Source organism: Lycorma delicatula, chromosome 11 (genome assembly GCF_047948215.1).
Source record: "Lycorma delicatula isolate Av1 chromosome 11, ASM4794821v1, whole genome shotgun sequence".
NCBI classification, from domain to species: domain Eukaryota; kingdom Metazoa; phylum Arthropoda; class Insecta; order Hemiptera; family Fulgoridae; genus Lycorma; species Lycorma delicatula.
Genome location: NC_134465.1, coordinates 43137193 through 43281371, shown reverse-complemented (window position 1 = coordinate 43281371; position 144179 = coordinate 43137193). Strand labels below are relative to the sequence as shown.

At 30.9% G+C, this 144179-nt stretch overlaps 1 protein-coding gene across 1 annotated transcript; it reads right to left on the bottom strand.

The window, feature by feature from the left end:
* Positions 1-47777: 47777 nt before the first annotated feature.
* Positions 47778-119010, bottom strand: LOC142332519 (uncharacterized). Its single transcript, XM_075378966.1, has 10 exons — positions 118939-119010; positions 116352-116711; positions 95778-96623; positions 91283-91600; positions 72040-72273; positions 68222-68453; positions 66288-66590; positions 62837-63009; positions 54624-55175; positions 47778-48088 (listed from the first exon to the last, which is right to left on the bottom strand). The coding sequence occupies exons 1-9, from the start codon at positions 119008-119010 to the stop codon at positions 54747-54749; spliced, it is 2967 nt and encodes a 988-aa protein (XP_075235081.1). The 3' UTR covers positions 47778-48088; positions 54624-54746.
* Positions 119011-144179: the final 25169 nt, after the last annotated feature.

Sequence of the window (144179 nt, the reverse complement as noted above, 5' to 3'; positions counted from 1 at the left end):
GCTCATGCTAACTGTAGATTATTTAAATATATTGACATAGCAGGTGCACATGACTCTGTGGCAATGGCTACTTATAAAGAACAAGTTCACACAATTCAACAAGAGTGGAAATTTAGTAGTAGGGAAGTGTAGATGCAATGTCTACACTGAAAACATTTGACAGAGCATGCACTGCTCTGAAACAAAATGCAAATGGCTGAAAAGTAATGACTTTTCACTCATTCCTCTGTTATTTGATCAGAGTTATGATTTTCATTATTTTGTTTTTGAAAATTTTGTGGTATACGGTATGTACATACTTCTTTCTACACGTCCAATTACATGCATAGTTCATCGACAAACATTCACTCACAAATAAAAGAACATATACAAGCTCTATTCCCAACAGCAAAATCAGGTTTACAAATTACCTCATAAAATTGGATACATACAAAGACATTAAACACAAAACACAATATGCAGATTTTTCACACAGTTTGTAATATTACAACTTTTAAACAGTACGAGATTTAAAAAAAAAAATACTAACTTTACCAAAAACAACATGTTGCAGTTAAAATATATTTGTAAAGAATGCCAGTGAAATAAGATTCACATAAGAAATATAAATTTGAAAAATGTTGAAATGAATAAGTTTTTTTGAGTAGATTTGTAACATCTAGACACTATATAATATTATACGCTTAATAACAATAATAATATGATATTAATTTAATTAAATTGTTGATAAAATTAAAATTATTGTTTAAGAGACATTTAAACTTGCATATCCAATGCATTCATACTTAGGAAACTATTTCTATCATACCAGAACATTTGAGCTGTATTATTTAAACTGGATTTTAATGTCTACATTATCAGTCTACCATATGCTTTATTTGTGTATAAAATATTCTTCTCAGTTTTTAACAATGACAATAATGAATATTGATTTAGCCTTTAGTTATTTATCGGTTAAGTCTGCATATCTTGCAAGCCAATATTTTCCTAATAGTGAACCTACACTCATGTCTATTTTTCATTGTCACTTGCTTCCTTTACTTATGTTTATCTATTTTCTTAAACTACTTAATCTCATATTCTAGATCCTTTACCCAAAATAATAATTATTTGATTTTTTTTTTTAATTTATCCACCTCTTTTAATTTAATCCATTCCCACATTGAAGTACCATGAGCATATTAAAAAATGTCTGTTAAATAGGCTACTTTGCTCCTACTATTATTAAATCTTCTTTATTAGCTAAGTATTAGACTTTAATAATTACTGACAACTTTTTTTATTCTACCTTTATGTATGGACAGTTTTTTAAAATAAAATAGAAAAGTTTTGAATTGTTAGAATAACTGTGATCAGGAAAGATTTCATTTATCTACTTTACAATGAATACACTGAAATACACAATATTAATCAGTCAATACTTGCGTATGACCAATAAGAAATTTAAAAATAGATGATATAGAACGATAAATTAAAAAAAAATATATATATATTTTTAAATGCAACAAAAGCTCTATTCACATGTAATAAATAAAAAATACAAGTTATATATAAAACAATTTATAATTGTTAACATAGTACTAATAAATTTAAAAAAAATAATAAGTCTAAGTTATATCATTAAATAAATTTATCATAAAATTTTAATTAAGCATATAAAGAAACAAAAAAGGTGCTTTTTTAATTAAGCTATGTTAAGCCGTCCATAGGTGTTTTATATATATATGTAAACATAATATCCAATACATGCATCATACTAATTACACTAACGTAATATTCTTTTGTAAATAAATGTATGTATCTTGAATTCAGAAAAACAAAGCATACTTATATTTTTAACTATTAACATACAAATATATAAGAAATTGTGCTATAATTTGTATAATTATTATAATATAGTTATGCAATTTCTCATTATAAACAGATTTTTAAAAACAAAAAATAAACAATTTTTAAATGAAACTGCTGTATCTAAAAGATGTATTTTATTTAATTGTGTTTATGAAGCGATACATTTTTGGGTAAATAGTTTAATTGAACTAATTTATTTATGTAATAATTTATAATAATAAATATTTAATAATAAATGTTGTAAAAAATAATTTTTGAATAGAATAAGTAAATAATTGAAGATATTTAAAATAAATTCTCATTAGTTTTGATTTTTACCTTAATTATATTTTAAGAATTAATATGCTGCATATGTTTTTAGGTAAATTAGATGTTATAGAAATATTATTAGCATTAAAAATCAAATGCATTATATTCAATTTGCGATTAGAACTTAAATTATAATATATTATATTTTGTAGCCGTAAATTATAATTATTGTTTTTTGTTTCTCAGCTTGTTTTGTGAAGGTTAAGAAACATTTACAACCTACAAATATTTCTTCTGAATCTAAAAATATAAATTAGCATAATAGTATCATTTATATCAGCATGATAAAATGAATTTATAATTGGTTTAATTTAATAAATTAAGTTATAAATATTTCTAAATATCTAGATATATCATTATCATTGTAGAACTGTGAAGCTGTTCTTTAAGATAAGTTTTATATAATATCACTTAGTGCTACGTAGGTAATACCACTGTGGTATCACTTACATAACACTTATCTTAATTAGAAAACTCTATAAGTATATGATCAAATACTTTTATTTTACTTATCTATTTACTTTTTATATACTTTTTTGGCATGCTTATTAATTTAGTATATTTCTTTATAATTTGCTAAAGAAATCAGTAAATAAAAACAACAAATGAAATGAATAAACACAACACGGATTATGTGCACACCATTTATCCTCATATTGAATGGGGTCTTCAGCCATTTGAAAATGATTTCCATCTACTACACTATAAAAACATATGTTAGTTACGGTTCTGAAAAGATCTTCTGAACGCATACCTACAGGTATTTAGAAAGTGAATAGTAATTAATTAGTTATAATTATGTCTTTATCTAAATTACTTAACTTTTAACTTATTTAAATTTTGCTATTAAAAAATGTTTAATTATTTAATAATTTTCATTTGCATTAAGTACATAAACATTTCTGTATTGGAATATTTCAATATAAATTTTGTACCTGTACCGGCTCAAAATCAATTACTTTTAATTAAAAAATTATCCACAGTTGCAAAGTGTAACACTTCTTACATTATTATAACATAAGAACAAAAATATTTCACAGTGGTATGTATATATATATATATACATACCACTGTGAAATATTTTACAGCAAAGAGGTGGCAATGACTTCTGGTTGTATGCCCCCTTTAACGAGTAAGGGAATTCTTCCTGCTAGTCCTACTTGTGTTCTTATCAGAACGAGGGACATAATCCGTGGTTATTTTATAACTGATCCAGAAGCTGCTAAGAGGTACAAAGAGAGACAGGGGAATATCTTAGGTCCCCAGCTGCCCGTACTAGCTGTGGGCAGTCGTCACAACTGTGGGCTTGCCCAAAGTTTACCTAGGAGGAAGACAGCGAGAATAGCGTTAGTCATGGCTAGTCAGGTCAGGGAATCTTCAGCCATGCAAGAAGCAGTATTCCAAGTTGTAGTAAAGAAGTCTGGGTGGAAGAGGAAGCCGGAGCCTGTTCCTTCGACTTTGTCGGAGGACAAGGTTTCCGACATTGATACAGGGACACCCACCCAGGTTAAACCCAATCCTGTAGTTGAGCTTTTAAGAAAGCGAAGGACAGACCCAGCAGTTCTGTCCCGTTGATCAAGGCACCCCTGGGCGACTTCCAGAAACTCATTGAGTTTCTCAATGAGAAACTCATTGAGTTTCTGGAGCTCCCCGGTAGCGTGGGCTCAGGTGCAAGGAAGAAAATTCTTCCTCAATTAGCGAAAATTAAAGAGGCCCTCTCTGCTGTGCTAGAGGGGTACGAGACCTTGGCCTCCAAGCCCAAGGAGGTTAAAGTGCTTCAGAAACCAATTCCTGCCCCAGAACAGCCCGGCGCTATGTTGAGGTCGTCTGTGGTAAAAGGGAGGCCAGCCAGGCCAAGAAACCCGAGGTGTTGTTTGTCAACAAGCTAGAGGGTTCCACCAAGACAAATGTCGACGTCAAGAAGTACTTACAGGCTGCCCTTTGTGACAGCCAAAAGGGCCTTAAGAGACCAGCAAGGGTCTAGTTGTGGTAACGGATTACAAGGAGAAAATCCGAGTCATCCAGGACTCTCCTGCAGTGAAGAAGCTTGAGACTATATAGAGAAATAGCATAACTGTGTAAGTACTTGTTACAAATAAAAATTTTTTTTATTTTCATTGTGGTTTTAATGTCGTGACCAATCGGATCTTGAAAAAAAAACCCTCGTAATTGTGATATTTTTACTATAATACATAAACATGATTGGACTTAACAAAAATATTAGTTATGAAGTTTGTTAATAATGCTATTTTTGCATGAATTTGATAAAGATATGTAATATGTATTACTGGTTATATTTATTTCAGATTAATTATAACAGTCTTTCTGTTTATTTTACTTTTGTTGAGATGGTTGGTGTGGTGACCTTAAAAATTAATTGTACTGATAATTGAATATCATGTATGCTTTAATATATTTATTGTTATTTATTTATTATTGATAATGTTGTAAAATGTAAAAAATTGTGTTCCAAAAATAAAGTATTAAAATGTTTATTACACAATTACTATTCATTTTTAATTTCATTAAACATTGCTCTCAATTTAAAAATTTATTTTATTTTAGTATTAATGAAAATCAATCTTATTTAGCACAGATGTAGAGCTGAAATCAGGGTGAAATCTAGCTATGTTTATATGAATTTTTTTTCCATTATTTTCCCCAGTAGAACATGTCCTGAAAGTTTCTTCATATTTCCATAGGCAGGGACATCCTGCATATATATATATATCTATATGTACCTATATATATATATATTCAGGGTTGAAAAATTTACCCATTCATTACAATGAATTGGAAAAGTTAATTTCTATAGGGTTTGTTACAAACAAGTACAGGCCTCCACTACAGCTGCTAGTAAAGCACCTCTGATTCATGTATTTTTATCAATTATATTTTTAAGAGTAATTTCATTATTACAAAATTCACTATTGAGATAGCCTGTTTATTGATTTTAAAATCTGTAGTTTTTTTCATTATGTGAAAATCCAACAAATTAGTCAGTACTTTCTAACTTATGTATCAATCAGTAAAATGATGCTAACAGGGTTTTGGTATTATAGACCCAATTTATTGCAATTATCTGGAAGCACAATCAACTAGTACTATTTGTGAAACACAAGAAATATGAAATCCCCGTAATAAGAAAGAAATGTCTTGGTTCTCTTTCAAAAGGTGTAATTCTTCTGCATGATAATGTCTGCCCCCACACCCCTATGTCATTCCCAAGATACAGGAATCAAAAGTCAAACGGGAGATGTTTCTATAATTACCTTACAGTCCTGATCTTGCACTACCAGATTTCTTTTTGTTTGGTTCTTTCAAAGTGTTTATACATGCCACAGAGTTCAGCAACAATGAGTAAAAAATTTGGTAAAACAATGAAATGAAGAATTCTTTACCTCTGGAATAAGAAAGTTCACAGAAAGATGGGTCAAGTGCCAAAATGTAGTCAAAGATTTTGTAGAAAAGTAGCATTTAAATAATATTTTACAGTCATTTGTTTCTAATTAATGAAACTACTCTTATATATGGATGCAATTTGAAAGTAATCAATAATGGGGTAGCATTTTTTTTATAACCACTGAATTGTTAAGCCTACTGAGAAATTATAAAACAGCTGGCTAAAAGAAAAACCTAATTGGTTCCATCAAGATAAAGCAATTTGTTACAGACACCATATGATTTTGATGAAATAACAATTCTACAAGACTACCACGCCCATTATTTCAGTACTCCAGATTTTTTTTTAAGCAGCTATTTAAAATATTATCCATGCAACAGACAAGGAAAAACCACAAAAATTTGCTACAACATGGGGGAACATCTCAATAAATGCAATGAAATTAATACATTTGATTTCCAAAATTTTTATAAGTAAAGAAATTCTTGTAGTGAAAAAGTATTCATAATACTTAAATTCACAATGGACCCATTTAAAGTTCAACAGACCCTATTATTAGTCTATTTAATAAACAAGATATATGGATGGATATCTCAAAATAGCCTTAGTACTCAATAAATTAAAAAAATTAATAAATAAACTAAAACTCACCATAATACTGAGCATCTAAACTAAATGATGACGACGACAACAAAAAAATGATGGCAAAACAGATCTTGTGATGAACAGCAAATAAATAATATAAATAATAACAAAAAAATGTTAAAAACAATATTAAAGTATATCGTTCAAATTAAACGATGCACCAGCACCAAACGAATTTAGAATATCTTGTGCCATTTGTGACGAATCCATTTGAGATGATGGTAATTGTTCAAGAAAATCAAGATTGAGATCACTTGGTAATTGTGGCGACGTATACGATGATGAATTATTTGTAGCAGTCGGTGAAGACTGATACGCAGCCACATTATTATTACTACTATTATTGGTACTTGTATTTACACCACCGGTACTATAACACGATGTAGAATTGTTATTATTCACATTATTGTTAACGTTACTACTATTTGGTCCGTTACTAGCTGCACCATTATTAGCACCATAACTCATACCACTCGGTGGACAATGTTGGGGTTGCTGTTGTAGATGCTGTCTCTGGAATTGACCCATCTGCTGACTCATATGCAGGTTCAGCGACATCTGGAAAAAATAAAATCCGTAATACATTGAAAGCCTGTTAAAATCACATAAAACTTGTCATAAAAGATTTCAATCCAACTGAATTTTACATTTAACCAATTCATAAGTTTGAGGAAGTCATTTTACAACTTTTCCATTTGTTTCTGATGGAATAGCACTACTTTTAACATATATGTTACTACATATATAAATGTCAATAAATGTATAATGACTGTCTACAAAGTTCTGATAACATATGTTACATCAAAAATGTTACCTTATATATTTATCTGCAGTCCCATCTCTATAAATACACCACCTGTATGAAGGTTTTCCATCATTTATCACAGAATTGCTGGAAACTGTAGGTTTTAAATCAAGTTTTTTAGTTTATACGAGGTGCTACCCAAAAGTTCGGGGAATTTGAATTTCACGGACGAACCATTGCTGGTACGACCTGCTGCCGCTTTTCTTTCTTTTTCCTGTTTAGCCACCGGTAACTACCATTTAGATAATTCTTCAGAGGATGATATGTATGAGTGTGAATCAAGTGAATGTGGTCTTGAACATTCTCAGTTCGACCATACCTGAGATGTGTGGTTAATTGAAACCCAACCACCAAAGAACACCGGTATCCACGATCTAGTATTCAAGTCCGTGTAAAAATAGCTGGCTTTACTAGGACTTGAACGCTGGAACTCTCGACTTCCAAATCTGCTGATTTGGAAAGACGCGTTCACCACTAGACCAACCCGGTGGGTCGACCTGCTGCCGCTAGATGTGGCTAACAGTACTCTTTGTGAATCAGTGTTCCAATAGTTGTGACGGTGAGAGGCTGCATTGTTGACTTTCGTGCGGTTGTGTAACGTTGTGTTTTACTGCTTCAGCAAAGATCTAAATAGCAGATTTTAAAGAGCAAAGAACCTGCATCAAATTTTGCTTCATGCTTAAAAAAACTGGTGCAGAAACCCATCACATGCTTGTGGAACCATTTGGTGACAATGCTATGAGTAAAAGTAAAACTTTTTTGTGGTACAAACGATTCAAAGATGGACGAACGACAGTTGATGATGAAGAGCGTTCAGGAAGACCATCAACAAGCGCAACACCAGAAAACATTGTGAAAGTGCAAGAGGCTATTGTTGCAGATTGTAGACAAACAATCCACGATGTTTGTGCAATTGTACAAATGTCATATGGGTCCATGCAACGCATCTTGAACATGAGATGCATTGCTACAAAATTCGTACCGAGACTCTTGAACAGCGACCAGAAACAAAATCGCGTAGCTGTCTGTAGTGAATTGAAAAATTCAGCAAAGATGATCCTAACTTCATCTCCAACATCATAACCGGTGATGAGACATGGGTGTACGGGTATGACCCTGAAACTAAGCAGCAGTCGTCGCAGTGGAAGTCGCCAAGTTCACCGCAGCCAAAAAAAGCACACCAAGTTTTCAGCAACGTGAAGTCCATGATGATTGCTTTTTTTCGACATCAAAGGCATTATCCATAAGGAATTTGTTCCTCTTGGTTAAACTGTAAATGGTATGTTCTATTGTGAAGTTTTGAATCGGTTATGTGAAAGCATTAGGCGCAAACGTTCAGATCTGTGGGGTAACAACAGCTGGGTTCTGCACCATGACAACGCACCCGTGCACACATTGCTAGCCATTCGGAATTTCTTGGCTTCCAAAAAGACTGTAGTGATTCTCCATCCACCCTATTCGCCTGACCTTGGCCCGTGTGATTTTTTTTCTCTTCCGAAAATAAAATTTCAATTGAAAGGCCGTCGTTTTAACACAATTGAAGAGATTCAGGAAGAAACGCAGAACATGCTTCAAACACTTACTTACACCTGCAGACTTCCAGGGATGCATGGAGTCATGGGAAAAACGCTGGGATCACTGTATCAATGCCCAATGGGATTACTTTGAAGGAGACAGTGGAAATTATAAATTATGGTAAGGTATTTTATTTTGATGGTAAAATTCCCAAAATGCACAATACGTTCATTAAAAGAGAATATTCTTTTCTTATATCTTCATTGTTAAATCGGTACTGCCTCACTCAGCACTCTCCTGAATGCCTTCAATATGAATGCTGTAGTTTCTCGATTACCACCTGGTGACTCGTAATGCATGCTATATCTGCATCTCTATTGAGATTTGGCTTCTTCCTCCATGAGAGATAGGACTCCTCAAATGACATCACCCATCACCCAGTGTATAACTCGTGACAGCTGGCTGCTCTGTTCCTGTTCCTCAGATGTGATATAATGTCTATAAAATTACATATCCCCATTTTCAACATTAGCGTTTTCACCTCTCTAACTCTATTTATGAACTCCGGCGGCCATCTTCGCGGGAGCTGGTCCAGTAGGTCGGTATCTGATAAGTCACTCCTAAGAACTATTAGTAAGTCATCTCTCGTATTCGCCTACTCCCAGCGAGTACGACGGCCTTGAACATATGGGGGGGCCAAACTAAGACTTCTCAAATTTAGTCACTCACTCACTTTTTATACAGTGGCATTCACCTTATCCTCAACCTCTGCTTCAGTATAGCCAACGACCTGGCCCTCCTGGCGCCATATTTCCAGAAGTCAAATGCATCCTGACTGTGTGTCATGTGCTGGGTACAAATAAATCAGTAACTTCTGTACGTACTGACCAAGTTTACCAGCAGGTAAAACAAACACCGGTGAGAACACCCGAAGAAACTTCTTGACGGAACCCAAAATAGTTGTCAAAGGCACAGCCATCATCCAAAGACGAATCATAGTACGCCACAAAACGCGCCGTTTGAGTGGACGAATCATCCTCGTCCAATACCATCGAGACCTCCTTCTAGACTTCACCAGCTCTAGCACTCGGCCATCGAGCCATTTGGTCCGATCTACCTAAAGCACCAGCAACATTTTTATATAACATAAATCTTCTTCAGCCAGGGGAGATGTCAATGTTTCAGCCTTCTGCATTGTATCAGCGAGCCATCTTTTCTCGACTAATTTGCATAATTGTTCATCCGAAATGGGTTCTGCGAGAACATCAACTGCATTATGTATACCGTGTTCCCACGGTCTTTCTGTCAGCATAGATGCCTCTGTAAAGAAGGCCAGCAGTGGAAAGGACATCTCATAAAGATAGATCACTACAGCCTCTAAGTTCAAGGCTTTCTCTAATGCCCTGGCAGCACTCTCTTTAATTTCCTTAGTGTTGATGTTCTGCCGAATAAGCTTATCCAGCACACGCAACTCCTCCAGTAAGTATCTATGTCGGATCCATCAGTAACGTCGCCATCACTACTGTCTGAGATACGTTCAGCTTTTTTCTTTGTGATTCGCAACCTTGAATCTTGAGGTTCTACGGTCTCCACAATCATTGTGTAGTCTGCGTCACTAGAGAAATAACACTGTCACTAAAAAACTCTAAAAACAGTACAATCCGTCAATCAAAAAAACTCGAAACTTTCTGGTAACCTTATGGCAAAATTCCTCGCAACGTATCCCTTAAAATTCGCCATAAAACCAATCCAAAATGCTCTTAAACGCAAAGGTAGATACAACACAACCTCTCAGTATTAGCATTCACATTCAACTGGGGCTGCCATCTAAGAGATCCTGGATATACTTGGGTTTCGTTCGAAGATCCACACTTTAGGCTCTCCGCCGTTGGGAATTTCTTCCTCATCCATCTTCAATGCGGGTTGATCGATTCACTGGTATTTGTCTACCCTGACTATTTTATTTTGCCAGTACCTCCACAGTTGTCAAACGTACCCCATTGCCAGATCTACTATCTTGAAAGCAGATCCAGTAACAGCCACGAGGTTATTTATTCATTATTAAAGATTACTTTTGTATTACTAATTTAGAATTACTCTTTTATGAATTTTTACTTTGATTTTGATGATTTTTATATGGTGAACATTTTACAAGGATTTTGATTTTTTTTTTAATAATGTTGCTGAATGCCTTCTTATTTTCAATACATGTACATGTAGAACAGGGTCGTCGCCTACCCATTACTGGTTCCTTTTCCCACCACTACTTATAATTTGTAAGGTAAATATTCTACTAGGATTTTCGATGGTTTTTTTTTTTTAGTTTTTGTATTTTTAGATGTCATCAGTGTACACAATCCATTCTACCATATAACGGAGTATATTGCACCATACAATCTGCAGTTATCATACTGTATGATAGTCTTGTCAGAGATATTAAATGAAGATTCAAATTCGATCCGCACGTCTACCATAATCATAAACATACCTTGTATACTAAGTATTATATAAATTAAGTACTCATAGAAAGATTATCAAATATTCAAAAATAGTACTATCAATGACTGACAGATAGCCTAATTTAGTCAGAAAATAGAGTACTGACAAAAAAGGAGATAAAATGCAAAATAAACTTTAATGCAATCCATATATGTTCCAAATGAATTTTGGATCAGAAAAAAAAAACTAGTATAGTTAAAATATAAATTATTATAAAAATAAAAAGAATCGACAAAAAAATTTTTTATTTCTATTCTTAGAACCTTTTACAGTAATTGTTCTTAACTAGCTGGCTGTTTACTCTTCGGTCTACACAACAGCAGTAATCACAGGCAACCATATAATCATCCTTTCATGCCATACACTAAGAAAGAAAACAATATACATGGCCTAATGGAACCTGAGCTTATAACCATATAAAACCAATCCCAGCTGTTTGTCATAGTATGACAGATGATTGTTGCACATGCATATTAGTTGGTCAGTGACCCAATCATAAGCCTTCAGCCTTCCCCTCTTGTTCAATGAGTCTGTAGTGTTTGTGACTCATGGTGTATTAAATTGAGCAGTGTGTTTTAATTGTGAACAAGTTAGCACAACTTCAATAAATTTGGTTTGTTCCTGCAAAATCAACAATTCAAGATTTAGTAAAAAAGTGGCGAACAACCGGCTCTGTTGTCAATGCAAAGAGAATGAAATGACCAACTTTTCAAACTTCAGAAGTTTTCTTGATACACCAAGTTATATTGGAAGGAGTTCTTACAATTCAACACAACAATTAGCCCAACACACAGGAGTTTCTCAAACATTGTGTTGATATGTACATCACAGTTAACAAATGAAAACCTGCGGTGCGAGTGAATTGTGTTAGAAATTAAACATGATAAGGCTAAGTGAGAAAATTACTGCCAGTGGCGCTTGCAGAATATTAGCAAAGGATTTCTTGACCCTCTTCATTTCAACAGATAAAGCGTGATTCTTCTATCTATCATGCTACATTAATTCTCAGAATATGCAGTACTGGGCTACACAAAACCCAAATGAAATCATTCAGAAACCATTTCATTATTTAAAAATTGGTGTTTAGTGTGAAATTTCCGGAAGCCAGATCAGACCAATATTCTTTGGCCAGACTGTTAATACTGACATCTATTAACTGTATGAAGAATTTACACATAACCTGACTCCAGAAGAACTTTCTTATCGATACTTCCAACAAGTGACTTGCCACACTTTTGGTCTTGAATCCACCAAAATTTTACGAACAATCAGTAACGACTTGTGACCACCCCAATCTCCAGACTTGTCAGCCTGCGATAAGTCTGGGGATCAGGGTGCCTATCTGAATGGGATAGTCTACAAGATTAACCCATGGATGTTAGAAGAGTTGAAGGACAACGTGATTGTCAGGATTCCTGTTTTTCTGAACATGATTTGCCACACTGAACATTATATTATAGCAGTTGGTGGTGAGTATTTGAACAGAGACTTTAAAATTACAAATGCAACATAGTAAACATTTATTTTTTTCAAAAGCATTATAATCTAGAATCAATCAATGTACGTAATTTAATATTACCTTTTGTTTTTCATTTTAATTTTTTTTATTTCCTGGACTTTTTTTAATTTTATAGACATTATATCGCATCTGTGGAACAGGAACAGAGCAGCCAGCTGTCATGAGTTATACACTGGGTGATGTTATTTGAGGAGTCCTATCTCTCATGGAGGAAGAAGCCAAATCTCAATAGAGATGCAGATATAGCATGCATTACGAGTCACCAGGTGGTAATCGAGAAACTACAGCATTCATATTGAAGGCATTCAGGAGAGTGCTGAGTGAGGCAGTACCGATTTAACAATGAAGATATAAGAAAAGAATATTCTCTTTTAATGAACGTATTGTGCATTTCAAGAATTGGCTTCAGCATACATCTAGATTGGATAATGATAGACAGGTTAAGCGAGTGATTAATTATAAACCAAGATGAAAGAGAAGTGTGGAGGAGACCGAATAGGTGGTTATGATTCCTGCTTAAAGTTGGTACAGGTTTAATGCCTAGCCAGGATAGCAAGAAGTAAATAACTTTCAGAAATGGTAGATACAACACTGAATACAGTATATCTTCAAATTTCATTTACAAATGTTCAATATGGCTAATTTTTATAACACGGTATATGTCCCATCTGTAGTCAATTTCCTATCAAATACTATAAAGCATGTCTTGATCTACGGAGACAACTGTTTTGTTATCTGGTATCGGAGTTCCTCAACATTTCCTGTGTGGGGACAAACACTCTTGTCTTTTAACATAACCTCATACAGGAAGTCCGTTGGACTTAAAACAAGCGATCACGGTGGCCAGGAAATTGTTTCACCATGTCCAATCCAAGTCGGCACTTTGCTATTGAGATATGCGACAACTCCATAATGACAATGTCGTGATGCACCATTTTGCTGGAAAATAAATTCTGTGCCCATATCTTGTGGTAACTGTGACATTAGGTAGTGTTCAAGTTTGTCCAGGTACAATATGCCAATTACAGTTGACATTCATTTATAATTACAGCTGGATGATTTCACCGCTGTAGGGTTGTCTGCGTCCTAAGTCTGTGGTGAATCTCAGACCAATGCCGGGCTTCAACAAAAAAAATCCAACACACCTGGGATTCAGTCCGCTGAACATAAGAAGGGTTGATTCACATCCATGCCAGTAAAAGAAGGAAATACAGACATAGGTGAACAGCACACTCTCATTTTGTTCTTTTGTCCATAGTAATATGTAAGCATCACATGAAAAACCGAAGGGGCAGCCGATCCATTTCTCAGGTTTGGTAATGTAATACCCTGTAGCTAATAGAGATAATGCATCCAGGGCTAAGCGGGATGGCAAACAGCTTGGTAGTGATAGCTCATGGTCATGCAGCTCATTTGTCATATTTTGCTATACTGTCATTTGCATTTGGAAACTCATGATGGCTTGTATTTTACCAAAGACATAAACTTCTTAATGGGATGAAATAAGGAAAAAATGATAATGAACATTAAATATTAAATAATTGGATTTATTCACAATTTCCTTAAAACAATAAAACCAATAATAACTTATGATATTTAATAAAAAAATTGAAACAAAATATAACACAAAATAATACGATAATAATAGTAAGCATTTACTTTATATATATATATATATATATATCTATATATATATATATATATATATACGCACCTGTCATGCTAATATGAAATATTCAATAATTATAATAATAATAATGAAACAATTAGATGATATATATAAATATATATAATTTCTGGTATGTCGATTGCATTTTTATGACTTTATCAATAAGAATGTAAAATAAAAACATAACAAAAAACACAATAAAATAAATTCAACAGAAATAACTGACTACTAATTATATATTATTTACATTTATTTTTCTTTTTTATTGTAAACATGAGTTACAATCTAATTCACAAAAATTAATTTATTAGTTATAATTTTAATAAACTAGCACACATTACTTAGTTCTTTGTTTCTAATCATAATTAGTTACAAACAAAAAAATGTATTACATACACATACAATGCATAAGGTATCATTAAAAAAGAACTTTTGACTTTTATTATTTTTTATTAATTTTCACTAATAACACTTATACTTGATAATAAAAACTTTACTTCAAATCACTTTATAAATGTATATAATCTAAAATACATACAACATTTATTAATTAATAAACTATTAACAAAATATAACAGAGAAAAAAATTAAATAAAACACAAGTTACAACTAAAAACAATCATCAATAAATTAAACATCCTAATCGCATAACAAAAGTTTTAAAAACTCTCAACCCCTGAAGCCTACAATAGAAAAGTTTATATCTTATTAAATCTTAGTTAACTCAAAGAAAACAGTTTCAAAGGTAATGAGAGAACTAAATGATGAAATGAACTAGAAAAATTAACTAAATGATGAAGAAATGGAAGAGGATGAATTAGTATCCTACAGAACTGATACCAGGCTCGTCCATGAAGAAAAAAAATCAATATATCTTTTTGTCAGAAATTTTTATAAACTAAAAAAAAAATAAATGAAATTTTACTTAATTTATAAAATATAAAAAAAAAATTATGAAACACCCATTTTAAATTAGAACGCAGAGATTCTTAAGAAGCCAATGCAGGATCAAATTTCATCGGTAAATCACATAAAATAACACCACTTTTATATTAAAACAAAACAGCTCAAGAAGCTGCAAATTAGCAAAAACTAATTATTGCAAAACTATTATTTGCAATTAGCAAAAACTAATTTAATAAAATAATGAAAAACCCAAATATAGTAGGCGGATGATAATTACATATTACACTAATTTTAAAGATATAAGAAATATGTGGCAAATAATGCATAATAAACAACATTACATAAGATCAAAACTGATAACTTAAGATATTAAATTGACTACAAATTGAAAAAGGTAAATCTGTTGACGACTTAATATTTTATTTTTTTTAAAAAACCATAATCTGTTACAGCCAATAGTTTCTCCAACAAAAAAAGCATGGTGCATTGGTTTGTTTGTTGTATGCGTTCACATTTTAATTTTGAACGAAGTGCAAGAACGATTCATTCGTTCAAATAATTTATACTGCTTGATACGAATCATTTATTATCTAAATATATTGTATTTTGGGAATAAAAAAGGAAAACATTGGAGTTAAGAGCCAAAACTTGTAAAAATTACAATTCAAGAAACAGCTAAAACTGTTCAGGATTTTGACAATTTTTATTGTTGTTGTTGAAGTTTTTGTTATTAATATGCTAAATTCATGAACATTATTTAGTTAAAGTTGGCAAAAACATGTATAATGAAACAGCTGTGTAATATTTTGCACTAGTTATTTTTTTTTCTAATTATAGAAAAAAAAAATAATGAATCAAAATTTACTTTATTGAAACAAACTGTTATTTTAACAGGCATGATCAAGTATCAATATTTTTTATTAACGATCTTTGTTAATGATCATAGAGTAATCTTTATGAAAGAAAAAATAGATTTGTGAGGTACAAATGTGGCAAGAGCATTTTATTGCAATTTTATCCAAAAACGTATTTGAATTATTTAGAGAAAGACCATACACAGTGAATTAAAATGCACATCTATACTTCAGAAGGTTGTGATAAGATTTGGTGAGAATGTATGTTATCATGTTATCCATGAGCTTGATAAAAAAATCACCTTTCCATAAGCAATAAAAGACAAAACAAACAAATATTTAAAAATTGTAAAGGATTTAATTTCTTAATATAAACAAATATTTAATTACAATAATAAATTATCAATCGGGATTGTATCCATATTTACAATCACCTCCAAAAGTTACTCGATTACCAAGATTACATAAAATAAAGAATCCTATTCGACTGTTAATAAATTTTAAAACACTACCAGCATATTTTATAGTTAATATTCTTAATAAAAATTCTAAATAAAAATGAATCTTGAATATAAATATGGTGTTAAGAATGGTTATGAAATCATAAATAAGCTAAATTGCATTAAAGCTATTTCTAACACTAAAATAGTAAATTATAATATCACAAATACCCTAGTATACCAATTGATAAAATAATAAAAATAAAAAAACAATTTGAAGGAAACCCCCAGAATATACAAATGCATTCAAAACCATCGTAAGGAATATTTGCCTCAAATTATTTCAAATATGAGAAAAAATGTTATTCACACACAAAAGGTTTACCTATGGATAAACCTATTTCCGCAATTACACCTGAAATTTTAATAAAATATTTTGAAAGCATTATAGTTCATGGTATAATAGGCACAAACCGAATGCTATTATAGAAAAAATATGTTAGACGATATTTTGGTCATATATAATCCAGTTATAAATAAAGAAAATTTGATCATCTTGAATAAACTTAATAATTACAATGATAATTTAAAATTTACATGGGAAATGGAAAAGAACAGAAAAGTACATTTTTTAGATATCGAGATCAAAATAAACAGGAGCAATTTTATAGAAAATCGGTTTATAGAAAAGCCACAACAAATAGCATTACAATACAAATAAATTAAAGGACAATACAACATAAGAAGGAAACAGATGTAATAAAACAAATAATATTTAATGGTTTTGATATTGGAATTAAATAAAAGATATGTAAAAAGCAGAGAATTAAGAATCATGATAGTTTACAAAATTACGAGAAAAAAATAACACAAAGATTATTATTAATAGTTTTTCTTAGAATACAAATAAAATAATAGAAAAAATTACCAATGTTTACGATAAAAATAAATGTAAAAAAGCTTACAGACCAAATAACCATGATATAAAATATTTAAGGAATACGTGATGGAGAGAATTTATGAGGACTATATAAAAACGTATAATGAATAAACAAAATTTATAATAGCAAAACCAACAGATCCTTTAAAAAAAGATTCATAAAAGTTATATTTTAGTCATATAAAATATCTTTCTTTTCTATTAACGTATTAAGTATTTTTATTAAAAAATTAATAATAAACTGATTTTATAATTCAAAATTTCATTCACTTATCTTATTAATGGTAGGATGTGTAGCTATCAGTAACAAATAATATACTTTTACAGTGCTTTTCAATTATTTGAAGAAACTTTCTAGAGTTTCTTTGTGGTCGCAGATTTTTTAATACATTATTTATATTAAATAAGTTAAATAAAAATCAATTTCTAATGAAACTAGTGAAAAAATAAATATAAAATTTTCAGTACCATATTTATTTGAAGACCTATATATATGCAAGACTATTCAGGAAAGTAAAGTGTAGTTCACTTTTCTTAAAAATAAAGTTTTTGTGTTCTGTTGGCCAATAAAATGGGCTAACACGGTTTAGCAAATCCAATTGGAAAGATGTATTTAATAATAGTTTAGTACATAGACGTACAGGGAAAGTATGTTCAATACATAAACTACAAGGAAAACAATGTACCACTACAACTGATTGCTTTACCCAACAAGTGTGCTCGTATAAGATACATTTTTCACAATATAGTTTTGAATAGTGTGTTTTAAAGTTAGCATGTGCTTACAGTGTAATTGATTTAAAATGAACGATTCATCTGGAGAAAAAATTGTAAAGTCGTGTACAGCTAATTCAAGAATGAGTGATGCCAACAGATTGTCATGAATTAGGCAATTGCTGTACCCGTTCAATGTTTTAAAAAATAATGCCTGATGAGATTATCTTATTTTATTGATTTCATTGGTGCTAATTTGTTAAAGGAAGTCTGGCACTAAAAACAGTTATAAACAGTAGGTCTTTACATGCCCAATTAGAATCAAAACAAATGACATCATGAGTGAAATTTTTGTGCGTCAAAAGGCTTTTATTGCCTTACATTGTATAGCAGATGTTGGTTAATGAAATATAACCAGCTATAAATTAAAAAGGAAAATCTGCTCAAGATTAACTTTTTCAGAGTGTCATACTTATGCAACTGCACTAAACTGTCCACACAGAGTACGGTCGCATAAACAAATTTTAGAACTTTAACATTTAAGTACTTTCATCATATTAACATGACTTCTCTGACATATGCTGCACTTCACTGGTTTTGAAATAAACTATTTGCATTATTGATAAATTGCAGCTAACAGCTTGAAATACAGAGAATAAAATGATCTACCAGCGTTCTAAAACTAGGTTCTGTAAGTTCTGTTGAACTCTGTTAGTAAACGTGGTCGATTGTCACATTCATATCCAGGATTATTCTCATTGAAGCTGTAATAACACCCGAAATTATTGAACATGAAGTGAACAAACACATATTATACACAAAACTCTGATCTTATTCATTCAAATTTATAACAATAGAAACAAACTGACATAGATGAACTGTATTTTATGCGGTTGACCATGCTAATGCCAAGAAAAAAGAAAAATTCTATCAAAAAGTATTAAAGGCTACTACATTCCACAATATTTTTTCTGAAACGGTGGGTAGAGACAGAGCTCAACCACTTGGTCTAATGTTTTTTCAAAATCAAGAATTATTAGATAAATTGAAATTTCTCAAATGTGTTATATTCTTTTCAAAATATGGTAACTGACGAGTCCGTAGTTATGTTCAAAGGAAGAGTTAATTTTGTTTATGTTTATAATAAAATTCTGTTTCAAAATTTGTTTACAAAAAAAAAGTTTAATTTTAAATGAATTAAAAAAATATTCATTCCTAGTGAATAAGAAGTGATAAATCATACAAAGAATGACTACATAAAAATGAGTAACTTCAATAAAATAACCTAGTGTGAGCATGAACTAGGATTTACAGTATGTTAGTCTCAAAAAGGTTAAAAAATACTGCATTTAAATTGACTCTGGATGAATATAGTAATAAAGAAGGAAGAAGTACAACCAAAAAAAAGGAAGAAATAATAAAAACCAGACCCTGAAAAACTGTCAATTAGAAAGTTACAACTTGTATAAAGAGAAATACACACATTTGCCAGTTTCCTAGTATTAAAAAGGTCTGTAAAATTCATAAAAGTAGATTTAACCCCTTTTTTCCCTGTAGTCTTCTCATTTATGTGAATTAATCAGCAATCATCGAAGTACAATAGCACTGCTTTTTTTAGTTATTATAAATAAAATAAAATAAAATATTATTACATTTAGGAAACAGCTCCTTTCTAATAAACCTTTATGCATGTTTGTAAAAATAATAACTACGGTAAACATATTGTTTTATAAAATAATCAACTATGTATTCATTATATAATATAAAATATATATACATACACAACATATAAAATATTTTATTTGATTTATATATACAGAATTATTAATAAAGCTAATATTAATTTTTATTATAAACAATGTATTAATATAAAAATGTTCTAAATCTGACGTTAAACCTTACACTCATTCACTCTCATATATGTATACAAATAACAAAAATTATGGCATCTTATGAATTTATAAATAAATATATATCCCAACATCCTTATTCATCTTAATAAAATGGACAACAACATATTTTACATTTAAAAATTGGAGGGGGTACAGCCACCATCCCCTAGGAGATTGTGGCTGAAATACACATGCGTTATTATAATTTTATTCATCTTGGTAAGACAAAGAACTCTCATAAAATATTTTTTCTATGATAACCCTATCTAAACTAAAATTATCCAAATTAGGTTGCGCATTGCATGAAGTTATATTACAAATAGCTAAGTTAATATATATAATGTTCAGAAATATAAAATACACAATTGTAAATTAATAGTGTGATACACAATACGTAATAGCCAAGTGGGAAGTACAAGTCCTTATCTATCTTGCTATTGGTAAAAATGAAAAGTCCACAAACATCCACTGCAAAATTTTTTCTGTTTATGGCTATGTATGTCATGTGATTAAAGTAACAAAGTAGTGTAAAGAGTTTAGATGGGAGAACAAACATTAACGATGAATAGTGGAGGAAAAGACCATCGATAGAAACAGATGAGTTTGTTGACAAATTCATCTGACTTGCTAAGATCACCATTTGACAGTGGACAAACTTCAAAATGTATGCATTATGAGCTAGCTCGAGGGTGAAGAATTCCTCAACTCTACTGTGATCAGGGACAAAACTGGATGGTTAGCTGCACAACAGAACCCAAAAGGCAATCTATAGAGATACTGGTTCCCCATTGTGCAAAAAAATTCATGGTGACTTTTCTGGAATCAAAAAGGTATTTTGCTTAGAGATTTTTTGACTACAGGTCAATCCATAAATGTCAGCAGATACTGCAAGACTGTCCAAACCTTCATCAGGCTTCTCAAAAAAAAAGAAAATGGTAGATGACAAAGAAGTATGTCTGTTGCATGATAATGCTTGGCTTCACACGACATAAGCAAAATGGTCGATCTCCTCATCAGTTTTGGTTAGGATACTCTGAACCATCTTGCCCATAGTTCTGCCTGGCACCAAGTGACTTTTCAACATTTTTAAAGACCATATGAGCGAAAAATGGTTTTCAATTGACAAAGAGATGAAGGTGTGAATGGTCAAAGGAGAAGGCGGCAGGAACATGTGACACAGGAATATCTAAGCTGATACCCTGGCTGACCAAATGCTTGGAGGAACTGAATAGTGGAAACATAGAAAAATGGGGGTATTCTCGTGTATTATATCATATGTTTTATTAATAAATATGCATTTTACAATTTCTGTAAAATGTTGTAAATTTAGTTTCTGAACGTACCTTGTATACTAAGTATTATATAAATTAAGAACTCATAGAAAGATTATCAAATATTCAAAAATAGTACTATCAATGACTGACAGATAGCATTAGAAGAGAGCTGAAAATTATAAGATAGGAAGTCCAGTAATGCACCAGTAAAAATGCAGATACCGAACGACAGTTAATATTAGTAATTTTGTTAAATTTACCGTTCACTCACTAACAACAAAATGTAAATACTTTTTATTAAATAAAGAAGAAAAAGCATGTTTTGATTATTTTCATTAACATTCATTAAATTAATATTGTGTGCATAAAATAAAAAACACAAATAAAAAATTAAATATTCATTACATAAATATTTAATTATTCATAACAAACAAGCAGCAGAGGATTATTCGTAACAAACAAGCTACTGCATATCTGTACTATTTCACCTGAATAAAAATTACAAAAAATAATTTTTTTTTTCAAATTTAAATATACCAACTTAATCTTGAATATTTTAATAAGTGAAATACTTAAATATCCAAATAGTTATTGTTAGTCTTATGTTTTTAATTTTAATTTATATTAATATTTTTATTTATTTACAGAATTCCTTTCCTTCAATGCAAAAAAAATTTAAAAATTTAAACATAACCACTACACCAGAATGCTTGTATGCTGCAGAAAGGATGACAAAAATCAAAGAATTGAAACTGGAAAAAATAATTAAAAAGGGAAAGGAAAATTTTGTAAAACTAATTGCAGTATCTTAGGATAAAACTAAGAAATTTAACATAAATTAGATAGAAATAACAAACTCTATAAAGACTGTAAAAAGCTGGCTTTTACAGACACTTAAAAATAATTGAGAGCAACAGATTGAAAAAAAGAATCTTCTTTAATTAATTTTCTAATTAAAAAACTTCAATAATTAAAAAAACTAAAAATACAACTGGTTTTGAAAAATGTCAAGAGAAATTAAATTTAAAGAAGAAATTTTTCAATAAAATACTTTCAGAACTAAATTTTAAAATTTCATAACAGTTTTCAGGAAAAAGGAAAGAAAATTTTCCCAAAAAGAGAAAGCCTAATTTAGTCAGAAAATAGAGTACTGACAAAAAAGGAGAAAAAATGCAAAATAAACTTTAATGCAATCCATACATGTTCCAAATGAATTTTGGATCAGAAAAAAAAAACTAGTATAGTTAAAATATAAATTATTATAAAAATAAAAAGAATCGACAAAAAAATTTTTTATTTCTATTCTTAGAACCTTTTACAGTAATTGTTCTTAACTAGCTGGCTGTTTACTCTTCGGTCTACACAACAGCAGTAATCACAGGCAACCATATAATCTCATCCTTTCATGCCATACAGTAAGAAAGAAAACAATATACATGGCCTAATGGAACCTGAGCTTATAACCAAATAAAACCAATCCCAGCTGTTTGTCATAGTATGACAGATGATTGTTGCACATGCATATTAGTTGGTCATTGACCCAATCATAAGCCTTCAGCCTTCCCCTCTTGTTCAATGAGTCTGTAGTGTTTGTGACTCATGGTGTATTAAATTGAGCAGTGTGTTTTAATTGTGAACAAGTTAGCACAACTTCAATAAATTTGGTTTGTTAAAGGTTTCAAGGGACATACCCTAGAAATAATGTTCCTGCAAAATCAACAATTCAAGATTTAGTAAAAAAGTGGCGAACAACCGGCTCTGTTGTCAATGCAAAGAGAATGAAATGACCAACTTTTCAAACTTCAGAAGTTTTCTTGATACACCAAGTTATATTGGAAGGAGTTCTTACAATTCAACACAACAATTAGCCCAACACACAGGAGTTTCTCAAACATTGTGTTGATATGTACATCACAGTTAACAAATGAAAACCTGCGGTGCGAGTGAATTGTGTTAGAAATTAAACATGATAAGGCTAAGTGAGAAAATTACTGCCAGTGGCGCTTGCAGAATATTAGCAAAGGATTTCTTGACCCTCTTCATTTCAATAAAGCGTGATTCCATCTATCATGCTACATTAATTCTCGGAATATGTAGTACTGGACTACACAAAACCCAAATGAAATCATTCAGAAACCATTCCATTATTTAAAAATTGGTGTTTAGTGTGCAATTTCTGGAAGCCAGATCAGACCAATATTCTTTGACCGGACTGTTAATACTGACATCTATTAACTGTATGAAGAATTTACACATAACCTGACTCCAGAAGAACTTTCTTATCGATACTTCCAACAAATGACTTGCCACACTTTTGGTCTTGAATCCACCAAAATTTTACGAACAATCAGTAACGACTTGTGACCACCCCAATCTCCAGACTTGTCAGCCTGCGATAAGTCTGGGGATCAGGGTGCCTGGGGTAGGGTGCCTATCTGAATGGGATAGTCTACAAGAATAACCCATGGATGTTGGAAGAGTTGAAGGACAATGTACAAGATATTGTCAGGATTCCTGTTTTTCTGAACATGATTTCCCACACTGAACATTATATAGCAGTTGGTGGTGAGTATTTTGAACAGAAACTTTAAAATTACAAATGCAACATAGTAAACATTTATTTTTTCAAAAGCACTATAATCAAGAATCAATCAATGTAAGTAATTTAATATTACTTTTTGTTTTTAATTTTAATTTTTTTTATTTCCTGGGGCCCATTTTATTTGGCCCATTCCTTATTACACTGTTCAGTTTAATAGTTGCCAAATTGTAAGAAATTAAAGAATTGTAAGAAATAAACTTTTATAAATCAGGTTCAGGTATTATAATTGAACTCCAAATATTCCTTTCACTAATAAATACTTAAAATAATAAAACAATATTAAACAAATTGTTTTAACTAAAAATAAATAAATAGGGAATTTTAATGGGACATGCTTTGTTTTCAAAAGAAGACATTATGTTTTTAAATCAACCAACACTGCTTTAATCTTCCAAATTTTTCATGTAATATTTAAAAACAGTTTAAATTTCTTGGAGATCAAGAATATAACACTACACATCTTTATAAAATCTATATTACACGTCATTGAAAAAAAAAAAAAATGAATAATAAATAAATTATAAATATTACAAGTAGATCTACGCAATTCACAATTGTTAAGGTTTATAATGATGAGACTCCCATATAAACAACAACTTCATATCATATAAAGCAACATCATTTTTATGTTGAATTGTTAAAGCCATAAACAGATCAATTTTACATTATATGGACAATTTTCATTAATCATGTCTTTATATAAAATTTACAAGTAGATAAAAATTTCTGCACGTACATTATGTTATAAAAATCTGCTTAATTAAGTAAAAAACAGAAACCACAGCTGAACACATTAAGTACAAACAATTTTATGCTTAAGTAAATATAAAGAATTTTGACAAAATTTTGTAACTAATTAAAAATACCTTAAATAATATTTTTCAAATCAGATAAAAACTTTGAGCAAAGTACAGTGTGGTATCATGCGCTACAAAAAAATGTATAAACAGGATGAAAAAGGATAATACTGTAAAGAAGTCATTAAATTTGTTTTAAGGACATTTAAAAAAAACATAAACAATTTAGAAAGAGATCTACTACAATCTCCATTAAAAATAAAAGTATTATGTTATTTCTAAAAGGAAAAAATTAATATTTTATTTATTAAATCTCTAAGGTAGAATTTTAATATATATAATGTACATTCCTTTCATACTATTGTGTAATCTTTTAAACAAAGATTGTTACAATGAAAAACCTAAGATAAAATGAGAGAACATGCCCATCACATTAATCTGTGGAATGAAGCCCGATGAAAGGATATTTAAAAAGTGAAACAGAAATAGATACTGTTGAACATTTGACTTACGACATGGAAAAAACTTACAGAGAATTCAAACCACATTATGTTTTACAAATGCCAGTTGTGGATTTAAAACTGTGGCATCCACTCAGGGAAATTAGATAGAGGGTTTGATATGTTTGGGTGATAGAAGTTGCTTACAGAGGGAGCTAGGAAGTGGAACCCAGTCTAATTACACATATTTAAAAAAAATCTATAGGATAAATTTACTGAAATGTGCCTTTGGGGGGGATTCATGTGGAAGACAGAATCAAAATATTAAAATGATATTATTACTATTAATAAGAGTTTCAGTACATTAAAAAGATTGTTCTACAGTAATTAATTCCTGGGCACAGCTTCCTGCCAAACAATCTTGATTCTGGCAAAATCGAATTCCTTTTGTCTACAAAACAGAGAATATACCTTCCATCAAATTGCGTTATGAAATTGTACCAAAAAGAGGAAATTACTGATAGTTATGGAAATAAAAAATATAAAACTTGGAATCAAGCAGTTAAGAGATTATTTTACAGAAAGAATTTAAATAACCGTGCTGTAAATTGGCTAAAAACAAGGGAAATAGTTTTAGAGAAAGAAAAGTAATTTTCAATGATAGGGGAGATTTCACTGTTGATGAAGTTGAAGTAGATTTATTAAAAGAAAAAGTTAATGGATGTCATAAGCAGTATTTAAAAGATTACTTAGTTAGACTGTGGCCCAATGGGAAGGGAATAAATCATAGAAACTCAAAAGCTATTAATTCTATAAGAAATCTTATTTCAAAGGATATTATTATTTTTACAAGCAATTGTTTTTTCAAATAATATTGGTGATTTGAAAGATTTTAGGGATAATTCAGATTTTAGTGTAGAATAAAAGTAAAGTTTTAAAAATGAAAACTTTTAAGAATTTTATTTTTGTATTAAAAAAACAATAATACGTTAACTACAACTGTTTATGTAAACCTAATTTTACAGGAATTTGATTTTATGAAAATAAAATAATGTTTGATTATTAATTTAGTATTACTCTTTTTCGAAAAAGCTACTTTTCCACATTTGTGGCATAGTTTCTTTCAAAAAAACTTACCTGTTTAAAATCTTAAAATGCAAAGGCGCTAACCCTCATTTTTTTGTTTTACTTCAAATAATACACACTGAATCTACACATAACTAGCTAAAAAGCATAACTTTTAACAAGTACATGAGAAGATTATTTTCATAGACAGGATTAATATTTTTTATAACAAAATAAACTTTGATTGTATTTACTCAGAAAATGATTTGTAGGTTAGTTCCTTTTCACATATTTCCAATTAGCATTACCAATAAAAAATCAGTATGATTTAAGTGAAAGATCTTGCCTCCAATTTTTTGTTTTATGTTAATATATATGTCAATTTTTAGTAAACAATTTTATTGAATTCACATGTATGTATATCTGAGATTCAATAAGAAATTTTGACTAAGAATTAAAGAAAGTACTTTTTTTTTAACATTTAACAGTAGTAATTATATGTTACTTAACATAACAAAATCAACTTTCCCAGAAAATGTATATAGTGATATTTTAGTAAACCAGCTTTCTAAATAGCTTTTTTAATCTTTTAAAATTTAAATTTGGATAGGAAAAACTAAATTAACTAACAAGTATATTTAAAGTTACACATATACATTAACAAATATTATCTTCATGGCATTATTTGAAGGAAAAAAGTTTTTCTACACAATTACAAAAATATATTATTTTGAGCGAAACTGATACATAATACTTGCAGATTCATAAATTAGTTAAAAAATAAATGACTTCAAAATTACCTTAATTTAGCCAGCTACTTATGGAAATTCTAAGTGCAGATTTTAGAATAAAGCGAGTGTTTGTAGAAGTATACAATATAAAATTTTCTAATAAATAAAAAATGGCAATCTTAACTAGATTTAAACCCAGACTTTTTTTTATGAAAAGTGGAAAGACATGACTGTTTTTTAGCTATGGAAGTTATATGTTAATCTAATATATAATTTCATTCCTGCAATTTTTAACAATGACTGAGTTATATATGTCTATATTGTAATTTAGATAATACTGAAAACAGTACATGAAAATGTCTGTATGCTCATTATACAATGTATAATGAGCACAAGTAAGTTTTTTATGAATTCTCCTTTGTAATAAATACAAAGGAGAATTAAACATTCAAAGTTAAACAAAGGTGGAAATAAAGAAAGATTATCATGAACCACACTCTTATAAAGTGATGTCCAGGAATGTGCCTAAGAGAAAACACTCAAGGGTGTGAGAAGAAACAGAATGACAGATGAAAGATCTGTTAAAAAGTTACAAAATAATTTTGTATATTTGTTTAAATCAAATAATTATTTTTGTAATTATGGTTTTATTTTGTTTTGTTAATAAACTTAAAAATGTTTTAGATTTACATTACAGACTAGTTTCATACTTTAACATGCTTCACAACCTGGCAGCAGGATGTAAAGGAGAAATCCTTCCCCGTCACCAAAATTATGCACCAAAGAAATCAGATGAACTGAATACTTTTACTAATCAAACTGTTAAATAAATGTTGTGTGGTCTATGAACAAGATTTCTTTTATGAATTCGCTATTACAACATAATTTATTCAAGAGGAAGTCACTGTATTACAAAACAAAATTTTGTGAAGATAATTATTATAACTTCCAACATTATGTGTTATTCAAACTGAATGAGCAAAAGGTATGGCGAATGAGGCATAATAAATAATTGCACTAAAATTCATGCAATACCTATACAGTAATACCTCACTATTCACAGGATTGAGATTTGCAGTTCCATTTATTAACAGTCTCAAGAATTTGAAAAATTTCTTGAAAAAATAAAGATTTTTAAATAATAAATTTGTTTTAAATTATGCACTGTACATGAAGTACAGTATTTGCATTTTATGCTATACCATAAAATAATGAACAAAGATCAACAAAACAAAAACCTATCTCCAGTTTCACATCCATAATCCAGAACAAAAGCCTGCAACTATGAAGGGAAACGCACAATAAGAATAAAAATAAACCTGTCATCAATAAATAAACCTGTCTTAGCTGGACAGATAAGACATACATCACTCACAATCTTTGATGTATAGTTTTGTAATAAACAAATTATGATTAACTGAACGAGTTATGATTAACTACAAAGCTAAACATCATGTTTCATCAGTTTTAAATCGATGTCAAGAATCAATTCCTACAATCAGTTACCATCACAGTAGTGAACACGTGAACTGTGTTTGTAATGTTGACATTTTTAATTTTTTTTTTGAATAGTTTATTTTTTTCTTTCTTTTTCGGTTCTTATGAATTTTGTTTTTTTATTTCGTGTCATTTTCTTTTATCAAATTTTATGTTGCATTTTCATATACACTCAGTTTAAATTTAATAATGAAAAGAAAAAACAAAATCCATTACACACTTAATTAGGAAAATTGAACTTCTTTGTAAACTAGTGACAGTATAGCTTCAGTGGCAACATTTTTCAATAAAAAACAAATCAACAGTCTGTTACACTAAAAAAAAAACCTAAGAAAAGATATAGAGGAGTGTAAAGGAAGGAACTTTTGAATCAGGAAAACTATATATCTTTGCTATGATAACATTAAAATTGAAGAAGCTTTAAGTTTGTGGGCTGAAGACCGATCACAAAATAGGTTTCCTATCCATTCACTTATACGTATGTAATAATCCAGTCATTATTAATTTAAGAACATAACCCATTTCATAACAACATTTCTCCTTATGGAGAAAGTGGGTTATGTTCTTAAATTAAAAAAAAAAATCTGGTTTTCTTATTTACAGTTTCAGCATTTGCAAAGAGTTAGGGATTACTGCATAGCATTTTATTCTTCTAATCAAATAACATATTTAGCTACTCAATTCTTTAAAAATATTTAATAGATTGATTACTAAAATAATTTATGAGCTACAAATTTATCACAGAACAAAAAAAAAACAGCTTATACTGAAGGTTACAGATCTTTCTAAACTATATTTCTTTTATAAATTTATTTTATTATGGTGAATGTCATATTTTACATGTTATCAATTTAGATTTTAAATGAAGTGCATGCCAACTGTATAAAAACCATTATAAAATTATTTGTAAAAATTGTAAAAGAAATAGATTTTAAGTAGATTATATGCAGGTCTAATCGAAAACTTTCCATCAGATGAAAGGTTGTTGAAAATGCCATATTTTGATACTTGCAAAAAATTAAATTGAAAAGTTATACTAATATTTTATATTTACACAAGACATGAGTATACACAAATTTAACTTTATGAAAGTGTTAAAAAGTGAAAATATTATAGGAATTATGAACTCTAAAAGTGCTTCTGATCAATCGATCATATTTTATATCAGAGGACGATGATTCATAAATGGGAGGAAATTAATATTTAAAACAGCACTACAGTTAACAATTATCATGGAAATATGAACAGCCCAAAATTTGAAAGATGTTTACAGAAAGGATTACCAAATTTATTAACATCAACTATGATAGTGATGGACAATGCTTACCTTGATAAGCTGTTGAAAAACCTCCTAGGGAAGATTCTGTAAAAAGTGACAATCAATTATTTACAAAAAAATGGAATTTCTTACGATGCAAGTATTAGAAAAATCTAAATTTAGACTTAGTTGGAAGAATAAAACCAGAAAAAATAATTCAAGTCAAAAAAACTTTTCATTAATTACAGTCATGGAGTGTACATCTTCCATCAAATATGTGCGAGCTCAATGCAATAGAATTGGCACAAGATAAATTGAAGCATTACATTCAATTGGCTGCCAATTTTAGGGATATATCAATGATGAAATTACAGCAAATTCTTCAGGAAGAAATAAGAACTGTGTTTATAGGAGATCAGGTTGCTTATAGTAGTCAAGTAAAGAAAATACAATAGAAAAAGATTCTGGGAAAAAAGTTAGGAAGTAGAAAATGTAATGAACGTATTTATTAAGACAGGAGTATGTCGTTAAGACATACCCCTGTAATTATGAAAGGGGTAGTGTGAAGGATAATGATGAAAGAGATAGAAATGATTCTGTTGCAAACTATTAAAATGATAACAGTTCAGACAACAATAAACATAAAACATGCATGGCCGTTTGATTCACTGGATTGAGTTACATCAAGTCAATATTTTTAGTAATGTATAAATTTTGCAGATGCTTGGCTGCTCTTCCTCAGTTGTCTGTTTATAGCTGTTCTTGTGGGTTTCTAAGAGAATTATAAGCAAAATTAATTTGGTTTATTAATATGCAATAACCTTATTTAAATTAAAATATTTAATACAACATTTTCGCACAAATTTTTTTTTACAACTTCCTCTTCATCTAAAAGAAAAAACAGAAAATTGCTAACTTTAACAATTTTAATATTACACTGTTCAACTTGCTTATAGGTTAATAAATAAATCAACAACTTTTGTTTTAAAGTTAATTAGCTAACTTTTTTACAAATATACATAATATCCAAGTTGTTAATACTTAAAAAAGGGAATCCTTTTTTATTTTCAAATAAAATTATTAAACCCTTTTAACCCTCATATTTTCTTCTTTATTTACAGCTAAAACCAGAGATTTAAAAATAATGATAGATTAACTTTTCATGGTCACAAACATTATTAAAAAATTATTATTATTATTAATTATAATAATAATAGTAATAATAATAATAATAATAATAATAATAATATTAATTATTAACATAAACAAGCAGCAATTAATTACTTTTATAAAAATTTAAAAGTAAATGTTTTATTACAGGTTTTTTAACTATATACATATATGTCTCTACTAATATATAAACAAGGAAGGTGTTTCTTTTACTTGCTTACTTTCTAACCTAAACAAATAAACAACTATGAGATATAAATTACAATAAAAACATTTTGAGTAAAAATTAAATATTTACCAATGATAAAAAAAAATTATACAAATTAATATCTTATAAAAATGCCGCTACAAACATATATAACCTCACAACATTGATCATGTTAAAAATAAAACCTAAAAGTAAAATTAAATTAATTTCAGTAAATACAGATCAGATAAAATCATAAAAAGCCTAAAAATATACCTATTTTAAAAATAAAAAATACATAATTAAACTGTCAAATAAGTAAACATTAAAAAATAAAAACAAATAACCAAAAACCATACATCACATAATTCTGAACATAACACACAATAGTTAGCAGAGTGTACTACTTGAAAAAAAACACAGTCAAAAAAATGTAATCCAACAAAAGTAAGTTAAATGATAAATAACAGATTTTTTTTAATTTTGTTATAAAAAAAGGTAATAATGATTGAAAATAAATAAACCTATTTTTATTATTTTGTCATTTTTTCAGTTTATTTTTATTCCTTCATAATGAAATACTGAAAAATAATAGTCTTCACAAACAAAGAATACAACCGTCATTTGTAATACAAATATACACAAGGTAAATGAAAACAACTGATGGCAACAAACAAAAGTTTAGAAAGTATCCATCCTATAAACAAACAAAAATATTCCATTTGTTTTGTTAATGTTTCTATAAATTTAATTAAATATTAACTATTAGATCCCAAAAGACAATGCATAAAATACAGACTAACATAACTGTTTAAAAAGTCTAAAATATCAATCTCAGATTATTCACAGGTATGGAATTGAAAGTGCTAAAAATGATAGTCAAATGGTTTTAATCTACTTCTGTAGGTAAATAATATACATTTTTGAACATTGCTACACTGAACCAAAATCAAAAATTAAGGTAAAATAAAAAAAAAGCACATAAATAATAAAAAGAATAATTGAACTTATAGATGACATTAAGGAAGAGTATGTGTGAAAATTACAAAAAAAAAACAACAACTGGAATATCTATATAAAATTATTACAAAAGGTAAATCAATGTTATGTATAAATCTATTTAAATTATATATTTGATTTAATCTAAGAAGACAAGCTTTAGTAATTAAATAAGTTGTTTAACAAGAGTTTTTCAATACCGAAATGTTAAAATTCCTGTGTTACTTGAGCAACAATTGCAGATTTAAAATCTAACAATGGGTTTGAAGAATTTTTAATGTTAGTTAAGAAATCATATTTCAAGAAATCTTAAGTTTTATTTAAGCTGCAAGAACAAATTAATTATGTTCAATTTCACTAATGGTATGGAAACGGATAATTTTTACAACCATGTAACTGTTTCATTTAGAAAGGATATATTCCAACCAACTGTGACAAAAAAGTTACAATTTTGTATTAGCTCTATTGAAATCGTTTATTTTAATTCTTTAAGAATTATACAACATGACAGTCTCTCTTTACTTACAAGTAATAAAAATTGTTTTAATAAAAAAAGACATCTACTCAATGCCATAATGTTTTACAATAAATTACCAAAAACTCTTAGAATTTAAGTGCTAAAAATGAAACTGTTAAGACCAAATTAAAAAATAGATGATAAAATGTAAATTTAACCTTTTCAGGACTGACATCACACTTACACGACTTCAATAAACTGTCTGCACAGCCTATGGTCGCATAAACTCATCTTGGAAATTTATCATTTAAAAAGAATGATTGTGTTAATGCAATTATTACTCTTTCACCGACAAATGCTGCACTTTATTAACTTTAAAATGATATATTTTCACTATTAATAGGTTGCAGCTAACATCCCAACTCCATAGGGGAAGACACCCGCCTTGTGATGCTTCCAGTCGCCACACCCCTACACTCGTTTCTAACCATGATGGGCTTTAACGGGAGGTTGCAGCTAACAGCTGGAAATAGAGACAATAAAATCAAGTTACCAGCGTTCTTAAACTTGGTTCTGTTAAGTTTTATTGAACTTTATTAGTAAATGTAGCCAATTCGTTGCATTCGTGCCCCGAATTAAAACAGAATTAATAAAGACTAAAGATTTTCAAATATCTATACTTTTATTTTGGTCGCGTAAAACATTTTTTTTCTATTACTTTACTTAAAAGAAACATTTCACTATTTTTTTTAAAGATATACACCAAGTATTTTTATTAAAAAAAAAAAATAATCTGAATTTATAATTCAAACTATATTCACTTATCTTACTGGTAGGATGTGTGGACAGTACCAAATAATATACTTTTACAGTGCTGTTCAATTATTTAAAGAAAAAACTTTCTGGAGTTTCTATCTGGTCGCAGATCTTTTAATACATTATTCACAGTAAATAAGTTAAATAAAAACCAATTTCCAAAGAAACTAGTGAAAAAATAAATTTAAAAATTTTCAGTACCATATTAATTTGAAGACCTATATATGTGCAAGACTATACAGGAAAATGAAGTGTAGTTCATTTTTCTTAGAAATGAAGTTTTTATGAGTTCTGGTGGCCAATAAAATAAACTAACATAGTTTAGCAAATCTGATTGAAAAGATGTATTTAGTAACAGTTTTAATTAAGGCATACAGGCAAAGTATATGTCAATACACAAAATACAAGGAAATAATGCACTACTACAACCGATCGCTTTATCCGGCAACTGAGTTCATATAAGATACATTTTTCATAATATTATAGTTTTGAATGGTGTGTTTTATTTATTGAATGTTTTAAAGTTAGCATTTGCTTACAGTATATTCACATTTGCTTACAGTTATAAATTAAACAGGGTGATGACCTGCTTAAGATTAACCTTTTCAAGACTACCATCGCACTTACACGATTGCAGGACAGTAAACTGTCCACACAACCTACAGTTGCGTAAACTCGTTTTAGAAATTTATCATTTGAGTACTCTCATCATGTTAACACAAGTACTAAAATTCTTTCACAGACATGTGCTGCACTTTATTGGCTTTAAAATGAACTATTTGCACTATCAACAGGTTGCAGCTAACAGCTGGAAATAGAGAGAATAAAATCATGTTACCAGCGTTCTAAAAGTAGGTTCTGTAAATTTTGTTGAACTCTGTTAGTAAACATGGCTGATTGTCACATTCATGTCCAAGATTTCTTCTCATTAAAGCTCTAATAACACCCGAAATTACTGAACATATAGTGAATGAATCAAATACATATTATACCCAAGCCTATGGACAAATCAATCTTGTTCACTCAAATTTACTACAATGGAAACAACCAATATAGATGAACTGTATAAAATCTTTGAGTTTGACCATGTTAATGCCATGAAATAAGAAAAATTTTATAAAAGCGTATTGGAGACTATTACATTCCCCAGTAGTTTCTGAAAGGATGGCTAAGAGAGAGATATTTGAACATACTATGATTCATTTTGCCAATAAAGATCAACCACTTCTATCTTTTCAAAAATCAAGAATTATTATATAAATTGAAAAAAGTTACTCAAATGTGTTTATCCTTTTCAGAATCCTAATTGACAAGTACTTAGTTTTGTTCAAACTTAATTTTGTTTATGGTTACTATAAAAATTGTTTTAAAAATTATTTACTAAAAAGTTTGAAGTTTCGAATGAATTAAAATAATATTCATTCCTAGTGATTCTGAAGAGATAAGTCATACAGAGAATGACTACAAAAAGATGAGTAGCTTTAATAAAATAACCTAGTCTGAGCATAAACTAGGATTTACAGTATGTTACATCCCAAAAAGGTTAAGAAACCTACAAAAATTATAAATAAAATAAACAATTATTAACAGAATGACTGTGACGATTAAGTTTAAGTTTGTCAATTAATATGTAATCAGGTCTGCGCAAAGGTAAATAATATACCTCCTGCAGAACTAGTGTTATTATAATAAAATAACTAGTTGCTTGTATGTGCATGACAAATAAATTAAATAAAAACAAAACCTGAATGGTTTGAAATAGGGAAAAATCTCAAAGGCCAAGTTCCATGATCAGGTTTTCTTTAATCATCTAATCAGGAATACCAGGTACAGTTCACTTAATGCTATTTGTTTCTTAACTGACAGTGGCACTTTAAAAAACAAATTATATAAAAAATTTACTTACAGAATTTCATAAATTAATTTACTTACAGTTACATAAAAGCGAAACTTTTTATTAAAACAGGGTTGAAAAATGAGGAACATAAAATATAATTTAATCAGACAGCAGAGAAAAAAATTCATTTTTTTATTATGGCATTTTTTTTATTATACAGGGCATTTTTATTAAAATAATTAAATTAGTATGCAAAAGAATGAAGAAAAATGGGATATTTTATCAAAAGCTGCACCATAAGCATAATAGTATTAGATGCCACAGTTTATTATAAAAATGAATGCACAGTTAACAAAAAATATTGTTGAGAGTAACCTGCACAAATGAACAGTAACAAAACGTTACACTGATCCATGATCATATTATACAATGACTGTCATCAGCTAGAAAGGAATTATAAATCCTTAAAATTATGAATTCACAGTGATCAGAAATAATTTCTAATAATGGGGATAATTAATCACAAACAGGATTTCTTGTCAAAATACAAAAACCAAATTAGTAGACTGATGCTGTGCATTGAACTTGTTAAGGTACAGCTTAGTTGACCGTGTGTACACGGTCAACTAATTTATTAATGAAAAGAAATATACAGGGTAAAACAGTAGATGATGAATGCTAAAACATATAAAGTAAAACAGTAAGACATAATATACGATAATTATGTTGAAATAAGATATTAACACAGAATTGAAAGGAAGGAAAGTATCAATATCAAATGAGTGATAAAAAATAAAATCAAAATAAAGATTATAAAAAATTAAATTTAATGGAAGACATACAATTAAGATATGTTTCATAAATAAATACATTTTAAAAAGTATAAAATTAATTCTAAAATAAAAAAACACCAACTAAAATTCAGTTATTCATACTTAAGATAAATCAAACAATAAGTAAATCAGAAAAAAATGAGTTATGGAATGTAAAATTCACACAATTTTGATGAACTTAAATTATATTAAAAAAAAGTTACATAATAGATATAAACGCACAATATAAATTTAAATTGGCATGGGAAAACTACAATAATATTACAATCCTCAAAACGGCTCAAGTATAAAAAATCGTTTTTAATAAATGGAAGTTAAATTATCACAAAAAAAACTAAAAATGACAATCATTTTTTTAGTTTTTTCTTTCTTTAAAGGAAAAGGGTATATATTATAAGGAAGACTACTTACTGACTCATAGTATAAAAAACAATCTAGTCACAACTTTAGTTATGCATATTCATATATTTTTTATCAAAGTACACTGTCCACATTACTTTCAATCTCAATGGAAAGTAATGGAAATTGAAGGTTATAATATATTAACCCCTAAAGCTGCATTTAATAAATCGCTTTCCATAGATCACCAAAGTTAAATGGTACAGGTTCATAGAATAATATCGGCATTTATTAGCGACTAACGATCAAAGTAATCTATGACATTTTAAATCTCATTTATTCGTTTCAAATTCACACAACTATATTAACATTTAATGAATAAATTATTCATTAATACAACAAAAAATGTTTATTTTTTCAAAAATTTCCAGTTTTCTAACAGTTCCAGGCAATAAACTAACTATATACAGATTTCTGTGGAGGGTAATTGTTTTGAAAGAAAATGAACAAAACTCTGTGGAATGTTACGATAAAATTAATTTTTTATATTTATAAAAAAAAAAATCAATATAGTTTGGAACATCAGAATAATTTTTAAACATAAATTAATAATATAATTAAAAACAAAATACACATAAATTACAATATAGCTTCAAAAATTCAAGTTTCTATATATCCAAGACTTATGTTGTTTTTGTTTTAAAAACAACATAAGTGACAGACTGGCTTTACCTAAAATCATAACTTCAAATTTTTAAGCACACTTCTTGGTTAACAAATATTTACCACTATTTAAAACAAAAGTATACAGTGTACATTCTTAATCAATGTGATCAGTAAGTTATATAAGAAATGAATAAGCCACAGGCAGTTCATAATATAATTAAGTTTATACATTATTTCACAATTAAAAAATATCTACAGAAATTTAGTTTTTATATTTATACTTCACAATTAATTTTAAATAAATTTAAAGAGAAAATATGTTACAGTTAAGTATAAAAATTAGATGCTATAAAATATATATATATATATATATATAATGGGTGTAAAATATATAGATAATAGCTATTACACCCCCAATCTCAGGATTAGTCCACAACTATAGAAAGAAACAATGAAATAAAATTAAAATCATGTTGTTATTCTAATAAATAATTTTTAATAGAAGCCATTTCATTCTAATCATGCACAAAGAAAAGCAAGTTTGAAAAACCGACTGACCCATTATATTTATAGTTTAATTTTGTACATCCATAAAAAAGATATTAAGCAATTTCTGAGCCAATATAAGAAAAAAGGGGATATTTCTCTGCCAGCAATAAACATTTATACAAATGAAGGAGGGCACAAATTTTATATATTTAAAGTAACAAGCTTTCTGCTGTGAATAAAATGTTGATGTTTCAAGTCTAGAATGTTTGTAACAATTTTTTTAAAAAGTGACCTAATAGAAATTTTACTTTTTATGAAATTAGCTTATCTCATTAAAAAAAAAAAATAAAATATATTACTGGTCGAGCATTTCTTTCTTTGCTCAAAAAATTATCATCCAGAAGTTAACAGATTGTAAATATTCTTAATAGGAAAATTCACATAGCTGAATGTTAAAATTTTTTTGCACTTTTAGGACTTCCAAGTCATGCCTAAAAGAAACAAATGCATTGATGGAAAAGACTAACGAATTTGTTTCCAGATGAAATGAATTTTTTTTAAATTGATAAATAACACAGGATGTATTACTATCAATTTATTATGGAATGTTCAATCAAATTCAAATGATTCTCCACTGCTATTATTTGAAAGAATTATTGCCACCAAATGTCAACTTAATTTCCCAACAACATATGGACAAAAGGAGAATCATTGACACTCTTAAGAAATTTAGTAATTTTGAAGAGAAAAGAACTTAAAAATAATCTGTAGAATCCTATTTATTAATGCTGAATCAGAAATAAAGACTGAATTTAAAAATTTTGGAAATAAATTTTTTTTACTAGAACAAAAAGAAAAATACGGCTGAAACAATTACAAAAATTGTAACAATATTTTATATATGAATTAACCAGTCAGGACTTGCTCACTCGCCCTCACCAGATCTAGCCATGAGACTCCACCCCCTGGATCCCAGGCCTCTTCGTTATCTTCATGTTTATGAGAATATTAAAAACAGGGTCTCATAAAAGAATGGTGAAGTTTTGAACATGTATTACATGAAAATACTTACAGTTGATGTTCATTTATTGAATTTATCATCTCAAACAGTTTACTTATTGTTACTAATTTACTAATAAATTTCAATATAAGCACCATTAGTCCTTTGGCAAATCATAAAACAATGCTGCAGTTTTTGTAATTAAGATCAAGGCAGGAGGGAAATTTTGAGAAGTTATGTCGGTAGCCCTGATAGCCTCCAACCTAAAAGTTTGTATAACACTAGTTTAAACGACCACACCAGTTTTTGTGTTGTTGCCAAAGTGTGTTTAGTTCATTACTATCTTCACTGTTCAAGAAAAAGCAAAATGTATTTTGCAGCAGGCTGAATTAATCTGTAATTTTAGTTTAATGTGCATTTTCACTTGAATATAGAAAAGCGCCACCACATGAAAATAAGACATTGGTTCAAACAGTTCAAAGAAACTGGATCTGTTCTCAAGTAAAAATCAACTGGTAGACCATAAGTATCAGATAAAACTGTTGAATGAATTAGACAAAATGCAATCAGAAGTCCTAACAAATCCATTTCTCATTGAAACCTCACATTAGATATTCCGAAAACAACAATTCACAAAGTTTTACAGAAAACATTGAAAAATATGTGATCTACGTCATTTAAAGGAAAGGATTAATGAAGGAATTGTAACCGTAACAAAAGATATGTTAATCCAGGTATGGGTAGAAGCTGAGAATCAACTGGACATTTGCCGAGGAATTAATGGTGTACATTTTGAAATTAATTAAGTAAACAAAAAACTTCTTGAGATGACAAATTTGATAAATAAACATCAACTGTAAGTATTTCTGTTTTCATTTAATCCATGTTCAAAACCCCACCCCACCATTCTTTTATGAAGAACCTGTATTTTACAGATTCTGATTAGAGAAAAGTTTGTCATTTTACCTCATTATATTTCTGTTAAAGAATGCTATTTTCTTTAATGAATATTTTTAATATCTTAACTCCCAAGAGGGCTAGGACCACAATCTTAATCCCTCTTAATTCCCAGGGATAACACAAATGTATCCTGAAAATTTGAATGCAATCGGTCAGCTGGTTTTGGCATGATGCTGTTGCAGACAAACAGAACACATCACAGACCTTTACGTTAATAAGTTAGATTGATTTAATCTTGGCTTTTGTATTCAATTACTTTTTTCAGATTTTCAATTTATACATTTTTCAGAATTTTATTTATTTATTACATTCAAAATAAAATTAATAAATAAGATGATAAGTGCAGTGACATCCTGTAATTTATGATTTACGAAATGAGAAATACATTAATGTAAACTTACATCAACATTATATTTTCCCTTTATATCTAATACTGTTGTGCAACAACTAAAAGCTGTTGTAAAAATGTACAATTTGAACATGGCCTTTGGCTTTCATGATTTTTGCTTGATGTACAGAAGACACTGTAAAAGAAGTGGAAGTGAAAAGAAAAATCAACTCTCTTAATTCAAAATAGACTGCGGCTAGCCAACTTATTGATTATCCTCAATTGAAAAGAGAAAAATTGCAACTGAAGAAGAAAGTGACATAATGATCCAAATACAGAAGAAAGGTTGTACCACAGGCCCTTCCAGAGGTGAGGTATGATGACGGTCAGTCAGTTGCCAAAATTCATGAATGACAAATATGTTCAAAGTGCAGGTTTTAGGAATGCAAGTCACGAGGTAGGGTTATTTGCATCAAACGTAAAGATTACCATTGCATAAACAATTGTTTCACGAAATATCATAAAATAAAAATTTTATTCACTTTTTTTATTTAAATTGTATTTTTATGGTTTAATTATAATTAATTATTAACATTTATTATTTATTTAACTACAGGGCACTTTTTTCGAAACTATGGATAATACAAGTTTGTATTTTATATAGTTACAATACCAATAAAAGTAAAAAAAGGAAGATAATTTTTTTTTTTTTCAATTGAAACATAAGATACACATACGTGCACCATTGCAATTTTGGGTGACTGGAAATAATTTTTTTTTTAAATCTATTAAACACTCACTAACAACTATGACCATTACATGTGAGTTTGGTAATAACTGGCAAATTACCATGGGTCTCAAGAGGTTAAATTGTGTGTATATATATATATATATATATATATATATATATACAATGTGGTATCAAAATGTTTCAAGACTAGTTCTGAAATATGCAAACACATGGCAGCACAAGGCTGCATACACAGTCCTAACCTTCATAAGTCAGTATGTCGACAGACATTGTATTGTAAGCATCATTAGCTGTGTAGCTCATGCTATTGTGACCATGTATATTACCACTTTTATAATTCCAATATGAACAGAAAGCTTGAGCAAAGAGTGAACGTGAAATTGAGTAAGAATCAGCAAATATGCCAAGCAAGATTTTATGGCACTATTATCATGAGTTGTGCAAGATGTTTTGAGTGGCATGTGGACTTCAAGAGCAGAAGAATATCACTGGAAGATGATGAAAGATTAGGAAGACTTTCAACAAGCTCAACACCGGAAATGTTAAAAACCATTAAGCAACTTGAACATGGGGATCATTGGAGAACAATCCATAACATTTCAATGGAACAGTCCAGGTCAATCCTGATGTATTTTCAAATGTGCCATGCGGCTACCAAATTTATCTCCAGGCTGCTGACACAGGAGCAAAAGGAACATCGCTGAGAAGAAGCAACAATCTTCTCAGTGGAAAAGCCCATCATCTTCATGACTGTAAAAGGCAAGGCATGCCAAGTGTTTAAACAAGTGCATGCTCATTCTCTTTTTCAACCTCTGCGACATTGTACATTGGGAATTTGTCCCCAATGATCAGACCATCAATAGCAAATTCCTACTGCCAGATTTTAGCACTGCTGAGAGAGGACATTCGGCAAAACTGACCAGAGCTGTCGCATACGAAAAACTAGAATGTTCCATGACAAAAAATGCACCATCACCTATCTGTCTTCACATGTGAGGTTCTTGCAACACAACATGGTCTCACTTCTGCACGTGCTGCACTACGCCGATTTGGCTCCTGTGGACTTCGCACTCTTCCCACAGTTGAAAATCCAACTTAAAGAGCACCATTATGACACTATTGCGGAGATCAAAAGCGAATCGCTGAAGGTACTTGCCACGCTTCAAGAAGTGAACTTTCAGGACATATTCAGAAGTGGCAAGAACACTGTATTGCTGTGCAAGGGGAAGGCGACAGTGTGTAGATAAATAAAGTAATTTCTTGTCAATAGAGCTAATTTCAAAATCTTTTGATATCCCCTCATACTTCCCTCTATTACTTAAATATTAATTTTACTTAGTTGTACAATCATCTTAAATTGATCAACACACATAATTGTAAAACCAGAATGATTTTCTTGAAGGAAGTTGAAATCTTTCTTTTTTCATTTTATATTGGAGTTTTGATTCTGTATTTGTTTTATAATATTAACTATTTCTGCGTTACTGTGCAAAAATTATTAATTATTTTCTTTCATCACCAGGTTCCAAGATGAATGGTTTTCGTATTCTAAAAGCTATGGTTCTTGAAGAGATATCTTCAGATGGAGAATCTATGGACGGTTTGGATTCTGAATTATAAGATAATAAGAATTGAGAAAGAACAATATTCAAAACGGTGAGAATGTTTTAATTTTAGATAATATTAATCCTGATGACAGCTACTGACCACAATGCTGTTGATAACCCTGATAATGCTGTCGGAAATGAACTTGCCAGAGACGAACTTTTACCACCTGTGTGTCATATGTCTGATATTGAGATAAAAGAATTTGTAAAAATAGTGATCCATCTCAGGAAAAAACTGATATTGAGAATCCATAACCTGTTAAAATATTTTTAATAAGATATTTCCTGATAATCTAATTGATCTACTAGTCTTCACACCAATCTGTATGCCATACAGCATGGAAAATCATATACTCCTACTAAAATTGACGAGATTAAAATATTTATTGGCATCAATACTTTACTGGAAACAAAGCCATTGTTCAGTTATAGAGATTACTAGTTCAGCATCCCAGATTTGCATGACCTATATATTTCAAAATTGATAACAGTCAACCATTTTGGGTGGTTACTAAATAATATACACCTAAACGACAGTGTTCTGCAACCAAACTGTAATGATATAAACTTTTATAAGTTATATAAGGTGAGATCATTGTTAAGACATACTTTATGAGACAGTGCTACACTCATGCCAATAAAAATTGTGTTTTATGCCACACAGAAATTCAGATCTACACCCAAATAAGTCGACCAGTTTAGGTCACCTAACAAGGGGAACACAAGCTCATTCTGGTCTGTGCAGAAGCCAGGGACAAACCCTGCACCCCTACCCGGTCCCATCATGGTGTCTCGCATGGCATTACCAAGTCACGATCAGGACCACCACCAGCAGAGGGAAGCCACGGCCTCAGTCGCATGGGCCACCATACCCCGGCAGCGCAGCCACCCCCACCAGCGAAATCGAATCATAAACAATACCAATATAACTGTGGCATGATGCCAATGCGCCTACCTCCAATCTATCCGATGCCTAAGCCGGAACCCTAGTCACCTGGGATCCTACCACAATCAAGTACCTTGATCAAACTCCCTCTGCAGACCTACACACCGCAAGGCTGCAAAGAAAACCGGCCACACTATAGACCATTCCTCGCAGATCATCCAGTTGATAGGGAGATACAGAAAGGAATGTATTTTCTCAAGTTCCCTAATAGCTCGTGAACGTTCGACCTTGTATCGGGAACAGACATAGAGGATGTGGTCCAGACATAGAGGATCAGTCCCGCAATCCGGACATTGACTCAAATCCATCAAACCAAACCTAGTCAAACTCGCCCGAAAGGCACCATGCCCGGAGAGAAACTGTATGATATGAGACAGTCAGGGCTTGTTATTTCCCTACTAAAAACTTAACAATAGATGAAGTTTAAAGGTCAGAGCACCCTAAAACAATATAAAGATAAGCCGGTCAAAAATGTGTATTCTTTGTTGTGAAAGTAGATACAATTATAGATTTGATGGGTATACAGGAAAAGAGGTAATATTGCAGAGAGCAACCTTGGAGAAAATGTCGTTAAAAGGTTGCTGGAGGGTCTAGATGGTGGTAAAAACAATCAAATTTACTTTGATAATTTCTCAAACATGGTACCGCTGAAATGTTAAATAAATAAATTAACAATATAATCCACCTTACCAGCACATTGAAATCTGCTGGAATCCAGCACATTCAACATATGGTAAAGTGGATTATATTAATTGTTAATTTATTTACTTTGATATTTTGACTTTTAATAATTACGAACTGGTCTCATGGAGAAAAAAGCTTATGGTAATGTAAGTTGAACAGAAAGTACTTATGAATTAGAAAGCTGATAATGAATTAGAAAGGGGTGACAGACTGGAAAGTTAGTGATACTGGAATGTTTTTTTTTTAAATGGAAGAATAATAGGTCTGTTCATATGCTGTCTGTCACAGTTCACTTGATGTTATTAATGTAAACAGAAAATCTAACGGCAGCACAGTAATAAGTTTGTTGTCCTCAGGCAATACAACATTACAATGCAAAAATGAACAAAATTGATAAATATAATCATCTAAATTAACTATGGAATTGATCAACACAGTAAAAAATGATGGTTATGGATATTTTGGCACTTAACTGACGCTTCTGTTGTGAATAGTTATATCATCTGGAAAGAACTAGGTGTTGAAAAGTTGTCTCTAAAAGTTTTAGTGATCAATATTTCTAGTGAATATGTCTGTGCTGTTAGTCACCTGCTGTCCTTCAAGAAAACAAACCCTTCAGTAGAAAACAAAGTAATAAAAATTCTGAAACGGCTGGACTCTTGATGAAAAAATAATTAACTGGCAACAAAATAATCGACAAAAAAAATTAACAAAAGATATTGGTAAAGTAGATGGAAGAAAAAAAACATTTTGATCGATTAATGTTTTAAATAATGCATAAACAGCTATTATCACAGCCTGAAGTTGTTACACCTAATAAATCTTCCTCTTAAATGCTTGAATGATACGTAATATGAAGCACAAATTTTTTTTTCAAAAAATAAAAATATTCTTTAATGTTATAAAAGGAATATACCCTCCCTTCCTATTATACAAAAAATAATTTATACAAGCTATTTTACAAATTATAAAACTTTTGATAAATAATTATGTAAAAACAGATATACAAATAGCTTACATATATCAATTATATTATAAATACCATTACTGCAATAAAGAACACATTTCATAATATAACTTCATACCAAGAAAACGATTCAATAATGAGTAATATTTCTGTAATCAAAGGTGACCAAGAGTTTATATTAAATGAATTACTGAAACTATACTGTAATTTATTATTATACATTATTTAAAAAAAAATATGTATGTACATATAAACAATGTAATATTAAAATTAACATGCTATTGACAACTAGACAGTAAATCACAGAAATCAATAACTGCTTTTAAACCCATAATAACATTCAACATTGCTAACATGATTATGTCATTAAAAAATCAATCTCAAGACAAAGTTAATTAAATGATTTAAATTATCATCATAAAACCTTATTGTAAAGTTAAAAAATTTTATATTAATTGATTATTATAACTATTTATCATTTTTAAATTAAACTGATAAGTTTTTAAAATAGAAAATAACATGAAAAGCTGCTTTGCAACAATATTTCTGTTTTGTCAGAAGTGTCAATACCATTCTATTATAATATAAATGAATAATGAAGAAGTATACTTCAGTTCATATACAGAAATTATTTACAAAAATATGATTAGGTTTAATAAGTCAATTCATCTTCCATATGTATAAATATATCTATAAAAAACTAATTTAATCATATATATATTAAATTTATGAGTTTATGGCAAAATGAAAAACTGCACTTCTTTACAAACTTCCTATAATAAATTTACTACATTTTAAACACGCAACCCCCCCAAAGTAATAAAACAAATGAAATATTCAATTAAAAAGATCTTAAATGGTGCAGTTTAATTCAGATTGTAAAATAATATATATTTTTACACTAAACTTAAAAAAAAAATAAATAAAGATAATTGTATAACTCTCATTATAACATATAAACAATTTCTTCTTACTTTTTAAAAATTAGTAGTCTATAAAGCCAAGTAACTCTCTTTATTCAGAGCATATTACTACTTTCAGTAAAGAGACATTTTCAACATATTGAGAGCTATAAAAAAATTAGTGTCAAGGAGAAAAAAGTATGCAATTCATGAAGTTTTTGACAAAATACCCAGATCAAAATTTTATTTACAATATGTTTAATCGTTTAAAAAATAAACAAGTTCTTTTATAATGTAAGGCAGCTTGTCAAACAGTATTTAAAAATAAAAAAACAAGCCACTTCTGTATTTTTATACCGGTTTATGTTAAATAATCAATATATACAACTTAGCAACATTTATATATTATACATCCTCATAATAACATAATTTTTCTTGTAAAAATAAAAAATTATTAATGATTTTAATATTTCTGAAAATCCAGAACAATTTATTACTAAACTACACGTATTATAAAATAAATTAAAAAATTTAACTGATAAATAAAAAAATAAAAAAATGACAACATAAATTATAGAAAAGTTTAACGATTCGTATGCCAAATAAAGTGGATTCACAACCTGTTGAAGAAAAAACATCGAATGAAGAAAAGACATCGCATGTAATGAATACAATATATAATCACATTATAATGATTGTACAATAAAAAAAAATACATGTCTTACATAATAATAGTTAAACAGCTGCACTTTCCAAATTAAATCTTTTAAAAAACCGTTGATCAGGTTTATTTAATCAAATTTTAATTCTTCAGAATGGTTTAACAGATGTGGTACATATAGTGCACCACATTATATGACAGTGACAGACGTATCACGGTGATTCAATTAAAGTGATATACAGAGTGGCACAGGGAAACGGAAAATTTTTAAAGTAGTAGTGGCAGCTCTGAGGAGCCAATAGAAAGGTGGAAGCGGCATCCTTCTGCGCACCACTACCACACTACATTTCGTAATCATGGACCAGAGGGTCGGTACGTAATGTACATTTACCGTGAAGGTGTTTTACAAGAACAGTGACAGTGTGACCGCTGCTCGATGGGAATTCCGACATCATGGTTGCGTTCCATCTTGCCACGCCATCAAAACATGGGTTGGAAATTTTGAGTTCACATTGTAAGTGTATCGATTCAGAACGAGATATTTGAGTTGTTTGCGGCTATTTAATAGTTAATTTCTATGTATCAATTTACTGAAATACACTCTTATCTTACTATGATTACATATGACTGTATTTTAATCGATAAATTTTTTTTTTTTTACTTTTTATATATCTTTAGATGTTTAATTTTAGGTAGCAATATACCAGGTCATGTTTATATATACTATAGCATGAACTATTTAAGTTGTATATATTCCCATTAAGTTGTCATATTCCCATTATGAAAAAAATCAATGTAAAAAACAAGTTGCTACCATTAGAACTTATTATTATATAAAAAGAAATTACTATGTTGAACGGTAAATATTTGTAGACTTAACACGCAATGAAATCAAGAGAAAAAGAAAATATATAGATTTACATAGATCGTAATTAAGAAGTAATAAATAATTCATAAACAGATATAACAATAGAGGATGTGTACTCAAACAAAGAAAAATAAGACATAAACAGGTCAGGTCAATATAAAAGTGCATAAATATAACTGTATAAAAGGAAATTAAATACAATAGTATGAAGGAAGGTAGAAAACATAAAAGTACAACAGGTGGACAATATGTAGAGTTAATCGAGCAAAAATGATTAAATCAGAAGGTTAATAATCTTAAATGATGTAAGATTTGAATTATTTGGCCCCTTTCAACTGATACTTACGATATATTAATAACATTTAACTTAACAATGTGAAAATAGCTAGAGAAATATTAAATAAAAATCTTTAAAAGAGATTCACTTGTTACATTTCTTTTTAAAAATTCACACCATAATCAATCAAAAGATGAATAAAATTAATAAATGAATAGCAAAAAAATTCTTTTAGACACATGACAATACAGACAAATATTCTAAGAATACATTATAAATACACACATATATAATATATATCATTTATATACAATATAATTATTATAATCACATATTCTTTCTTTTACTTAACCTAAATGAAGATGTATATGACAGTTATATATCTTTTTATAATTATTCCCAATATTGATTGGCATCACTACAAAACATATAATAAATAAAAATTTAGAAGAAATAAAAGTAATAATAATAATAATAATAATAATAATAATAGATAGAATCATCACGTAACCATAGAGCTCTGATACAACTGGCAGTGGTAAATTGCAATAGTAACTACTAATATTAAAATACAAATATAAATTAAACTCAGATGATGCATTTACTCATGATATATTTACTCACCATAATTCTGATAAAACATCAGATCAGTTATTTTATTTTATATTTTTTTTTTAAGATTCCTTGTAATAATCAATAAAGTATTCAATATTGTCTACCTGTAAACAAAAAAAAAAAAAACAGAATAAATTAATGTAAACTAAACTAATATATGAGGAAATAATTTAAAATTAAACTATGAAATATGTTGCTGTTAATAGGACATGAACTATGAGACATTGTTTTTCAACAGAAAAGAGAATCACAATAAACATCTTAACATTGTTTGTTTTGGTTTCTTAATCCTTTTAGGAATAAATAATTTAGTTTTTTCTTCATTCTCACGATCCTCTCTCTTTTTCTGTTTAGCCTCTGGAACCGCTGTTAAGTTATTACTTCAGAGAAGATGAATGAGGATGATATGTATGAATATAAATGAGGTGTAGTCCTGTACAGTCTCAGGTTAATCGTTTGAGATGTGTGATTAATTGAAATCTGACCACCAAAGAACATTGATATCCACAATCTAGTATTCAAATCCATATAAAAGTAACTGCCTCTACTAGGATTTAAACCTTATAATTCTCGACTTCGAAATCAGTTGATTTGCAATAAGTTCACCACTAGACCAACCCGGTGGATTCATTCTTGTGATCCTATGTAGAACAAAAGCTAAATTACCTAGAAAAGGTTCAATGGATATTGAACCTTCAATAGATTTTACATATTTTGTTATATTGCTAGTTTAGTGTTGGGCTTATTGTTTAGCTGCTGCTTTTATTTTGTAAAAATGGATAAACTCTGATGAAATTCTGATTAACTCTGTAACTCTGATGAAATTTGGGAGTTAATACTAGAAGTTAATGATACTGAATGTTTTTGAAAACATTTCACCTGGGAATTTTTCAGATCAAATGACTGACAATAAATGAAATTCTGGCTGCACATGACAACAATGATGATTTTGTACCCGACCCAGAGGAATTACAAATAGTGGATCAGAAAATATAAATGCAGAAGGTAGTGAAACAGACATGAGTTTGAATATATCCTCCTGAAGCAGAGTTTCATGTAGCACAAGAATTTCAGTTTAGAAACCCAGGGAAAAGAAATTGAACACAGAGAAACAGTAATAGTATCGACTATTTTTACTTATTTTTTAATAATTTTAATTGGAATTTAATAACAAACGAAACTAATAACGACTATGCGCATAAAGAAATTGTGAAAAATAGAACCTCCGATGAACATGCACTTGTTCACCTGGAGAAAGAAAAAGATCATGTCTGTGTCATTGGTGCTAAAAATCCTGCTATAAAAAGAAAAAGAAGCAATTGCTGGTGTTCACATAGAATTGTGGATTTGATCCAACTTGTTTCCATAAGTTTGAGTGTTTCTAGAACCAAAACAAATATTGGTGGGAAGAGGAAAGCCTCCAAGAGTGATTCTGACTGAATCATCAATTTCTGTTTGTTTTGTATACTATTGTTTTTTAATTTCTGTTTTGATAATTATGGTTAATATTTTTTTTAATGAATTTACCAATAAAAAATGTGACATTTGTGTATAATATTTTTTTTATAACACTGTTTTTAGATTTAGTTATGGGCTGATGAAATTAGAAAAAAATTGTTTTAAATTTTTTTTCCCAATTCATCATTTGGATTTTCATTTATATTATAGGTATAACTATATTTTCATATCAATATAAAATATAGAATTTTCTCTTCAAATTGATATATAACATTATAATATTGTTTCCAAATTCATTTTTTTTAGTGATTTTTTAGAAAATTGCTTTCATTACACAAAAATGGCCATCATTTTACAATTTATATCTATCACTCTAGGGTTAAATCAGGTTTTCTATTTGTGACCCCACAAAAAAAAAATCAAATCAAAGTAATGGGCTACATGACAGTGGCACAATTTAAACGATTTGTGAGAAATTAATTAGTTTTATGAGAAATTACACTGCTCATATACCTAAAATATTATAAGAATTACTAACATTTCCTATTAAATTGGAAATATATCAAGAACAGTTCATCCAATATTGGTAAATTAAATACCGAAATGCAATTCGGTCTATTTTCCAAATGTAATTTATTGACACTATAGTAGTAATAGCACTAGCTACTTATAGAATATAATTTAGTCAGCAACTTAAAATACAGTCGGGCAAAAAAATGATCAAGTAATATTCAACTCTTTAATACAATATTCTAGGGTTTAATCTAATAATCTAGGTTTAAGTTTTACTGTTCACTCAATAATACTATTAACTAGTAAAATTACACTTATTACCTTTCTCAAAGTAAAAAAAAAATATGGTGTAAATAGAATCATTCACCTGAGCCCAGCAGTTTTAAATGAACATTAATGTATATTTATACATGTCAATGTATTTGTTTATTTTAAAATACACACTGACATTGATTTACACACAGTAGGTCTGAAAAGTTCCCGAACTAAATTTCTATAGTCGATACAAGTAGCACCATCTCTTGGACAACCAAGGAACTATGTAGTAGAATATCTAATAAGTGTGTGTACAAACTTTCATCATGTTTCATCACTCCAGTCTCAAGTGTATGTTGTGTTCATGTGATCTTGTACATGCTCACTATATGGAACAGAAAAGCGTGATAAAATTTTATGTTTGACTTTAATAATCTTTCATTGAAACTGCAAGCATTTGGTGATGAAGCCGCATCTCATACTACAACATACACAAGGTGGAAGTGGTTTAAAAACTGTAGTTGCTGAATGACGATGACTGAAGCGGGAGGCAGTCAACAGCTACTCAGAACGAAAACGTTGCGAAAGTGCGTGCACTCCTGCTCGAACAACCTCATCTTACCCTTCAGGCCACAGCAGAAGAGCTAAACATTGGTAAAGACACAGTACGTACAATTCTAACAGAAAAAATAAACTGCCGAAAAGTGTGCTCCCATTTTGTTCAGCACTTCTTGACCAAAGAACAAAAAGAGGTGCGTCTTTCTTGGACTTACGACTTCGCTGAGACTACCGATATCAACCGAAATTTTTTGCTAACAATTGTAACTAGGGATGAAAGCTGGTGCTTCATGTATGATTCACAAACAAAGCATCAATCCGCTCCTAGGTTGAGTGCTGAAGCACAAAGACCGGCAAAAGTCAGGCAGCAAAAATCAAGAGAAACTCAAAAGGCTAGATTCATCATGAATTTGTCTAACTGGTCAAACCACACATTCTAAATTCTATTTGGAAGTAATGAAACGCCTGATGTGTCGCATTCATTGAATCTGGACTGAGTACCGGGATCCGAGCAGTTGGACTCTCCTACACGATAATGCCCTGGGGACACATGGTAACAGTTTTAACATGTTATTACACCACAAATCAAATCACAGTCTTATCCCTTCCGACTTGGCTCCAGCAGACTATTTTCTGTTCCCGAAACTCAAGTTGAAGATGAAAGGCCGCTTTTCGACGACATTCCAGCCATCCAAAGGGCTTGCATCAAGCAGTTGAAGGCGATCCCACAGTGATTTCTCCAGAGCGTTTGACAGGCTCTACAGGCACTGCAACAAGTGTATGACTAGAGAAGGGTTCTTATGTAGAGGGCTGATATGAGTAAATTTGTTTATCTTTAAATCTGTATTTTTATTTAATTTAGTTCAGGAACTTTTCAGACATGCTTTGTATACCAGGTGTTTGTGGAAGCTTCTGCTGTACTTTATTGGTTAATTTAATACTCTCATCAAATTAATGAAAAATAATATGGACAAATACATTTTTTAAAGAGTGAATGAAGTAAAATATTTATCCATCAGAATGAACTTAAATTATAGTAATTATTATTAGTAAACAGAAATTATTAGCAATAACAAAAAAAAACTACCTCATTTTTTCTTGATTAGCAAAATTTGATATACAAATAGATGGATCTCACCTCACAGGAGTAACAGTATTTTAATTTTTTTTATTTTCAATTTAATACAGAAGCATGATTTTTTATTTATTATCTTGTTATTCTTGAGTGAGGGTCATTCAAGAATTAAAAGGACAGCTAACAAAAGAAAAAATCTGACAACACAATCTTGAGACTTTCTCAGAACATGGCTTTAGCCATGTAATGGCAACATTGACAACTGTAAGTTTTTTCTGATGTAAAGTTTACACACACACCTTAATTTAAAATATTTATCATTATAAATTAATATTTTATATATTAATATTCTGTTTAAATACATGTTATGTTTTTGTTTATTTTATTCAATTATTCTAACTGAAGCGCGCATGCATACTGTATTTAATTTGTGAAGGTACTAACGACAACAGTTGACACTAACTAAACTAATATAATTTAACAACTTACAAAGAACAAAAAACAAATTTCGCTTGTAAGGTCGGCAGACTCAAGGCTACAGTAGCCATAAGGCTTAACATACCGGGTACAGAGTCAGTCAGACGATTGAGTTCAAGACCCGGCCAGACAGAGTTACTTTTTTACAACTTAAATATTATTCATTTATTTAATTCTACTGCTCACCTATGACTCACAACATAGCAGCAGACTTACAACAGCATTTTTGGGGGTGGGGAAGCGATTTTGCAAACTTTTTTTTGCAAATATTGTTACTTTTTAATTGTTAACAGATGTGCCTAACACAAATATTATACCTTAATTAGGCGAAATCTCGAAATACTGAGGGTAACCTTGTACTACAGCCTCACCCCCTTGACCTTTTAAGTTGAAAATTTAATGGGATCAATGCCCCATACATAGAAGTAATCTTATAAAGTTTAGTCAAAATCAATTTAGTAGTTCTGGAGATGTATGTTCTGATTTAGTGGTCAACATCAAACTACATAGATACGAACATTAACATCCAAAAAATTTCCATCAATTTTTTTGGGTTCCTTAGATGTAACATCAAGAAAGCTGCATATGCCCAACCTGGACTGATTATAATACTTTCTCTTCTAGAGATACAGGTCTGCCATAGCATTACGACAGGAAAGTAAAACTATTCAGTAGAATAAACTGAAATTGTCTTGACATTCAAGTTGCCATCAGTTAAGATAGAAAATATTGGCTATTTGAAAAAAATTCTCATTACTATAATTTCATTTGTTTATTTCAAATATTGATAACGATTGAAACAATACTGTGGAAGATCAACGTGCTATAACATTTTATTCTCTGAAGAAGTAAAACTGCTCAAAATTCACTAACTGATATCAAAACAGCTATTGTACAAGTTGTATAAACTGTGAAAATTTTTATACATGGCATGAACAGCTTAAAACAGTTAGAACAAATATTCACTGATTTTCATCATAGTGGAAGCCCTGCTGAAATTTTGATTAACGCTTTGCAAACTCACATTAATGTTTTAATCCATCCTTTCTATTATCCCTAATGTTGAATTGTTGCAAAACATGTTACTCAAAATAATAGATACTTGGACTCACCTTTTTGTAAGGAAAACAATAGGTTTAGTGAAAGGTAAAGATATTTTAGATCGCATACATTTTGATGGAATTTGGATTCATCACTTTGAGTTGGAATCCAAATATAAGAATAAGAACATCAGAGATCATCCACCAGGAAATAACTGATAACTTATGTATCAATCAGTAAAATGATGCTAACAGGGTTTTGGTATTATAGACCCAATTTATTGCAATTATCTGGAAGCACAATCAACTAGTACTATTTGTGAAACACAAGAAATATGAAATCCCTGTAATAAGAAAGAAATGTCTTGGTTCTCTTTCAAAAGGTGTAATTCTTCTGCATGATAATGTCTGCCCCCACACCCCTATGTCATTCCCAAGATACAGGAATCAAAAGTCAAACGGGAGATGTTTCTATATTTACCTTACAGTCCTGATCTTGCACTACCAGATTTCTTTTTGTTTGGTTCTTTCAAAGTGTTTATACATGCCACAGAGTTCAGCAACAATGAGTAAAAAATTTGGTAAAAGAATGAAATGAAGAATTCTTTACCTCTGGAATAAGAAAGTTCACAGAAAGATGGGTCAAGTGCCAAAATGTAGTCAAAGATTTTGTAGAAAAGTAGCATTTAAATAATATTTTACAGTCATTTGTTTCTAATTAATGAAACTACTCTTATATATGGATGCAATTTGAAAGTAATCAATAATGGGGTAGCATTTTTTTTATAACCACTGAATTCTTAAGCCTACTGAGAAATTATAAAACAGCTGGCTAAAAGAAAAACCTAATTGGTTCCATCAAGATAAAGCAATTTGTTACAGACACCATATGATTTTGATGAAATAACAATTCTACAAGACTACCACGTCCATTATTTCAGTACTCCAGATTTTTTTTTAAGCAGCTATTTAAAATATTATCCATGCAACAGACAAGGAAAAACCACAAAAATTTGCTACAACATGGGGGAACATCTCAATAAATGCAATGAAATTAATACATTTGATTTCCAAAATTTTTATAAGTAAAGAAATTCTTGTAGTGAAAAAGTATTCATAATACTTAAATTCACAATGGACCCATTTAAAGTTCAACAGACCCTATTATTAGTCTATTTAATAAACAAGATATATGGATGGATATCTCAAAATAGCCTTAGTACTCAATAAATTAAAAAAATTAATAAATAAACTAAAACTCACCATAATACTGAGCATCTAAACTAAATGATGACGACGACAACAAAAAAATGATGGCAAAACAGATCTTGTGATGAACAGCAAATAAATAATATAAATAATAACAAAAAAATGTTAAAAACAATATTAAAGTATATCGTTCAAATTAAACGATGCACCAGCACCAAACGAATTTAGAATATCTTGTGCCATTTGTGACGAATCCATTTGAGATGATGGTAATTGTTCAAGAAAATCAAGATTGAGATCACTTGGTAATTGTGGCGACGTATACGATGATGAATTATTTGTAGCAGTCGGTGAAGACTGATACGCAGCCACATTATTATTACTACTATTATTGGTACTTGTATTTACACCACCGGTACTATAACACGATGTAGAATTGTTATTATTCACATTATTGTTAACGTTACTACTATTTGGTCCGTTACTAGCTGCACCATTATTAGCACCATAACTCATACCACTCGGTGGACAATGTTGGGGTTGCTGTTGTAGATGCTGTCTCTGGAATTGACCCATCTGCTGACTCATATGCAGGTTCAGCGACATCTGGAAAAAATAAAATCCGTAATACATTGAAAGCCTGTTAAAATCACATAAAACTTGTCATAAAAGATTTCAATCCAACTGAATTTTACATTTAACCAATTCATAAGTTTGAGGAAGTCATTTTACAACTTTTCCATTTGTTTCTGATGGAATAGCACTACTTTTAACATATATGTTACTACATATATAAATGTCAATAAATGTATAATGACTGTCTACAAAGTTCTGATAACATATGTTACATCAAAAATGTTACCTTATATATTTATCTGCAGTCTCATCTCTATAAATACACCACCTGTATGAAGGTTTTCCATCATTTATCACAGAATTGCTGGAAACTGTAGGTTTTAAATCAAGTTTTTTAGTTTATACTAGGTACTACCCAAAAGTTCGGGGAATTTGAATTTCGCGGACGAACCATTGCTGGTACGACCTGCTGCCGCTTTTCTTTCTTTTTCCTGTTTAGCCCCGGTAACTACCATTTAGATAATTCTTCAGAGGATGATATGTATGAGTGTGAATCAAGTGTATGTGGTCTTGTACATTCTCAGTTCGACCATACCTGAGATGTGTGGTTAATTGAAACCCAACCACCAAAGAACACCGGTATCCACGATCTAGTATTCAAGTCCGTGTAAAAATAGCTGGCTTTACTAGGACTTGAACGCTGGAACTCTCGACTTCCAAATCTGCTGATTTGGAAAGACGCGTTCACCACTAGACCAACCCGGTGGGTCGACCTGCTGCCGCTAGATGTGGCTAACAGTACTCTTTGTGAATCAGTGTTCCAATAGTTGTGACGGTGAGAGGCTGCATTGTTAACTTTTGTGCGGTTGTGTAACGTTGTGTTTTACTGCTTCAGCAAAGTTCTAAATAGCAGATTTTAAAGAGCAAAGAACCTGCATCAAATTTTGCTTCATGCTTAAAAAAACTGGTGCAGAAACCCATCGCATGCTTGTGGAACCATTTGGTGACAATGCTATGAGTAAAAGTAAAACTTTTTTGTGGTACAAACGATTCAAAGATGGACGAACGACAGTTGATGATGATGAGCGTTCAGGAAGACCATCGACAAGCGCAACACCAGAAAACATTGTGAAAGTGCAAGAGGCTATTGTTGCAGATTGTAGACAAACAATCCAAGATGTTTGTGCAATTGTACAAATGTCATATGGGTCCATGCAACGCATCTTGTCAGACAGTTTGAACATGAGACGCATTGCTACAAAATTCGTTCCGGGACTGTTGAACAGCGACCAGAAACAAAATCGCGTAGCTGTCTGTAGTGAATTGAAAAATTCAGCAAAGATGATCCTAACTTCATCTCCAACATCATAACCGGTGATGAGACATGGGTGTACGGGTATGACCCTGAAACTAAGCAGCAGTCGTTGCAGTGGAAGTCGCCAAGTTCACCGCAGCCAAAAAAAGCACACCAAGTTTTCAGCAACGTGAAGTCCATGATGATTGCTTTTTTCGACATCAAAGGCATTATCCATAAGGAATTTGTTCCTCTTGGTTAAACTGTAAATGGGATGTTCTATTGTGAAGTTTTGAATCGGTTATGTGAAAGCATTAGGCGCAAACGTTCAGATCTGTGGGGTAACAGCAGCTGGGTTCTGCACCATGACAACGCACCCGTGCACACATCGCTAGCCATTCGGAATTTCTTGGCTTCCAAAAAGACGGTAGTGATTCTCCATCCACCCTATTCGCCTAACCTTGCCCCGTGTGATTTTTTTTTCTCTTCCGAAAATAAAATTTCAATTGAAAGGCCGTCGTTTTAACACAATTGAAGAGATTCAGGAAGAAACGCAGAACGTTCTTCAAACACTTACACCTGCAAACTTCCAGGGATGCATGGAGTCATGGGAAAAACGCTGGGATCACTGTATCAATGCCCAATGGGATTACTTTGAAGGAGACAGTGGAAATTATAAATTATGGTAGGTATTTTATTTTGATGGTAAAATTCCCCGAACTTTTGGGTAGCACCTCATATATCAATCCAAAATGTTTTTCTATCAGCAAATCATAGATTTTTTGATAACAGGTGAACATCTCGATGAATCAATTTTCATTTTCTAACAAATTTTGTTCATATTTCAGCTTGGGATATCTCATTAGGTAAAAAACAATATCCATGACCTGAATTTTGACTTACTTTCATGTTTTATTCTTATTATCCTCTATGATCCTAGATGAAATCTGGATCTTGGTATCTGACTGGATCATATAGCAACATCCAATGCTTATCATTTGTGACAACCTACTCAAGTCTGGTTGCTGTTTCATTAGTTTCAGAATATCAGAGAAAATATCCCTTTGCTATTCCTTTACTTTTCTTGTGACATATATGAAAATATATTGATCATATTTAAATTATTATGTAATTTGTCACCTGGTCTATTTATCTTCATTGTGCCTTCCATCATTCCAATGCTCAGGGAAAGACAATTTCAAATGATTTCAATGATTTTTTTCTCTAGCAAATTTTTTCAGCAATTACAAGTCCAAAATGTGAATTTTTACTGGGCATATTACCCCATACAACCTCTTCTGGACCCTTATAAAATTTGCAGTGCCACTTAAAAATAACTGTATATGTAATCATAACATATAACACAACATATATAATAATAATCTTCATAAACAACGATCAACATTAGAAAAAATTTCATTAATGATTACATAAAGTTACTTAGAAGCATGACAGTATGGCATGTTGCTCAATTTTCAAATAATATTTTTGATTTTAATTTATGGGAGGATTGTGCACCTCATATAGATAATGCTAATTTTAGCCTCGTTCATGCGCCTTTTTCTCAGCTCCAATAACAGATAGAGCATGGTTTTTTTTTTTATTGTTTTCGATGGACTTTTTTCTATCTACTTAAGCAGAATTATAACTTTTAATAAAACCTCACCATTTTTATTATACTTAAGAAAATTTTCTAAAATAGGATCATTTTTTTTTGTACAAAATATTTTTTTAAATATTTCAATACACAGTTTAGTTATATACAAAAACTTATATATATAATTATAAAACTGGGCTGTGAATACCTGGTAAAAATTTAAAGTCTACCATTTATAGTTTTTGAGAAAAAAGTACATGAAGATAGAAAAATTTAGTTTCCTAGAAACAGCATTTAAAGTTAGACTAACTATTCAGAAAGAAGTTCTTGGTAGTTCACTTTAAAACAATCCTACACCCATATGTTTCTCGCTTCTATCTATAATAACATAAGCAGTAGAATACTGACAGTTATTACCTTCATTGTTATAAGAACTTATTGAAGAGTTCAATTTAAAGTAAGATGATGAAATTCCACATTTAATCGGGTCAGTCACATTATCACTTCCATTGTCGGTCAAATTCTGTTCTGTTGTAACATTTGAAAGTAAATTGAAACTAATATTTTTATGCTGCTTTCCTAGAAATGTCGTTTTCTTAAGTAATTTTGAACTCTTACCATCAATTATGTAGAATTAGTCAAGTGGCATGATATTCACAAAATATAACTTACAAGTACAATAAAACTCAACCTTGTAATCAAAACAAATGAATTACTGCCAACTAAAAACTAAAATCTGTAAAAAATTCAATACAAAATCTAATTACATTTTTACTAGTAAACATGTAATAATAAATGACAAAGCGCATAAAAGTAATTCTAAAAACAAAAACTGAAATTCAAGAGAATGACATTTACTTAAAAAATTAATAAATTTAATTTATGATGGCACATACATCATACTACAAAAACAGACAAAAACATCAGAAAAGTTAGGTAACAAAAAAGTTTGTATGTATAATTTCTAACTGCTATAAACACTATCCACTAACAAATCACAACAGGTTCAGTGAACATATTTTTTTTAGTCACTGGTATTTAACTCTACTTCAAACATCAATTTCTAGAATGTTATTCCTCAGAGACATCCAGGTGTCCAGAACCATCAGGTTATGACAAATACAGTTCACTATCTTATCATAGTATGTCTAAAAGTTTTACAAAGCGTATTTTGGGAGTGGGAGGAAAAAGATTTTATCAGCCAAAAATACACATCAAAGCTATCATATTATTTCTTATGAACCCTCCCCCCCCCTCCAACTTGACAAATTTTTAATATATTCTAAAAACTGTAATACTTTTTTAAATATTAGATGCTATATCATTACACTGACACCAACCCACATGTAGATATAATCATTCATGAGGTTTAAATCTATTTTAATGACCGATTGGTCAGGTGTAATGTTCCAAGAAAGTAGGTATTTCTGTATTAGTGGTCTCCATACCACACCACATTACACTGGGGGTGGATGTCATGAGATCCTGGAGAAGGTTGCAGAGGATGAGAGGAAATTTGATACTGAGGATACCGAGTTAGTGAGGGAGTTGGCACAGGCCAGGAAAAGACTTCATGTGGAAATTAAAGAACAGAAGAGGGAGGAATGGAAGAAACTCTGTCTGGAGATAGACAAGGACCCATGGAGACAAGCCTACCAGATTGCCATGGAGAGGTTTGGTAGGCACTTCACCACCCTGTCGGAGAAACGTGGGAAATGCAGTGAGGGAGCTTTTTCCCCTGCAGCAACACCATTGGAGGAAACTACTGACACAGGTATCCAGAAGGATAACTTTGGGAGAGTTGTTGCTGACTGTTACAGAAATGAACATAAACAAGAGTCTGGAGCCAGATGGTGTTCCAGGGGTGATAGTGAAGAGCGTGGTCGAGAGTCACCCCGGCCAGTCCTGGACACCATAAACAAGGCGGTGGAAAGGTGAAGTTTCCTTTCATGTTAGAAAGTGGCCAGGTTGGCACTCCTTCCAAAGCCTGGTGCACACCCAGATACACCAGGAGCTTACTGCCCATTGTATTTATTAAACACAATGGGTAAGGTTTTTGAAAGGCTCCTATCGTGCAGATTAAGGGAGGAACTGGAACCCTCTGGAGGCCTCTCACAGAGGCAATACGGTTTTATACGTGGGAGGTCGTCCGTGGATGCTATGGAGACGGTGGTCAAATGGGCTAAGGACAAGGCTGCTGGCACCTGGGATCACAGGCGCATCCTGATTGTGGTGCTTCTGTACGTCAGGAATGGATTTAATAGAAAGGAATGGATATTTGCAAAGGCTGAGGGTGGCATGGGCTGCTCTTCCACATGCATGGGGGGGGGGGTAACCCAGGGATCTGTGCTAGAGCCCCTCCTGTGGGATATGGTGCTAAGACTGAGGTCGTGGCCTATGCCAATGATCTGGAGGTGGTACAGACTGGAAATGTGGCCATAGAACAAATCAGTAGATGGCTGAATGGAAGGGGCTGAGAATTGCCCCTGAAAAGACCTGTGTTCCGGTAATGGGAGGCAGGAGGAGAGTCCAGGAGATCACCCTTATGATAGATGGCCAGGTGGTGAAGCAGGTTGGCATTGCCAAGAATCTGGACATACGGTTGATGCCAAAGCCAACTTTGCAGAGCATATCAAGAGTGAAGCACTGAAGACTGAAAGGACAGCGGCTGCTTTGGGCAAGTTAATGCCAAGAATTGGAATCCCTAAAACATCGACCAAGAGATTGATCATGTCGGTGACTGCCTCGATTGTCCTACATGCTGCACCTGTTTGGGAAGATGCCCTAATAGTGAAGAGGAATGCCAACAGGCTGGAGGCAGTGTAAAGAAGAGCTGCACTGAGGGTGATGACAGCATGTAGGATGGTCTTGGGGGGGAGGTGGTCATGTACTGGTAGGTCTTCCTCCAATATGGTTGGTCGTTGAGGACAGGGGCAGGAGGAAAAGGGATATGGATTCAAATCAGTTGCAGTGAAGTCTGCTTGAGGATTGGCAGATGACCTGGGATAATTCAGATAAGGGGAGGTGGATGCATAGGCTTGTGCAGACCATTGAATCGTGGCACAGGAGGAAGCATGGGGAGCTGTATTATTTGACGCAGCTCCTCACTGGCCATGAGGAATTTGATGCTTATGTGAGAAGGTTCTGCCTGAAGGAGGACTCCGGGGGTGTGTCTGCTGCAGTGAAGAAGATATCCCAGAGCATACCATCTTCGGTTGTGACAGGTGGGCTGCCTTGTGGAGGGACCTCAAAGTGGATGTGCTATCACCTGACAATGTGGTTGACTTTATGCTCCAAGGAGAGAAGTGGGGGCTAGTGATACACAATTGGCCACCACGATCCTGTGTGTCAAAGAACAGAAGCGTATGCAAAGGAGAGTCTAGGACAGTGATCTCGACAAAAAAGAAAAAAATTGGGCAGAGAAAATGGAATACACAAGAGAATTGGTTAACGGATGAATAATGGACTATAGATTATTAGAATGACATAAAGCACGGAGACGACCTGAAGGAACCTCCAGGGCAAAAAAAAGAACCGAAGAGCGAGGGGGTTTGAAGAACAGCCTCCTGTGAAGCTGTCATTCATTTGTGCCAGTATGGATGGATGATAGTGATGATGCACGGAGATTCTGGACCTCCCAGGGCTGAGTAATGCTTAATTGCAGGTCTGGCCTCGATGGGGAGATTGTGAGATAGGAGGTTTAGTCGGTATGGCACAGGCGCACATACGCACCTTAAGAAAATCTTGCAGACCCTGCTACACATCCGACACTAAGCCTGTAAGTGGAGTTCCTCTGACTCATCAAAGTAAAAAAATCTAAGCTGACTGTCAGATAAATAAGTTAAATCTCGTGCTCTTCTCAATCTCTATACTGTAGAGAAGTATCCAAACACCAAACCAAAGAAGAAGAAATGGATAAATAAGTTAATGAGACAATATGACATAAGTAAAGTTTTCAATGAATCTAAGTGGGGTAAAAAGAGATAAGATGATTTCAGTTCATCCTGACCCAGAATTAACCAAATGTAGAAAAATAGAAGCTTATATATAATCACTGATGAAAATAAAGGAAATATACATGTTATTTATTTTTAACCATAAACCCAATATCAATCCGAATTAAAATTTCCAAAACAAAAGTGGAATTATCCTTTATAACAAACTACTTATTTAAATTGAAGCAGAAAAATTTCAACATAAACAAAAAATATATAAATAAAAATTAAGTAAACACTGCACATTGTATTTTAATAATTTTTGGGAAAAAATCCCAAAATGTTTTGTTCCAATATTTCTGTTATTTTATTTGAAAAACAAATCAATGAAAAAGTAACCACCAAAGTAACTTACTGAAAATTCAAATAATTCATCGACATACTGACCGCTGTACCAATTAACCTCAAATAACAAATCAACCACCAACACAGTAACAAAAAATCTAAAAACTAATACCAAAAGTTGACTTTCACAGGATCATCATCGGTACAAAATTCTACAATTACATCAACCAAAAACAAAAAGAAATAAAAACTTTAAAATTTACAAAAAATAAATCATAACCACAAAATTTGAACACAAGCTGTTTTTTGTTGGCATTGAGATGTGGTGCTAAAGTTTTGTGGTTGAAAGGGTTTATTTTTTCTAAATTTTTAAGTTTTTATTTCTTTTTTGTTTTTGCTTGATGTAATTGCAGAATTTTGTACCAACTGATGCAGGATCCTGCAAAAAAGTATTAGTTTTTAGATTTTTTGTTACTGTGTTGGCAGTTGATTCGTTGTTAAGATATATAAAATAATCTACCTGAGGTGTTGTTTGTTGAAGAGTCAACGTTTGATGAGGTTGTGGTTGCGATGTTTGCTGTTGCGGTGGCGGTGTCATTAGTCTAGTCGGATTATTTGTCATGCTCGACTGGACTTGCTGCTGTTGCATCTGTCCTGCAGCAATTTGCATATTTCCAGCACCAAACAGTATACCTTAACAAAAAGAAAGTGAATTGTTAACCACAAATTATTCTTAATCTGCTCCAAATATCATGGCACATAAAATAATAAACAACAAGATTTCAGAACAAACAATAATATGTACACTAATAGTATTGTTAGTATACATATTATTACTGTATATCTGTATAATGATCAAAAAATTATATAACCATCAATATTATAAAAAAGCACATGGAAACTCAAGATGAAAAATTATTTATTTACGAAAGATTTATTAAGTTTTAAGCAAGAAATATTTAATAATTTCATAACTTAAATAATTTTGTTACATTTCAAAATTTCCTCCACCATTATAGAAGCTTCAACTCACCACAACAAATCAACTCACTCACCATTGATGAAGCATCAATATTATAGTAATATCAATTCTTTACATTAGCAGCCACTTTTTTAATGATTGCAGCATTGATAAAGGATATTATATTTCAATTCCATGTTACATTTAAATCTATCAGTTGTACAAGGATTATTTATGAACACTATTTCTTTTAAAAAACAACAAAGAAAAAATCCATGGAAGATGGATCCAGAAATCTTGATGGTTGCAGACATATAAATGTATTATGGGAAATAATTTTCTCCCTAAACTGCCCATGTAGCAACAACATTGGTTTATTAGTTATGTGGGCTGTTGAACTGTCTACCTGCAACCAGCAATCATGTCAATTTCTTCTAGCAGCAATATGAAGTCATTTAACATCTGCCAGTAACATTAAGATTTTACTGTTTCTGTAAAAAATATTTGAAACTATTCTCTTCAAAGAAAATTCCTTGTCACTAATGAAAATTATATAAGAGTATCAAATAGTGCTCAACAAAATTCATAAACCGTTTATTGAGTTTATCCATGATCGAGTTCATCCAGTTTCTGTACTACATGAATACGGTATATTTAAATTAAAAATTTAAAACCACAAAGAAATCTGTTCTGCTGAGATAGCCTTCTTAAATACTTTTGAAGTGACTGTTCAAAAGATGCAGACACATTCTAAAGATTCATAATTTATAACTGTTGGCCACCTGGATCGTTTTCAACTTATAGTAATAAACTGATTGCAAACCTATTATGGGCAAACAGTAAGAAATAATTATGGAGATTTGGTTGCTACACAATGAGTAGTTTGGGTTACTTATTACCGTAAATATTCTACGAATGAAAATCCGTCATGAAAATCAGAGGCCTTGCGTAATACAGCCAAATACAGGCATAAATATATGCCATTCTTAGAGATTAAACCTATTATTAAATTCGCAACCCTGAACTTCTGAGAAAGTGTCTCCAAGGTGGGACTCAAAATGCAAATGAAAGTTTCAATCATGTAATTTGGACCCGTGTACCCAAAAATACTTTAGTTGCATTAAATACATTAAAGTTGAAAGTATTGAATGCACTGGCTACATTTAACAGAATGTGATACTTTGAAAGAGTGTCGAATCAATCCAGGAAATAGGACTGTGTCGGAAACAGTTAATGTGTCTGAAAAAGAAGCTAGGATGCAAAAGCGGCTGCTACAAAGAAAACTTGAGGAATTTGACAGACACACCTGCATATGAAGCTGTGATGTATTAAAATTGGTAGTTTTTGAACTTTTTTGCAGTTTTCCATAAATTAAATTTTTTGAAGGTGAAGATACTTTTTTCTGCAACCACTGCTTCAATATATCTGAAATTTTTACAAGTGATTAAGCTTTTTTAGGGAATGAAGCTGAGTTTTTTCACGCTAAAGACTGCATTTTCAAATTTGTAAAAAAAATTTTTAATAAAAATATAATTAATTAAAAATACGATCCTATTATAAATTTTATACAGCAGCTTTTAAAACCAAATTAACTCAGGTTGTACAGGAAAGTCTAAAGAACCTTCTGTAAAAATCTGAAACAAATCGGTGCAGTGAGTTCTAAGAAAACATTATTTATCTTAACATTACATTAGATAGGGATTCCACCTCCCCTTAAAGCAAATTTCCCTCTTAAGTGAATTACTGATTCAGGATTGTGTAACTTTTTGTTCACCTATATGCATAGGATAATATAATATATAAATAATAAATATACATCCTAGATAGTACAAATCTCAAATTTAGCTATAATTTAATTATTTTAATTAAAGTTGATTTTAATTTTGTCCTCTTCACAAATATAAAAAAATATTAAACCTTATATAAAAAAGTATTAAACCTAACGTAAAAATTTAAATACTTGATACGAGTGTAAAAAAAAATCTTTTGACTATCATTTCCAAAGAAAATTAACCACTCTTTGGAATTACAAATTTTCTCTAATTACAAATTTTTTAAAGATTGATTTTTTAAAAATAAAATTTTAAAGTTTTGTACATCAATTCTGATATAAAATGATTGCCTGCATCAATATTTGATAATTTTATCACTGCAATAACAACTGCTTTTTGGTCAGTTATTTCATATCTTAGATCGTAGTTTATAATATTTGACTGGTTATCTGAAAGATAAAATTGCTTTCACGAAGTTGTATTTATTTGTTATGAAAACATTTCAACAATAAGCAAATAACAAGTAACAAATACTTTGAATTATCATAACTAACATACAACAAGTACATGCAACTCATACATTCAATAACTTTTTAAATAGAATGATTATACAGGTTCTGTCTTATTCATAATCTATCCCAGTTTTACTTATGGATGTGACTTTTGTAAACATTTGAGATGCATGTAAAATTTCTGTGAGAGAAGTGATGTTATCATATTTATAAGCTGGTTAACGTAGTGAACAGAGGGATGGTATCATTCGTGTTATTAAACATCATCTACATTTTGATAGGCTTTGAATGCTACAATACAACAGTACATAAACTCTACAAAAAAAGAAACGGAAAATCACTTTATACCCCACTTTCACAAATAAACCTGGCCTGATATTTTGTTCTTCTTTCCTTTGGAAATAGCTATTCTATTTTTGAGCCCGATTAGCATCAAACATACATCAGATTGCCTTCAACCATTTGGTTATGACACCAAACATATAAACATTCGCTAAAATACAACAACAGAGCAGACTGACATTACATAATATTCACAGACTTGTTTCCTATTCTAAGTACGTGAAAACTGAAGAAAACATACAACTGCAATTTTTCCCAAAAATAACTTATATCAAGAAACTCTTTTATTCCTAGATACAGTAATACATTAAGCAATTTTCTGAGAACCTCCAAAAAAAAATAGGACAAGTTAATTGACAGCACAGAGATAAAAGTTTAACTTACCTTGTGCTTGATGTAAAAATCCACTAGGCCTAGACTGATGTGATGTAGCAGAAGCGTGACTCATCATAAGATGTTGCCTCCAATCATTATTATCGATACCGACAGAACTGGTTTGACTGGAAGGTATATGTACAACGGACGGTAACTGAGGTGGCCTCAGTGCTCTTAACATATTATGATTATATACAGACTGCAATCTTTGCTGTTGCTGCTGCTGCTGTTGCTGCTGAACCGCTGCTGCAGCCTGAGCGGCAGAACTTGTCATATAAACACCAGCACTTTGCTGCGGCCTCATCATTGGACCTGCATAATAAAATGAAAAGGATTGTTGCACAAATAAAAACAACCCAATGTATGTAGAAAGGTGGAAAACAAAAAATCAATCCATATTCCTTTTCAAGTTTTACTTTGAAAAATAATAAACAGAAAAATAATAAAGAGATTTGGATGAAATTTTCAACAGAAAGAGAGAATAATATAATCAGCATCACATGTTATACTGGACAGCCGAGCCCTTACACCACATTGTCTTCAATTTTTTCCTGTCCCACATCCACTATTTGGTCTTCTTACACCCTTTATTCTTGACTTTGATATCTTCTTCCAAGAGCTGTTGTTATATACCTTTGTCATTTGTACAATCTAATTTATTTTCCTCACCTCCACTGTATGTAGGTGATAGTGCTGAGTGCACTATCCTCAGCAATCTAAGCACCTGTCATTTCTTGCTGAGTGGTAAACATAATCTAACTGTGATCTTATAAAGGACTTGTAAAATTTAGGCGTACATTTGATCAGGATCACCAATTAATGTTACTGATCACCCACAATTAACATATCAAATTTTGAGTTCTCATTTAATTCACAACATATGTCCATTAAAATAAATAACCTAAAAATGCAATATAGAATGCATTGCTGAGAGCTAATAATACCACATAGCATATTATTGTCTTCAATAATTTGATACAAAAAAAAAAATATAATGAAAAACTGGAATTTTGAAGTCATCATTTTGGATGATACACAAACTGCAAAATCATTTACATATAGTGAATATGTGATGGGTATCACATGCATTTTACAATCTCATTTAGTGTTCCAGTAAAATTTAACACTGGTTTGTAATATACAGTTTATTAACACAAATGATCTGGAAATTGTTATTATGACTTGAGCACAGAAATTTTGATTGTGAAGGAATTCTGCTCAAAAGACAATACACCACAAGCTGACAAGCTGCTACTTTGAGGAAAATTAAGCGATTGGTTTGAAGATCTTGTCTTGTCTGAATCTCCACTATTCTAGTACCACATTAGACTTTGGTTCATTAGTCTCTCCATTATCTTGCACACAATATTAGGTGGACAAGAGATAACTGGTGGTTAATTGGCACCATAAGAATTATCCTTCCTGGTAACTCTTATAAAATGATCACAATTGCTTCACAACATGTTTTCAGAAATTTTTGTTATATAAACTCAATGTTTCAAAAATGAATTTTGAAAATAAGACAGCACAGATAGATGAATTCCTATCAATGATTTTCCAGAGAATCTCATTTAATCTTTCAGTGACTATTTCAATTCTCATAATGTGAATTGAATTTTTAAAGAATTTAATGACTGTCTGATTTATCTTTGAAATTCTGGATTATAGGCAATTATATTTTGTCTATTAGCACTGAACATGTGGCCATTATTTCAACTAATGAATAGAGACACATATTTATCGTTATAAGAATCCAATAGAACACAATTAATACAACAGGCCAAAATTAAAGTAATTCGTTAAGAAGTTAAACAATTTTATGTACACCACATAAAATGTCAAGATAAAATAGATTTTTCTAAAATTTCTAATACTATTTAATTCTAGTTTAAAATAGTTATTGTAATAAGTTCTAAAAGGAATTAATATCAATATAAACCGACCTGATGGTGGCATTGACTGCTGAGCCAATCTTGCAGCTGCTGCGACACGCTGTTGCTGTTGCTGTTGCTGCTGCTGTTGTTGTTGTTGTTGTGTCGGAAACCTGTGCTGTTGGCCTAACATGGAATGCATTAATGTAGATTGCTGGGACTGCACACCACCAGGAACTGTATTACTGTTATTTACAGGAGTACTTTGATATTCAGGTGGAGGCCTCAACACTGGCAAACCTTGCTGTAAACCATTAAATATAATCAATGAATAATAATCAAATTACAGGTAATGAAATAAAGCAAACAATATCTTGTGTGAATAGCATATAATTCATACACATAAGTTCCTTCTTTGCACATGAAATGCGGGCATGAATGAATGCAATTGCATATGAATTTATGCAAAATAAATGCTACAGCTATGTGCTACTTAATAATAAATATAGAAGGTTATGAAGAAACACATTAAAATAAATCTTAATGAACAAACAGGTTAATGGAAGTGATTTTGAAACTGAGTGCAATCATCACAACAATCATGGGGAAAAAAATCGGCCCAGCCAAAAACACCAACATGAATCATTCAAACTCCAAGATTATGTTAGGCTTTCTTTTTTATTAGAAAGGCTTTATCCTTATGAAGAAGAAGCTTTAGCCAACTGACAGATGACTGTACATAAGAAGAGACCTGATTTCTATGAAAATCAGAGTTGGACATGACCACATTTTTTTGCCAGCACAAGCTTACTCCTTACATGAAATTTATCTAGAAAGATATGAGACAACCTTTTTGCTCTACCATCTGACTTGACCCCAGCACACTTTTTTTTGTTTCCGAAGCTTAACACATTGCCTGCAGACCACACAGCAATTGCGTAATTGCAGTGTTGCATAGTCTTTTTTTTGTAAAACAGTACTTTTACAAAATTCTGCTCACCTTACACAATTGTATTTTTGTTGATTCTACGCTTCACTTAGTGTTTGATTTCTGTACATTTCACATCATTCCAGTGTTCAACCATTTTTTACCAAACCACAGTCAATTTCAAAGCGTGTAACTCAGAGGTAAGTTTTATCATTTTATAAAATTATTTTAAGTTTTTTTTATTTATAATAAATCTAATCTATTTTTATTTTTATTGCAGTATCAATTCATACGTTCTAGCAGATATTTATATTGTTTTATATGACTTATTTTTTTTTTATACTGTACATACATAAAAACGTATTCACAGTTTGGTTTAAAAACCATACTAAAGCCACAATGAAATTAATAGATTTCAGAAACGAAGTTATTAGTGCTCTTCTTGAACCAAGAGCTACACCAATGCTACAAGTTCCCAAGCAAAACAAGATACATTTGCCCTCGAAATCAAGTGGGAAAAGAAAAGGCTGTAGGATATGCAAAAAAAAGAAAAACAAAATTAGAAAAATGACACCATTTGGCCGCAAAGATTGCCTTGGTGAACCGACTCTGCTTGGAACAATGTTTTAGACTGTTTCATAAATAGTGATGTAATAAAAGTGCTTTATTATATAAACATTTGTTTTTACTGTTATAACAGTTATTATATTTTATATATTACAGATTTTTTTTAATATTTAGTTATAAGTAGACAAGTGTACTTCCATGGTTTACTATTATTCTACAGTTTTATATTCAATGTTTTACAAAATTTTATATAGCCTATTTGTATTCTTTGTTTTTTAAATTATTTAAATTTTATGTTTGACGCTGTATACATATATTTTTTATACAGTTTGAGCTAAGTATTTTTACATTGTTCGACTTTATTTTTAAATTTTATTACTAAAAATACATCAACTACTTTACACCAGGCATATTCATAAAGTAAGGGCCGCTGGCTTACATATTAGCAGGTCTGAACACAGTTTCACACATACAGGGCCACCTATCGAGTATTTATGAAGCCACTGCAGTTGTTGTTTTAATTCAGTAGACATTTGCCTGCCGGTGAATGTAGATCGCAATGTCTGCAACAATCGTTTCTCTCACCAGTTGTGAAGTGCGTGCTGTGATTTGATTTTTGTGTACCAAAAGGATCTTCAGCCGCTGAAAGTCATCAGGAGCTGTATGTATGGACCTACAGTAACGAGTGAAGGAAAGATTAGACAAATGTGCATGATGAAGAGCAGAGTAGCAGGCCCAGTATTCAGACCAATGAAATCGTTGAACTGCGATGTGATCTGCGACTGACAATTAGTTTCCGCATGTTGAACGCACCTCTATCAACATGATTGTCACAGAAAAGCTAAGATATCACAAATTGTGCGCAAAATGAGTACCAAAAATGCTCACCGACCAACACTAAGAGCAAAGAACGTGCAGTAGATGAGCGTTTTTGGACCGCTATCAACCGGATGGAGATGATTTGTTTTCCCACACAGTTATGGGCGACAAGATGTGGAATTCCTACACCACGAAGGATCGAAACAACAGTCAATGCAGTGTTGCCAATCAAGTTACGAAAACAGAAAAAATTTAGGCAATCTCCGTGTTCGAGTCGAAAGATGTTAGCTACCATTTTTTGGGACAAAAAGGGCATAATTTTGGTTAATTTCATGGAAGGTGAATCTACAATTACAGCTGACATGTACTACGAAACACTCACCAAACTGAGACGTGCGATCAAAAATCAACGACGTGAGAAACTTTAATCCAGCGGAATCCTCGTTCACGTCAACATGTGTCCTCACACTGCTGCCTTAATCAAGAAGATTCAAGATTTTCATTAGGAACTTTTTGACCACCCTCCACATAGTCCCAACCTTGCAGGTAGCGACTACTTCCCTTCTTGCATTTGAAAAAGTAGCTTGGTGAACAACATTTTAAAAACGACAAGGAACTCAAGACTCCCATTGTCAACTGGTTCAATTCCCAGACAGCAAACTTCTATGCAGAAGAGTTAAAGAAACTGGTGCAGTATTACAAAAAGTGCTTAGAACAGACAGAATGGTGATTATGTGGACAAATAGACATGTAGTAGTAAACTAAAACTGTAAGTAAAAACCTTTTCTCACGAATTAATTTTTTTTTAATGACCAAATGGCCCTTTTACTTTATATACACCTTTTACCCGTTTTATTACACCTTTTACACCTCATAAATTTGAGAAAAAATGTTTTAAAACAATATTTAAACATTGTTTATTATTAAATATTCTTCATTTTGCATAACTGCATAACTGGCACAACTAATGTATTGGGAAACAATGAATATTCTCTGCAGACCCATGCAACCCATTTTTCCTTAATTTTCCTCAATTAAAAGAAGGGAATATTCTTCCATAAGATTGCATCACTTTCTGAATACTGTAGTTACATTGTCCATCACCGGACACAATAAATGTCCACTACTGGGTTACAAGGGAATCTGAAATTCCAAACAGTTACAAAAATGTTTAGAGCAGTGCGCAGAGTTAAAAAGATTTCACTCTGTTAGGACTGCTAACAGAATGTAATTATTCTGAAGGGTTAAGCCTTAATAGAAGTTTTATAAGTAAAAAACATTTTTCTGAAAAGATTTGGTATTTTTGAATATACCTGATGTAGTTTGAATCAAACTTATTTACATCAAATGTAACAAGAGAATATTAAACAATATGCAAAATAAACTCACAAAAATTTTAAAGAAGTTTTCATCAGAAATAATCTTGTTTTATGTAAAATCATAAATATAATACAATTAATTAAAAAGTAATTTAAGACAATTTGCATGATGCCTGTACAGTATAGATAAAAAACTTGAAAAAGTTAAAATAAGATTATTAATATAAATCTATAAAATGAAGAAAACTATTATTAACCTGATGATGAGGATGTGCATGTGGATGAGGTGGTGGATGCGTATGCTGTCGTGCGGCTGCAGCTCTTTGCCTTAAAGTTTGCTGAGTAAAATTGATTGTTTGCGATTGGGATACAGCACAATATGACCCATCCGTCGGTCCAGTATTCTGTTGTGAAAAATATAATCCCTGATGAGCAGCAACAGATATATTTGCAGGTTTCATATCTGTAGATAGATTTTGCGCCATCGTAACCTAATAAACACAAAAATATGTAAACATATATATATATATATATATATATATATATATATATATACACACCTGAAAACTCATAAGAATAGATGAATAGCGAGTATACCTGAATAGGAATGTAGCTATGGGTAATAGCTGAATAGGTGCTAGCCAGGTGACTGCTTAAGTGTGTAGAGAAAGTTTAAGATAATATGCAACCCAATACACTTTAAACTTCTGGGATAATTACTGCCTTGACCAGAGAAATTTAAATTCAAATTGTGAAGGAAGTCCATCAACATTTCTTTGGTAGTCTCCTGATTGAACACATTCATTCATCAAATTAAGCCAAACATCTTCTCTTCATGCATCAACTCTCAACCAAACCTGAAATTGCATACTTCCTCATTCTCGACAGCCAGCCAACTTAGCTCATGCTCATTAAGTAGGGTAAACATTTTCTCAATTTTCCTTTTTTTTTTATCAATGTACAGTTTCTTACCTTACATATTTCTGAAAAAAACTGTTCTTCATATAAGCAACATTTTTAATCGGCCAACACACATTTTAAATACAAATAATTTAAAAACTTGAAAAACAGATATAAAAATAAAACTTTTTCAATTGCTTAAAAGTTGATGTTTTAAAATTAGCATCAGATCAACAAGTAGAAAGTTAATAAATAGCAATTTGTTTTTAATTTGGCACCAACTTCAACATTTAAAGAATGAAGACATTTATTTTTTTAAATTTATTTTTTATATCTTTAAATAGATTTTGCTTCATTTAAATTTATTTCACTATAATAAACAGCTAAGTTTTACCCTCCCCAAAAATTTTTTTTAATTATAGAAAACCCCCCCAAATGAAAGTATAGAAAACATACACAACTTACAAAGTGTGCAAACAAAGCACAGTCTGTATTATTTTCATATAGGTTAAATAAATAATTAAAGAAAAAACAACAATAATCATGAAGCACCACAAAAAACTAAAAGGATAGAAAGTGAGATAAAAAAGGAAAGAGAAAAGGAAATGATAAGCAAAAAAAGAAAAAAGTGAATAACAAGAAATAAAAAGGATGTTGTTTATTACATTCTGTTTTATTTAAATGAATTTTAATTAATAATTAGCATCATGAAAAGTAAAAAAAAAAAAACAATTCTAAAAAGGAGCACAGAAAATCAGACAGCATGCACATTCAGTGACAATTCCCACACAAACTGGTTTCTGATCGGTTCTCTACTATCACCAGGTTAGCTACAAAAAAAAGGTCAATGAACTTCATAAGTGCATATACAGTAGCAACTCTTCTGTCATCAAAATAAAAATAAAAAATGTGAAACTGGACCCTACACTGTGTACTGCAGCATAAATATAATCCCACTTTAATGCTCTAATAAAATACAAACATACAAAAATTTTAAATGCTTTGCAATTTATAAAACAGATTATATCAATATGATCCATATCACAAGTTCAAAATTAAAAAAAAACTCAAAAGAAATTAAAAATTAAACACTAGATGGAAGTTTCATGAGTCAAACAATCATAAACAGTAGATATTATAAAATTAGTATAATAAAAAATATAAAATTTCTAAATAACTACTAAAAGATAATGAATTATAAAAAATAAGTCAATAAAAAAAATCCATAACACCAATATATCTAGTTTTTTTTAACAGTTCAACCATTTTTAGGTAACTAACTCTTTGTACCTACATGATATTTTACAATACAATATAAATACATCTGAATTGTAATTTCACACAATTAATATAAGGAGGAAAACTGTTACTAAATAACTTTTGAATTTGATTTATACAAAATAAACTATCTTTGCCACATTAAGGATACAATAATTATAAACAACAAAGGCTATAATAAGCCTGACTACTTAAAAACAACACAGTATGGTTGATTTACGCTAAACTATTTTTCTAAAGAGTGATCCATATGATAAGTAAACTATATGAAAAAAGCTGACAACACAGTTGTAGGACTTTTCCCTGCACGTGGCTGAAGCCACATTCCGGGAAAGTCCTACTACTGCGGGATGTTTCTGATGCACAGCTTACAAACACATACCACAACTAAATTTAAAATACTTTTCATTTTATTTAAATTAATATTTTTTTAATTTATTTAATTGAATGATTCTAACTAAAGCGTGCACAGATATTTAATTCGTGCAGGTGTAGTGATAGTAGCAGCAATGGTTGGCACTAACTAAACTAATGCAATTTCACAACTTACACGGAACAAATTTTGCTTGTATGGTCAGCACTTATGTAGCCACAAGGCTTATCGCACCAGATACCGAGTCAACCAGATGATTGAGTTCAAGCCCTGGCCAAACCAAGTTACCTTTTTACATTTCAAATATCATTAATTAATTTAATTCTACCGCTCACCTGTGACATAACAACATAGCAGTAGCTTAGAGAATTTTTTGAGGTGGAGGTGCAATTTTGTAAATATTGTTATTTTTTATTGTAAACAAATGTGCCTAAGATATGACCTTAATTAGGCAAAATCTCAAGATACTGAGGGTGACTTGATCTACAGCCTCACCTCCCTGACCTTGTAAGTCAAAAACTTAATGGCATCAGTACGCCATACAGATAAGTAATCTGACCGAGTTTGGACAAAATCGGTTTATTAGTTCTGGAGATACAAGGTGATTTAGAGCCAACACTGAACACACACATGTAGATATGAACATTAAAATCAAAAAAAATTTCCATCTGTCTTTTTTGGTTTCTTAGGTATCAAAATGTCAAAACCAATGAAACCGATTACAATACTTTCCCTCCTAGCACTCAAGCTCTGCTATAGCGCTATTAGTCGGGAAAGTAAAAGCTGGTCTCTAAAACCCAAAAATATTTTAAGGAAGACTTTATAAATATAAAATATTTATTTATTAATTTTATATACCTAGTGTCATTCAAAGGAAAAAGAGTTTAATTAATGGAATTTAAAAACACAAGTGGCGCTGTACATAAAAACAGAATAATATAATGGCCAGTCAGAACTGAATCAGATAGTATAATTAATTATGCCTTTATATGGTTATTAAATGATTGATTGACTATCACAGAGTCTATAACGAAGGATCAGCATGGAAAGAATGAATATTAACTCCCTCCTATAAGATTTACACACTACAACACAGTTTTCTTTCTTTTACAAGATGAACCTCAGGATAAAGAAGAAAAGTTTTAAAATTACAAAATGTTATGATGGAATATGGTTTACTTAAGAATGAAGGTAGAAAAAAATAATAAAAGGAAAGATAGCAATAACCCGGAGAATATCTAAATAAAAAATGAAAGAATCAAACAGATAAGACACTGAAGGTACTTAAAAAAGATACCATGATTACAAATGTGAAAGCAAAATAAAAACATTAAAAAGTTAATTGCTAAGAGTGTCTTACAAAATAACCACTATTAATTATGCAGTATGATAGATCAAGAACTGAAGAAATGTCCTAAAAATATTTGTTTTATTTCTATCAGTATGATTGTAAAACATGAGACATTAAAGAATGAACAAGAATTAAAAGCTAATTCAGAATAACACTGTATAGCAAAGCTACTGGCTAGGACATACCATCAGAAGTAAAGAATTCATTAAAACAGGCCTAGAAGGATGGGCAAAAGATACAATAGCAAAAACAATAGGTAATATAAAAGGAAATGGAAGCTACCAGGAACCCTAAAGATTATCTGGAATTATAGGAAAGAATGGAGACAGACAATGTGAAAATAAAACTGCGTCAAAACTGTGATACCACATAATGATTACAAAAATATTGTTTAAGAATAGGCTCATCCTTTACATTATTGTCTTATCTCAAGACTTTGATATTTATTTAATAATTAAAAAAAATTACACTATAAATCAACAGCACAATTTATCAAATGATATAAACAGTACTCTTGTTTATCACAGTTATTTGTTACATTATTGAACACACAGTGATTTTTGTTGAAGCATATTTTAATTAAAACTAGCACAATTTTTTTTCAGAAAGTATAGATGGATCAAAAATATTCATCAGATTTAAAAATGCTTTAACTCTGCAACCGTTCACCACTAACAAATGAACCAGAGAGGGGATTCTAACTTACACTTGATTGCCAGCAGGTGGGTCCCTTTATGACATGCCTCCATTCAGTTTGCATAAAGATGATAATTCCATAATCGAAAGCAATCTACATTCTTCACTTCAACAAGTGTTTGTTCATGACAAATGTGCAGCGTGATTTTCATCAATAATATCCTGACAAAATGTCCACTGCTACTGCTCAGAATATTCAACGTTAGCATTGACAGTTTTCAAGATGTTTATTCAAGGAAAATCTGCACTGGCTGTAGATTTTTCCCAAGTGTATCAGACTAAGATGCTGAGCATATCTGATAAGAATTTTGTATGTCGCCCTGGAAAGTCTACTTGTCATGTCAGTCAACATCTAGTTAGCCATTCCTCACACGGCTATCTGGTATAATTTGCAGTAATTTTGTTATTCAAACCATACAAACTGTTTCAATTGGTACAAGCTATCTGCAGATAATAAATGACATGGAGTTTTGGGAATTTATCCTTGACAAGCAGGAACGGGTAGACACTTTTCTTTCATGCCTAGTGTTCACTGAAGTGGCGACCACAATTCATCTACATGAAAAGGTAAACTGCCACATAGGTTGCGCTAGGTAAGTCCTGGATGGTTGCAGTCAAGCACGAGAGAAAGAGAGATTCTCTCAAAAGTCGATGTCTTTAATCCCATTTCTCAAGAAAACGTTTATGACCCGTACATTTTTATGGGAAACTGAGTTATGGAATTTCTTTTCTACAAACATTATAGAATTGGCTTTTCATGCAGTAACAGATTTATTTTCAACAAATTGGAGTATTCACCACATTGACAGTGCAAGTTTAAGCTTTTCTTAACAAAGAAGTGTAATAAATATGGACTGGCCATAAGGGGTTACCAATCTGGCATTTTACCATTGGCCACCAAGGTCCCCTGATCTCACTATCTATGATATTTTTTTCTAGTGGATTTTGTCAAACTGTTTATGTTCCCTATTCTAACAACTGTAGACAGCCTACAGTTTCTGCACTAACACAAGACATGATCGCTTAAGTAAGGGGAGAACTATGAAAATTAAAATTAAAATCTCATATTCAAACATGTATTTTAAAACTCAACACAATCCTATATGTTGTTTAAAAAATAAAATCTTTTGAAATATGATGAATCTTTTTGATAAACACTGTATAATTTATGTAATAAACTGTTAATCCAGAAACCAAAGGTGTTTGTTCTTCATAATAAGTTATATAAGTGTCATTTTTCTAAGTTTTTTACCATAAACATTGTACCTACATAGTTTTTTTTTTTTTATATACGAACAGTTTATATCATGTTCTATGCTCTTTGCAAAAACAATAGTGAGTATTTTTTCTAGATTATGTTTGGATTTATTTTTATTATCAGTTTTTTACTGAAGCATTTAAAAAATTATGTGACAAACTTGCACCATGGTTTTAGTAAATAAAATTGTCTATCAACACAGCCATAACCAGTTTTTTAAAACTATTTTAAATTGTGTAAAAAAAAAAGATTCCATTATTAATTTTTTCCTCTCAAAGTATTAATTTATGCAGAATGAACAACCAAAGACTGACAAAACAAATATTAAATGTCTACATAAACAGAGCCACAAAGACCGACCGGTTTAAAGAAAAGAAGCAAATCTAAAAATGGTAAACCATTCTAAGCATTTGTATAAAGATAAATTTATAAAAGTGAAGGTAACAACACAGCAAAAGTATAAAAAACTTTTGGGAAAGAAGAAGTCAAAACTATGCAAACTTGATCCATAGTGATCAGAACGAAAAGAAAAAAGGTATTAATTTAGTTCCACATTTTTTAATGATAAAACTCAGTAGCTACATCAGAGGAGCTGCTTTTAATTGGCTGGGTTGTTCATTACAGATGGTATGCAGATAAATGAAATTTAATCTTTTGATAAGAATACACATGTAATATTTAGATCCTCACCTTCAAGATATAGAACGTAAAGATAGTAAGTGTTTTTGTCCACTTGCTATTCCTCTGGTTTATTAATGACCTTCCCCTCGAAATCTTAAAACATTTATTACATTGTTACTTTTTTTTCAAACAACTACATGTCTGAAGAAAATTATTTAAAAGGACCTGAAAATTCTACATTAGCAGTTCTAAACATTATTCACAGACAAATGGATCTATGGACGTGGATTCATAACGGCAAACTGTTACCATCTAACTTTAAATATATGTAAAACTGTAGCATTGTGCTTCTCAGATACCTGTAACATTGCTGACAGCGTGAAACCATTAATGAAAACGACTGTATTTTTGTTGCTATCAACTGTATTTATGTTTACTGACTAGCCAGATGCATCGTTTAATTTTTATATTATAACATAATAGCTTCTTAGAATCATAATAAATCCAATCCGATATAGCAAAAAAAAAAAGATGGCAATGAAAACACTAATGTGCAATTGTACCAGTTTTCATTTGGACTCTTTGTTTGTAGTCAAAATACCATATATAAAAACAGTACATTGTATTTATAACCAGCCAATATTACACAACCAACTTTTATATGAAAAATAAAAAGAATACATAAATAATGTGCCAAATTTTTATATTACAAGAATTAAAATTAATAAAAAGGTCACCAAATTTTTATGTAGTGATATTAAGCAAAAATGAATAAGAAAAATTTTATAATATAACCTCATAAAAAAAGAAAACAGCATTTAGGACAAAATATTAAAATTATCTTTCCCACGGCTACTTCGCCTCTCTCTGTAACAGTGGTAGGATATTTGCCTTTCATCCAGAGGTTCCAGGTTCGAGTCCTAGTCAGAAATGGCATTTTTAACACACTACAAAATTCATCATCATCCATTAGAAACTGTCCCTGATGTTGCCTATGTTAAATAAATAGCCTAATGAAAGAATCTGAAGCAAGATCGTGTAACATCAAAACTATGTTAAAAAAATAAATAAAAACAAGAAGACCATAGTCTAAATAAGTTAATAAGTAATAGGTTTAGGTATCAGATGTTATTAAGCTAGGCCTACCAAAAAGTAGCACTGTTTAACTGCTTACATATGTCACTGTTTTACATATGTCACCTGTTGGCCATTAAAAGTGTTTTGTGAAATATACAATTTGCAAACAATGATTTTTTTCAATATGCAAAATTGACCAACAAAGGAAATGATTTACATTGCATATAAACTTAAGAAAACCAGTTCTGATAAGGTGTAAGGACTAGCATGCATTGCTCATTTAATTTAAAAACTTTCTGAAAATATCACCACAGTTTGTGAAAATATTGCTAAAAATCGAAGAATGTCAAATTCCACACTTCTCACAGCAAATACATCGTCAGGATCACCATATAGAAAACTTTGTACATATAAGATTCAGCTGACGATAGAATTTAAGCAAACAGATCAAAAGAAGCATTGTATGTTTGTCAATCAGGTATTTGAAAACTAATGAACTTAGCAAAAAATCACATTTTCAAAGGTGAAGCTCACTTCCACCTTAATATTTATGTTAAATATTAACTGTCACATGCCAAAAATAAAATCCATAAACAGGTAATCTTTCTAAATGTCATTGCTTGGCAAGTTTATTGACTGGATGAAAGGTATTACTGAGCTGTCTTTGTTGAAAATGAAAATGGCCACGTGCTTGTAGTAAATGAGCACTTTAAATTACAATTATAAACAACTTTTTGTTACCATAATTGATCAACAAAGATTTGGATAACACGTGATTCCAACAAGGCCACACAGCCAACTAAGTTCAATTTTTTTTTCAGGGCGAAAAATACTGACGTAAAAACATCACCCAGATACGACATTTATTCTACTAAAACTGGACAGTTGAAAATAATTTAAAAACTAGAAACCCTGACACAAAAAATACGTGTTTGAAGTAAAAAATCCTGTAACGCATGCTAAAAGTGAAATAACAAAAAAAAAGGATTAATCACATTATATATTTTGAAAAATAAAATCGCAATCTGCATTACAGTAAATGGCATGGATATTTGGAACACACTATAATAATTTATATATTTGAATATAAACGGATGGCTCTAAGAAATCATAAAACAGAAAATAACAACACTTCACTATCCCCCAGAATTGTTTTCATGTTAGCCCCAAGTTTAAACTTGCAATGCAATGCCGCATAACAGATACAATCCACAAGGATGTGGTAGACTGTGAGTCAGCAGTGGCAGGAAGCACAAATTAGTGCATCTGTGTGAGTCACCAGGTATCCATGAGTGAGCCTAGTGTGGCCTATTCACAAACAGCAAATAATAACCTTCTCTTGACAGTTATTTCTGCATGAGGAACTTGCAAGGTGAAACAGTTTTTTTAATTGGGCGAAGTATAATGTTCACGGTAGCATTCCACTCGATTTGCCACACATCATGAACTACCCTCTTCAGGAAACAGACAAGATCATTAGAAGAAACGAACCTGGTAAAAGGATGCTGAAGATAGCCTCGTTTGCCACTGTCTGTGCACTCATTGCCTAAAATTCCTATATGGTTAGGGATCCAGCAAAAGCTCACTCTTGTATTACTAGTCACTTGTGAAATAACACACTGAACTCACAAACAACAGGGTGTCTGGAGTATACGTCACTAATTGCCTATAAGGCACTCATGGAATCCGAGCAAACAAGAACATGTCAAAATTTTGAGCTAACCATATGTATGACCTTATTAATTGCATACAGTTCTGCAACGAAAATACTGGTGATGCAGGAAGATCAAACATGTATGTTCTCTTGCCAACCACAAAACCATAACCTACTGATTAATGTTTCTAGAGCTATTCCTATTGTTACCACATGTATGCCTAAGTTAATATCGGCAGACAACATCGGTAGCAGCTAAGATGTGAGTGGGAGTACAGTATACATACAGGCTAATACAAGTGTCCTCCCATGCCGTGCAGTTCTCGCACTATAGCAGCGCTGTGGCTCTACCACTATCAGGCTCCAATAAAAGAGCATGCACGAGCGTAAATTTTTAATTCATCATCGACAACCATCTGGAGAAGACCAAGAAAAAGAAGATGGAAGAAGACAGAAATTCCCTGGCTGCCTCAACGTGGGATCTTCTGGCAGACGCCAACATCCCTGCCAGAGCGGCAGGCTGACCAGGCCAGCTGCTGGATGCAGATTGCTACCTTCCCGCTCCAGCTCGCCAGACTTCAATTGCCCCGGCTGGCAGACTCAGCAGCAGGAGCCGACCATGCTCTGGGAGAACCGCCTCGGCCACACTGGTAAAAGACGACCAACACCGACCCAACACTGCAGGGCTCTGGGAGCCACCACTGCCGTGCTGTAGCAGGATTCCAACTGCCGCTGACAAGAAGGCCGATTTGATTTCAATGGACAACCCACAACTCCCCAACTTCGCTGGAGACCAGCTTCTGGACCCAGCAGCTCTTCTCAGAGCTAACGCAAAAAACGACCCTTCTCCGGACTACCACAAGATTATAAATTACAACAAGCCGTCAAAGCTAATCGATGACAACAACAGCCCTTCTCAGGGCTACTACAAGGTTATTAAGTGCCACATGCCATCGAAGCCATTCGGCGACAGTATAAACTGTTAACATCAGGATTGATCCTATTTCTAATATTACAAAATTTGTTTTGTACAATAATTGGATTTGTTTTTTTTTATTATATGGACAAAGATCAAAGCAGTAATTAACGAGAGAAGGCTGCCAAGGTGGGTAATAACATAGAGAAACATTAACGACTGAAGGCAACTGTATATTTAGAGCTGAAGAAAGACAGTATGAGTTCTGATGCTTAATGGAGCAGTAGATCTCAGCTGTTCTTAGTATCAAATCAGATGCTGCTTAGAGAACACCGCAACAAATGCTAGATGATTTCATTGTGCTTTAATATGAATTACATAAGTGCAAATCATCTAATTCTGTCTATTAGAAAGGGATTGCTCACCACTTTCTACCAGCATACTTACCACAGGGATTGAGCAAAAAGCAGCTGTAACAGGATGGATGAGTGAATAATGGAATAAATCTAGCACTCTAAAAGTGGTGGACTGAGCGGACGAATACGCCACACAGCTGTAGTCCAGGCAGAACAGACTAGAGGTCAATAGAAGTGCAACACGCATACTTGATCAGCTGCCTGAGCTGATGCTCGATCAGCTTTGAAGTTTGTTAAAAGACAAATTTTTTCATGAAACTGAAAAAAATTGACCTCCAAGATCATATCAGTGGATTCCTTCTTTAAAAAAAAAAAAAGTGAAAAGTAATGTGGATCCCCAAAAATTCACTAGCTACTCATAAGCTTAAAAATGAGATTCAATGCATAATTTGAGAGACTGAAAAATAATTACCACCAAAAGTTTGATAAATGATTGTCTTGGTCACAATTTTTCAAAAATCAAACTTAAGAAGGTGGCAAACATAGACAGCAAAATATTTCATGAAAATTTTATATCTAAGAAACCAAAGTTGTTACCAGTAGTGAAAACCAGCAGGGACAAATCAAAATGTGGCCAAAGGGGTGTCTGTGTTAATTCTGCAAATATCTTTACACGATTAGAGAATATCTTTTGAGTCCATTTCGATAAGTCATAGGGATAGACTACAAAAGTGGCAAGAATTGTCCTACAGAAAGATTGCTTCTCATGGACAGTTTTACATATACTGTTCCTAACTCATGAGCATACCTAATTCTTTAATCAATCTTGCACCTAAAAGGAAACCTGCTAATGTAGTTTACAAACAAGCGCTCAAATAGATTTTTAGTAGTGTCTTCTGTTCAATTAAAAGAACATATTCATGACAGCTAAATATCCAGCCAACAAAGTCTGCATTGAACATCCCCAGTATAAAGCCAACCACTAAACCACTAGACGACAAGACCAAGAAATCCTTACCAAAATAAGTACACTAAACAGCCAACATGCTCACTAAAACATCATCCTTTAAATAGCAAAGCCGCAAGCAACAGCTTGTAAATAAAGTATAAATTATTTTAAGAAATTTATAAATTGCAAGTTGCAGCTTGTTTATAATCTGATCTTCTATGTTTTGCTCTTTAAAAACCCCCCATCATCAGTTAAAATACTATTACTTTTTCAAATATTTTAAAGCAATTATGTAAATAGTAAACTTTTTATGATGTCCAAAACTGTTGATTCCACAAAAATAATGTCACTTTAAATTAGAATAATTTTGTATAGATGTTAATAAAATTATCTTATACATTTTTTAAATAACACTGTTCATTTTTGTCAAATCAATCATTGATGGACATGAACAAAACATTTAAAATGTTCATAAACTTTATTTTGTAGATTTAAAAAAAATGAATATCTATGAATTACTTTATATGCTCTTTTAAAGAGTGAAAAACATGAATAAGTTTAATGTTTAAATTCACCACTCAATAAAAACTTTTCGATAAAAGCATTTCTCAATAAAAACATTTCAAACAACAACATAAGATTTAAATTTTTAATTAAAAATTAATGTTAACAATAATAAATATAAATAATAACATAAAAGGAGATATATATGTACTGTTCGTTAAGTGGCATAAACACAATGGTTGCAGGTGACCTGAAATATGTCAACACTCTTCTAGAAAATGACCAAGTGTTCTCATGAATAAAAAGTAACTTGTCAGGCTTACCAGAGGAGGGATATTTAATTTACTAAATAATACTGACTGCGAACATGATCTATATTATGGGCACAAAACTATGATCAAAAGAACCTTTTTTTTTTTTTTTTGTCTTGAAAACTCATTCAAATTTCTGAAGAGGTCTCAAGAACTAATATTGTATTTCAAAGAGAAGTTCAAACCTAGGGAACAATTCATTTCATTTCATGATTTCTTTTCATTTTATGGTATTCTACTTTTTAAATCATAAATAACACAAACGCAAACAGAAAACCTTTCAAAAGAAATAAAAAACTTTCACAACATAAAAACCCACTAATTAAAAGCAATTAAAAGAAATTACTTTTAAAAAACAACCAAGAAATATATTTATAATTAATATCTTCTATTTTTACATTACTAATTAGATAATAAATTAAAAACTGAATTTCTATTTAATATTTAACAATGGGTACATGTATAACGTCAACAAGTTTTATTACATTAATGAACACAACTAATTCAGTTTAGCCGTTTTAAGCATAATTCTCATACAAGTTTATATCATTAAATCAAGGAAATAAATTTTTCAGACGCGTCTACTGGGACAACACTTCCTTTTTTTTCATACTGAAATTCCACTTTAAACCTGCTAACAATCATTGCCAAATTCATATATAAAATAAAATAAAAACTTAACAAAGCTAGTTTAGACAGCTAATAACGAATTCATTATTTAAATTTTATATTAAATATAACAATAAAACTACCTGTAATAATGCTTTATAAACAGATTCAAACACTACAATAAATCAAATTTTTAAATATCTATTCATTCATTATTTACAGTTAATAATTCCATGCTTTTTTTGGTTATTTTTCAACTGCATATATATATTTTTTTAATTTTGTTTTTTTTTTTTAACAGAAAAGAAAACCATTCATTTTGGAATAAAAATAAAGCAAATCCTTCACTTATTTCACTCGCAACATGTAACTTACAATCAATTTTTCTATGCGCGCGCAGAGAGAAATTTAAGAAATTTTTTCTTTTTATTATAAAATAGAAAATATGTACTACACCCTTAAGAATTATCGTTCAAATAACTAATACATCAATTCAAAAAAAATCATTCCCTTAAATAAAATATCATTCAAATAAATAATATTCCCTATTAAATATAATCTTCAAAATCTTTTACTACATATATTTATAACAATAATTTTATATTCACAAGAATTAGATCTCAACTATGTTTTCTAATTAAATATTACATGCAATTAAGTTTCAGGATTAACATCTACCACGGAAATAGACTGTCTGATTTTCATACAGTATAAAGTAAAACTTAGCCTGTACAGTTTTATACATACGAGGGACATTCAATAAAATTAATGAGACAAATTGATATAGAGAAAAAACAGGTCATTCAATGACAATGAAACCTTTTGAGGGTCAAGTTGGCAACCTTGGGAACACATTTAATCAGCTGTTCAATCATAATTAATTTAAATGTAACCTTTTTCGTTGATTTCAGAATGTCAATTCTGCTTGAAATGTGTATGCTAAAATAGCAACATACAGTGATAAGATCTTTGCTCTTAGAAGGTGTGAAACCAGCAGAAATTTACTCAACAATGTTGAAACGATAACTTGAAAAGTGTTTAAACCACAGCAACATGTATAAGTCAGTGGAACAGTTTAATTCGGACAAAACAAGTGTGACCGATCTGGAAGACCGGTTGAAGTTTTGACTACCGCACTGCAAAATTGCACAAATGATCTTACCCACAAAGACAGGAGAGTCAACATTTCCAAAATTGCTAGTTTGTGTAATATTAATGTTGGAACTGCCCATTCAATCGTTCATGATGTGCTGAATTATCACAAAATGTGTTTGAGATGGGTTCCAAGATGGTCGACTCAAGCCCATAAAAGACACCCAGATTCGCATTTGTTCTGAGCTAAAAGAACAGTTTGAAGCAGAAGGAAACAACTTTCAAGACTGTATAATAACATCTGATGAAACATGGAAACATCATTTTGAGCCCAAATCCAAATGATAAAGTCTTAAGTGGAAACATGCAGATTCACCCATTTAAAAAAAAATTCAAAACTTGCGCATCAGCTGGTCTTCTGGGACTCACAAGGCAAAATAAAATAATCTTTAGTGACTATTTAGATGAACAACATACCATGAACGGTGAGTACTACTATTGTTGCATGCTCCAACAAAAGGCAAAAACATCAGGGCTCTCTCTCAAAAGATTCTTTTGCATGACAACATGTGCCCCCATATCGCTCAGACAACAGGAGAAACACTCGAGAAGTTGGGTTGGAAAATGTTGCCACATACTCTTTACAGCCCAGACCTAGCCCCATTTGAATTTTCATTTGTTCAGCCCGCTCAAAGATTTTTTACACAACAGTTCGATGACAACAAAGCAATACATGATCAGTAGTGTAAATTTCATTGTCACTGGATAAATTGTTTTTCTCTACATCAACTTGTCTTGTTAATTATTGAACATCCTTTGTATAAAAAATTTCATAACTTAAAAAAACCTCAATAATTTTACTACTGAAAGTGTTTTTTAGGATGCCTGAAAAAAGTTTTTTTTAAGAAAACATACTTAAACCTAATTTTATCTACTTACAAATTTAAAATAACCATAAAAAGGTCCCACTGTTTTAAATACATCTATTAAATCTCAAATGATTAACATAGATGATGATTTTACTTTTAGAAGAAAGAATTTCATTACAATTAAAACACACACACACATATATACACACACACACACACACACACACACACACACACACACACACACACATATATATATATATATAAACAAGTTACATTTTTATGTGCATTTAATGAAAATTAGGCTGTCCAACTTCCAAGATAATTATCCTCAAACTCAATCATGCACACTTTTGGAGAGTAAATTAGTAATCATAAATCTAATCGTTAGATCTTCATCAATTCAAAATTTATGAATTTATTTTTAACTATAGATTTATCATAACAAAAAAACTAAACCTAAAACCCTACTAAACTAAACCTTTACTAGCATAGAAATGAAATAAAAAATATTTTAAATAGAGACAGTGAAATGAGCCAAAAATATTGTGAAACTGCACTTCAAAACATAACTTCGTTAATTATTAATGTAAAAACGCCAAATAACATTAACACAGAACAAACATAAATTATAAAAACCATAAATAAAAGTGTTCAAAATTTGACTAAGAAAATAATAATTTATTTTTGTAACTAAGCAAATTGTGCCAGACACTGAAAAAGTATAAATATTTATTGTAATTTCTAAAAAAATAATTGTGTTTTTTGTAAGAGAATATTAGTGATACTAATATCCTTTACATCTCATCATAGTATTTCACTACAATATGAGCACTCCAAAATGTGTTTACTGTTTAATGGATAAAAATCAAAATAATACAAAAGAAAAACTGAACATCGTCATTATTAATATTATTATTCTCTCCCACAGGCAATTGCACGATAACAAGATAATTCTGAAACTACAAATCTATCAACAGCCTTTGTCTTTCATTGATCATCTGTACATCATCATCATCATCAAAAACCTCCTCCTCCCACAAAACCTTCTAATACTCCATTCTGTGATCTTTATCAAGATCTAAAATTTGTTCACTTTTCTACTATTTCCTACTAGTAAACATACTTTTGTAATTCTTTCTTCAAACATTTCTATTATTAGATGTTCAAGACATTCCAAAACCAATTAATTATATATTCACTTCTTTTTCTTTTGCCTTGTACTTTCCAATATACCTTGAAACTGGGCTTAACCTCAATCTGTTATATAATAATATAATTACAGAATGCATCTTACATTGAATTCCTTTGCATAACAAAAATTTCCTTATTTTGTATCAAGGTCTAAAAAAGCACAAGTACTTTTTTCCTTACTGAACTTCCATACTTCATTTACTCTCTTAACAATATCTCTCAAATATCTCTGTTTGTTAGCTGTAGGAGATGAGTACATCAGATATCAAACACAATCAGAAGCAGTCTCTCTGTGGGTTCATTATCTACATCTTGCCTTCCATTTCCTTAATTTTTATTTATTCTTATTTATATAAAATGTCATGGGAATTGAGACAACTTCATTGGTTCTATCTTTGACAGCTTGCTGGCACTTTCTGGAATCCATCAAATAGCCGCTTCTTTATTTCAGAAGAATTGAATTCAGACTGGTTAACTGATATAATCCGACCATACATTTTAGGGTCCTCATAATGCAAATATGTCACCATCAAGTACTTTCTATTAAAATTTATTTTTTATTCACACAAGTATTACAAAATTTCAGGAAAGTAACCACTATAAACATGTACAAAAACATATTCAAAATATATATACAAAACATATACAAAAATTTATATCCCAATTTTTTAATTTCCTTGTCATATCTCTTCAATTCTAAGAACAATTTTTTTAAGTGTTTTTCTATTTTTTATTTTTTAACTATCTAACTGATTCTCATATATATGATATCATGTTTAAATAATTATTAATAATAAAAAAAAATTAACTTTAAATAATAAAAACTTTACAAAGGTTAAATATGATTACAAAATCTTCTGTCATCCAGTCTACGGCTCTGACTTAACTCTTAGTGATTATTTTCTTTTTCTTCACCTTACAGTGGCTTGCATCATAAATTGAATTGAAAAATTCTGTTTATGCATAGTAATAATTATAGAATAAGTAATAAAGTTTGTTCATATTTTTCACAGTTCCTTGTATGAAGTAAAGGAAGTATTGTGATAGTGAAAAATTTCTGTTTTCAGATTTCAATGGAAATATCTATTTTGACCATCCCTGAATCCATTTTGAATGGTTTCGGTGTGGCATATGTACGTACATATATATCTCTCGCATAACTCAAAAATTATAAGGCGTAGGATGTTGAAATTTTGGATTTAGGACTGTTGTAACATCTAGTTGTGCACCTATCCTCCTTTTGATTGTTTGACTTGACCAAAAATGTTCAAAGCCCAAAATCAACAAAATTTGGATTTTTTACTTTTTCTTAACTGTAGTAATAAGCCCTCACCGAGAGCTTTTCCATAATATATCATAAGTGGTACTTATTTCATTGGTTCCAGAGTTATAGCCAAATAAAATGTTAATTAATGAAATATTTGGATCTTACAAGGGGACGGGCACATTGATTCGAATTCGACTTCATATACATATATTTTTTTATCTTTTTGTTTTTAATTTAAATATATTGATTTATTAATAATTTTTAACCTGTGGTTATAAAAAAAAATTTACAATACATAATTGAATAACAATAAAAAAAATGTGAAAAAAAATCAGAAGTTATTAGTGAAATAAGATTTTTAAAAATGAGTATTTGTAATTAATTAGGCATACAAGTAAGTCATTTAGTGTCCACATCAGATTTTTTTTATTTGAAGATGGACCCTGTTAACCCTAACGGTCATACTGCTTTTACACAAAATAGAAAAAATTGTCAAGAACTGAAAAAAATTTAATATAAATTTTAACTAATTCAAATCCTTTATTTTTAATGTGTTTTTGTCCATTTACAACTTTTCTATGCACTCTACAACACACATCATTCCTCAGTGATCCATGCAAATATATGTTCTACAGTTTTTCTATGAAAATGCACCATTCTTCGCTTCTTAACAGAGCAAAATCATAACAATTCTGTTCTGACTTCTTGATGATCATTATCAGCTTGAGAAGTCAATTAACCAACAACGTCACTTATGTTTCTCTAAAAGAGGCCTTGACAAGTTTGGCATCTTTTGTCTCTCTTGAATGTTCGGAATAGTAAAATCCATGCTGATTTTCTTTGCAAATGCTCTTCTTGTCATTGGCTTTATCGTTTGTGACTGAGTGATGTACATATATCACAAAAAAGTTGATTACTATAATACTGTTCAGTATTCCATAAAAAAATTTAAAGTATCTTGTTCATCACAGTCCTCCCTTTCACATTGGGAAAGCACTTTGTTTATTTCAAAACTAGTATTTAGTCTGTCACCCAACTTAAACACTAATAAAATATTAAATAAAAACTACCGTTTGTAAATTTAGATTAGTGAGAAAAAACATAAATCGTAACATGTACTCTTGTCATATGATGATGGCCTTACTGGCACTAATGGAACTAAGTAAAAAGATAGGAATGGTGATCGATATTGAGCTTCAGGAGAGAAGGGAAGGTATTAGAACTGGTAATGTGGATAAATATCCAATATAGTTTAAGGTATTAATGTAGTAAGTGATCTGCTTCTGTAGTTAGTTAATTCTTAGATGGCACCACTGAAACATTATATTGCAATAAGAAAATAAATACAAAAAAAATATATGAATAAATGGACTAATTTAAGAATAAATTAACCTTGCTCATGTTATAATTACATGCTTATAATTATAAATATAATCTAACCAAACTTAACCTACACTTGAAATAACCTTGAATAGTGAGTGAAGCGAGTGTACGTTTAGTTTGGTTAATTACATCTATAATTTCAATACTAATCAAATAAAAATAATTCCATTTATTCTTAAATTAGTCCATTTATTATTCTTTTTTGAATTTATTTTCTTATTTCAATACAATATTTTAGTGGCACCATCTAAGAACTAACTAACTACATAGGTAGAAATAATGTAATATAGGTAATGTAATGTAATGTAGTATCATTAATATCCAACTTAATATGATTAATAATTATTTAAACACTGACTCATGCTTTGCAAACAGAATTAAAAAAATAAAAAATTGTAATGGATGGTCAAAAATAAAAGGACAATAGAAGAAAACAGCCTGATGGGGATGATAATGAATAAGAAAACAATCGAGTCACACAAAATTTGACTAGATACCAATGATATGTAGACTGATATTTCTTGGAATCTAGGCTGTTAAAGAGAAATGTGAAGAGAAAAGAAGGATTAGAAAGAAAATGATTTGAAACTTCAAAAATTATAGAATCATCTTAATCAAAAACAAAAACAAATCAAACTTAACAGTTGTCAAAAAAAATAAACTGGAGAATTTTTTTTTTTTAATTTCACAGGACCGAATTATAGATAATGAAAGAAAAAAGAAAAAAAAATAGAAATTTATTTGTTGAACTGAAAAAAAAAAACAATTTTTATCGTAACAAACATTGAACAAAAAAATTAATTTAAAAAAAATAAATTATCGAATTGTTACTAATAACTCACTTGTATAGGTTGTCCTTGTGACTGCGATATATGTAACTGCTGTGCTTGATTAATCTGAAGAGTCGCTTGCGAATGATTCGGATGATTTGGTGGTCCGGGTCCAGAAGGCGGCCTAGGAGGTTGTGGCTTTTGTTGCGGTGGCTGCTGTTGCGATCGAGGCACATTATTACCGCTATTATTACCGCTGTTAGCAGCATTATTATTTGTATTATTACTACTAGGATTATGGTTACTGCTTGGACTGCCGTAAGGTGAATAACCTCCAGTTAACCTTGTGCTACCTTGAGGTGTACCTGGATTTCCAGGACTGTAGACAATCTACAGCAAAGAAAAAAACAAAAAATTACCTACATGAACTCAATTATAGAAATTTTTAGTAAATTTTATAAACACTTGAGTGTTATACATTGTCCTAAACACAATACAATAAATAAATAAGAAATAAAATATGAATATTTAGACTCTTAAACTTTATAATGTAAACAGGAAAATAATAAAAATAGGATGAGAAAAGACTATGGAGGTAGAACAATTTTGTTATTTGGGAAGAATTAATAAAGATGAATGAAGCAGGAACAATTATAAAACGCCGAATAGCACAGGCAAAATGAGCTTTCAGTTAGTAATATAATTTGCTTACATCAAAGATTAATTTAAACATCAGGAAAGCATTTTTGAAAGTATATGTATGGAACGTAGCTTTATGTGGAAGTGAAACTTGGACGATCGCAGTACCTGAGAAGAAAGGATTAGATTAGAAAAGATTTTTGAAATGCAGTGCTATAGGAGAATGTTAAAAATAAAATGGGTGGATAAAGCGACAAATGAAGAGGTGTTGCGGAAAATTGATGAAGAAATAAGCGTTTGGAAAAATATAGCTAAAAGAATAAACAGACTTGTTTGGCCACATCTTAAGGCATCCTGGAATAGTTGCTTTGATATTGGAGGGGCAGATAGATGGGAAAAATTGTGCAGGCAGACAACTGTTAGGGATGTAGGATGTAGGGGATATACTGAAATGAAACAACTAGCACTAGATAGGGAATCTTTGAAGGCTGCATCAACAAACTAGTCAAATGACTGAAGACAAAAAACGAGAAAAAAGAACATGTTCTGAAAGTTTCTCAAGTTTCTTTGTGGGACACCTGTGTTCATGCGCACACGCATATATATATATATATACATAAAACTCCTAAATTATATGCATAACCTTTTCAACTGTATCAAAAGACTACATTAACACATAAAAGGGCTAAAAAAATTAACAAAAATATTTAAGTACTTGTAGCAAAGAGATAAAAAATTAAAATATTAGGAAAAAATTGTACAAAATGTTATTAATACAAAGATTGTTATGATGGTTAAAAATCCCTTACATCATATTAAAACCTTACAAATATTCTTTTTTCAATATTTTTAAGTAAAAGTTAAAAAGAAGCAAACCTGTTAATGATTATTATTGATCCCTTTAAGTATGCTGTGCTCAAGAAGTAATTACTCCAAGCAGTAAGTAAAACAGTTATAATGAAACTATCTAATAAAAATGAAACTTGAATTTAACACAGTCACTACCAAGATGACATACTATAGCACTGTACTTTCAGATACAACTACATTTATCACAAAGGTAATAAAATATATTTCTACAGCCAAATGTGTTTTCAGATTTTTAAGAAACTTTTTGAAAGGTTACTCGCTATCAGATAAATGAAAATGTGTATTAATTTTAAAAAAAGACTTCTATTTCAGAACAGCATTAATATTTTTTTTTTTAAACAGGAAAGAAAGCTGAGGAAGATTTCCATTACAAAGTCACAGTTTCTGACAGCCTGAATTTGCAGTCTTTCCTTCACTTGGATGTAATCTTGGCAACCACATACCCTTCTTTGGGCAATATAGACACTACTCAGTGCTCGACCCACAAATGACTAGATACCATTGTTTTTATCTTCAACCAGCATGTTTTGTTAATTAAGCTCTACATTTATTTTGAAACATCAAAAATCAAAGAATTACTATTAATTTTTTTTTTGGTCTTCAGTCATTTGACTGGTTTGTTGCAGCTCTCCAAGATTCCCTATCTAGTGCTAGTCGTTTCATTTCGGTATAGCCCCTACGTCCTACATCCCTAACAATTTGTTTTACATATTCCAAATGTTGCCTGCCTACACAATTTTTTCCTTCTACATGTCCCTCAAAAAATTAAAGCGACTATTCCAGGATGCCTTAATATGTGGCCTACAAGTCTGTCTTTTCTTTTAGCTATATTTTTCCAAATGCTTCTTTCTTCATCTATTTGCCGCAACACCTCTTCATTTGTCACTTTATCCACCCATCTGATTTTTAATATTCTCCTGTAGCACCGCATTTCAAAAGCTTCTAATCTTTTCTTCTCAGGTACTCAGATCATCCAAGTTTCACATCCATATAAAGCGATGTCCCAAACATATACTTTCATAAATCTTTTCCTGACATTTAAATTAATTTTTGATGTAAACAAATTATATTTCTGACTGAAGGCTCGTTTGTGTGCTATTCGGCATTTTATATCACTCCTGCTTCGTCCATCTTTAGTAATTCTTCTACCTCCATAATCTTTTCTCCTCCTATTTTCACATTCAGTGGTCCATCTTCGCTATTTCTACTACATTTCATTACTTTTGTTTTGTTCTTGTTCTATTAATTATAAAATATTTTTAAAAAACAAAGAAGGAAATTATACAAATTACACCAATAAATTGTTGAATGTAGCTGTACTGTAAAAATGACATAATTTTTTATATAATACAGAATCAACTAAGTAGATTTTGCTTTATTTTCAACAGTAAATATTAAAGAATTGTTAGTATTTAAAATAATTACTTTTTGCAAGAGCAAATGAACTTAAAACATAAAAAAAAACTTAATCTATTAAAATTCACAAAAAAAAATGTTGAAAATACAGTGAAACAACTACAAAATAAATAGTACTTAGAGCAAGAGCACTAAAAGAATTCATTAGGACTACATTTCACCCAAAATGAATAAAAAATTTGTATAAACCAGGACAACGATGGTCAGCCACTGTCTATCAGTGAATCCATAACAGAAGACCATCATAATCATACTCATGAATGTGTTAATAATTAAATTATTCAGTAACAAAACATTTACTTCGTTAGTAAATGTTTTGTTACTAACAAAGTAATTAGTAAATTACTTTATTACTAACTAGCCGCTCGGCCCGGCTTCACCGAACCTCCCAGCCGGCGAAATGTTAGCTAAAAATTAAATATTTCTTGAAAATCAAAGTCATTTTGAAAATTAAATAAGCTTTAAGGAAGAAATAAAGTGTTTTAAATTTTGTTGTAAAATTTTACACTTTATTTTCCCTGTACATTGTACATTTAAAGAATATTTATTCAAAAATAGTAATAGAAAATTTGAATAAAGTAAAAGAAAAGAGCTAAACCATATTAAAAAGGTAGAAATCAACATTAAAGAACTTTTAAAAGGTTGTAAATCCGCACGTGTATTAATAAAATCGCCCATTACTCTAATTGATAGAAAAGCTAAAATATCCGGAAAAACAAAGTATTGGAGATAAATTTAAGAAGACCTGAAATGAGAACTTGAGTAGAGAAAATGTATCTTAATTTGGATAATTGTGTAGAAATTGAATACTGCATAAAACCATTTATTAAACTTTTCAAGCATACGAACAAATAAATGCAAAAATGTCAAAATTGTAAAAAATTAACTTTTACACGTATAACTCAATAACGCCAAATCGCATGAAAAAAATAGATAGCCTACATTAAAAGTAATTTCATACGACTCGGCCATTGTAAAAACCTAATTTCTCTGCCACCTCTGATTTAAATCTCCTACCAGCAGCAATATGAAGAATCTACAAAAAAGTACTTTGCTATTATCACAATCGTTAAGTGTCATCAAAATTGGAACTCGAATCCGCATCGAATTGAAAAAACAAACTAAAATCACACGAAATTTAACTTTTAAAGCATGCGAACAAATGAATCCAATGTTGTCAAAATGGAAAAAAGTAACTTTAACGCTGATAACTTGCAACCTTTATGTCGGAGGTCCAAAAAAATTTGCCTATGTTCATCGCAGGGCTTCAAAGTGTAGGTGTGCACAATTTTAAACAAATCTGTCCGGTAGATCTCGAGTAAGTTGGAACAGACAGACAAATAATATTTTTATATATATAGATTACTTGTTGCTCTAATTACTAACAAATTAGTATTTACTAATTTGTTAGTATACACTAATTAATATTTAGTATTAATTAATAATTATTTATTTTTAATTATTATTATTATAATATAATATTATTAATTATTATAACAAGGAGACCAGAACATAAAATATTCATGTATCAGATTTATGGATTCATGCTACTTACACGATACAAGGAAAACATAAACAGAAGAATTAAAATGTTATACACTAAAATAACAGATATCAGACTTGAACTAAGAAAACATCTTACCTCTTGTTTGATGTTTGGCGTTTGCGGCTGAGGTGGAGTTGCTGCCTGCGTTGTTTGATTCGGATTCCGAGGATGGCTGCCATAATTTAATCCTAATTGAGTCTTATGTTGATGCTGTTCGGCCATTTGTTTTAACGTCTGGGCGGCCGGACTTAATTCCGTCATACCCGGACCGACAGCATTAGTATTAGCAGTATTACCGTACATGGATCCCGCCGTATTCCTACTTTGATTATGAGGTGGCGGTGGAGGAACTGCAGGATGAGGCTGTAAATCATCGGCCGTCGGTATACTACTTTTATTATCACCGTCGAAATCAAAGTCTTTCATGAATTCCGATGGAAAATCTGATATTTCTGAGATCAGGTCTTTAAAAGCATCCGATGTAATAATCGCATCGGACGTATCGTCGCCGATAAGATCGGAGAATCCAGGAAAAGAACTTCCACCGTTGGCGGCAGCATCTTTTTCTAACGCCGCCGCACACTGTTCGAGATCGACAAATTCAGGGCAGTCTTGCGAAGACGGTTCTTGTTTGCACGAGACATCTTGTCCTATACTTGTCGTCGTAGGCGGTACCGTATGAGATCCTGGCGGTGCACCCGGTCCTCCTGTTCCGCAGCCGGGCGAATTTGTTCGCGAAGGTGCGGTTTTCACCGATGTATTCAACGCTTTGACGGTTACATTTGTTGAGATCTGCGAACTGTTCGAACATGTTGTAAATTCTAACTGCTGTACTATTTCTACTGAAAATTTCGTCAGGCCGTCGGCACCGTTGTTGGTTCCACCGCACTGTACCGGTTGTGTATCCTCTGCAGGCCTCTTGTTAACATTGTTGACCAACTTCTACAACCAAAAAAGAAAAATAATGTAATTATTTACTCGTATTTTATTTAAAATATTTGAAGCTTTATTCTAAAAAAAAAAACATGTTAATGCTATATATATAAATTTAAAAAAATAATAACGGATATCCATTTTTTATTAATCAAAATATTAAATTTCTTAATTGAATATTCATTTTTTGATTTATAAACACAAGTTTAACTACAGTTTATACAAAAAAAAAAAAAAAAACAATTATAATATTACAAACTGAAATTACATCTAAAATTAATAGGTATATATATATATATATATATAATAAAGGGATTCGCCGCAAATTTTTATGAAATTTGGAATATAGGAATATATCTTATTTAAGGGTAGTACTTTTTCGGAATTTATGCCAAATTCTTACAATTTTTCACGTATTATACTTTACAATATTAGTTGGTTGTACATAATTTGCATGTATATTTAACGTTAATTAGTAGAGGTTAAACATGGTTATATTTGTTGATACCGTGTACTGACAAATCGTACGTCTATCAACATAAGTTACGCTCACTTCACACGCCAACCACGTGTAATTAATGTTAACTATACAAATTATAATTATATTTTTTGGCTGTGAATTCCGAAAAAGTACCTATTTATGATATAAGTTATTCGTTACAATTGAAATTATTCGTTGGAAACGCCTTTCACCAGAGTTATATCGCTCGTAAGTTACACAGTATCGTCACCAAAACTTTCGTAATTCCGCATTGTACACGTGCAATATACATTATTTACGTAGAAAATAACTTGTAAATTTACAAATACAACTTAGTTAAATGAAATTCGTTTGAATTTGTTAGGTTTAGGACAAGGCTAAGGTTATGTTAACTAACGATTCCGTGTACTGAACTTCGAACGATATCACTATAACATCACCTTTTCACTTCCTTGTACGAAGTATCGTGAAAAATTTCGGTTCTCAGATTTCAACGGAAACATCCGTTTTTACCATCACTCAATCCATTTTGACTAGTTTCGACGTGACGTCTGTACGTACGTACGAATGAATCTCACATAACTCAAAAACGATTTCCCAAAGGATATAGAAATTTTGGATTTAAGACTGTTGTAACATCTAGTTGTGCATCTCCTCTTTTGATTGCAATCGACTGGACCAAAGGAGTCCAAAAAGGCCCAAAACCCAAACGAATTTGGATTTTGAACTTTTTCTTAACTGCAGTAATCAGTCCTCATTGAAAGCTTTTCAACGACATAAGTGGTACTTATTTTCATTGTTTCCAGAGTTATAGACAAATAAAAGTTTAATCAATGAAATATATGGATCTTACAAGGAAAAATCGATTCGAATCCAACTTCTTTATTTTTTATTTAAATATATTGATTTATTAATAATTATTAACCTCATTGTAAAAAAGAATGTGTATATATAATTTAATGGGCGTAAAAGGAAGTCATGTGGTGCCCACATCAGACTTTTTTTTCTGTTTTGTTATTATTTATTACCTTATAATAAGTTAAAGAATGAATTTTTTTATATCATCTGATAAATTTCAAAACATAAGTTTCTAAAACCTGAACTCCTGAATAAAAAACGAAATTTTTCGGATGAGAGGAAACACCATCAAAGTATAATCTACCACCAAAATTACTTTTTCAAGTAATTTTTTTCAAACGATTCACTGAAATTTAATTTAAACCGAAGACTAAGCTGATGATAAAGATGCGAGGCTATAACGGAATGATTTCAGCACGACTAAAGAAAAGGATATAATCATTCGTTTTATGGACTGATGACTCAAAAAAAAAAAGATAATAAAAACTATTCATCGATATATATTTTTTTTTAATCAGTTGCTTGCAGTTTTCTGCAAGTAAATTGATATAATCAAAACGTTTTACAATGGATTCTGACGCGTGCATTAACATCAGTTGTAATTATAAATGTTATGACAAATAAATTGGAATTAGTATTTTTTTTTTGGGGGGGGGGGAGGGGCCTTTCGCGGTAAGCGAGTACCTTTTTTATGTTTTTTCTCAAAAATAACAATAAAAATGCGCATTTCTACATTTATATAAAAATAACCAAATAACATTTTTACTGAAAAAGTAGCAATTTTCCATATTAACAATCAATCTTTGATTAGTCTTCGACGTTTTTTTTATTTCTCCCACCGATTTTATTGAAGCATGGGTCTTCCAGAGGTCCAATACAAACATTATTTCTTATAATTACAAATATAATCTAACCAAACTTAAGCTACGCAAATATTTTTCTGCAAATATCTTCAGATACCCACTGATTTGAAAGAAGAAAAAAGGAGCACCCGCTTACCGAAAAAGCCTTTTTTTTAAATAATTACAATGAACGTGGTGAATCTATGTTTTTTCAACAGTTTAAAAAAAACAATTATATAAAAATCTTTTAATAGATTTCTGTCTAAATCGTTAAAAGGGATAAATTAACAAACACACATAAATATATAAAAACATTACTCCAAAACCTACAATATCAGATACTTTCAAATTCATAAATTTATAAGCCCCTTCTGTTTTAGTCTTTCAACAACCGTCCTGCTCTTACGATACATAAATAAAAGAAAAACAATACAGACAGTATGTAGAAATAGAATTCGTGTACTACACAACAATAACAAATCTATTGTAAAAAAATTGAACCGATTCCCATGCACAATTTCATTTAATTACACGGTTTCATGTTCTACATAATAATATTAACTAATTAATTTACAATGAAGAATGTAACACAGTAATACCGCTGTAATTATATAACTAAGTTTAACAGCAACAAAGAAACACAGAACTTTAACTAATTATGCAGCTGCACATATACACCTTATTTCTTTTAATAAACACTAACGCAATTCAACAGAATAATTGACACACAAAAAATTAAAAGAATACTTTTATTTTTCTTACATTTAAATAAATACAGCTTTAAAATTAACTAATCACTGTCTATCCCATCAGCGATATCGAAAATCATGCGTATATACAGCCGATGCTATCTATACAATTATATTTGACCTAGTAAATTTGGCAGGCGGTTACTTTTATACGCATTCGAATACTACATGTAGATCGTGGATACCGGTGTTCTTTGGAGGTAGGGTTTCAATTAACCACCGTCTCAGGAATGGTCGACCTGAGACTGAACAAGACCACACACTTCATTTACATTCATACATATCATCCTCATTCATTCTCTGAAGTAATAATACCTTACGGTGGTTCCGGAGGCTAAACAGACAAAGAGAGAAGAAGGCAAAGTTTGACCTGTGAAATCAAGATTGTACGCCTGTTAAATTGCATATATACATTTTTAAAAGTACATAAAATGTTATTTCTCTAATAAATTCTGATTTTTTCATTTTTTTTTATCGAATTATATTATTTATTGTAAACATTTCTTGGTACTTACGTATTAACGTCACCGCAGCTACAGCTTTATTTAAAAACAAAGTAGTCAATCGGATTTCGGTGGAAAATTAACAGTCTCTTTATTAATTCTAATAAATGGTTATTTATATTTATTTATTTTATAAATATAATTTAACCAAACTTAACCTACGCTCGCTAACCTTGACTAATTAACACCGTAATTTTTTGAGTATTTATTTAATAAATTCAGTAATTATTGCAATTATTTCTTATTTAAATAATCAAAACACTCCTGTTAATTAGTCAAGGTTAGCGAGCGAAGCGAGCGTAGGTTAAGTTGGGTTAAATTATATTTATAAAATAAATAAATATAAATAACCATTTATATTCTGTTTTGAATCCGATTGACTACTTTGTTTTTAAATAAAGCTGTAGCTGCGGTGGCGTTAATACGTAAGTACCCATTTCTTTTACAATCGCATATTAATGCGATTGTAATTATTAATAAATCAATATATTAAAATAAAAGAAAGGAAATTTAGTCGAATTCGAACCGATGTGCCTTCCCACTTATAATATTCAAATATTTCATTAATTAAAATTTCATTTGACTATAATTCTGGAACCAATAAAAATAAGTACCACTTATGACATATCGTTGAAAAACTCTCAATGAGGACTTACTACTTCAAAATCCTAATTCTTTTGGATTTTAGGTTTTTTTGGACACTTTTGACACAGTCGATTGCAATCAAAAGAGGAGGTGCACAAATAGATGTTACAACAGTCCTAAATCCAAAATTTCAACGTCCTAAGGTTCATCGTTTTTTAGATATGCGATACATACGTACGTACAGACGTCATGCCGAAACTAGTAAAAATGGATTGATAGAAGTTCAAAATAAATATTTCCGTTGAAATCTGAAAACCGAAATTTTTCACGATCACATTACTTCCTTTAGTTCGTACAAGAAAGTAAAGATTGTTTAAAGGCTGAAAAAAAAACGATCGGTAAATTGACTATTTACTAGACCTAACCGGTTAATGTGACAACACAAGTACGAAATTTTCTACTTATAAATAATAGACCGCTATAAAATTAATCGCAGGCTTGTCATAATCAGGATACAGTACTGTTATTTCTAATTTATTTATTTTTACTTCCAGTTTTTTTTTTTTTAATACAACTTTAGTACATCGTTTTTAAAACCGTTCAAATATACAATTAACGCGTATCGTTTGTATACGCTAGATTAATTACTACTACGTAATAAAAGTAAATTATAATTTATTAATTAATGATTCATCTGAATAAAATAATATCATCATACGGTTATCTATCCCGTGACAGGTCGCTTGCACCACGTCTACGTTGATTCTCTTTTACTCCCGGCTAAAAGTTTACATTTTCGACATCTATCATTTCTTTTTAGATTGTCAATCGGTTTTAATTTTTCTGGCCGCTCTGTTTTCCACCATCTACTGATCCTTTCAGCACCGATCGACCGTTCTCTTCTCGTACGACCCGGTCGATCAACAAAAGCTTTCCCCTTCCGGTTCAGCTTCGATTCCTATTCACTCTCCTAATTACTTCTAAATGAATTTATTTTTCGCTCTGTTTTTAATTTAATCTTCTCCGACCTCCTCGATGCCCATAACCGCTACTATTTTAACCTTTATTTTTCATTTTCTTTAGTGAAAAAAAAATGTTGTGATAATTTTAGTAATCTGTAAGAAATAATCTAACCGTACACATCCAGGGGAACAGACTGTCCACTCTTTAAAAAACACTATCTGTCTCCGACGTAAATCACACGCAACATGTGCTGCTTATCTGGATGAATTATACACTCGATCGTAAATTTCTTATATAATTAGGTCGTGTTAAATAAACAATATATGTTTAACAAACACGTGAGATTTTTTTTACAATATGACAATATGTATACAAATGATAGCAGGGCCTAAATTCGAAAAAACATACATAATTATCAGTATTTTGTGTGACAATGTGAGCAATATAATCAAATTATTTAATTTCTATAAATATCATTCTAGAAACAGATAAGCCGAGTGCCACATTATATTTAGATCAGCAAATAAAAAACTTTCTAATACAATCAGCTTTCAATAAATAAATAAAAAATATACATGAGGTGAGCAACATAAAATCGAACCCATAATGAAACCGCAACCCAACACTATTTATGAATAACTCTTGCACAACTAGCGCGACTAGTGATTCTATATAATACTATTGATTACTACTGATCAGGTGGTTACCTGTCTGTGCAGTATACGTTTATTTGCAGAGCAGTATAGCGAGTGCAGTTGTGTTTGTGTAACCCACCGTGTTGGTCTAGTGGTGAACGCATCGTCCCAAATCAGCTGATTTGGAAATCGAGAGTTCCAACGTTCAAGTCCTAGTAAAGTCAGTTATTTTTACACGGACTTGAATACTAGATCGTGGATACCGGTGTTCTTTGGTGGTTGGGTTTCAATTAACCACACATCTCAGGTATGGTCGAACTGAGAATGTACAAGACTACGCTTCATTCACTCATACATATCATCCTCATTCATCCTTTGAAGTATTATCTAAACGGTAGTAACCGGAGGCTAAACAGGAAAAGAAAGAGTTGCGTTTGTGTAAAATGCTTTATTCAATCAGAGAGAGGATAGCTATAGTTGAGGCCGATATTCGTTCTGGATCGTTTGAAGAATCACGTCGTGAATTCGTAGAAATTCCTTATGCTTGGAAGAGTACAGCACACACGATTTACTTAAAAAAAGCCGTACAACAGGTTCGGTTTCAAATGCAAAACGAAGACGATTGCCTGTTCTAACGTAAGATTTTCCGTTAGAACTTCACAGGGCATTGCCGATACTGAAAGGAGAATTACTGCCGGTCCAAAAAAATCACTACGAAAGTTATCCCAACAATCCGGTGTTAAATACACATCTTGTCGTAAAATTCTTCATGAATTAAAATTGAAACCATACCGTGTACAACTGAAGGAGACAGACAAACCGAAACGACTTAATTATTACAACTGGCTTCTCGAAAAACATTGTTGGTGGACAGATAAACCCGACGTCGTATTTCACGTCAGACAATTTCATCTATCCGACTATGTTAATTCGCAGAACACCAGGTATTGGATGCCAAGGAATCCTCACGAGATATTCGAGCGTCCACATCACGATGAGAAGATTGGTGTTTGGTGTACCGTTTCCGGTAATCGTATAGCGGGACCGATATCTTTTGACCCGACTGTCAATGCACAAGTTAACCTCACAATTTTCGAATTCTATACCCAATTAACTAACAAGGAGAAAGAATACAGCTTCTTTAAACAACACAGAGCAACGTGTCGCACATCAAGCGTTTCACTGAATCGCGTTCATGCAGCTTTCACAAATGAACGAGCTGCCAGCGGACGACGGTGGCCTCCACGTTCCCTACAGTTGTCTACTTGCCATTTTTTCCTTTGGGGCTGCTTAAAGGAGAGAGTTTATGCATCTAAACCCCACAATGTTGATGAACTGAAGGTGTACATTCAAGAAGAAATCAATAATGCAATTGACAACGTTTTGCGTCAAGACGACTCTCAATATGATCAGTCGAGCATCGATGCCCAGGGTGGTCATTTTGAACATATTTTTTCTAACAATGAGGTAAATAAATGCAACATTTAAATTACGTTTTATGTTTTTATTATTTAATTTATCGGTATCATTCATTAAATTTCATTCCAACATAACCTACCGATTCTGCAGCGGTATCGGTACGGTTTTATGTTGCTCACCCTGTAGTTTTGGGTTAATTCAGAACCTACATCGAGTAATGTATGAGGAATCTATATCTATCAATTTTGTTAAAAAAACACCAAAATATTGATAATATTTTTCTGAATGGACTATAACAGACTTAACATTACACAATATTATAGTCCACAAACATTTCTAAAGCAGCATCCCGACCCCGTAAGAAAAGACACCCACCAAGTTACTTTCCGGTCGCCACACCCCCTCCCCCCGTTCAAAGTTATGTTGGTCTTTAACGGGAACCCAATTATACAGAACTTTAAATTACACGAGTGATATCCATCAATACTTCTGTGAAAAAAATACACGGGATACACAACACTAGCAGCCGCTGCTTAGTAGACTAAAACGCAAAAGAGGTAGACTTAATGTGTGCAACTGTTTTAATGCATTTTGGAAGCATTATTTAAAAAAAAACAGTGTTAGGACTTTCCCGTCACGCGGCTAAAGAAGGTTTTTTCTGATGCGCGGCTTACACACACAACTTAATTTAAAATTTTATCTAAATACAAAACTTTTTCGTTTATTTAATTCAATGATTCTAACTAAAGCGCGCGCGCATACCGTATTTAATTCGCGCGGTTGTGGCGGTACTAGCGGCGACGGTCGCCACTAACTAAACCGATGTAATTTCACAACTTTCAGAAACAAATTTCGCTTGTACAATCAGCAAACCGGTGTAGCCGCGAGGAACACCAAAAAACGAGTCGATCGGGCGATCGAGTTTAGAGACCCAGCCAAACCTAGTTTGGTTTTTACACAGTATTATTCATTTATTTAATTCTAACCGCTCACTTATGACGACACAATACAGCTGACGACTACAACAGCATTTTTGGTGTGGGAGTGCGATTTTGTAAAACTTTATTTTTGCAAATATTGTTATTTTTTAATTAACAAATACGCCTCAGAAAAAAATTATCTTAATTAAGCAAATTCTCAAGATACTGAGCGTGAACTTACTCTACAGTCTAACCCTTTGATCTTTTAAGTTGAAAATTGAAAATTTAACGGCAACAATGCCCCGTTTAGAGAAGTAATTCGATCAAGTTTGGTCAAAATTAGCCGAGTAGTTCTGGAGATATAAGGTGATTTAGAGGACAACACCAAACACACACATGTACATACGAATATTAACATCCGGAAAATTTTCAATCGGTTTTTTTGGGTTCCTTACATGTCAAAACGTCAAGATCCGGTGAAAATAGCATATGCCCAAATTGGACCGATTACAATACTTTCCCTCCTAGAGCTATACCGCTATCTAGACGGGAAAGTAAAAATTCATTAAAAAGATGTAATCTTTTAAATAAGTGCATCATATAATTAATTAACTGCACCATTTTGTTCGGATAAATGTGAAAAAAGATTACCATAAAACAAAAACAAAAAATTTGATTCCGAAAGAGTTTTCTGAAACAATATGGATGATTTTTTATTACAATATTTACAAATACGTTTTTCTTTTTTTGGGTCCGATGTGGCTAAAAATTATTTTCAAAATATTTTTTATAAATACAGAAATAGGTGTAAATATCCGTAACAAATTCGAACCTAATATGTTCCTTTCAGACTCCCAACCGATCGGGTAGGAGTGTCTGAGGAATAATATATTTTTCATTAATGGGTATACAGATCCGTCCAGCTGTGAGTTGTGGATAATCACGTACGGGTAGATCATTTCTTTCCCCCTTACCATGTTTCCTTTTTCTGTGAGATTCTTTGGCTTTTGGATATACATTAACTGCATTTATTATTAGAATGTACATATGTTATTAGCAGCATCCTCAATATGTACATGATTTGGTTGGCAGCTGTCTTTTCTTTTTTTTTCTGGACGAAAAACACTTTCCCGTTACCATCGCCAGGACACGATATATTTGTTGTAAGTAGATGATAACAACTGACAATTAAAAACTAAAACCTAGCAACGTAAAAATACATATTAAAACGGAAAAGCCTGTAACGTATGCTAAAGACGAAATATACAAAATGGTATCCGCAGTGGATACAACATTAAAAAAGTAAGTTAAAAGAATAAAATGCATTATTGAATTGTTCCCTAAGATATTTCGCATGAGAACCCCTAGTTTAAACTTCTGACGCAATAACGCATAACAGATACAGTCCACAAGGATGGGGCGCGCTGTCATTTGGCAGTCGCAACGTAGACAAACGGGTGCATCTGTTTGAGTCATCAGATATCATTCTGTAAGCCTAGTGTGCTCTATTCACAAATAACCTTCACTTGACGGTTATTTCTGAAGAGGAGCTCCAAGGTGACACAGTGTGCTTAATTGAAGAAATTGTTAATCGCTTTGCCACTCATCGTGAACCACCTTTTTCAGGAAACAGACAAGATCGTTAGAAGCAAAGCGATTGGTAAAAGCAGGCTGAAAATAAGCCTCTTTTGCCGCACTATCTGCGCGCTCATTGCTCGAAATTGCAATATGCCTCGAGATCCAGCAGAAGCTCACAGTTGTATTACGTTTAGTCATTTGCGAAATAGCACCTGAATCTTACAGACAACAGGGTGTTTGAAGTACACGTCACGAATCGCCTGTAAGGCACTCATGGAAATCAAGCAAACAAGTACATGTCGAAATGTTGGACCTATTATACTTACGGCCTTATTAGTAGCAAACAGCACCGCAACGAAAATACTGACGATGCTGGGGAGGCCAAACGTGTATTGTCTGTTGCCAACCACAAACGCACAACCAACAGAATTAACGATTTTAGAATCAACCGTATAAACTGTAACATCAGGATTCACGCTATTTATAATATTATAAAATTTGTTCCGCAAAATAACCGGATTTGTGTTCTTTTTATTATATTGACAAAGATCAAAGCAATAATTAACGACAGAAGGCCGCCAAGAGGGGTAATAACATGGAGCAACAGTAAGGAATGGAGGTAATCGTATATTTAGAGCTGAGAAAAAGCGCTGAGCTCTGATGCCTAGCGGAGCAGTAGATTTCGGCTGTTCAAGGTATCGATTAACAAGCTGGTTAGAGAATACCGCATCAAAGGTTGGATGAGCTAATCGCGCTTTATTCCGAGCCACATAGTTGTATATCATCGGCTTTCGCCTTTTCTGAAGAGGTGGCTCACCACTGTCCATCAGCAGACTTACCACGGAGCCTCTGCGAAACGCACCCGCGGGAAGACGGATGAATGATGACGAAACTGCATCGAGTATCTTTGAGGCGGTGGCCCGTGCCGATGAATAAGCTACGCAGCCTTAGTCTAAGCGGGAACGGACCGGGCTCGGTAGAAGTGAAACATGCATATACGATCGGCTCCCCAACGGGTATTAGATAGAACTCTCAGCCTGTCTAACCTTTTTAGACATTTTACCTTATTTACCTCAGCCCCTCAGGACTCGGAACGGAGGGGCTGGTATAGCGACCGGTAACGTCACAAGGTAGGTGTGTCTTCCTTCGATCGAAATGACATAAAGCCCTACGCCGATCTCTTAGTGCACGCCTGCAGTCTCCATCCAACAAAGAAACAGCAGGTCGCCTTGGCTTTCCAGACGTTAAAAGGGATGAATTCGTTCCCACTATCGAGAATTTGGTGTGTAAACTTGGCAGTAGGTGGATCGCGGCATCAACTTCATCGTATTGGCTAAAACTCTTTGTATCCGTTCCAATCTGCCTTCTCAAACACCCATCTGCATAGCTAACTATGAAGCAAATCATTATTAAGAAAACACGCGGTCTGTGATCGCTTCCAAAAACGTTTTTGGAAACGCACCAGTTAAGACGTGAAAGTAAAGATGTGTGCTAAACACAACAGATGAATGCATGAAGATGTACCTGATGAAGATGATACAAACGTGTACCATCCATCGTTCAATAAGCAAAGATCTAAATTCTGACCCAATAGATCAACAATATTTCCTCGGTGAGATCATGACGGTGAACCCCATGAATCGCCAAATATTAAGTAGGGTGAAGGAATCTGGGAAAACAGATTGGACAGATAATCCTCACTAATATCCAAATTCAGTGGAAGGTATACGTTGCAGATATTATGTTGAATGCCCATAATAACTTCACTGAGACTGCAGGGATGTTTGTATCCAATGGTATCCGCGTGGCCAATACTACTTCCTTTAGGAAAATAACCACACCTTCTAATCCTTCGCCCTCAGTTTGATATTCGCAAACGTATCCGCGAAAGGACGCATCATCCTGTGGACGGAGGCGAGTCTCCTTCGGACCCAGTATTAAAGGATTCTTCCTTTATCAGGATTTCAATATCCTCATGGTGGGAACGGAGACGGCAAACATTCCATTGAATAATTTTTGTACCCGTAAATACTCTTCTACTGTTATTACAAAACTCTGTGCATATTATTTGTTTATCCGGTTTTTCTTATTTGTATTAATAATTTTTAACAAGTGCTTGACTTCTTCAGACACTTCATCGACCTCGAGAAGGTGGTAGGGGGATTTTGAAACCTAGGAGGACCGAAATACCGTACCAGGTGACGATTTCTTGTAGATCTCTTCATTGGCATCTTGGTTTTTTGCTGAGTTGTTGTGCAGCAGGAGTTTTATTTAATGTACTGACTGAAGTGGTTTTCGGTACACAACAGTTGGTCTTTCCACCAAAACTATCCTTCTTGTTTGAGTTCTTAGCTCTAAAATAATGGTTTTGAGCGAGGCCACCTGATCAGGTAACATCTGAACAAGCTGTTTCAATTCAATGCAGGATCCGCACTGTTGATTACCAGAATTTCTATGAGTTTGTTTTGATGTAGCGGCTGGAGAAGAGACATCTGTTTTTACCAGGATACCGGACCGGAAAAGAAAGCTAGTGCTCGGTACAAATTTTGATAATTACCCTCTTTTCTTTAAAATTTGGTCAATCTCGTGAGCAAATCGAATGTGATCCCCCAAGTTAACATATTTTTCTTTCTCCTGGCATTCAGAGTCGATATGGCCTTCTTTTGCGCATCGAGCACATACTGCAGAGTTCGAGCAAGTTGTAGTGTGAACATACCTTGACACTGGAATATCGCCTAGGATTGGGAATGAATGGTCACACTCGAATAGACACGTAACTTATTTTCTCCGATGGTACGGGAAGATTAAACGTTAGTACAAGAGAGGGAGTAGATTCCTCCGTTCCGCTCTGACATTTCATAATTACCTCTACAACACCTCGGACGAATTTCATCGGTAATCTCACTAATATCGATTTCCAAAAGATCCCAGCAAAAAGATTACTCCTCAGCTGTTATTCAAGAATTTGTGGTATACTGATTTTATGTTATCACCTATGTTGGTGAGAAGCAAGACTAATCGACTCTGTTCCTCACTAAATGTCTCAACCAGTGTCATTCCGTCTCTTAATTTCCTAACTTTTTAGGTAAACCACTTGAGCCTGCTATCCCTTTATTTCAGGAAAAGTGAGGTCTTTTTTATGAGAAAGAGTGAGGAAAAGGAAGCCTCCTTCCTGATTGTTTTTAAGAACAAACAAATCTTACATTCTTATACTAAGAACGGGATGTGTCACCAGTTAAACTGTTCTCATCGGACAACGCTGGGTGAGGTCTTTTCACATAACTTCGGGTGGTGGTTTTTCAGATGGACCACCAACAATCACAGGGGTTTTTCGGGAATTACTAATCTTGGTCCCACGAGTACAGGGTAAATATAAGATCACCCTGCAGAACCCACGCGTACAGAAACTAGAAGTAAATACAACTGGGATCGCTCAGATGTCCCTAGGACATCGTTCAAAACTCACTAGGTACAGTCAAACATCCATAGGCACGATAGTTTCTACCTTGGGTTACGGTTGCGTTTCGTAAGATGTCGCAACATCACTGAGTGTAAGTGTAAAAAGAAACAAAGTTTTCCTGTGTTGCTGTATGTGTATGTTGTAAGTTGTGTAGTGTTTGCGATTTAGTGGATGTGTATGGTGTAAAAGGTTCAGCAGCTTAGTGTGTAGTGGGAAGAAAAGGAGCGCAGACGTGGGGTTCCCAACCCACTAAGTCTTAAAGAGTAAGACTCCCCATCGAGGGTATATAGTTACTAGCATCTGTTTATCTTCTTGTATACGTTTTTCCTGTTTTTATTATAAGTTATAAATAATTTTTATTAAATAGAATCTGTTGCTAAGGTGCTATGGCCAGGTTTATTAGCCATTTATTCTCATATACCTAACACCACACATGTGAATAAGTGTAACGAACATAACATAAAATGCTAAACACTAAAGTATTATCTACCCTTCTAGACAAACAAAAAAATCTTGAATGTCTATTAATTTCCTTTCAGACATACTAAAGCCCTTTCTTATAAGCAGAAATATTGTGTTGTTACAGAAGTTTTTTTGTCTGTTTTGTGACAGGATATTTTTTTATTTCAGGATAAGTAACCACTTTCTGTTTAGAAAAGATTGCACTTTTATTAGTATAAACATACAGATAAGTTAAAGTGTTTAATTTACGGAACTCGGAACAAAAGAAATCAATTGTTATATTAAAAAAAAAAAAAATTCAATTATTTCTTCCTAAAAGATGTCATCTAATAAAACACTCAGAAATTTTTCTTTATAGGTAACAGATACTACAGTTATAATAGATGGGGATTCTATCCATGCAGTTTGAAATGCTTTATCTACTGCTAATAAAAAGGTTATTATTTTATTTAATTTAGAGTTTTAAAAAGTCAGTACATCTCCCAGTTTCTAACTGATGTCACTGAATTACAGGAAGAGTTGGTTAACAAAGTGAGATTTTATAGTGTGATGTAAACCCAAATATCAATAACTATGAAGCAGAGGCCCATGCTATGATATGTATTTTCTTGGAGAAGTTTAATCAAACCGAGTATGTAGTTTTGGTAAGATAAAAGTGTTTAGAAGTGTTCAAGATAAAAAATTATGAGAATATCTGAGCAAGTATAACCTGCTATGCTTTTGAACACAAGCCATTTTAACAGCGTCACACGAGAGCAATCCTCTGTTAACAAGTCAAAGCTTGCATACGATTTAACCCTTACATCCATTCATATATAATTCAAATTTATTCTAACAAAATGATCACAACAAAATCTTACGTGTAAGGCCACTAAATTTCTACTAAGCAGATTAGGGGATCACGATTTTATTACCTCTCTAGTGACAACTGAAGAGCCAAATTTTCACCTGACAAAGTTTGTAAATAAACAGAATTTCATTCAGGTTCTGGGAATTGAACAATCCTCAAAAAGCAAACAAAACAGAAAAGTACAGCAACAAAAAGACTGTGTTCAACAACTACAATAAAGAATTATAAGAGTAGACGGCCAATCACTATGAATGGAAAACTCCAACTGCAAATTTTATCATTCCAGGATTTAACAAAACAAACTGCAGTCTACAGAACCGATAGGACAATACTGCATAATATTCATTCGATTTTACAATAAATAAACAACAAGAATTCTCATAGATCACATCAATTTATATTTTGCTACCATTTCTAGACCTTTGAGAACATCAGTTTTGACATACTACACTTCTTTCTACCAGACTATTTCAATAACACAGTTTTCAACTAGAGTAAGCCAGTGTTAAAGAAACAAATGAACAATTCAAACAGGAAATTATGAAACCCACTCACAAAATCATGGCAAGTCTTGGATCGAAAATCAACTGCAGCAATATCATTGCTAATGAAAGGACAAACTTGGAAAAATTATCTTTCACAAATAATAATGTTAAGGAAGAATGTTAATCAGATCCAAAATATTTTTAAGAGAAAAAAATAATAAAATTAAAATTCTATTTTGTATATTTTTGTTATTTCTAGTAGATATGATTTACACATATTTCAGGATGTTAGTATTAAAACTTTATTTTGTTGATACTAATTAATATACATCAGTTAACTAAATGATGTATATATGTTATACTATACTTTTATCTGTTAACGTTTGATAAGGTAAAATCAGTAAAAGATAATTAAGTTTCTAGCTGTATCTAAAATATGCCGTACAGATATTTTTTTAATCTGAGATTAGTATCTCAGATTACAGCAGCTACACACAAGTGTAGCTGCTGTAATCTAACAGCTCTAAATGAAATCAGACAACTCTACTTTTATACAATACTGCAGATGGTTGACAGAAAGTAATAATATCTATCCATGTAATTCCAAAATGAAATTAGTTCTCGATTTGGCCTCTCAACAAAGTTTTAAAACTGTAAATATGTCATACTGTTTTTCTGATAAATTTAAATGTATACAAAAAAAATCACGTACATATGCAATTGAATAACTCATGAAATGATACAAGATCTTAAAAATAAATTTTACAAGGACAGACATTTCACTATCAATTGATTATATATATTTCATTTCCTCAAATTTCGAAGTCTATCCAACACAAAATTGTTGATTAAACATCTTATGCGTAAAAAAGTTTACTTCAGATGGATTCCTCGAGACTAACTACAGAAGAGAAGAAAACGCAATAGAAACGGTCAATATAATATTTTTCATAAATATCAATCAATATAAGAAAGATAACACATTTCTAAATCTTAGCTTAAATATGATATTAAAAAGTCATGAAAGCACATATAGTAAATGACAACAAATGGAATGGGCTGATTCAAAAACTTTCAAGACTGAAGAATTTTTTTTTGTTTTGATCTGTTCATAATAATATATTAAATAGATCAACAAGATTGGATAGATATGCTACTCATGGATAGAAATAATGAACTGCCCCAGCATTTTCCAGGAGAATCAAGGAAAATTGTGTTAAAATCTTGAATCAGAGCAGCATCGCAAAATAAAAAATGTGATTTAAGTCCATGTTAATTATTCAAAATATAAACACACAAAATGATAATAAAGTAAATATATGACGATAATAAATATAAAAAAACAACTACAAGATAATCCGTAATGTATAAGGCACTAATGAAAATAACTTTTAACAGATTTATCTGTACGTTCAACACATAAAGAAAATTCTTCTTTTTTTTTTAATTAGTATTATTTAAAAATGTATCACAGATTAATATTATTTCTGTTAAAGAAAACTGTTTTATTCATACTTCAAATAAACCAGTGGGAATTTTTTTTAACGGTTCAGCGATTTATTAAAAATGGAAACAGAAATGTCAAGTTATATGAAAACAGTTCTGTTTTCTGGTTTGATAGATGTAGATATTATAAGTTAAGACTAAATTAGCAAAGATTGTTAGACATTCATAATATAAATTCACAGATTATAGTTAATCTATGACTTCTGAAAAAAATTCTTCCTAAAAAAATTTCAGTACAACCTCATTTCACAGGAGGGAGCTGAATTCTGGGCGAAAGCTTTCGCTAGCCGTACTTGTTAATGAAGCGTTTCCAGACCTATGTTTATATGAACTTTTTTCATTACGTTGATGAGAGAAATACACCTGAGAAGTATGTTGATTTCCTCGTGGGAAATCCTGTACATAAATATGTTCAAGACCATGATTTTTTGGACAAAAAGGCCTCTTTGTAGTCACTGACTTTAGTTATAAGCTTTTATGCAACTTTGCGTATGCAATTTAATGCTTCTGTTTCAATTGAATTTTAATTTAATTTAATTTTTATGCCAATGGAACAATAAATTCACATTTGCTTTGAAACTAATTAAACACCTACTCATTGTGACTCCATAGCATAAAACAAAAAAAAAACCCGCAACTTATTTTCAAATAGTATTTTCCTATTACACAATTCAATTATTTGAATATCTTTCTGTCATTTGAGCAATATGGGGTCAGACGCTATCGTCCAGAACAATAACACATTTTGAGAGAGAACCAGGTTATTTCTTCCTTATTGCAAGTCTCACTTTATTTTCTAGAATATCAAAACACTACTCTGAGTTGATTATAAATTGGCCTTTGTAGTATGAAAACAATTTAATCATCATTTTATCAAGTGATATTTAGAATTTTTTCTAGTGGGTGAATTCATATATTTTCATGCATGCTAACATTTGGAATCCAGTTCTCATGATGAATTATCATGCACTCTAAAAAAATAAAACTGCTATTTAAGTTCTATACAAATGTGAATTTGGGTGTCTGTGATTTTGAATCAACTGTCTCAGATCCAACCTCAATATGTTTTGCAATAGTTCAGTTATCATGAATAACGGAATGGACAGTGTATTATTCACACTACAAATTGTGAATAAATTGTTAAATATCTGTAACTGTAAATTGTTAATTGTTTGTCCCCGTAAATAAAATCATTAATGTGATTTTGCAAAATGTCAAATTTTCTTATAAAAATTTGAATCGTTAATAAAGTTTTTCAATACTGTTTTAACATCCACATGTAAACTTCAACCAATTTTACAACTTCATAGAATAAATATCTTATCACAACGCACTGTTCTTACACGATACACAATTCAAGTAGAGCAGATATTTTGAAATAAAAAAAAAAAAATATATATAACGTGATGGAAATTTCTTTTGAACAGCTGATAATTACAACATTAACTTAAACATCAGATAATTTCAGTTTATTCTACTTAATAGTTTTGCTGTTGTTGAGTTTAACTCTTTAAATACTGAACGATCCTCTTATTTAAAAAATGCACCAAACAAGAATTTTTAAATTCTACAAATTTAATATCTCTCAAGTTTGACAAAGTCCAGTTGGCCAATATAAAAATTGGGTTTCACTGGTTATATAGACACCACTATAACTCACTTCTTTTTTGAATAACCAATTTCTTTTCTTTATCTTATATTGTTTATGTTTTATATTATAATAAATATTCATCTGTTATCATTTTTGGCAGCTGCTAAGCATCACGATAAGAAAGAATCCGGTACAAATAAAAATCTACTAGACTTCAATCTGTTGAATTTTTGTGACAATGAAAATTCTAGGAAGTAAGATTTGTTTTTTTTTTTCAAATTATGTAGAACATTACAATTTTTGGCAACCAGAATAATTGACTTCTAACTAAACTGATTTTCTTACCAGTAATAGATTAAAATTTTTGGCCATTTCCTTATCAACTTTCATATAAATGTATCTCTAAAACTTTTCTAGTAAATCTGTAAATAATAAATGTTTGTTCAACTTTAGATCTTCTTAACCTATAAATTTATGACACATCAGCTACAAGCTAAAATTTACTAATTTTTTTTAATCCATTTTAAAAAGCACTGTGATTTATATCTTTCATCCCTCCATAGAAATTGTCAGTTAAAGTTAAATTATATACCCAGCAGACATTGTATTATATCTAGATAACATCTGTTTTGCAAGTCTCTACTAGATGGCATTAATTCTCAAGTAACACAGTAATTCACAGTTTGTTAGTTGATAGTATGTCATTATCATGTGTTTTTACTTTAAGCTTAATTAGTGATTTATTATTTTACCTGCTAAAATTAACTTAAACTTAACTTGGTTCTTTTCCGTTAATTTATCAGTTTTCACAATTTAATATAACGTCATTTTGTATTCGGTTTAAATATCACTTTTGTTGGAAATAGGTTGTACGTAATTTGAATATTTAATGTTTACTACACAAAATCAGCGATCAAAGTGAGAGTTAAGTTAAGTTTGGTTATATTAAGTTGATATCATAAAAAGTTTAGTACACAGATTAATTTAAATATTTTTTTTTGCTACTTTAGCATGTAGTCTACCATCATCATGAGGTCTAAAGTAGCACCGTCCCACCTACTTGGTAGCTTCCCACCTGATTTATTGTAAATAATAAACTAATATAATAAATTATATACAGATTCTATATAGGTTGTATATTTAATGTTAATTTTACTGTATATTTAATGTTATTATACAAGATTAGCGAACAAAGTGAGTGTTAGGTTTTTCATGTACTTAACAACATACGATATTAACATAAGCTAACCAAACTTAACCAACAGCTCGCTTCGATTACTAACTTCATCTAATTAACATTAAATACACAAATTACATACACAATGGTATGGTAGAGATAGTGATAAATGTTCATACGACTAACAAACCATTAATTGTTACTAGATGACTAAAGTCATCTAATGTAGACTTTCAAAACTGAGATGTGATCTTGACATAGTACAGTTTGCTGGACAAATAATGGAGTTTAACTTAACTATTAAGTAGTTGGATAATAATAAAATAAAATAGCCTTACACATGAACATGAGTTATTCGAAATTTTGTAATAAAATGGTAACCTAATGCTTTTTTGTACTATTTTTAGTCCTATACGAGTATACACCTTGAGCAAGATCAAAATGTAATACAGACTCTTAGGTTTATACACAATGCTTCCTGTGATTTGGTAGACGAATGCCACTATAAATATAAAAACTGCACTATCTCTGATTGTCATTAATCAGCTAATAATGATGAACATTCAGCAAATTTAATTTTAAAAAATATCTAAAAGACACAAACATAACATTACCAAACAAAAATAGCTACAAAAGAATTTAAGGTAAATTACGAATACAACAATATACTTACAGAAACTGAGTGAACACTATTTTGGAGCGATGAATCTGGTGTCTTCTTTTCTGTTTTTTTAGCAGCACGTTTAGCTTTATTTTCAAGAAACCTTTGTTTTAGAATTAATGTATCTTGTAGGTTTTGTTCCACAAGTCCATTGAATGTCTGATCAAACCGAGGTATACAATCACTTTGATGACGTCTGTAATTCTCTATTCGTCTCCTAAGTCTGTCGACAACAGCCTGTCGCTTAGGGGGTAACACATCACCCGAACTGGGGGCAGTTCTTTGTAATATACTACAACCACCCCCACGAGCAACAGCTCCCTCCACCCCCTCAGGAACACAATCAGTCAGAGGATAGGACGCCAGTTTAACCTAACCTTTCAAAAACAATCCGCAACCTAACCTAACTCAACTTCTTAAAAATCTTTCACATTATTATCATGAAATTTAATTATGGTACATTGTTTAAAAATAATCTAAATTGTGGTCCTGTAACACACTATCATTATCGTATGTAATTTACGCACAACAAGTATTATTCCAACATGACGAACTAATTCGTTTTATTTCGTTTAAATATTTCATTAAACGGAGTAAATAACTTTACTAACATCACCATTTTAATACAACATACAAATTCTGTAATAATTAATGTATATTAAATGTTACTCAATGGAATACAATGACAATATTTTTAAGAACAGAACAACAGGTTGTCGTTTAATTAAAACGATAACAGTTTTAAAATAAACAATCTGTTATTTACTTTAAAATTAATATAAAACTACACTGTGTTACAATAAAACAACAAACAGACGATGTAAGTCACAAAAATTCACACAACATAGAAATCACTACACAGAAACCCAATACACCATTCCTGCCGTCGCACTTCCATAGCCATTGTTTCATTTCATTCCGTCTTCTAGCTAGTTGCTTATTGCATAGCCATGGCCGTCATGTTTATGAATGTTGAGTAACCAAAAATCTCATTTTCAAAATTTAAATTTCGTAACAGAAAATCATTTTAAATTATTATTGAAAAATACTTGAGCATATATTATTATATTTTTTATTGTTTTTCAATAATTATAGGATGAATACTTATATTTTTTTTTAATTATATAAAAAAATATTTTAACAAATTTTGTTTTCAAAATTATTAAAACCAATGATATTTTCAATCACTAATTCAAATCAATCAGAAAGAAAAATGAATGTAGTTTATACTTGATACTTAAAGAATTGGAAAAGTGAAAGAATTAATATTTATTGCTTTCTACAAAAATTGTATTAACTTTAATGATAGAACAGACTACCTAATTAAATTAAAATAATGCGCTAGTGTATATTTTGAAAAGAAGTCTCTTTGTATAATAAAAAAACTATATTATTGAACGTATCCAACACGCATAGCCGGGCGCGTAATTTAAATTGCATATAATTACTTACCTTTATTGTAATTTAGGTGAGGGAAATTAGACAAAAGTCGATGTAAATTTACCCCATATTATTAAATATTAATATTTTATGAAACTAAATCCGGTATAAAAGTTTATATACTCATGCACATTTTTTGTTTATAACCTCTCAGTCCGTAATGCTGGTGATGAAGGGGCAAAGTGGACTTTTTGCAAATACCAAAAGAATACAGTTTTTCAAGAAAAATGACAAATCCAATTTTTAAAATTTATAAAATTATATTCAATTTGGTTCTACTCTACAACGATAAGTGCCAACACATATAAATCTACGTAAAATTCCATTTATTTTCAAAAATCACTCTTCATTACACGAAAAACAAATAAATTGTGATCTAAATTGTGTGGGGGTAGATAATGTAAAGTAACTTCTGGTTATGAAATTACTCATTAAACATATTGCTTCAAGTAAGTGGAAGAAAATAATAATTAAAAACAGAATAATTGCACTGATGATTGCAAGAATGTATTTATTCATAATCCGATCAGAAATATCAATATTTCCAGTCTTTGATACTTGAAATATGTTTTCTCTTATTGAAAAAATGCATGTGAAAAACAAGGATTTTATCTTTATATTCTACTAGTTTTTTATTCTCTTAATTTCGACGAAACTATGTTTGATAAGCATTTTCAGACTATGACTTTTCATAAAACAGCTAAGAAAATACTTCAAAACTTAATACTTCTGAAGTTAAGTATTTCTTAAAATACTCAAGAAACGTAATAATTACTAAGAAAGTACTTTAAAAATAAATATTTTTGAAAGATACTTACAAAATAAATATTTTTTCTTCTTTCACAACAATTTCATTCGTATATTAGGATTTTTGTTGACATATATATTTCAGTTCTTCTGTTTTCTAAAATATTTTATTTTTTTAAATGAGAAATGAATTTTATAGTAAATGAAAATATGCCAAGTCTCATTTGAACCTAGAAACTTCTAGATGAAAGACGGAGATGCTTCCACTCCACCAAATGGGTTGCCATAGTGGTACCAATCTCTGATCATTAAAGATGACTTTATTGTATTAATATTTTAAGAAATGTAAAATTTTCTTGAAATCTTTTTCAATTTCTTATGGTTTTCTAAGTTGGTGGAGTATTAAACTTACTTTTGCCAAGCAATTGTCAGCTTCTATTGTGTACTTATGTGTTTCCCATCTATGTTCAATAACTGAATACATATCTCTTACTTGAATTCAGAACACAGTTTAATAATTTTATAAATGAGCACACATTGTGTATGTATTATTCGTGTACACAGTGAAGGTATGAATGAATATGAAACATTCATTTAAATATTATAATTTTTAATCTATATCAATTTATGAAATTGCTAATCAAATGACACAACAGGATGTGTTTAGGTTGATAAGTCATGGCGTTATAAATGTGTTTTTTTATTTAATTTGGAGATACTTTTTTTTTGAGTTTGACCAATTTAGGACCAAGTAAAGCAACATTTTGCATTTATTTATCATTCTTCTGGACATTTTATTTTCAACTTTCCAATAGTTTATCATTCTTTTGCTTTGTTTTTGTCTTCTCTCTTCTCACCAGATTTTAGATTCTTTTTTCTCCTTCTCTTGGAGATTCTTGAAATCTTGTACCAGTTTTCTATACATTGTTCAATCTTCCATATTTCTTCAGATTTTTAATTTCTTTTAAATCTTTTTGAACCAATGAAATTCATTAATTTCCATTCTTTTTATTGTAAATGTAGTTGAAGATTTCTTTTGTAAGCCTGTTGTCATACATTTTAATAAGATGGCCTAAGCATTTAGCCCTTCTTTTTACTTTCCCATCTAGTTAGTGCTAGAGCTCTAGAAAGGAAAGTATTGTAATCAGCCCTATTAGGGAATATGCTATTTTCAATGGATCTTGACGTTTTGACATCTAAGAACCCAAAAAACTGTTTGAAAATTTTCTGAATGTTAATATTTGTATGTACATGTGTACATGTGTTGGCCTCTAAATCACCTTATATCTCTAGAACTACTGGACCAATTTTCACCGAATATGGTCAGATTACTTCTATGCATTGATACCATTAAATTTTTAACTTAAAAGGTCAAGAGGGTATGGCTGTAGAGCAAAGTCACCCTCAATATCTCACGATTTCGCCTAATTAAAGTCATATTTTTCTTAGGCACATTTGTTAACAATTGAAAAATACTCATAATAATATTTACAAAAAAAATGTTTGCAGCAAAATCGCACCCCCACCCCAAAAAATGCTCTAAATTATTGTTATGTGACGTCACAGGTGAACGATAAAATGAATTAAGTAAATGAATGAATTTATTAAGTAAATGAATAATATTTAAAGTTTAAAAAAGGAACTCGTCCTCTCTGGCCCTCAAACTCGATCGCCCGGTTAACTCGGTACCTGGTGAATTAAACCTCACGGCTATACCAGTCTGCCGATGGAACAAAAGAAATTTGTTCTATGTATGCTGTGAAATTACGTTAGTGTAGTTAGTGCCAACCGTCGCCGCTAGTACCACCACACTCGCGCGAATTAAATACGATATTCGCGCCCGCTTTAGTTAGAATCATTGAATTAAATTAACGAAAAATTATTATATTTAAATAAAATGATAAATATTTTTAATTAAGTTGTGTGTGTAAGCCGTGCATCAGAGATAACCCACAATTATAGGACTTTCCCGCCACGCGTATAAAGCCGCATTCCGGGAAAGTCAGTTTCAGCTTATTTTGATGGAATCTAATATTTTCTCAGATTCACTGTTTTTGTAAAATCTTATTACTTCTGAATTTTCATTAATTTATTTTTATTGGTCCTTTGGATTTTTCCCAAGATTTTCCTTTCTTTTTTCTATTGCATTTAATTAACTCATCGGATTTCAAACTGAAGATGCATACAGGCTTCTGGTTTGATTACCGAATTGAAATGCCTGATTTTTACTTTTACTGAGATGTTTTTTTTGTTAAAATTTTTTTTTTTGTTAGTTGGTCGGCCAATTCCATTTTCTTTGTTCTTGTTTGATCAGCTTCTGTACCTAAATCATTAATTGCTTTTTTTCTCTGAGATATTTACTGACTGTTGATTTTTCCAATAGTTAGGGACTTGGAGGAAATTTCATATCGGTCATGAATTCTGTCTTTTTGAAAGAAATTTTTAGTCCAATTTTCTTTGTAATTTCAGTTAGGTGGTTGTTCTACTGCCATTTTGAGATTCTCTGAGAAAATTGTAATATCATCAGCAAAGGCTAGGGGTATGTGTTTGTTTCAAGCTGTGTTTTATTGCACTCCATGATGAAACAATTTCATAATTAAGTATTTATAAATTAAAACTTTCATTCATTAAAAAATTTTGAATTTTAAAATGAATAAAAATCGAGCTTGTAAAAATCTCCAAATATTTTTTGTTACATTTGCAGAGAATTCACCATGAAAAATCAACGAAAACTAGTGTTGAATCTGCTGAAAACCGCTTACAAACATTATTTTGACTGTAGCAAGCAACAAGTACTAAGTTAAACGAACCCAGTGGTTAAAAGGAAAAATAGAGAAATTACCTTTTGGCGTACCTATGATTTGGCGAGAGCTTACTAACTATTATGGTGACTGCTGTTTTTGCTTAACAAATGTTAGGTTTCAATTCAAACAATAAAAGCAGTATTGCATATACCCAAATGTTCATTCGGCTATGAGACCTGTACTTCATGGTGTTGATTTACCAATTCTGATTGCTCCAACTTCTTGGAAAGAAATTTCTGATTCCCCAGAAGGCTTGATCGATGAATCCTCATCTTCTATAGATACTAATTACATTCCAGAAGAATCAAATACTGAACTTCACCTCATCACACAAGCAGAACTGGGCAACCTAATTTGTCACTTATATTTGACGAAACAACATGCAGAACTCCTAGGTTTACATCTTACAGAAAGGAATTTATTAAATGAGGATACTAAAATTTCAATATATAGAAATTGAAATGAAAACTTACTGAAATACTTTAAAAGAATGGTCTGATTTGTTACTGTCATGATGTTAGGGGGCTAATGTCTGATCTGGACATTAAAGATGTTATTCATGATCGGTATTTATTTATAGACTCATCAAGAAGAAGCTTAAAGATAGCGTGTTGCATAACTTGAGTAAATTTTCTTTTATAATGATAGCAATGCTGTAGGAATGAAAAAAAATATATGAATGTATTTCAAAAATTTTTTTAAATATTACGTATGATGAACATTCAAGGCAAATCATCTCTAACCTGAAAGCAATAACGCTTCTGCTTGGTCTCCAGAGTGGCTTTACAACATATGTGTTTCTTGTGTTTGTGGGTCAGGCTACAGATAAACAGTACACAGTTAAAGACTGGCCAAAAAGAAATTGTTTTACCCCAGGAAAAGAAAAAAAATTGTCAATAGTCTTCATGTCAAAGCAGATCGTATTATTTTACCACCTGTACACATAAAACTAAGCCTGATGAAGAATTTTGTAAATGCATTAGATAAAGATGTAGATGGTTTTTATTTAGCTGAGGTTTTTCCACAGTTAAGTGAAGCCAGATTAAAAGAGAGAATATTCATCGAGTCGCAAATAAGAAAATTAATTCGTGAAAATATATTTAACGGCAAACTGAATCTTAAAAAACTAGTGTGGAAGTCATTCAAAGATGTCATTAACTGGCTTTCTTGAAAACAAAAAAGCTGAAAACAATGATCAGCTTATAAATGAACTCTTCGTGAACTACAAAAATTTAGGCGGCAGAATATCATTGAAAATTCATTTTTTACACTCTCATTTGGATTTTTTCTCTTAAACTTGGGTGACTGACATCAGCAACAAACAAGGAGAAAGGTTCCACCAAGAAATACTGCAGATGGAACAACATTATCAAGGCAGATGGGATGAATCTATGATCAGCGACTACTGCTGGATGATAAAAACAGAAGACTTCAATGAACACCAAAGGAAAATAAGAAAAAAGAAATTAATTTAAACATAAATGTCTGCTTAGTAAACATAGGAATTTTAATTGTAATTATTATTATTTTTATTTTCTATTATTTAAGAAGTTTTGAATAATTTAAAGGGTCATAACTAAAAATCTGTGTGGGATTAAGTAAAACTGATTTCATTTTAAGATTTGGCATAAAAAATATATTCTAATTCACCTACTTTTATCTCAGTTCCAACTTTTTTTTTTTTTTTTGTTGACCTGTGTTTTTTTGGTTTGGTATTATTAAAGTTTAAATTACCAGGGTTGTTCAGAACGTTTTTGACCTGATTCAAAGATAGCACAGGTATAGCCAAATGACTATATGAGTCAAGTAAGATTCTTTAAATTCTGTGCTGCAAAGTTTCAGATGCATGTAATTTTAGTTGTTTGTTTGTGGCTATCAAGTAAAGTAAATAAGTAACATTTACTAAAAAATGGAAAAACTATACCTGAACTTTATTTTAAAAGGTTTAATCTTGATAGATGTACAAAAAGAGTTAGATTCCACTTTAAAGGATTGTTCCCCTTCATTTTCCAATGGTGGAAAAGCGGGCTGCTGAATCTAAACGTGGTCGTACAGGCATTCAAGATGATGAACCCCTCAGGAGGTCCAAAAATCGCAAAATTATCACAAAAATCCACAGTGCCAAATTAACTGATTACTGACTAGGTACATGAACTTGCTGCCATTGCAAACATCTCAATAGACCATATCCACTGTATTTTACACAATATTTTGCATATGGAAATCCTTTTGTTCAATGGTTAACAGTCAACCAAAAATTCATTTGACTGAACAATTCTCAAGGGTGTTTAGTCTTATTTAAAGCGCGATTGGTTGAGTTTCTTTACTACGTTTCTTAACACTACATGAAACACAAATTCATCATTATATCCCAGAAATCAAACAGCAGTCCCAACAGAGGATGAGAACACACGCCAAAGACAGCAAAAATGGTTCCATTAGAAAGAAAAGTCACAGATTTGGTATTTGGATTCTCACTATGCAGTACTCATAGACTATTAGTAAAAGGCAGGATCATCACTGGGAAGAATTACACTTCACTACTGATCCAATTGAAGAGAGCTATTCAGACTAAATGTCTACATCTGGCCAAAAAGAAAGTACTCTTTCACCACATTAATCAGTTTTCACACACATCTCGGGTTGCTATTATAAATTTCCATGACATAAACTTCAAAGAAATTTCATAGGTGCCATTTGCCACATTTGACTTCTTCATTTACCAGCTACTTCTGTTCCCAAATATGAAGAAATGTCTCTCTGGGAGAAAATTCACTTCAAATGATATAGTCAAAGCTGAGACAACCTCTTATTTTACAGAGTTAGACCAATCGCATTATACATAGTGAGTCCATTAAAAAGTTGGAAAGTTGTTGGTCTAAATGTATCGAATTGCAAGGTGATTTGTTGAAAAAAAAATCTGGAAAAATATCATATTTTCCTCGTCAGACTGAGAACTTTTTAAACAGTCCTCGTAATAAATGGGAAAGTAAGGTATTTAAATAAAAATAAAACAACCTCCTTATTTTTTAAAAATATTAATAGTAATATATTTAATAGTGATAATAATAATTCTTATTCATTAATAATAATATAATTATTTAATTATCAGCCTTTAACTATTCTTTTTCTTTCTTCTTAATGAATAATACACCAAATAATAATAATAATTAACTAAAAAAAAAAAAAACAAGTAAATTTTAAAATAAAAAAAATAATAAAATTAAACAACATTTCTTTAAAAATAATTAATAACTATTTTATTTATATATTTTTAATTTAATTAATAATAAAAAATATAAAAGCATCACTGGTTCATATTCAAAATAATATACTGATAACACTTTGTACCATATTTCTGTGTAAAATATGTATCCAAAAGGGTAAACATTTGTGAAAATAATGGTTAGAAAAAAATTTATCAGGAAGTGCACAACTTTTAATAAAATATCTGAGATTAATTCCTTTGGAGAGTTACAGTTTAAAAGTAATATCTGAAGTAAAATAAATTTAATATTAATCAATATTAAATTTATTTTCAAGCAAAACAATTTATTCAATATTAAGAATGTAGAGAGATGTTATACAGTTCTGGAAAGTTCCTTCCTTTTTATAACCTGATTGTTCTTACAATAACAATAATGTTTCAAAAGCAGGTGTATATTGAAATATAAGAGGCTATTTAAAAATTAAAGAACCAACAAAGGAAAACTGCACTTAACTACTTGTTTTTCAAACATCCTCAAAGTTAAGTCTGGTCAGCAATTACTATGCAAAAATCTCCTTATTTGATCTTCTGAAAAGATAGAAAATAAAAATCCATAACAATAAGTTTAATTCATCAACATAATGTGCAACACAACCAAAGTTAGCAATGAATGCGAAAAAATATGAACTAAAGACTTTTAAACCATCAGTTGAATTCAATAATATATGGTTCCAAGCAAGTACAGATAGGTTTTTTTTAACCTTAATGGTCCACCTTAGGCATGCTTAAGAGGATGAGATGATTATTTGTAGCGTGTGTGAAAATGCCATGCCTGACCGGGATCCGAACCTGGGATCTCCGGATGAAAAGTACAGATAGGTTGCAAGCACTTATTACAGCTGTTCAGGTTTTATATATTAATTTTTTTTTCTTTTTTTTTCATTATTACTAATATAACAAATTTTTATTATTATTATTATTATTATTATTATCTATATTCAGTTTGGGTATTAATATTTAATTTTGCATTGTTTATTTATAGAATTTTCAGTTATCATTAAATTTGATCTACAAGTTTTTTTTGTTATTTTATCTCACGCCTTTTTAATATTTATATTGCAATAAGACTAGTTCACAATTATGAGAAAACCATGTACTCATAACAAAGGTAGAAATATTATTAAACACAATGATGAAGAAAAAAGATAGATAATTTCACCTATATCAATTACAAGCTGTTAGTTCACATTTTTCCTGCACGTGAAGTTAAATTGCAAGCAGTATAGGATGGTGTCAATCACAGCACCTTGCCGATCAAGTCCAGATGCAGTGTTAATTTGGTCATGCAGTACACATGTTGGGTGTCATAAACAGAAGTTATGACCCGGTATATCAATTTGAAAATGGTATAACTACGTTAATAAGATCCCATGCAGGCTTACTAAGGAAAATGAGGAGTAAAATGGTTTTCCATATCGTTCTTCATGGAACAGTTACTGTTGCACATTATCAAGCCAAGTCAATTGAAACAGAAGAGACATTTAGCTGTATAAGGGACACCTTCAATCTGTTCAGTAAATGGATTAGATGTATAATGAACATTATTACTATCAGGAAGAGCAATTCGAGTAAGTTTCTTTTAAACTCAGATGCTTCAAATAAATTAAAGCCATAAGAAGGATTGGAACATATAATGTAAATTAACAAATTAATTTTGGAAATAAATAAACACGATGCTTCTACTTAGCAGGAGAATAGTTCTCTCCTCTAATAATTTAAAATACTTCCTCTAACATGTTTCTAGTAATTTTTTTTCCAGTTTATGTATTAAAAAGGAAATATTAGAACAAGACAAAATAAAAAGTATTAATAATAAAGAGAATAATTAAAAATTTAATCGCAAGAGAGAAAAAATTATTTACATCTACACATCAGTCTTGATTTAAATACAATCAATAAAGTTTAATTAAATTAACAATTTTAACATAAAATAAATAAAAGAAAGTAAATTTTTTGGGAAAAAGATTTATTATCTGATAGCAGTATTTATATTATTAGTAAAACATTTTTTAAACCAGAGGCTGTATCTATTTTTTTAATGTATTTTGTTGAGATAGATACAGTTACATCAACTTACACAGTTAGAGGTACAAAAGGATATGACATTAGTAGTATCTTGCCTAATGACCAATCTCTAGTTTCTCCTATCAGATGTAGATAAGATACAAATTATAATTATGTTAGCTATGGTGCCATTCATTAGATTACATATTTCAACTAATTTAAAACAGATTAAATACATGTTGTGTTAGAATTCCGATGTTCTATCATTGACTTAGTGTTATTTGAATCCCTCCATGTATATTTATCCACATTTCAATTATAATAATGAATAAATTAAAAGTAAAAATAAATGTATATGTAAGTGTTATCAGCAAGATTGTTAGGACATATATTATGTCCTAGTACAACATACAAGCTTACTAAAATATAATATATATTATTATAATATAAGATTAATATATAATTTTTTTTTTACAATATATTTTTTTTAAATATTAATTTTATATATTTATATACACACACAAAATACATTTATATATTCATATATATATTTTTTACTAATATGGTACTGTATTATATTAAACTAACAGAATCAGTCTTATTTTCTTATTTTAGTAATAATTATTTTTAGTGATATAAAATACAATCAAAAATAAGATGAGAAAATTGTTAAACACAATAAATGAAAATGGCATCATACTTGTACATGAATATGTTATTATTCTTATCTTTATTATTATTATTATAATACTACAATATTTATATCTGTATATACTTCCTTTTTTAATTGTAATTAAATTATAAATTACACTTTTAAAGCTTAATTACCAGAAAATTAATTTTTAGTTTTATTTTTATCTCAATTTTAATTTTAAAATTAATTTTATTAAAAATGTTTTAATATTTAATTTTTCATCTAAGAAAAATTGTTAACTTTGAATTTATGAAATATGATAATTTTAATATTTTTCATAAGTAGTATCTTGAAAAATAAATAATAAACTAACATGAAAAGTATAAAATGTATATATTGTGTACTGTACCTAAAAGGCCAGTATTACCCTCATCAATGTAACTAGCAAGTTTTACACAGCCCTTAAACACTGGCTTACTGGCTAGATGTAGCAGATGCAGAACATCGTAGTAGTGATGCAATTCCTTTCCAAGCCACAGCAACATCTACTTATAGTAATTCTTGATGCAAAAACTGCGGAAAATTTTAAAATTAATAAATTTCCACTACATGCTGAATAAAAAATTACTAACCTGTTCTGTTTTCCTACCATTTACAAGGTGTGTGTGTGTGACAATTTAAATCCCAAAACAATCATGTCCTCCAATTCATACTTGGAATCACGTAAATAATCAGAAAAATAATATTGTATGTATATATTTCAACTAAATTGTGCGGAAATGTTACCTGGTAGATCCATTTATTAATTAGGTATTATGAAAATAATTTTATCTGTGTGTAATAGTAGCATCTTCAGCCTTTCATCTGCAAGCCCCCAAGATTAGAATCTGATCCCAATCAAGCATAGCATTTTTCATATGCTACAAAATTTCATATTCCCACTCAAATATTAGGCCTAATTGGTAAATTAATCATTAAGAAAAGAACATAACACTAAAAGGTCTACTTTATTAAAGAAGGTTATATTTGATAATCTTAACATGCAATGAATGGAAATAAAAATTGTGTGGCCATTTTATTTCTATGAGTAAAACATCTCATGATATAAGGGAAAATAATTTAATTTGTTTTCTAACTATTGGTTACCCTTTTGAAAAATATACACTGCAAAATCCATTAAATTTTGCACTTGAGAATTAGAAATAAATATAATAATGTCATCAACTGGAATAATTAACGTTGTGAGATATGTGCCGCGTCAGTATTAGTGGAACATATAATTATTAAAAGGTCAACTAATCGTAATAATTAAAAAAAATTTATTATGAAAATGATAAAACATTGGACATGTATATACTGTTATTTTATTGAGGAAATGAAGCGATAAAATGAAAGGTAAAAAACTCAGACCCTTACCAGCAATCAAATCTGAAATCAACTGATCATGACAAAAGCACCCTAACTGACCAAGTGACTAGCCAAGGAGTTAAATAACTAAAATGGTTTTGACATAATGCTCTTTCTTTGAAAACATATTTGGGGAAAGTAAGAAAATATTTCTTATTGTTCTTTCAAATCATATTTCAAAAATTCTTTTTCAGTTAGGATGTAAATATGACAGGCAGAGAGCAACAGTAATTTTAGATTTGACTGAGAAGTTAAAATAAACAGGGAAAAGGCTACATGAACCATCATTTTGTGGTCAATGATAAAATAAATTTGTTAAATCCGTCAATAAAAATATATACATAAAATATCAAAAGACTGTATTCAATAGAAATGAAAAATAAATCAATCGGTTGAACATAAAGAGGAATGCTTATTTGTGTCTCTATGTGTCATCGCTGAGTAAAAACAACTTGGATAAATTTAATTAAGTTTCCAAAAGATACTCACAAATTTATGCCATCGTTGTGAAATTTTTTATTACATTACCTGTAAAATAAAACATACTACATACTTTCATAATAAAAGTATAATTTTTAATTTTAAAATGTACATCTTCTTTATTTAAATTACATTGGAAATGCTCTTAAGTTTTTTAAATATTCAAATATTATTAACCAATATTTTGATAATAAATAATACAAAATGGGAGGACCATCATAACCAACAAATACCAAATTGTCTTCTCAAAGATCACCTGCATTTAATGTATTTTCCCTTTGGATGGATATCCAAATATTTGTAATCAAAAATTAATTACCAATATAGGAAGGAGTTGGTGGGAGTAAAAGATTGCAATGAAGATATTAACATGAAATTAAGAATATAATACAAGAACTTAGCAAATATATTTAAGAAATTTTTTTTCATTTATCATTGATAAATTGATATATTAGTATCAATCAATGATGGCTACCTCTTGTTCAATTTTTATTCATTATTAAAGATATTAGTGATGCCAAATATCCCTAGTTAAAAACCATTACTTATTTCATATAATAAGAAGTTATTGCATTACTATTTTACTATTTGGAAATAAACTCCAATAATTTGAGCACAACCAATACCCAACTATAATTGGAAATATGCTCAATTAAGAAACACTTAAAACTCAATATAATATGTATTGAAAAACTATCAAGTAACACAAACATAAATCAGAAGTACATTTTACATTCAAAAAAGGATGGCGATGGATTAAATGGATGGCGATGGCGTTGGGTACTTGGTTTTCTAAATGTCAACTTTTTATGTCTACGAGTTCAAAGATATAAAAAAAAACTAAAGCACAGATCTTTATGCATGTGGATTTATGTATAGAAGCATCCATTCTGCTGGTTGAAATTTACATAATTAAATTTGATGTACTTGTATATAAAAGGCACCAATACTACTAAAATTTTTAGAAAATTGAACAAGAAAGTGGGATACTGCCACCAAAACCTGTAATTACTATTTTGAAATAGGTATGTACATTTTAATGAAAACTTTGTAAGAAAAAATTTGAAAAATATTAATAGTAACAAAATAAAAAATTTTTGAAAATCTCTCATCCAAAATACCAGAAAACTGAACAAAAATTTATGGGGTATCCCTTAATGGACCCACACTATTACTTAACTTGAGCGCAATTTGATTAAAAAATTTATCAGTAAACTTTTAATGACTATTAAAAATAATGTAAAGAAAAAAATTTGAAAATCATCCCTAACTACCTTACTGTCCATTGTTTACAGTTTTTAAATAGAAATGCAACACATATAATCGATAGAAATTCCTCTTGGATCTGGGATAGAAAGCTGGTATTTTTATCACTATTTATTAACTTAACAAATCATTCTAGAATTATTTTTTCATTGTTTTATTATTTGTTAAAAAATTCAGTGATAAAATAATAAATAATATCCAAACGTTAATACAAATTCTCAAATTTATTAAATTTTAAATTCTAAAAAAATACCAAAAAGGATTTTAGGTAAGAAAAATTAATATGAATATAATTTTTATAACATTATTATTATAAATCTTCATAAGGAAGTTTTTAAGGTAAAAAGTTATATGTATAATCCTTATTTTATTATCGAAAAGAATAAATAGGTATTGCAATTTCTAATAAGTATAATATTTAAAAAAATTGTAATAATGAACAATTGAAATAATAGTAAAATAATTTATTTATTTTTATTTTTCTTGATGACCAGACAAAGAGTTAAAAAAAAACACAAAATGGGCTGCATTTATTTTTTAAATTATTACCCCTAAAAAATCATCTGTTATACTTGATTAAAAATAAAAGGAACCTTAGTGTATTATACCATTACAGACTTTTTAATTAAATGATTATTAAATAAGCTAACCTGCATATTGTAGTAATAATGCTACTGCCTTTCATCCAGAAATTTCTGGGTTTGAGAATCCCAGTTAGAAATAACAATTTTCATATGTTATAAAATTCAAAAAAAAAAAGGAGGAGAAATTATCATTAAAAATAAAGTGTTGTTGAAATAAATAAATTTTACTGTGAGTACTACTCAGATATTGTTTTATTTCCCTTTCTTTCATAACATGACTAACAATAGGTCTGAATTTCTTTAACCAATGCCGTTTTTTACTTTCGTGGTTATAGTGACATATTGTTGCTACGGCAGTTATATTAGGAAAGTATATAAATCGGTAAAAAAATTGGTCTTTTTTAAGTTTTGTGCCTTAAGGAGACATTATAAAAAAGAAAGAATTGTAAATCTGTGAAAAAAGATTTTATTCCAGTGCACAAGGGTCTAAAAAATCTATTTTTGTCAGACGGATGTTTGCGAGTATGTTTGTATCTTAATATATGTTTGTTAGTTTTGTGTTTACATGTTAGCATATATTTGGTGTTATGGGTTCTTGTTGACCAATATTCTTCAAACTTGATAGGCAGTTACTACCTTCAGGGGGAAAGAATGTGTTAAATTTCTGCAAAAATGTTAAAAAGGTGGGAGTGTTTTGGCAAAAATAATATTTCAAATCTTACTGGACATTTTAATAGAAATTTTTCTTACAATAGTTGAAGGTTTTTTTATCAAGATTACAATTTCCAAAAAAATTATTTAATATTCCCCCTACCCAAAAAATGATTTTATATATTTCTTCTTCTTTTAGTTATATCTTGCTTTAGAAAAGGAGTTATACAGAGTTTTTTTGCATCTATATTCTCTACATTGATAAGCCTTCAAATTACTTTTTTTGAAAAGTAATTTTTTTGTTCGTCCCACTCCAATAGTCTGTAGAAAAAAATAATTTTAATTTTTAAAAAATTATTTAAAATTTAAATCCATCTTCCAAGGCACCCATTGCATTTAAAATGTAAAATTTAGCTTTTCTTGAAAAAAAAAGTTAACCAAATTTTTTCATCCCTTCCTAGAAAATTACAATTTATTTAGGATAATGGTTGTATTTTTTTTTAAACAATTATTATTATTTTTTTTTTTATTTCTTATCACCACACATATTATTTTCTTAAAAATTAATTTTACCTTTATTCTTCCCCTTGAATATTGGAGCCCACAAGATAAAAAAAAAATTTTTTCATTTTCAAATTTTTAATTCCCAAAATGTATTTGGCCAAGTAAAATCATTAAAATAACTTAATACCACTCCCCTGATGATGGAGCTCCCAATTAAAAAAAAAAAAAAAAAATCAATTTTTTTTAAATTTATTTAAAATCAAAATTTAAAAAAAATTGATTTTTTTTTTTTGGAAAGACTTTAGAAAGACTATCCCGAACACAGAGAGTTCTTGTTCCTTTTGTATTTTGATCATTCCTTTTGTATTTCCTCCCCATGTTTTATCCTTTTTTCCTTCTTCTTCATATGAATGCCACGAGAACTGGCATTCAGTCACAGTCTTAATTCCATCGGTGATGTCATGCCTGATATCTTTTAGTGGCAAACAGAGCAGCCACTTTATTATTGAGGATCAACAGGTATATGACCTTCATCCATCCAAGGAGTATATTCCTAACCAGGGATTATACAAAAAGGCAACTAGCTGAGATGTCTACTGTATAAAATCAGGTATCCTACACCTAAATAATATTATATCTCTACATACCTTCAAAAACTATTGCTCATAATATGGAATGGTTTATCTTTTACCTCATTTATAATGGTTTGTTAGTTTATAAAACTTTTAAATACAAAAATATATATACTGAATGTGTTGTTCTAAACTAATTTCCATAATTTCTTTATAATAGATTTTATGAATACAAACATAAAAAATATATATATACAGAATCATTCCTATATGATTGTAATTTCTATTGGGGGGAAGATTTCCCCCATACCCAGTCAGTCGTGAAAATTTAGTAAATAACTTTTAATCATAACTTCCGTATAATTAAATACATAACAAATTACTAACTGTACACTACATTTGCAAATTTATATTTTCAAAAGGATTACGTACTGCATATATATGCTTATATTCAGATGTATTCTGAACTGAGCTAAAAGGAATTATGACCGTTGGTTACTGTAACAATATAAAAAAAGAAAAAATTTAATTGAGAAATAAATAGAAAATCTTCAGAGTAGTTACACATTTCAGAATCCTAGTTTATGTATTTTGAATATTTATTTTTTTAATACTATATTTTTTATTAAATCACATGAATCTTGTAAACGTGTTAAATTTAAAAAAAAAAGTATTGTACACTCTTTTTCGGGTTCTATTTTATGCAATTCAATAAAAATAAATATAACAAAGATGTAATTTTAATGTGTAACAATATTCAGTTTCTAAAAGAAATTAAAAACATCTGCTTAGTCAAAATGAGACATACACTTTTTCTATAAAACCCATACTGTCTTAACTCAAATAAAACAATAAGGTTGCATTAAACACTTATTTACTTTTTTATATAGCTATGGCCAATCATAATTCTTTAATTTAAACATAATAAAAAATTCTGTGGCAGTCTTCTAAAAGAAGAAATATAAACTCTTTTTCCATCAAAGAAAAAGACAAAAATAAATAATATCAACTTACATTTGCTAATTCATTTCAAAAGTGCATAAAATAATTTTAAATTTGACACCAGTCTGTTTCCAAATGATTTTAAGTTTCTTCCCAAAATATTAATAGCTGTAAGAGAGAGAAAAGATTACGAAGAATGTATTCAAATAACCGACTGAAATCTTTGGTTAAAAAAATGTTTAACATACGAAATGTTAGCAAATGGTTATTTTTCATCCGAGTACATCATACATAGCACATTTTATAGTTATAAATATGTGAAAAATTATAGGCAATATTGAATAAATCTAAGAGCTGTAGATCATATAGAACAGATATTTGGGAAAATAAAAATTTGTACATTGTTATGAAACCTATGTAATGTTATAAATAAATACGTTAAGGTACCCGTTAAAATTCAAATTTTATAATGAACTAAGTTTTAAATCAAGGTACCTACAAAAAATTAATACTTACATGAGTAATAATTAACAGAAAACCATAATACAAACAAAATATTCTTTAAAAGCGAATAATTAAAAAAATAAAAGAAGTATTAAATAACGCCACCCTGATAATAATAATATTATATTAATTTAATGATGCAAAAATGATATATTTACAACAAATTTATTTTTATTATAATCTTTTTTTAATTTAATTTTAACTTGAATAAAATATAAAAAAAGAAGAAAAACAAACAACATATTAATAAGTAAGGCAGCAGTTAGTACTTTTATAAATATCAGTTAGTATTATTTATTTCATTATTATTACAAAAATAAAATAAAATAAATAAACAAAAAAGAACACATTTATTCCAATAAACATATCACGTAATAATAATAATAAAATAATTACATTAATATAACATATTAAAATAATTATACTGTATTTATTAAATTAATAATAATAATTACAATATATAAATCAGTCTTATATGAAAATCAGTATATTATAAATATTATTAAAATGGTAAAAAAAATAACATTACAATATACATCTCATTATATGTACTCACAGATAACTGGTATCATTCCTTTATATATAATATAAAGATGATAAAAGAAATTAATAAAAAATGACAAACATCTTCGTTATTTAATTCGTCTTAAATAAAATATTATAACAAAATAAAAATAAAAAATAGATAAAAATACAAGAGATCCAATATATATAAATATGTTGTACAGTAAAAACTTATTTATCCAAGAGATCCTGCAAATCCAGATTTTTGGATCATCATTAATAGATTGTTTAAGTTTTCTTTTTATTCTTTTTTAAATAGGGTAGTAATTAATAATAAAGAGTAAAAAAATAAAAAATAAATAAAAGTAATACAAAAAGAAATAAGACAAAAAAATGGTGTACTTTCATTTCTTTTCTTATATATGGAAGAAGTAGTATAGAAATTGAAGAATGAATTCAATAATTCTAGTAATTATTCAGAAAAAAATAAATAAAAATTTTTAAGATTTGACAATCGTTCTTTAAGGAGAAACAAAATTAAAGGAGTTAAAAAAATACATTCTGAGAAGCATGAGTTTATCGATAGGATAAAAATTCACTTTGAAAATAAAAATAAATTGCATAAAATATATTAGAAGGGAGGATAATAAAGAATTAAATATGAAGGTCGGTGGTAGGTACAGAAGATATCAGAAGTATCAAAATACTGTTAGTAAAATCACAAAGAATGAACGAATTAACGGTAAAAATCAAAAGCAATCCGGTACAACCTAACGTGAAATTCAAGGAAAAAAATTCTGTCGAGTGTAGAGCTCTTTAGGTAAACAATAATTAAACCAGAAAGGAAAAGGATAAAATCCTCTGAAATGTAGCGGGAGGATGTTGAAAATTAGATGAGTCAATAGAATTCAAGTCTTATAGAAACAGGGGGGTACAAAAGTTTACATAAGAATCCTGTAGAGAAACTATACTGTATTCGGTTAGCTTATAGAGTGAAGAATAAATAAACATTGCGTTAACACAAACGCAATGTTAGTTCTTCACGATTTGGTGGGTTCAGCAGTGGCCGCATGGACAAGAAGAATTATCCCGAACCTGGATGCTTGGCTAGATCGCTCTCATGATGAAATAGATTACCACACAACGCAACTCATGTCGGGACATGGTGGGTTTGAACAATACCTGCACAGGTTTGGCAGGAGAGAGTCACCAACATGTTGTTACTGCGATGCGGTTAATGATGCCGAACACACTATTTTTGAGTGCAGACGATGGGAGGAACAACGTATAAATGCAGGACTGATGCATACCCGACCGGAGCAGCTCTCGGAGTGGCTCTTGGCTATGTCCGGAAACTGGAATAATTTTGCAATATTTGCAAGAACAGTTATCAGAATAAAAGAAGATGAGGCAAGACGACTGGGATACTGAGGGGTGTAGTTTATAGTAGGGCTGGGCGGACAGCCCCGTTCCTGAGGGCTCACACGCCCTGGTGTGTGGGTTCCCTTGATGAAGTGGGGACTCCTGAGGTCCGTTAGGTGCGAATGAATGAAAAGACCGAGACCCGGCCGGCGGTGTGGGTTCCCGGATACGCTTTGGCGGCTTCGGCTCCTGCGCCGTCGGTTTGAGGCTGGCAAAAAGAATGACCGAGACCCGGTCTCCGGCGGGGGGGCTGATAACGGCATAGCCGGGCCTGGTTCTTACGTTGGAGATTAGATGCACGCAATTAAAAGATCCGGAAAGGACACGTCTCCGAGTCGAGTATACTTAATTGGATGTCCGGCTCGGGGATGTAGGGGAAAAAAAAAGAAAAGTTCTTCACGATTCAGCTGAGTCACGTCCCTTATATCAGTGCTGATTCACAAAGCGGCCGTATCTACATACAACACAATAATTGTTATTCATATTCTAGTCACCGTATAGCTAATTTATCATATAGTATTCGATGTAATCAAACCTTTATGTAACGTAATATCTTCTCGGTTCTATTAAAACCCTCCATCTTTACACGATCACTATTTTACTCTCGCCTTCAATTTTTGTGTTTCTGTTACTTATTTATTTACCGTAATGTTAAAGTTAAAATAACGCATTTTTTTTAAGTTTACTGGAAACCCGATTGTAGCATATTTCGTTTGTACGACTCGAGTTATACCATTATTTTGACACCGTATCTGATACCGATTCAGTTGATAACAAAGCACGATCATCGATATCCCCTCCGAAAAAAGCTCTGAAGCATGTGGAAAACACATCATTTTAAACGCTTAAAAAAAGGAATCACAGAGTAATCCAACGGCGTTGATTTCGGATGTCGTTAATAAACTACAAACATAAGTGGAAGTTGTGCTGCTTCAGTTTACAATGTGATCTGAGGTTCAGTTCAAAAGAAGTGATTTTTGAAAAGGGTGAATTTAAGGTCCGATTATTGCAAAGGGTTTCGCGTATTAAAAATAATTTTAATGCGTATAAAATCGATGAATAAACAAAATACAGTGGCAAAACCGTGCGAGTACTTCCCTATACGTCGTATACTCGACCCGAACGAGTTAATTTGGGGAAAAATCAAAAGTTACGTAGCGTCAGAAAATACTACTTTTAAAATATCTGTTAAATAATATCTATTAATATCAGTACTACTGAACCGATTATTGGAAATCGGATAATAAAATAGAAAACAAAATTGGCCCTCTAATTGTATCTCTTAATAATGACAGCACTACGGATTTCTCGCAGATATAAGTGAACTTTTACCATTTGTAGACAATTTCAAAACTCTTAAAAATCTCAAATAAAATGTCTTAATTTATTTGAATTAAAAGTATAATAGCGCGTGGTTAGTAAATATTAATGTCACGTAGTTTTTTTCCTATGCATCAGGATTTACTGGAAATGCTTATGATCGGCCGCCTGTTTACACTCGCACGCGCAGTTTCTTTACTTGAACTCAATAAGCTAACTGAATAAGATATAAGTCGGCTGGCTATGTATTAAGACATCCAGATTTAGTTTTATAACATATGATATAAGAAGGTATCAATTTTTAATTTTAAAAACAAAAAAGTGCTATAAATAAAACATAATATCAACGATAAAGAGTGCAATAATTATGTTAAGTTAAAAAATTAAAAAAATTATGATCAAATAAAAATTAATGGATAATAACACATAAAACGGGTGAAATGATTGCAGAAAATCTAGGCTACCAAAACTGGTTTTCAGAAATAGATTGCGGTTGGATAATTCAATATGAATGCATAACGGAAAAGAGTAACGGAGACAAAAGAATTTCTACGGACTGTAAAGCTATGTGAAACTAATGCGTACTTAATAGCAGAGCCGGAATTGCAGATTAAAGGACGAAAACTAAGGGCATCCGGTGTAGCCAAAGATGAGGCCAATTCTATAATACGGAAACTATGGAAGGTGGCATGGTCGGGTTCAGCAGCGGCCGCATAGACCAGAAGAATTATCCCGAACCTGGATGCTTGGCTAGATCGCTCTGATGGCGAATTAGATTACCACACAACGCAACTCATGTCGGGACATGGTGCGTTTGAACAATACCTGCATAGGTTTGGCAGGAGAAAGTGACCCATCTGCTGTTACTGCGATGCCGAATACACTATTTTCGTGTGCAGACGATGGGAGGAACATCGTATAAATACAGGACTGATGCATACTCGACCGGAGCAGCTCTTCGCTATGTCCGGAAACTGGCATAATTTTGCAATATTTGCAAGAGCAGTCCTCAGAATAAAAGATGATGCAAGACGACTGGGATACTGAGGGTTTTAGTTTATAGCAGGGCTGGGCGGACAGCCCCGTTCCTGAGGGCTCACATGCCCTGGTGTGTGGGTTCCCGTGATGGAGCGGGGACTCCTGGGGTCCGTTACGTGTGAATTAATGAAAAGACCTAGACCCGGCCGGCGGTGTGGGTTCCCGGGTACGCTTCGGCTCCTACGCCGTCGGTTTGAGGCTGGCAAAAGGAAAGACCGAGATCCGGTCTCCGGCGGGTGGCTGGGAACGGCATAGCCGGGCCTGATTTCTTCCGTTGGAGATTAGAGGCAGGTAATTAAAAGATCCGGAAAGGACACGTCCTCGAATCGAGTATACTTAATTGGATGTCCGGCTCGGGAATGTAGGGGGAAAAAAATAGCAGAGCCGGCCTCCGTGGCGCGAGTGATAGCGTCTCGGCCTTTCATCCGGAAGTCTCGGGTTCGAATCCCGGTCAGGCAGGATTTTCACACACGCTACTAATCATTCATCTCATCCACTGAAGCAATACCTAAGGGTGGTTTCGGAGGTTAAAAAACTTGACATTCTTTAATCTTTGGAGAGAGTTTATAATCGTTATGAAAATTTATATTTAAACTCTTATATTTTACTATATCAATAAAATTTCAATAGAAACCTAACTAACGTACAATTTAAAACGTACAGTTTTAAAGTTACTCAATTTTTAAAATAAAATATAAGATACAAACAGGAATTTATCAAAGCGAACCGGAGAAAATGTAATTTTAACAAATAAATGACGGTTTGGTATCATTAAAACGTTTCGATATTCAAACTCAAGGTGACAAGATTTAAAAAAATTCATTTCCACGCGCTGCTGAGAGAATATGTCACTTAATTAAAAATCGGTATTGAAAAACACTACCGTTCTATAATTTCCAACTAAAATGTAATTATACGAACGCTGATTTTCTGGATGTACAACAATCATCTGGATAGATCCCATCTATCCCAGGAAATTAAAAAAAAAAAAATTAATACTTATTTTTAAAAAAATAAATAGTATTTAAATAGATTTACTTCGATAGGAAATGCACTTTTATTTACTGGTTTTTTTTTAATCGACTTATTTCCAGGTTTTCCCACAAAACGTGGAAATTTATACTTTAATTAATCTAATTGTAACATTAACTTCTGAAAAGATCGATAGAAACATATTAATTGGTCAAGCAAGAACTATGATTTAACGACTTGTATCCAGGATTATCGCACGAAAAAGGTCATGAATGTGTTGCCTATCGCTGCGGTTGAAGTGATAAAAAGAATGCGATTCCATACACTTTTATTTAAAACGATTACACGATTTTCCAACAAATAAACAAAACTCGACATTAAAGCGGGAACAGATCAGAGATTTTGTAAGAACAAATAATGTTTTAAAGGTTTATTTTGATTATCGATAGAAATTATATCTTTTTATAACGCGCGACTCAATTTTTCTTTAATTTTTTGTAAGTTTTCTCTTAAAAGTTTTTTTAAAAGATATTTTTTATAAATTGTAACGTAGTAAATTTTTCTGATTCTTTTATTAGCAAATTTTTACAAATTGGATTTTTGTAACGTATTTATTACATTTGTTTTTTTTTTTTTATTATTACATCGTATAAATATTCCCAGTGTCTTTTTGATTTTACTGAAATATATTTTTATTTTTTTTATTAAGCGCGATACCCGTTAATTATTAGAATGAAACGTCCAATGCGTACAAAAAAAAAAATCATTTTTTTTATCTTCCAACCGTTAGGATTTCCGTTTATTCTGATTCAGCCTGGCAAAGGTCGATCCGGGTAATCAGTGTTCCACGAAAAATTAAAGAACATTTTTCTTTATAGAAAATCAATCTGCGCCTAATGAAATTTTATAGAAATATTACAATAATGAAAACTAGCCGATAAATAATCTTTTATACCGAAACTATTTTGAGACTAGCATCGCGGTCGAAATGTTTAATTAAGCTTCAAGGTTTAAATAAAAGTTCATTCACGGTATAAAACTGGAAATTAGGCCCGATAGGTTTTCCAACAAATAATAATAGATGTGTAAGATAGTTTTCAAAATATAACGCTCAGCTGGTTAGAACAACTTTAGCTAATTAACACGGGTGGATGTTTTTGCTAATAATATTTGGGCATCATTCCAGTACCATCTGGAACGATATGTAAGAGTATTACATCCATAAAAACAGCTTTGCAGAGATAAAAATCAATATAACGGATAAAGAAACGTTTACATATATCCAAGTTTTTACTATACACATATTGCATTACCGGAAATAGATGCTTACTTGTAAATAAATAAATTAAAATGAGAAATAAAATAACTTAATATTAATTTTTTTATTAAAAAAAAAGATGCCGCCTAACTATAAAAAAGATTCTATAAAACGAGGTAGATTTTTTTATACATCGAGGTAGAATGTTGTAATCCACAATAATACACTATGTAAGCATAAACATATATTACAATTGAACGAGCTAATTATCAAAATAAGTTTTTTTTTACTAATATTTTTGCTAATTTCTGTTATGCGTGCTTTAAAATTAAAAAGTTTTGTTTTTCTTTAGTACTTTGGTATTTAAGTATATAACTTACTATAAATTCAAAAAAAAAAATTCTTTTGCGTGTAGTATTAGAGAATTCTAAAATACGTGGAAATATATTTTAAGAAATTATTTTCCAAGCTATTGTATTCTAGCTTTTAACGCACTGATATACAGAATTCATCTGAAACGTAACATATTTTTATATAATTTAAAATCAGTTTTTTTATAAATTTATTAAAAAAAAAAAAAAAAAAAAAAATGGTTTTAAGAAATTTCTTTTAATGTTCAAAAATAACATTGATCGCATGCTTTCATAACGGTTAGCAAAAATACTTATTATTTCTATTAATCGTTCATTTACGATATGAGAATATAAGGCGTGTAACACTTAATTTGTGATTTAAATTTAGCTTTTATCCATAGATGAATTGTTAATAGAATATACAAGTTAAAAATTAAAAAAAAAACAAAAAAACTAAATTTAATAAGAAATTATATAAACTGGTCTCAAAAAAACTGCAAAGAAAATTTTATAAATTTTACTCGACATAGCCAAATTTATATTTCGAAAGAAAATATTTACTCGCAATGTAATAAAGATAAATTCAAATTATTTAAAAAATGTTATTTCAATTTACTTTATCGGTGAATTTTTAATATTCGATTGTATAATTTTTAATCCACCAAAATCATACAACTGATCAAGTCATCCTTTAGAGATTTAATATGAGATAAATATATAAAAATATTTTTATATAAAGCGTTTACTGCGTACCAAAAGACGATGCAGCACGTGTAAATAGACACGTTAATAGCAAAAGAGTCGATCGTTTACGCACAGGTAAATAGTGTAAACCATTCGTTCTCAAAGTGGGTGATAGCGCCTCCTGGTGGGCGCTGGAGGCCTTCAGAGATGGGGGCGGTAGAAGGTCCACAGAAAATTAAGGGGGTTCATTCGGTTTCGGTCTAAGAAGCCCGACATGGCTGATTAAAAAAAAGCCAAAAATGATATTTTCTTGATATTTCAAACTAAAATTACATATCTACTACACTAGAACAAAAAAATAAAGGGATATTTCATGATAAAAAATAATTGTATTCCAATTACTTTAACTTTGCAACCGAGGGGCTTAGAGAAGAATAAAAAAATAATAAAGCTTGAATACTCTACTTTTTGACAGTATATTTCAGATTTCCAAAATTATCAATTAAAAAAATAAAATTAATGAAAAGTTTTAAAAATTTGTAAGTTTTTCTTTGTGTTTGATCGAGCGCCTGGGGGAAACGAATTTTTTTTTTCAGTAAACTGCATTAAAATCGTTTAAAAACTTAACATTAGCTTTAATTTCTTTTTTTGTAGGCCTCTCTACGATTCTTCTGAACCGAAAAATTTCAGTTTAAAGAGAAAAGGCCACATTTGTCATTATCTCCCGATCTAAGCAACGTATTGATAAAAATAAATATGAAAATTAAAGGGTTTTGATCTAGAAGCTAGATCAAAATTTGCAATTGCTCTTTTTATGAGCGTATCTTAAAAACAGCAATTGTAATTATTATTTTTAACAGATGGTAAGTTTAAAAATTTTGAGGTCCGCTAGAAAATTTTTGATTCTCAATGTGGGTGGTGGGCGAAAATGTTTGAGAATCAATTGTGTAAACTCATCAAAGAAAAAATTATAATAAAGTCAAGTTCAAAGAAAACATCAGGTTACATTTTTAGGTTTTTTCGTCGATGAAAAACAAGCGTTATTATTTTAATGTCCTGTAGTCTCCTGATACAAATCACAGATTTTAATTTTTAATCCTTGTATACTCTTTTTCTACTCTATAATGATATTATAACCCTTTTCTTTCTGTAATAACTGCGAAAAATAAAATAACTATTCTGTAATATAATTTTATAAAAGAAATATTATCGTAAAAATAAAGTACAACCAAACGGCAAAAATTAAAAAGAATACTGGGGAAACACCGCGACACAAAATAACAAATGAAATGGGAACGGATAAAAAATACCGGGAACAATCTGTTGTGAAAAAAAGTGGCAAATTATTTTATTAATCAGGAACATCTGAGGTTGCCGCTGGAGTTTTTTTTAAATAAAAAAGTAAGATATCCGATATAAAGGAAAATTCAGGAAGAGCCGATATAATATTATATATTTTTAGAAGTACGAAGAAGAGATGATCAAAAAGTAAATAAAAATCACAGCGACGGTATAGTTTTTTTGATAGGTGAAACAGTTGGAATTATGTTAATTACTATTTAAATAACCCTGGAGAAACCTGGAAAATCGGATGGGACTGGTTCCGGTCGTTGGTTTAACATAAAACGTTACAGATCTTTGATGAGTTCCTACGAGCTACAGGCCGACCAGCTTATCTGTAGAGTTAAATGGGAGAATCAGCATCGTATTTTTAAAAAATAAAACCGAAAGTCTCCGAAGGAAAATTTTAGTTCCTTCATTTGACCGACTCTACAGATAAATTGGTCGGTCTGTATGTAAGCGAGTCGCTTTTATTGTATCGAATAGAAATAAAAACGAGACGCTGACGGACTACTTCATTTAATTTTAACATAAAGTAGACGCTAAATGGTACGTGATATTTATTTCGACTAATATTCGACCAAAATTTTGTTAAAAATCGATCTGCGATATAAGAAGAGACATAAGGCGTAATAAGCAGCGGTAGAGGTGTTCGCGCCGTCGGTGTCGTTCATTGGGCGCGCCGTGCCGGCTTTGCGACGCTCCGGAAACAGTCTCGCTTGCTCGGCACCGGACATCGGGGTATCTATGCGTGACCCATAACCCTACGATATGCGTAATTTATATTTCCGGCTGGCTTTAGAGCGGGCTGAGGCTTGCAAATTGAATTTTTTTGCTTTGTTATATGTTTACTTTAATTTTTTATACGTAAATATTGTCCAAAATATATTTATTATTACTTAAATCCGATTTATATCAACAAGCTCTAAACAAAATCACGTATGGAAATGATTTTTGCCGATCTGTGCTGTGTCCCTCCCCGGCAACCCGCTTTCCAGTGACGTAAACTCAAAGTCGTATCGGCGAGCTGACCGTGTAAGTTATAAAATAACACCGTATTTACGTCTCTGAGACTAATAGTTCCAGAGTTATAAAGTAGAACGATATAGACGTTTTATTTACGCTCCAAATTTCTGTTTTG

What these genes read in the sequence shown, in the direction of transcription:
- LOC142332519 (XM_075378966.1), bottom strand. Translation starts at nt 119,010, where the DNA reads ATGTATTCAGTTATTGAACATAGATGGGAAACACATAAGTACACAATA. An exon ending in CTGACAATTGCTTGGCAAAA is followed by an intron (nt 116,712 to 118,938) that starts GTAAGTTTAATA and finishes TTGAAAGGTTAG; the next exon opens with GTTAAACTGGCGTCCTATCC. An exon ending in ATGCACATCCTCATCATCAG is followed by an intron (nt 68,454 to 72,039) that starts GTTAATAATAGT and finishes AATGGTTTACAG; the next exon opens with CAAGGTTTGCCAGTGTTGAG.